Source organism: Lissotriton vulgaris, chromosome 11 (assembly GCF_964263255.1).
Source record: "Lissotriton vulgaris chromosome 11, aLisVul1.2, whole genome shotgun sequence".
NCBI classification, from domain to species: domain Eukaryota; kingdom Metazoa; phylum Chordata; class Amphibia; order Caudata; family Salamandridae; genus Lissotriton; species Lissotriton vulgaris.
Window position 1 is genome coordinate 316,248,482 of NC_141699.1, and position 144,179 is coordinate 316,392,660.

The following is a 144,179-nucleotide window of genomic DNA, read 5'->3' on the forward strand; positions in this document are numbered from 1 at the left end:
TGTTTTATTAATCAACAGGTTTCCCTGACGAAGGTGCTGCATGCACCGAAATGCATTGGATGTGATTTATTTGGGAACAATAAATAAACGATGTTGAAGGAGATAATTTACATGTGAACTTAACATGAAAACATTGAAATATGATGAAGAATAAATTCAATGGTATGAATACATAACAAAGTCACGCTTGAATTGCAATAGCTGGAGTACCAGCAATCTTCTTGTGCCCAGGGTGAGAGGGCTATGGTGCAATAGTCCTGCGACCAGTGGATTATTCAATTACACTCTGGGAGGAGAGTGATACCATAGGAGGCACGGATAACGTGGATAAACCTCAGGCTGTGCACATCCTAAACTTTGAAGTAGCATTGTATTTAATGCCACTCTATGCGAATGATTGAGATATAATGCACTTAACTTTGTGACAAAATATTTGTATATGTGCTACACATGTTACTGAGTGGAGAACCTATTTGCGAATAAAAATTTAATAAAAAAAAAAAGTATCAACACCAAGTATCCAGGGCTGAGGCTGGGTCCATAAAACACACACTTAACACAATCTTTAATGGTGCACGCAGCCCATAGATTTCATACTTCCAAAGTGAGGTCAAAACACTAAACTTCATATTGGACAATTTAAATCAGCAAGCCTGTACAGTGCCAGTTTTAAAGAACATACTCAAGAAGCAAGGAAGGACCCTCTCAAAAGAAAAAGATCTTTCCTTGAACAGGCATATCTCAGGTGCCTTGGTATTTTACAATTCACATATGAGCATGCTCTGCCAGCTGTATTTGAAAGCCGCCCTGTAGAGGCAGGTACTAAGGAACACTTTGAACACTAGACTCTTGACTTTGCCAATCAGTGAATTCAGAGCACCCTGGAAATCACAATTAGCAATTGCTCAGCAGTGCAGAATGTGCAGTAAGTCCACAGAAGCCGGGTCTGATGGCTCAGTGAACTATTGCATCTACTGCAGGGACCTGTGTTCAACCTCATGGTCACAGGTTCAAATCCCAGCGGGTCCACTCAGCCTTTCATCCTTATGAGGTCGATAAAATGAGAGCCATTGAGTTGTGTAACAATAAACATCTGTTATTCAGCGTCAAGATACCTACAGGTGAATGTGTGCTTTACAAATGCACGTGTTATGTTAGAATCAATCACCCATTTGTTGTGTTGAAGTGTTGCCACAAAGGCACCTCCTACTAAGGCCAATATTTTAGCAGCATTCGATCATGTAAGGAGGCTGTTTACTAGGTCTCATCATGCAGATTTCACATGGACATAGCAAGAATCTCTAAGTTCTTTACCATAATGAGAGAAAAACAGAGGATTCACTACACGTAATTTCTAACTAATCTTTAGCATTTATTTAGCCATAAATGAGTCCAGTGAGTTAAACTTCTGAAATTGTCTCTATGAGGCCAGGCCACAGAAAACATAGCTAAGTTGACTGTAGTATGATGTGAGCCCAAAGATGATGCTTCTAAAACTGTTATCATGACTGCTCACTTAGGGCCCGATTATGATGAGGCTCAGAAAACCTCTGTCCACAGGCTGGAGGCTTTTGAGACTCATTGCGGTTTCAGATTTGACCACCGCTTTACAATGGAGGTGGTCAAAACTGAAAACAACTGGTCATTCCAGCTGGATTCAGATGGGCTCCAGGAGCCCATAGGCCTTTGAGCTTACAATATCGGATTCCAATACGCTTTCCATTTCGAGCTTTCTGACTTGGAAAGCCTGTCGGAAAGCAACATTGGGAGTCCGTAACAGGGTCCCTTCACCATGCAGCCTCCAGTTGGGGGCAGAGAGGGCCCCTCTGTGAATCTCTGCACCATGTAGCAGACAGCGTGAGGTGCCTGACACAGGTTGCTGGGATTCACACTAACTCCCATTTCTCTATGGGAGCTTGTGCTATGGCCGGTTTAGGGCCGCTGCACAAGCTCCCATAGGGAAATGGGAGTTTGTGACCTCACCATGTGTGGTCGCATTGCAATTAGCTGTGCGGAACCGCTGACCAATGGTCAGGAGGTTCCCATATTGATAATATGTTGGCATTGAAATAAAGCCCTTAGTGTTTTATCATTTTAATGCAATTTTTACAGTTCAATGAGTCAAATTATGTTAAATTGTATCTGGTGTATCAGACCAGGGATGCTGCAGCTTAGATCCAACTGTGTCAGGATTGTTTATACAGCTTAAACTTTTGTGAATGCACTTTAGCCCAAATTGAGCACCATTATGTTGGCACTCATAGTTGAATCCCCCTGAAGGCTTCATCCTGTATGGTTTTAATGAGATGATGATGCTAAACTGTATTATAATGACTGCACACATTGGGGCTTATACCAATGTTGGTCGGAGTTTTCTCCGACTGACACCTGTGCAGAAATCTGACTGATCTACCTCTGGTCGGCGGTCCTGACTGCCTAAATATGATGCGACCGCACATGGTGCAGTTGCATTCTCCCATTCTTCTATGGGAGCTTGTGTTACGAACAGAACACAAACTCCCTTGTGGCAGGCACCTCAAGCTGCCGGCCACAAGGGGCAGGGATTGACAGGGGGCACAATAGGTGTCCCATCGGCCCTCAACCGGAGGCGGCAAGGGAAAAAGAGCCCTGACAGGGGTCCTCAAACAGGCTTTAAGTCTGAGTTTTCATATCAGAAAGGCTGGCATGGAAACCCTGCCGAAACCTTACATCAGAATCCAGATGGCATAAACCGCAATCCATATAGATTACGGGCCGGTTCTGACAGGCCGATGGGCTCCTTAAACCCGTATGAATGACCAGCCTGTTTCAATTCCAACCGGCTATATCGTAATCAGCCATTTGGAATTGAAACCAATAATGTCTGTCGTAAAGCCTCTGTTCTAAAGTTGGAGACTTTAAGACCGACATCATAATCGCCACATAGTGTTTTAACCTTTAGAATGCACTTTTATACCTCATGGGTCAATACCCTGGCGTCCTTTTTCTGGAAGGTGATAGAAGCTTCTGGAAAGGTTCTTTGAAGTGCATGTATTATCCTGACTCCTCTACCCTGGCTCTAAGCTGGCTTCAATGACAATACAGGGTTGTTAAGCCATTTGTGTGGAGGCTAAGCACAAGCTTTTGAGATGTAAGTGGGGCTGTGATCAGTTCCACCCATAATTCTGTTAGAAGGTGGCTGGCTCATTCAGGCAAACCTTATCACTTGATTCTGTGACTGTCTGGGAGGAATTCACAAAGCTTGACAGTCACACCGACATGTCTTCCAGGTCAAGCAGAAAAGTTCTAAGGACAGGAAAAGGCCAACTTTCTAAAAGTGCCTCTTTCAAAATTGTAATAAAAATAATCAGACTTTACCGAGAAAGAGGGTTAGTCTTATATTACTTGTATGTAATAAAAGGGGAGTTTAAGGCTTGGCACAGATGTTTATTTACCAAATTGGCATGACAGTGTGATACTGCATTCAAGCTGCAATGGCAGGCCTGAGACATGTTTCAGATGCTACATAAGTGGGTAGCACAATAAATGCTGTAGGTCCACTGATAGAAAATAATTTACAGGCCCTGAGTATATGGTATACCACTCTGCAAGGAAATTATAACTAAATCAAATATGCCAATCATGTATATGCGAATCAAACCATGTTTTGAGGAGTGTGCACACAAACAAACAAATGGCATTTTTACCACACCCTACAATGACTGATTCTACAAAGAACTCCTTTATTACCAGCAATATGATTTGTGATCTCTTATCCATTACTCATCCAGGAGACTTTCTCTACCAAACACTTTTTTCATGAAATCTACATACACACTAGGACTAATATTGTCCACCAAAACACTTCCAACCATTTTGAATACTAATCCTACGCCATTAAGACATCTTCTGACCCCCACTCCCCAAACCATAAATGTAGCAGTAGTGTTCATGGGCCATTTATTTCAAGGTCAATTGGGAACTGTAAGAACTTTGATTATTATTTGGAGATGGTGACTACCCATTTCATGGAATATTCACAACTCTTCTCAGGGTGAACTCTCAAAGTCACTAAAATCACTTGAGATCAAAACCCTGTTAAGTCTGTCACACAGCAGATAGGCTTGACTTAGGGCACTGTGTAAAATATGTGTGCATTACCGAAACAGTTGTACATTTAAGACACCAAGAAATAATGACCCCAAACTAAATGAGAAGTAGCGTTCATATGTCAAAAGAAAAAATACACTTTCTGAAAAGTAATTTAAATCTGAGGGACTTCTATCGGCCCCACACAAAGGACCTGTGTGTTAGTGTATGCTCAAAGGACCTGTGCGTTAGTGTATGCTCATGTTTACTTTTTTGCCCCATTTTGTTTACTTTTTATAATAGGGTGATCAGTGCATTGCACTAGATAGTGGCACCCACAGCAGAATATTTCTGTGTTGGCTAGCCAATCTTAGTGTGTGGATGTATATAAAACTGCAGAAGGCCACAATATTAATTGTTCAATAGATGTATTTGTGAACTTCATGAAATTGGATTATCATTTTGGCGGGGTGGCCTCCAACCTCAAGGAATAATCAAAATCCTCATCAGGGTGAACCATCAAAGCCACTGTATGAACCTGAGCTCAGTCTCCTGGTAGCTGTGGCATAGAGCAGACAGGTCTAACTTGGGCAATGTTTAAAGTTTGCATGCAGTATCAAAATCGTAACAAAGTCAAAATGAAAATCAATAAAAATATTAATCTGAATTAAATTTGGTAAAATGCAATTAACAAAATGACACCAAAACAACCAAAAAAGCAACAGAGGTCCTGAGGATATTATTTTTAAAGAACTAAATGAAAATAGGGCACAAAATGCAAAGCGCCAATGGACACTGTAAACTAGGATCAAGACACAATTTTAGGCCAACTGCGATGGAGCGCAAGGTCAAAAAATCTAAATAGGTTCATCCCGTCTCAGATTATATCTTCTGATTTAGTCCCATTCAACCATAGCAGTACACTTTTAACATTTTTAGGACCTAAGGATAGAGCATTTAGAGATTCTCAGACATTACCTAATTTGAAAAAAATGCGCCAGTGCCTAAAACTTTCATGAGAAGCTTGCAACTGGTACCGTTAAATGTCAGAGTGATGAAAACCAATGCTGCGTGGCCTTGAATCCACCTCTGGCCTCTTTAATTCACTCCCAGACACAGTTTTTTCCACTTTATATAACTCCCACAAGTCCCTGCTTTCACCCTTTGTGACGGTTTGTCCGTCTTTCTCTTTATCATTCATTACCCTTTGTGTGTTTTCTCTCTCTTGTTCACAGGAAAAGTCTAATGAGGTAAAATAAATGCTGGTGCCCACAAATGAGAGCAGGGGGACCGCACAAGCAACCACCGGCTAAAATGAAACACTGCTCTCAAATTAACAGGCAGATGCCAACATCAAAGTCCTAGTTGCCATTACTCATCTTGGCACTTCAGGAAAAAAGTCATCTTGCAGCTTGTGATGTCTTTGTAGCTCACATAGGTCAGATGACCCTTGGAGTCCACCCCTTTGCCCTGGGTACAATGGAGAGCATGTTTACCCCTTCTGGTTTCCTTTCCATTCACAGACAACAGGTTCAGTCCGTTTCTGTTATATTTCAGGTCCAGAGTGTTTTGAAGTGGGTGCCTGAATATGCCAGGCACCAGTTAGTGGGTGGGGGTGACTCTTGAGCTCATCCTAACTGATGGTATAAAAGTTCCCGGTGCTGACCATACCCATTATTTCAGAGTTTCCTGTTTTTATTACTGCAACAGGCCCACAAATATATGTATCAGGGCTTTCAAGATGGCAAAAATCTTTGGTCACACAAAACTTGGGCTCTAAGGGGTGGGGTGTATTTGGAGTGTACTGTGGTAAAACTAGTGTCCTCCCACATCTAACATTAATCCAGTTTAAAGCAAGCACAGTACCCACAGCAAACCCAGAAGTCCAGTAGGACAAAGACAAGGTCCTTCAGCAACAAGAAAGAGAATCCACAGTAAGTGTCTTGGCATCCTGTTTTCTCTTAATTTCAAGTGTGCACCAAATGTTATGTGTGTCTCAACAGATCTGTCAAACAGGTTTTAACAGTGTGGTGATCACAGGATGCCCACAGCCTCCAATATCAATATTCTGTGGACTTCAGCGAGGTCATCTCTTCCCATTCATGGCACTTAATTGTATGATCCTGGGAGGCTTTTCACACCTATACAAGGCTGAGCGCAGGCTGGGGTGAAGCTGGAGAACTAATGCAAATTAGCCTCCAGGAACTTCAGGCAGGGAAAAAGTTAGCTTGTTTAAAGTTTATTTCCCCTAACATTTATTAAAATCCCACTTCAACATTGACATGTTTTTTTTATTAACTATTAAAAATAGCTATTTAATTATTGTTATGGCTGGTCCCATTCCTAAGCTGAAGTATTAATGTTTTAACTGTACCCTGTTTTTCTATATATAGGAGCAAGGCCTGCCACAGAGAAAATAGCTTTTAGAGCCTTGCCCTATGGGACGAAAGTCCACCCACCATCATAATCAGGCTCTTAAAGCCTGATTACGATGTTGGACGGACGTTTGTCCGCCCGGCACCATTGCGGTTTGGAACCGCCTGACCTTAGGACGGCAGTTTCGACCCCATGATTATGATGTGACCACCCATAGGGCAGTTGCAACCATCCATCTTTCAATGGAATTTGTGCAACAGGCAGAAGAGGCCCTCAGCAGAAGCTTCCATTGAAAAATGGATGATTGTGTACATCCCTGCACTGTGTGGTTGGCCCGACATGGTGCAGGGATGTTTACGGGTGCACAATAGGTATCACCCAGGCCCCATTAAGAAGGGCCAGGAGGGTAGGGGGCCTTGCTAGGGGTCCCCATTATTGCTTTTCCGAAGCCTTTCCATGTCAGAAATGCTGGCATGCAATGGTGGCCGGAAACCAACATCATATTCCCTATGGCGGAGCAGCCATTAATAAGGGATTATGTTGTCTTTCCGATGCACGGACAGGCTCCTTGAGCCCAGCGGAACCACATCAGAATGATCCCTGAAGTTTTACTCTGACCGCAGTCATCCTAATACTGTGCTCGGACTGTAAAACTACTATGTTGGGCTGAAAGCCTCCGACTGCTGATCAGAGGCTTTCTGCCTGACATCGTAATGAGGCCCTAAATGTAGTTACAATGTTCTCATAGAAACAGCAAGTATGACCAGTGCATGTGATCAGCACATAGCAAACCAGCATGTCATGCAGAAGAGCACTTGCACACCTTGACTCATTTATTTTATTTTCCAATGTTCCCCTCTACAAATCTTTACATTTAAATATACTTAATAAATACCTTTAAAAAAAATCCAGCACCCCCTTATTCCATTCAATGAATAGCTAGCGTTTGTACACTCCTTTATTGACCCCCATTCCATCCCTTCATCATGCCTGACAGGACATTGCTTGCACAGCCCAGAGGCACAAGCCCAGCACAGGAGCAGGGAAGGTTTCTTCGCACGTATACCTTGAGGCTATAGTGACACCTGCACTCTCTTTGATGGAACCCCACCAGCATCTGAGAGGCTTGGGGATATGTGATTATAATAGTGAGCACCACTACTCCATGCAAGTAATAAAAGTGCAAGAATGCATGCACTTTCCCTGCCCACTGCCCATTACAGTCCATCTCTACACCTGGCAACCTAGAACATGTGCTCCATTTGGGCATGATTAACAAACAGCAGGAATAATACTTGCTTTGTCAATGGGCCCAGCTCTTCCTGTAGCCCCTTAAACCCTCTCCTGGAGATATCTCATGAGCAAGTACCACCCCATTATTTAATCTCCACATCCATACCTTTACTTATCCAGTTCTTGGAAAATGAGGTCAAGTCCATGAATCTATGGGGGAAACTCAGTCCACAAACCAGAGGACTACTCCATTCAAGACCTCACCTCAGAATGCTGAGAAGGTGCTTCACTTGCAGTCTGAGGATTTGTTTCCTTGAATGATGAACCATCCAAACTGAAACTGAAAGTTGCTTGAGCCATTTGGCTTTGCAGCTTTCAGTTATTTTTGGTGCAAGGGAGCAACGGTTCAGCTGATTTGGATAGGAGGGGAACAGTTGGGAAGAATAGAAACTGAGCATCCCACTTGGCACATGGCCCCAAACTGTTTTTCCACTACTGATGGGTGCATACCTTGGCATTGGTAACTGAGCAAACATTGACTAATTATGGATATAGCAGTTTTAGCTGGATTTGATTTGCATACTTTTTACCAGGGCAAATGAAGGCAATTAAAAATCCAACACATTTGGAAACTACCTTGTGTGGAACAAATCATAAAACAAAAAGTTAACAATTAGAGAAGGAAGACTAGTAATATATGTCACCGGAATGCAATTCGTCACTGGATCATGATTAAGTAATCAAACTATTTAAATTATCCTATTATTGTCACAGAGTTAGAGCCTCATTATGACTTTAGTGGTCTTTGGCCCAGACTGCTGTGGTCCCAGGAAGACCCCAAAGGCCATTTTGAGCCCCCTCTAATCCAGGACGGGCGGGCGGTGTTGTGGTAGTTTCACAGCAGTGATATGTCAGGCTCATAGAAGAGCCTAACAAGCATACCACCACCGCGAGAGATCCTGAAGCACGTTTCTGCATGGTGAGGCATGCACCATGTCATACATACCACACCGTACAGGAACAAGGGTGCCATTCCAGGGGAGCACTACATGGGCTCCCCACATGCACCCCCTGGCTCAGTGTCACGGTTCCCCTTACCTACATGTCCACCACCCTTTTCATGGCGGGGTACCCGCCATCAAAATAGTGGTGGATGCCAGGCAGAATATGCTCGGCTGTGCCGGCATTGGCACTGCCAGCATATTCAGGCCACTGTCAGACCGTCGCCACAACGGGGTCCTTGATACTGGTCCAGGCATTGGTGCTACTAGGGCAGATGGGTGGTTGTGGTGGTCGGACCGCCATCAAGAGTACAACGGTCCCAGAACCGCTGTACTCATAATAAGGCCTTAAGTGAATTGATTTAAAAATCAATGTTTGCATGGTCCACCAAGGCAATATATTTGCAATTACATTTACTTGTACTTGCTTATAAAATCTGCTCATCAAACATCATGGAAACCCTTGGACTTGAAACGCCAAGACACTAGCCATTGCTATAGTACAGAAGTGTAAACATTAATAGTGTAACCACACTCATAGAATGAGAATTTGAGTGAAAGCATATTGAGAGCAACACAGAAAAACTTAGACACAGAAAATGCATCGGGTTTTGAACGCATTTTGGAATTTACCCTGATTCTAACTATAATGGGTGCCAGATATCCACATTAAACTAGAAAAGAAGCAAACAAAGGGTCCAATTCACACAAAAAAAGCAGTAAATCAATCCTTTTAGATTTACATCTTTATGCACGTGGTGTTTTACTAATTTTTGGGTTAAACTAATATTCTAAATAGCACACCTATTTGGCAAATTGCACCAGGTACAGGTTTCTAAGTGTCCTACTGTGAATGTCATTTTACATCTCCTGTGGGGTCCAGCTTCCATGTTGTGGAGTTCTCCATAGCTGTGAAGTCTGCACAGGAGGACTTCTTCCCCTGTGCAAAGACACATTATTTTTTCTGTCAGAAAATATTTTTCCCTATACAGAATGCCATTCCCATGCACAAATACCAAATTTGAAGTGTGAACCATTCACCTTCCATCTTGGAAGGGGAGTTACTTCAGCCCTTAGCTAGGGGAAATCTCTGACCAGTTCCTGATTACGAAAGGACAGAAACCAAGGACCTGAATTAGAGCTTGGTGTATGTGCTACCGCCATCTTATTACAAGTGCATTATATCCTATGGCACTGGTAATAAGGCAGACAGGCTGCCCATCACGTTGTGGTAGAGGAACCCTTCTGACAAATTCTAAAGTTTGGAAATTCACACAAACCTATCCTGTTTTTTCCATATAATTGCAAAAATGTTCCTGTTCTATCTTTCTTATTGTTCGAATGTGTTTAATTCATTGTTATCATTTTATAGGGTGAACCTGCTAGCTGCTATTTCCCTTTTTCCTGCTTAATAAAATGTACTTTTAAAACTAAAAAAAGGAAATACACACAACCCAGGCTTTGGAACGCCAACTCCTCCTCCCCGTTAGAGAGATTTAAGAATGGAATCGTGGTGGAGGTATTCCCACACATACAACAATTTACGACAAGCAGGAAATCCTTTGTGGGATCACAGATTTAAAAAGGCAAATTTGGTCATAAACGTATGGTTACCGGCAAATATATTTGTGTTACTGTTCACATGCCACATCGAAAACAGAAAGCCTGACCTATGTTTTTTAAGAATGCCGCATTGCATTCCGGGACTTATAGTTTTACTTTTAAGTACAAGGTCAAAAATCAATGCATGCAAATTTAAGTTGGCTACAAAACCAGTACGGATGAGTGCATTACCCAAGTCATGAGAGTAAAAGGTAATTCTGGACAAACGAAGCACGGGGTGGTCTGTCGCTATTTTAAGGGAAAATCTTGAGAAACCTCACTTTTGCCTTTTGTTTTTACATATGCTTCAATTGTTGTTGTACATGACTACTGTATGCTGAATTAAACACGATAGTCGCATTTTCTATTTAGCCCTGCTCAAATTAAAGACCACTAAATTAGAAATTCCTGATGATTTTCCAGCGGCAGAGAGCGGCATTTAATGACAGCCTATCCCTCTCCTGCGCTCGCCGTTTGACATCCCCGGTTGCATAGCAATGCTTAATTATCAGCTTCCCTTCGCCACCGCAGAAGCACTTAGCATGGGCTGTGCTCTGTCTGGCATCCTTGTAAACGTGCTTAACAAATGTATCCTCATGTCTCCCTTAATAATACTAAAAACAAGATCATCACTCAGTTTAAGGAGCTTGCTAATGAATATTCATCCCCAGAAGCTGATTTTGCGAGGAGATGAGCGTTTTTCCCAAGGTCTCCAAATCCATTGCAGTAAGAACGCTCCTGTGATATTTTCGGATATCAATACAAATGCCACGTAACATTTCCCTAGAAATAAAAAAAATGATATATACATATATATCAACCATAGGGAAAGAAGAGAAAATATATATATATATATATATATATATATATATATATATATATATATATATATATATATATATATATATATATATATATATATATATATATATATATATATATATATATATATATATATATATATATATATATATATATATATATATATATATATATATATATATATATAAATATATATATATATTCTCTTCTCTTCCTTCCCTGCGGCTGAAATACATATGAAACGTTATGATTTTGCAATTGATTTCTATTTCTGGAGCGTTCCACTGTTGGACGTCAACCTTGTTCTCATGCTGAGAGTATCATTCAGTGTCTGCGAACTGGGAAGTGCTCACAGGATAAGAACAGAGGCTTGGTTGACAGCTCATCTGGGTTATTGCAGCATGTCCACCCAGTCTGCAGCCCTCTAATTGGCAATGGATATGCTTCAAGGTGTGCTTAGAAGTCCGCACTGCAGCAATTTACAGTAAACCCCAGACCCAGGATCACTGTTCTGAACGTTATCCTATCCACACTATAATATTTTTATATAATTTTCAGTCGACCAGGAAAAACATACCAGTCGGAAATTATTGATCAACAACTCCTCTTTCGATAAGGGCACCGAAGCTAGATATGAGTGATGCTGTATTCTGTTAGTATTAGAATTTTGCACAAGGAAGATGGTATTTGCCACAAGTGCATGGATTTTAATGCAATGTGGATTTGTGTTTTCTCTGGTAAACTTATCAAAATGTCAAAGTGATTGCTTGAAAGGCCTGATTCACATTCTCAAACACACCTCTGAGCTTTACAAGCAGATCATCTACCTCTTCGTTAGGCCTAACCCCACTGGTGTGTTTTCCCCCCACACTTTTTGCCTTCATTGCCATATTTTTGCTGTACCTGTTTTGTGTTGGTATTAGGACTTTGTGCACTTTACCCTTGCTAACTAGTGGTAAAGTGTTTGTACTTTCTCTGTTTAACATGGCAAAAGTGGCATACACCTGATTGTTACCATTAATTTACTTATACGTCCTCAAATATGGTACCATATGTACCCTGTGTCTGTAAATTAAATGCTACCAGTGGCAGCAGCACTCTTTAATATACACAATAAACTACTAAGGAAAAACATGTCTCAGGCCTGGCACTGAAGCCTGTAGTGCTGTTTTTACTGCCACTTTGACCTGGCAAAATTGCCATGCCTAAGCCTTCCTTTTTATTACTGATAATCCATTTCATTTGGTTTCTTTATTCGATGATTAAAAATCATAAAAGTACAAACAATAATTATACAATAAATACATTTCTTTTTAAAAACAACCAGTCAAATTAACATGTAACCTGATGTAAGTACAACAGCAAGGTCCCAGTGAATTAAATAAAACATTATGATCCATTAAAAACAATCACAGAATTCTCATGATCCCCCCCCCTCTAGTTGCTCTTAATCGGACAGCTACTTTGATAAAATTAATAATGCAGCACAATGTGAGGGGGTCCAACGCCTGTTGTAAAAAATTCAAGGCCTCTTTTGCACATTTAATATTAGATTTTTTCAAAATATCTACCAAGAATCTACGCCTAGGTTCAGAATAAAACGGGCATATCAAAACAAAATAAAGGGAATCCTGCGGAGACCTATTGTCGCAGCCGCAGGTTCCCTTCAGCTCAATAGTAAGTGAATACCCTAATGGTGATCCCAATAAATAAGGTAAAAAATTGAGCCTAAAACGGGTCATTAAAAACCTTTCCTGTGCGTTGTGTAACAGATATAGATAGGGTTACATTCCTTCTGTGGTCTTTACAAGTTTATATGCACACACCGTTTTTTTTGCCCTTTCTTGTTCTATTCTTTGTGCGGCTTTGTGTGCAAAAAACGCTTTTTTAACAATTGTCTTGTGCTGGGGGATGATCGATGTCGGGTCAATAAAAAGATTCCCTAGACCCAAGATTACCAGTACACATTTTACATAACTGAGCCACGGGATTCGCGACCATTTTTCTCTGCCCCGGCAGTCCTTCAATATTTCCCTGCTTAGGGTCGCCTCTTGGTTTCTCCAGAGTTTAAGCCAGGCTAAAATTGGCCTAACCTTTATCGAATCTTCAAGGTAGGGGATCACTAACTCCCTATGTGCTATTGCGGCTGTTACACTGTGTGGGGCTTTCAGGACAGATCATAGGTGTTTGTTCTCCTCCCGCTGCAGTTGACAAACGTTAGCAAAGCCCCACACCTCTGCCCCATAGGTAACTTTAGAGCAACATACTGAGTTGTATAGGATCATCACCTGTTCGGGGCACCACCTCCCCAGCCTTCGGCCATAATCAGCTATTGCCCCATTTGCGGCAATCATTTTACGACAACGATCCTCTATCAGGGCGTTTAATTTTAATAACCCATCAAACAGAACGCCTCGATATGAGAATGACTTGACCTTCTCAATCTTATGACTCCCTATTGTAAAGATACATTTGTTAGAGGGTTTTTTTTACCAACAGTTAAAACATAGGATTTGCCCAAGTTAACAGAAAGGTCTAATGAACCCATAAAAGAGACAAAACCATCAATTAAAATTTGTAAACTCTTTGGTGTGCGCCAGAGGAGGACCGCGTCATCTGCGTAAAGTAACACAGGAACATGACGCGACCCTACTCGTGGACAGTTGGATCCCAACTGTAAGAGGTGCTGTTCAAGATTATTAATATAAAGAGAAAAAAAAAAGGCACCAGGATGCAGCCCTGACGGACCCCACTATTACATTGGAAGGAGTCTGTGCATCCACCCTGCATATTAAACCTAACTTGTGATGATGTATTACTGTGCAATTCCCTTAATATATTAATGAGGCCAACCTCTATCCCCATACTAGTCATCATGTTCCAGAGCTTACCTCCGTTAACATGATCAAAGGCGGCTGCCAGATCCATAAACCCCAAATAAAGGGATTCATCACTGGCCATTATGTATTTGGCTGCTATCATATACAGGTTCAAGCATTGGTCGCTCGTAGAACGGCCATCCTAAAGCCATACTGTGCGTCTGAGATGATGTTATTTACTTCTGTCCACTCAGACAACCGGTTTAATATCCCCCTTCCCAAGAGTTTAGCGGATACATCGATTAGGGAAATGGGGCGATAGCATTGTGTGTCGTCCCTGTTACCCTTTTTAAAAATGGGGACAATGGTGGCATTAGACAATGAGGGCGATAAGCCACAGTGGATTGCAGTATTAATGACTATCATCATTACAGGGGCCCATAATTCCACTGAGCTAAGGAACAGGTCAGGCGGGATTCCATCCGGGCCTGGTGCTTTATTTTTTGATAGCCCCTCGATCCCGACCTTGATTTCCTTTAAGGAAAATACTACAAGCTGACCTTGGTCTCTATTCCCTTTTTCATACTGGGTATCTGTTTCATTGTTATATTGACCCCTATAGTGAGTGATCCACATATCGGGCGTGATGTTCGTTCCTAATTTAGGGTCCATGTCATCCTGGAATGTAGGTCTATTAATTATTTTTCAGAATTCGGTCATGTCCCTCTTTTCCCCCGCTTCTCTAAGGTCCGCCCAACCTTCTGCTTGAAATGCCTTTTTCCTCCGGCTCAACTCACTTTTATATTTTTTCCTGCAGGACACAACCCGAGTAACATCCCTAGGCTTTGCTTTGATACTTTCTTTGAGATCCCTCAGGGCTTTAGAGCAGTCTCGGTCGAACCATTGCGGCTGGCTACAGTCTCTTTTGCTGGGGCGCTAGACTTTAACAACCCAGCTACCAGGTGTGCTATTTGTTCAAATGCTGTGAGTAATTGCTGCCCTTCATTTCTCTCATCTAAACACGCCTCAATAGATGTTTACCCCTTCTCCATGAGTGATTCATAAAACCTTTTCCCATCGATCTTAGACCACCTTAGGCGTCTACCCTGGTCAATAACCCTCTCAGATACCGCTACAAACTTTTCCCTAATTGGGGCGGACTGGTATATTATATCCAACACCAGGGAGTTATGATCGCTAAACGGGTTCCATTCTATGCCAACCCTAGAGACTCTGTTTATAATGGCCCTTGAGGCGATGATGTAGTCGATATACGAAGAGCATCCTCTCCCCTTAAAGGTAGGTGGCAGGGTCTCGTCCTTTAACATGTGCACCATATCCAGGGTGTGGACCAGATCCTGGCTTGATAGAAATTTTGTTAAAGCCTCCCCTTCTGCAGTGTGCTCAAAGTGGGCTGCGTTGTCCTTTGGGCATCGCAACCATGTCAAGTCTATTGGAAGAAGGGCTGGGCAAAGATGACAGTTGAAGTCCCCCACAATTAGATTATTCGGGGTGTGAGTTTTGGCTTTGAAGGTAGGGACTTGGCACAATCTATACTTCAGTTCCCGTATCAGTATATTACATCCCCCGCCCGCCACATTATTATACACATTCAGTATTATCAGGTTAAGTCCTTTACCCTCTAGCCGCACCTCTTGGATATCATGAGAATAATAATTAGAAGCTGACCATGTGCTGATAAGTCACCCCTAAGGTAGACCCCTATAGGGCAGGGTCCCTGATATTTAAAAAGTAGGAAATGGGTACTTACGTTTTACATGCCCTGGCAATGAAAAACTCCAATAATAATTTTCCACTGTAACAAGACTATCTCCCCCATAGACTAACACCGGGTTAACTTATTAACTCAATAAGTGATAACTTCAGTTTGAGAACAGATAGAGAAATATGTTTTCTACTTATTTGAAATTCAGAATCGAATTTAAAGGTAAAGTCTGGTTTAAAATTACCATTTTGAATATGCCTCTTTTAGAAAGTTGGGAAACAACGAGGGGACTGCACAGATGCGAGAACTCATGCCCTGCAGTAGAGCTACAGGGTTGAGAATTGCCTAAACAATAAGCGGTGCCTGGGCAGCTGTTCTCCCTCTGGTTTTGGAAAGGTAATCTGCCTCCGATCCCTGGCCCATGCTCCCACCACCCAGCCCTGCCACAGCAGTATAACCTGTGGAGGAGGAGCTGCACACAGAGCTAGCAATGCAGGGTCTGCCCAATCATTCTGGCAGCGGGAACCCTTTCCTGCCACGACGACTTACCACCCTGCAGGGCCAGCAATAAATGTGCCTAAAACTGCTGTTTACATGGGGTGCTGATCCTGCTGTGCCCCAGTCATACAGACACTGCCAGCCGCCCGCTGCAGACAACTGACTGATGTGTCAGGCCTCTGCCCCTGTGTAGCCTCTGAACATACAGACTAGCCATATGATTTCCTGCAGAAAAGCAAGGGGAACTTGGGTCTACACATGCACATCTCTGTTGGGCAGTGAATGTGACTTGTGGGCTTCGCGAATGCTATCTTGGATTGGGACACTTGCTGGTATCCGCATATGTGTACAGCCCACCTCCATTTCATCAACTGTCTCAGTTCTCCTATCACAGCCCATGCAGACCTCCACTCCAAAATATGAAGATATTGGGTAGCAGCACGCTCTTCTCCAAGGATGGATGCTAAGAACTAAACTGCAGAAGTAGTTACCTTAGACTCCCTAATGCCAGAATTGAAGGGTCCTAATGTCACATTGTCACTACTGTTGAGGTATCCATCTCTTCCCTATACCAGGAGCTTAAAGGTATACACACCAAACTCGCCCAACTCATGACACAGATGGGCAATGAATAGCAACATCTCTTGGCACAAGAAAGCAAATATGCTGATACCCATGTGTGGGAGGGCCGGGCAAATATGTAAACGTGGAGGCTGAATGTATTTCTGAATTTTGGTGTTCATTGGAACTTGGGAGAGAGAAAAAGGTTTTGTGTGAGTATGATTCAGAATATGCTGGTCTTCACGTACTCAATCTTGAATTTTTCTATTTGTTAAAGGATCCTCACCTCGGGATGGTTTGACCCAGAGTTCCAAAAAGAAATGAGAAACATTAGCGTTAAGTATACATTAGGAAATACTTCTTTCCTTATCCATCACCACACAATTAGATGAATTCCTAAGACTGAAAAAGGAGTTTTTCTTTGGAGAGCGTGTTATGCTTGGGGGGGACACAGCAGGCGCCTTGTGGGTTAATGTTTCCAATGTATTTTCCTGGAATCCCCATTCAAGCAGACATTGTCTACTCCCCCTCTCTTAGAGTCATGGATCTCTCACCAGGTTAACCTCCTCTGATTCCATTCCTGTGGGCTTTTTCCATTCCCTCTGTCGCCTCCCCAATGGTTAATGTGTCTCTCGGAGGCAACATAAGACATAGCCCTGGGTGAGTCATGGGTTAGTGTCATTATCAGCTGGGAATTCTGAGTTTCTGACCAAGCAGCACCTATGGAGTTTTTAAAATGATTACAGTGCTCATCCTCTGTGTGCTCTCCCCTCACCGTGACCCGTCCTTCTGCCTTAACAACTCCGATAACCACCCGGCACTTGCCACAGTAAATCGTCCTCTTCTTCAGCATCCTCTGGGGTGTCCACTACTCCTAGCTCCAGGATTCAGGAAGTTCATCCAAGCTGGCTGAGTCATCCCATTCATCTTCTGCACTGTATGGCATCCTGATTCGATGCTCGTCCTTCTCTTCGTCTTCGGTTTCCATTTTCCCTTTCACTCTTCATCCTTCCGGGGTTGGTGACTTTTTCTCCTCCTCCTTTGTTGCAGGATTGGCTCGGGATGACGGTAACTCCGCTTCTCTCCCCAAAGACTTTAGTCCCTTGTTAGTGTTGTTCGTTTTTTTTTTGATCTAATCTCTCCTCTGTTTTCCCCATAGGTGCTCCAGTGGTTCCTGGAGTAGGCAGCCTGGACTCGAGGAGAGGCACATGGTAAATAGAGGGAGTAGGGGCGGGATTCCTCACATCCCTCTTCCATAACTTACTTACTAGTAAAAAAACAGGTCCTGGGAATATCTAGATAATACAATCTGCATTGGTTTGGTCTGTTCCTTTCCATTGCAAGGACGGAAAGCGAATTGCCTGTAAGGCTAAGAACCAGCATAGTACCCGTTCATTTTTGCTCTTGTTGCAAGTCACAAATTCCAGTTGATGTGATCCATGAAGAGGGTAAAATCTCAGCATTTTAAATATTAGCATAATGTTTCTATGGGCCACTTGATGGGTTAAGCTTCTTCTTCCACCACTGCATATCTTTTTTCTATGCAGTATCGTTTCCAGCTTATATAAACAATGGGGCATTCCTCTTCCTTACCATCTATCTGGGATAGTACTGCCCCCTGTCCCCTTTTGGATGCATCGGTTTGTAAGATGAAAAGTTTAGCGTATTTAGGGCTGATAAGTACTGGCTCAGATGTGAGGGTCTGTTTCAATGTATGGAAGGCCTTCAGGACTTTCAAAGGGGGAGGATGTGGTGCAGCAGACAGAGGTGCCAACTCAGGAGCTGGGGATCTGGGTTTGAGTCCCGTCAAGGGGGCCATTATCTGTGAAAAGCAGGGAATAAACCTTCCATAGTACCCCCAGAAGACCTAAAAAGGCACAGAGAACTCTCTTGTTTCTGGGTAGGGGAACCTTGGGGATGGCTGTTATTTACTCCAATTGGGGTCGTATACGACTTTTCCCCAGAAGAAAGTCCAATTATTTGGCCTTTCGGACTGCTAGGTGACTCTAGGCAGACTTTATTTTGAACCCACTTCCCAGAGCATGAGAAAGGTCTGGAGATATTGTCAATAAAAAAAAATTTAAATCTGTATTTGTAAAGCACAAACTACTCACCCTTAAGGGTTTCAAGGCACTGGGGGCCGTTGTGGAAATTAAGAGAGCTGTTGCCCAGAGTCACATGGCGGTGAGGTGAGCTGCCGCCAGATCTGGGGTTCGACCTGTGAACTCTGTAGTCAGCTGCCTTGGCTGCTGCACCACACCTCTCCACATGTCCTTAGTGTTTATCCCATATTGACCAGTATATAATAATGTTGTCTATGTAGGAGCTGAATACTGTTCATGTGGTTTAAGGATGGTGTCCATTATGTGCTGGAAAGTTGTTGTGGCCCCGTGAAGTCTGAAAGACAATATAGTGAAATTATATAACCCTCCAGGAGTAAAAAATTCCATCTCTTATTTTTCTTGTTCCCTAACGGGTACTTGCCAGGGTTACAGAGATCCAGAGTGTAAACGTATTTAGCCTCTCTGAATCTCTCCACCATTTCATCTAGTCTTGGAAGAGGGTAGGTATTAATTTGAGAAATCTTAATTAACTTTCTAAACTTAATGCAAAACCTGACCGACCTGTCAGGTTCCCGGACCAGTACATTTGGGAATTCCATTCACTATTTGATGATTCAATGATGCCTATTTGTAATATTTAATTCATTTCCTGTTCTTAGGTATGTCTTCTAGCTTCAGGTATGCAATATGGTTGCAACCATACCTTCTCCCCAGAGGACGTTTGGATAGGGTGTTCCAACTGAACACCCTATCCATATACTATCCTATACCTGGAGTATTGAAGGGAGGGTGGCAACAAGAAGAGAGAGACACAATCATACCAGTTTCAAACCATTTTTTGTATTTCAAATGACAAATGAATAAAATTGATTTAACTGCGACATACAATATAGTATACAAAGTGCAATGTGTCCCAAGTGATTTGTGAGCTAACCAAAAAGACGTGTATACAGTTGAGTGAACTATACAGGTTTCAATTATGGCTATTTATAAAAAGAGGAAACTTGACTCAAAGCAATTATTTAAATCAATTGTAAAACAGCAGCTATACAATCATAGGCACTGTGTGAGTCTTGTTCGTTTCCTAGTGCGTCAACGGCATTTCGACCCTTAGAATGAGGGTCTCGTCAGGACTGGAAGTGAGGGACGTCTACAAAAAAATAATAATGTGAAATTGTAATTCTATATGTAGTCGCCATGAATATATTGCATATTCATGGGGAAGGTTAAGAATTCACCTTATACTGAGGTAATACTGAGTTTAACCCATGCGTGTGAAAGTAAATTAAATTTACTTACTGTGAACCCAGCCGGGCACTGTCGAGGAGTAAACACGAAAGGGGGCAAAAGATTAGCCACATACGAGAAGGTGTAATTTGTACATGGCACATTAAAACTAGACCACTGACACAACTTACCACTGTCTTGGACAACTTGGTAATGTGTTCTATTTTAGTGTAGCGGTCAGTACCATCAATGCGCAGAATAAACAGGAAATGCCTATAATAGGAAACGCTGTATCAGTAATTGTAAGTTACATTCAGCACTCATACGTGCTAAAAAGATCCAAGTATTGATGGCAATCTTCTTCATACCTGTGCGCGTTTTAATCCAGCTCGATCGCTGCCTCCAAGAGATTGTTTGGTGTGTGGCAAGATGACGTCAACGCCGTTATAACGTGCGACGTAACGCGCGTAATCGCAATAGAGGAAGGACTGACTTGTGTTGTTTACAAGTGCAAGTTGAACTAAGGAAAGAGCTAAAGTCGGGGAATATACGTGCACAATTCATATTCGGCATAAATACATATGATGGTAATGGTTTTTCACACGGAGTGTGATATTAATCAGAATCCCATATTATAATAATTGGATCGCAATAGAAGAAGGACTGACTTGTGTTGTTTACAAGTGCGAGTTTAACAAGGAGAGAGCTATGGAGGTATACCAAAGTCGGGGAATATACGTGCACTATTCATATTTGGCATAGATACATTTGATGGTAATGGTTTTACAAATTACGTATGATATAAATCAGAATCACATATTATAATAAAGGATCATGTAACCAATACATGTACATGCAATGTCAACTTATTAAGATATTAGTATATAAATGCACAAGTTGTCTTCTCATATTGATGTTACACAAATATCTACTTATTGAAACATTGTTATTAAACCAATATATACCTGTTACAGTAAGTTTTACATTTAATATCATTAGTAAACATGTTATCTAATATGCAGAGAAGACATCTAAAGCATACATTAAAAGTCTTAACATCCTGGGGACGGGGGGCTTGGAGGGACTGCGTTATGTTTCGCTGTGTTGCAGGACGCTACTCGCGCTTAGCTTTGGTTGGGAGGTTGGGGACCAGAGGAGGGTTGTGCGCACTGCCTTATTGCCTTACAGTCTATGCCTTCTTTTTCCCCTCCTGGACCACCGACCTCCCCCCTTTCAACCAGAACTGCTGCAACATGTCTCCTTTCTTTTTCTTCTCATTGTACTGTATGTAACCTTGACCTCCCACTCCCCTTCCCCATGTTTTTTATGTTTTAATAAAATGCTTTAAACCTAAAAGTCTTAACAGTGTAATGTACAATGTATAATATTCAAGATTCACAGACACAAGGTGAATATTATTGACAAGTATTCACACCCTTCTGTTCTGAATTTTGCACATGTGGTTAATGACACCATTACGTGATTTGAGAGGTGCAATTTTTGTATGATATGGGTCATATCCAGTGATACTTTGGCATTTTCCTTTTGTTTGTAGAGTTGTCCCCTGAGGAAGGGCTTGTCATCTGCCCGAAATGCATTGGGGAGGATTTATAACAGGATGATTTTTTCGTTGGAATGAAGTTTATGCTTTATGAAACCACATTGAACTTTTGATCAAGCATTAAATACTTAGGGAACCTCAACATTGTGTGGAATCAACTTTGATGAACTGTTTATAGACATTACTGTCTAACTTTTGAGCTGTGCGACTGGGTGCCTCCTTCCAAATGGGGGGAGCTTTGCATTAGTTTCTACATTCACGCTGTGAGGTACAGACAGCGTAATTCCCCATGAGCACGCCATAGAACATTACTTTGATTTAACTTTTGAACTATCCTGCTGTGCAAGTCCCTCTCTATTTCCTTTAAATTATTAACCTTCCCCATGAATATGCAATATATTCATGGCGACTACATATAGAATTACAATTTCACATTATTATTTTTTTGTAGACGTCCCTCACTCCCAGTCCTGACGAGACCCTCATTCTAAGGGTCGAAACACCGTTGACGCACTAGGAAACGAACAAGACTCACGCAGTGCATATGATTGTATAGCTGCTGTTTTACAATTAATTTAAATAATTGCTTTGAGTCAAGTTTCCTCTTTTTGTAAATAGCCATAATTGAAACCTGTATAGTTCACTCAACTGTATGCACCCTTTTTTGGTTAGCTCACAAATCACTTGGGACACATTGCACTTTGTATTCTATATTGTATGTCGCAGTTAAATCAATTTTATTCATTTGTCATTTGAAATACAAAAAATGGTTTGAAACTGCTATGATTGTGTCTCTCTCTTCTTGTTGCCACCCTCCCTTCAATACTTGGATTGTTATCAAGCCTTAGTTTATTAGGTAATTGATAAAGTGATATGCCACAGGAACCATTGTTTTCTGGATAAATGCATTACCCTGGTTCCGTTGTGAGTAGGGTTTCCCTTGTTCTCTTCTTTCAGAAAATTGAGTGGTGTAATCAACAAGAACCAATACATAATGGCATCCACTAGAGGTGGTGAGGTTCCGTGACAATTGTAAGTGGTGTTTTCGACTCGCACGAATATGGTCGAGTCTGGTATCTATGAACCGCAAATGACGAGTTTAGTAAGTGTGTGCAGTTTCGCTGTGCTAACTTAAACTGTTCATTTGTTATGTGGGTTTTTTCATCTGTACCCACGGGTTCCATCTTAGATACGGCATCCATTTTGTCTCTTGCCCTCAAGTAGCCAGCGAACGGACGCTGTCCGCTTCGCGACCCTGGGACTCCCAAGATATCTGCGGAAGACACGTGTTCTTTGAAAGTGTCTTTATGACAAGGGGGTTGCTGCTGTAAAGCAGATGGCGCCGCTCGAGGCTCATCTTGCCGCACGGACTTATTGTCTCAGCCGTGCATCTCATTAGGCACATCCCTTTGATGCCTGTATCTCGTGTTTCCCGATACCTCCCCTTTTACACCCTTTCCGATCTCCCCACTGTCTCCGTCTTCCTCTGCACCTGCCTTTGTTCCTATTTCGATCTACTTTACTGCTGATTGGAATTTGCTAATGGTGGGAAGATGGGTTTTTACAGTTGGGAACCGCCAAATGTTTCCGCACTTATGTTCCGGACCTTGTGTGTTTCAAAGTGACCAAAGCGACCCCTCTGGGAGCTAAATGTGGGAACCGGGTTGTAAACTTTTGTGTTCAATGTTATCCTATGGGTAAAAACTGTATAAAAGGAGCGATCCACAGAACCAATTTGAAGCAGTCTCCCCGAACTACACTCGATGTACTTCCTGTGACTTCTGTGTTCCCTGCAGCAAATAAACCTTGAATCTTTGACGCCGAAGGAAGTGTCCCGTGTCTCTGTGACTTGTACGCCGGAGCAGGTTACCCACGAAGGTTTCAGGTGTTGTGCCCTGGCACCGCTGGGTCCAAAAGAACCCAGTCCTTCAGTTGGCGCCCAATGTGGGGCTGCATCAGTGGTACCGGTCCAAGCCCGACGATCGTGAGGAACTTCGTGTGAAATCTCCGAGGGAAGGTGCACCCCGCTTCATCGATCCTGTTGTCGAAATAAGTGGCCCGAAGACTTTTCCCGCGAAGATTCCCGCCTCCTGACGGCTGCGACGGACTGCTGCCCTGACTGTAGACCTGTTTTGGCGCCTGGCGTAGACCTTGGTATAGCGAGACGATTGACGGGCCTTCCTGAGGACGCCATCGATCTTTGAGTTAAGTATTTGTGGGTCGCTCCCAGAGTTCTTGGTTGTTGACACTTTAGCGAGTGTCTTTGTTGTAAACGCTGTGTGAGTGTTTTTGTCGGTGACACTTTGCTAGCGTACTTTGTTGTTGTATTTGTTTGACGACTGCAGCCGCCAAAGACCGAGGGTTTTGTTCTTTGCTGGGACTTGGTAAATCCCGTAACCCTTGAAGTTTGTGAAACTCGGCTAGTGTGCAAGATGCCTGGTCGCAGTACTTTGTTCAGTTGTTTTAGACCTTGTGGTGCGGATTCCCTGCTGGAGGACTCATGTCCGATACCTCCGGTTGGAACTCCTACTTACGATTTATATAGCAAACATGGGCTAGGCCCGATTGCTTTTAACGATTATTGGGTTAAATATACAAAGAAAGACGGCGACCTTCGTTGGCCACCTCACGGTAGCTTCGAGGCGTCAATCTTAGATAATTTGGAAATAAAGTTGTTCGAACGTAAATCAAGGCCGGCCATGTTTGATGCCTTTCGGTTGTGGCGCAAAGAAGCCCGACAGAAAGAAATCAGACAGAATAAACGTAGTCAGCGAGATACTGTTGCTACTATAGTGAAGAAAGCTGAGCAGTTCCAGCGTGATAAGGAGGATAAGGATAAGGAAGTGTTTGAGAGACTACAGCGTATGTCCATAGATAAATGCTATCCTGCTTTGCCTACGGAGTCGGATAAGAAGGAAGAGGCAGTTGAGGATCCTTTAATGTCCTATCTTATGAAGTCGCCACCTCCGTACGTACAGGGTACCGCAGCTCCTGTGGTCCCTGCCGTACCTGTTCTTCCACCTATTGTTCCTCCACCAGTTCCTCAACCTACACCCGCTCTTCCGACTGTTCCTGCTCCTTTGTCTGTTTCTATTCCTACTGCTCCTCCGCTTCCACATACTCCTGCTCCCGCTACTGCTCCTGTGTTGTTAACCCCTGTTGTTGCTACTGTCTCCACTCCTTCTCTTGTTAGTCCTGTGTCTTACTCTTCTCCCTCTACTCGTAATCGTAATTCTCCCCTTGCGACGAACTTCTTTCAGTCGCTCGGACCTGTTTTTGGGTCCGCTGGTTCTGATGGTCCTCAGAGACGTAGTCAGCTTCCTGGTAACAGAGAACGTGTTGCACTATATAATATGGCGATGGGTTGGATGGTAAACCCTCTTAGAAATCCACCCCGTGTTGTCCTCGAAACGTTTAATCAATTCAACATACCAACTCAGAGATATGTGTTTGACGAAATGTGCAAGTTCCTTCATGATCAGATAGTGGCCAATGCGCCTGACGAGGTGCTGACCGCCCTGTCTGAACTTCGGCTTCAGTTCGCAACTGGACTGATAGTAGATACTAATGTTCGACGTGCTATTGAGCGGTTGCTATCTCTTCGTCCCGCTCCTATTCCTCATGCATTGTTCGTTGAGGACATTGAAAAGCAAGACGAGTCTGGCCAATATCCTATGCGTGAAGTCCCGCCAGTTTGGATACCAGCTGATACTAATGCTAATCCTCAGGTAGTGGCACATTTTGAGAGAGTGTGGATACACCTTCCATGGAAACGATCGGAAGTGCTTCAGGTGAAACAATCTTTGCCCGATCCTCGTAAAAATCCTACTGGGTATTATAAGGAATTATCGCAGCTCGTAGATGCTACGGTAATGAATCTTGCCGATATCGACATGTTGTTTGGCAATGTCGTACCGCAACCGGTATGGGCTAAGATTCGTCACCAAGATCACGCGAATGAATTAGGTGGTGATTGGGCTGCCATCACAGCGGCAGACGCTGGACAAGTGGCTGCTACTAAACCCGATCAGTTGATTGCTGCTCTCCCTCAGCGAATCATTGCATTAATGAAAACGCTTATGCCAGCTATGAGGGTAAATTGGGACAAGTTGTCAGCCTGTAAGCAGAAGAAAGATGAGAGTGTCTCCGACTTCTTCACGAGGTTCGAGGAGGCATTCATTGATCATAGTGGACAGGATATGGGTACTGAGGGTGGACAGAGGTTGTTTGTGGATAAATTTGTGTCGAACTTGTTGCCCGATCTCAGCAATAAATTAAAGAATTCGGAAAGTGCATGGGCCGTTTCTACCTCAGCTCAGATATTGGCTACGGCACAATATTACGAGAATAGAGAGAAAGAGGAAAATGACCGTGCTGATAAAAAGACGAAAGAGCTAAAAACTAAAGTGTTGTTACAACAAGCGTATCCGCCACGTTCTAATCAGAATGCGTCTCAGCAGAATAGATCACAGTTACAATCGAATCGATCGCAGCCGCGTAATGATTCCTCTTTCCAAAGATCTTCATTAGGGTACAATCAATGTGCTTATTGTAGACAGGAGGGACACATTAAATTCAATTGTCCTGCTTTAAACGAACGTAATAGTGGAAATTCATCCAGAGGAGGCCGTGGTGGTTCACAGCACGCATCACGTGGTAGAGGTCGTGGTGCTCAGAATGATCGCTCTGACCATTCATCAAATTCTAATAATTGTTTCGATCAACGTGGATCATCGCAAGGACGATCTGCGCAGTACAATGTAGACGATTATTACGTCGATCAGGGAACTGACGACAGTAATTACTAGGACAGCCAAAGACAAGGAAAGGGAGTGGTATCAGTTCCGGTTGATCAGAGAGGGCCTTACGTCGCAGTTGCTACATCGGGCGTCGTTGAGCCTTTTCTGTTGGACACTGGTGCAGCGAAAAGTTCTATCATGCATTCGAAACTCCCTGGCGCACCTTTGTCTGGCTTAACAAATGTCTCCGTTGGATTCTCTGGCGCCCCCGTTAGCAATCCAGTTTCACGCCCTTTGCCCCTTCAAATTGGGCCTCGTGAGCTCCAAGCTCCTTTGATTTTGACTACGGGTTGTGGTGAAAATCTTTTGGGTCTGGATTTGCTTAAACGTTTGTATGCGACTTTGTATTGTTCCCCTACGGGTGTGAAGCTTACGTTAGGAGAGAGGGTAGTCTCTCCCATGTATTTGTCCCTCGATAAGCTTCCACCGGAATTGAGTTCTCTTCCTGCGTCTTTGTGGGCGACGGGTCCAAATGATGTGGGCCTACTTGATATCTCCCCTTATGTTGTTCAGTTGAAATCTAATGTGCGATTGCCACGTATTCCCCAATACCGTATCTCCCTTGATGGTGAACGAGCTTTGTTAGCGATCATCTATGACTTGATCGAGAAAGATGTCATCGAAGAAACTCGGGGAAACGTGTGCAATAGCCCTGTACTGCCTATTCTTAAACGTACTGATCCTACCAAACCGCCTGTTTATCGTTTTGTTATCGATTTACGGGAGGTAAATAAAATTGTGGTTCCTCAATTCCCTGTTGTGCCTGACATCACGGCGCTACTGACTCTGATTCCAGCTACTGCTTCTTGGTTTTCGGTGATTGATTTGAAAAATGCGTTTTTCAGCATCCCGATTGCCGAAGAGAGCAGGGACCTTTTCGGTTTCTCTCTTGGTGGACGTAGCTTCCGGTTTAAACGCGCTCCTCAGGGCTACTGTGAAAGTCCATCGATTTACAGTCAAGCTTTGAAGGGTCAACTGGATGCGTTTAGGTTGCCGGTTGGTGCGGCTTTAATCCAATATGTCGACGACTTATTGGTGGCTGCTGATACTCAGGACATTTGCAAAATTGCTACAGTGTCGTTGCTGCAACATCTCTGTGAGTTAAATCACAAGGTGTCACCTTCTAAACTCCAATATTGTTGTCAAGAAGTAACCTATCTAGGTCACTTATTGTCAAAGGAGGGAAGGAGATTGACCCCAGAGAGAATTGCAGCGATTGCGCGAATGGCTGTGCCACAAACCCAAAGAGATGTGCGTGCCTTTCTAGGTATCACGTCGTACTGCAGGCAGTGGATTCCTAATTTTTCATTGCTAGCGAAACCATTGGTGGCTCTTACGTGCAAGGATGTTTCAACTCCTTTACCATGGACGGAAGAATGTCAGAAAAGTTTTTCTGAATTACGTGATTCATTGTGTTCGGCTCCTGTGTTAGGTACCCCTGATTACAGCAAGCCGTTCACGTTATATGTTCACGAGAGGGAAGGTTGTGCTTTGAGTGTCTTAACGCAACCTTTTGGTGGTAAGCAACGTCCATGTGCATATTTTTCCTCGACCTTAGACCCAGTAGCTAGAGCATTGCCGAGTTGTTTGAGAGCAACTGCGGCAGCTGCGGTCTCCATCCGACAATCAGCAGGATTGGTCATGGATAATATGCTTACGGTGATGGTTCCGCATGCAGTCGATACTCTTTTGAATCGAACGAAAACTCAGCACTTGACGAGTGCGAGGTTGTCTGGGTACGAATTGACGCTCTTGGCAAGCCATATTCAGATAAAACGTTGTAATGTCCTAAATCCGGCAACTTTGTTACCAATTAGTGCAGAGTCAGATGAAGTAGCAGAACATGACTGTTACTTGCGGACAGAAGAGGAAACAAAAGGTCGTGTGGACCTTAAAAACACCCCATTGGAAGACCCGGATGGCACCCTGTATGTGGATGGGTCATGTTTTAAGTTGCCGAATGGCGATGTGACTACTGCTTATGCTGTTGTAACATTGAATACTGTTGTTGAGACTGCAAGATTGAATCAGAATTCTGCCCAAGCTGCAGAGCTGATTGCTCTCACTAGAGCATGTGTGTTAGCAAAAGGGAAACGTGTGAATGTGTACACCGATAGCCAGTACGCTTTCGGTGTAGCGCATAGTTTTGGACGATTGTGGCGAGAGCGTGGTTTCTTGACGTCGCATGGCACGAAAATCCAGCATGGCCAGCTTGTGAACGATCTTTTGGATGCATTGACTTTGCCTGCACAAGTTGCAATTGTTAAGTGTAGTGCGCATCGTAAAGTGACGGATGATGTTGGTCGTGGTAATGCGTTTGCAGATGAGATTGCTAAGGAGACTGCCCGGAACCTTAGCACTCGAATGTATGTGACGAGTTCGGTTAGGTGGCCTGCAGAATCAAGTATGTGTGAAGATACCATAGAGAGCGTGAAAGCAATTCAGAATGAGGCCACCGACACTGAAAAAATGAAGTGGAACGAAAGTACGGGAAAGTTGGATGTGAATGGTTGCTGGATTGATTTGTCAGATCAGAAAAGATGGATGTTGCCTGATGCGTATGTGCTGGCCGTTGTGACAATGGCACATGGGTTAGCACATGTTAGCGCGAAAGGCATTTGCAAGTTGCTGGCCGATGTATGGAAGAATGATGGCATTACAAAGTGTGCTGAACGTCTGGTGAAGAATTGTATGGTGTGTATAATGTACAATCCTGGCAAAGGAACCCCAACTCCCCCTGGCAGTTTTGCTCCTCCTTCGTATCCCTTTGAGGTGATCCAATTGGACTTCATCCATATGGAGCGATGCAATAACCTGAAGTACGTTTTGGTTGTGGTTTGCGCATTCTCCCGATGGATCGAGGCCTATCCCCTCAAAGATAATACTGCTTTGTCTACTGCGAAAATCCTACTGAAGGAATACTTTCCTCGGTATGGAATGCCTAGAGTCGTGTGGTCAGATAACGGAAGTGAGTTTGTTGGAAGTGTGATGAAGAGTGTGTGTAAGGGCCTTGGAATTAATCAAAAATTCCATAGCGCCAATCATCCCCAGTCAGCTGGATTGGTTGAGGGGTACAATGGCACCCTTAAACTAAAACTAGCGAAGATTCAGGCTACGACTGGACTTTCGTGGCCTGATGCTTTGCCTCTAGCACTACTGTCAACTAGGGCGACTGTACACTCCCGAATAGGGCTTAGTCCCTATGAGATAGTGTTCGGCCGTCCTGCGAATGTGTGGGGGGTTCCTAGGCCAGGAATATTCTCTGATCTTGAGTATCCGATGTTGATTGACTACTTACATGACTTGACTGCTAAACTGAGGTTAATTCACCAACAGGTTTACGACGCCTTGCCGACGCAGACGGAGGGTCCAGGCCACCAGCTCCAGCCCGGGGATTGGGTGGTTACTCGTAACTTCTCACGCAAGAACAATCTGGACCCCCGATTCACCGGACCTTACCAGGTGCTCCTGGCCACGAGGACTGCCGTTCGTCTTGAGGGGCGGAAAAATTGGGTGCATGCTACCCATTGTAAGCGAGTCCCTATTCCTCTGCCGGCAGACCCGTGGGTAAGGAAAGGCATTGCGTCAACAGAAGCAGAAACATTGCCGGCGTTTGTACCTTTTAGCGACGCACAGCTTGTTGGAGAACCCTCAGCGCAGCAGAAAGCCACTGTTGAACACTTGTCAGCAAAAGACTCAAGACCAGATCAACCAACTGATCAGCAGGACGCTGTCTCTTCAACGGATCCTTTGTTCGACGAGCAGACACGTCCCGGGAAACATCGATATTCTTTGCGATCTCACACTAAGGACAAATAAAATTTTCTTGCTTTGCTGAAATTGACAACTGCAATATTCTCGTTTCCCATGATCAACTTTGAACATTCGTATCATTGAAAATTTTCTGTACATATATCAAGCTTCTTCCTTGTATCTTTTTATTTCCACAGCTGAGAAATATTGTGCTAATATATATACATATTGTGTATTGAAGGCCGTAGGGCCGCGCGCGTACTTCCTTCTGGACAGTAGGTCTTGACGCTAGGTTAAAGGCCGTCGGTTCCTAGGAACTCCTGGGGATTGACTATTGCTGCACAGAACGAAGTGCGTCAAGAAACGTTGCGGACGGTCGTAGGGAATGGCATTCTCAAAGCTGAATGATTTGGAAGGAGCTCAGGCGTACAGAGTCAAGCTGCAGCAACTCAGTCGTACCAAATGTTTTATATTTCAATTGTTTGTGTTGTTTCTGACTGCTTCTGCATTTTTGACGGGTGGGGTGTATTACACTATGTCTTACTTCTTACTTGCTACCCCTACTCCTACTCCTTACCCTAACCTTACTTCTACTGCTTCTCCTCATTCCTTTCATATGTTACCGGAACACGAGCAGGCTAGACGTGTAGAATTCCGCAACAATTCCTTTATTCAGCTCCTCCATCAGCATCAGTTAGTGGTTAACACTACTAATTGTTGGGTGTGTGGGTTGATGCCACATACTACGGGTAAGGGAATTCCATATCTGGTGTTACCGTATAGTTCCCAAGGGTCAGCTCGAGCATTCCAAACAATGTTTCGAAGCACACTGGGTTTCCACCCCATTCAAGAACAACGTTCCCCCAACTATGGTCCTACCTCGTATCAGAGGCTGCTATCGATGGCAATAGAGGATATGGAAGATGAGATCCATGATCCTTTTCTTATCCCTGACGAAGAGAGACAAGCCTATAGGGTCCTAAGTAGAGGGGAATATAGTATGTTCACTAGTGAAAAGCAGCTTAAAAGCTCGCCTCCAATATGGGTCGTACCCCACACAGGTAATCTTTGTCTTGTGGGTCGTGGTTCGCAAGCCCCACTTGGAGCAAGTGCTTGCACTGAAAGTTACGTTCTGCCAATGTTCTCGTCCCCTGTGTTTCTGGCTGCCAAGGGTACCTACTTTATCTGTTATGATCGTGCATACACATGGTTGCCCGCAGACTTCATGGGCTCATGTTTTATTGCAAATTTGTTGCCTCCGACGTTCACTGTAGATGCCGATTATCATAAGACTAGAGTTGTACGAGGCGTAATTAGCGAAGAGGATACTGCCGGTCAAGAGGCAGGAGACTTTTTCAAGGGTTTCCTCCCGTTTTGGGGACCTATGGTTAATAGTAGGAACCTGAGACAGTTGACTCGAGTGGTAGAATCGACAGCTAATGTTACTGCCAGTGCCCTTGGTAATATCACCACAGAACTTCAGGCGGAGAGACTTATGACGTTACAAAACCGTATGGTTTTAGATGTCGTCTTAGCAGATCGCGGTGGGGTATGTAAAGTGATCCATTCGAGCTGCTGCATTTTCATTCCAGATAATGCTCCTACTGTCTATCAAGCCATCTCGAAGTTGCATAAGATCTCCGAATCCATACACGTGGATGTAGGGGATTGGACGCTACTTGGATGGTTTTGGGGCCTGATGTCGACTTGGGGTTGGAAGATTCTGATGATCATCGGGGTTGTGGTAGTGTCCCTGTTCACGTGTTGCCTTTGTGTACAGTGTGGTCCTGCCTTATGTGGCCTCTGTGCTACAACGTGTATGAGACAACCATCTGTTACCAAGGGGACTCGGTTGGACAGAGCTATGCTACAACAACATCTTGATGGTCTGATGAATATCGAATATGATTCCGACTAGTGCTTGCCTACATGAGGGCAAAAGGAGCGTCTGAGGTTCCGTGACAATTGTAAGTGGTGTTTTCGACTCGCACGAATATGGTCGAGTCTGGTATCTATGAACCGCAAATGACGAGTTTAGTAAGTGTGTGCAGTTTCGCTGTGCTAACTTAAACCGTTCATTTGTTATGTGGGTTTTTTCATCTGTACCCACGGGTTCCATCTTAGATACGGCATCCATTTTGTCTCTTGCCCTCAAGTAGCCAGCGAACGGACGCTGTCCGCTTCGCGACCCTGGGACTCCCAAGATATCTGCGGAAGACACGTGTTCTTTGAAAGTGTCTTTATGACAAGGGGGTTGCTGCTGTAAAGCAGATGGCGCCGCTCGAGGCTCATCTTGCCGCACGGACTTATTGTCTCAGCCGTGCATCTCATTAGGCACATCCCTTTGATGCCTGTATCTCGTGTTTCCCGATACCTCCCCTTTTACACCCTTTCCGATCTCCCCACTGTCTCCGTCTTCCTCTGCACCTGCCTTTGTTCCTATTTCGATCTACTTTACTGCTGATTGGAATTTGCTAATGGTGGGAAGATGGGTTTTTACAGTTGGGAACCGCCAAATGTTTCCGCACTTATGTTCCGGACCTTGTGTGTTTCAAAGTGACCAAAGCGACCCCTCTGGGAGCTAAATGTGGGAACCGGGTTGTAAACTTTTGTGTTCAATGTTATCCTATGGGTAAAAACTGTATAAAAGGAGCGATCCACAGAACCAATTTGAAGCAGTCTCCCCGAACTACACTCGATGTACTTCCTGTGACTTCTGTGTTCCCTGCAGCAAATAAACCTTGAATCTTTGACGCCGAAGGAAGTGTCCCGTGTCTCTGTGACTTGTACGCCGGAGCAGGTTACCCACGAAGGTTTCAGGTGTTGTGCCCTGGCACCGCTGGGTCCAAAAGAACCCAGTCCTTCAGTGGGCAAGAGAGGGCATATTATGTCCATTTCCACTCTTGTGAAGGGTTCGTCTATAACAGGTAAGGACATCAGGGGAACTTTACTGGGATGACTTCTGTAGGTTTTCTAGCATATGGGTCACTCTCTACAATATTTCTTTACTAGCTGGTAAATTCCTGGCCTGTAGAACTTCTCTAGAATATCTTTCTCAGTCTTCTCAGTTTAAAGTGGCACCCTAATATATTACTGTGGTCCAAGAACATGACTTTTTTTCCAAAAGGGAGCCGAGTCTAGGAGTTGAGGTGGGTGGGTACTCCCTCCCTTTTGATACAGTAACCCATCCTTTAAGAACTGGGGACCTACGTGGTCAGGCACTTCTTGGTCTGAGGCATTATTCCATGCCTCCGGAAAGGCAGGGTCTTCTCACTGAGCTGCATTTAAATTCCTATTCGTCTCCCTGCTATTGTCATCAGTGTATGTGGGCAGTACTATTTGGGGAGCTTTCTTGTCCCTCCCTCTTTGTCTCCTGCTTTTTCAGACTTTTGACAAAGGTCACTCATGGTCTTTGGCCAGGGAAAAGGGTGCAGTTTCCCACCAGGCATCTCTCCCCTTCTAAGTCTCTTGAACCAGGTTTTTTAAGCAAGGAAAATCATTCCCCACGATTAAGGGTTTGGGTAGCTTGGGTATCAGTCATACCCTCAGGGAAACCACGGGGTCGGTTTGGTGTTGAATGTGAACCTCTGTTGTAGGATACCTCTTTTTGTCTCCATGGAACCATTGTATGTTCATGGACACAGTGGTATAGATTATACCTCTGGGAAGGATTTGAGGTCTCATCACACTCTGCAGACATCCGGTATCCACATAGGCAGTGTGAGTTCCCCATTTACTGATAAACAACAATGATAAGGAGATCGGCCTTCCAAGGCAGTGCAATACAGAGCTCTCACTAGTCTTTTCTCAATTGATTCATCTTTTTGAGGGCAAAACCTGTTGATGTGACTAAAGCCACCGTACTGGAAACATCGTGAACCTGGAGAGATAGGTCTGTGTATGGGTCCTGGCATCAGAGTTACAATTTCCGGATTCTTTGGAATAGGAGGCCTCTAGGGTCTCAGGTTATCCCCTGCGGCATGCCTCCAATTGGAATCCTCTTGTCCACTCTGCAACTCATGAGACCAACTGAAGGCACTCTGTACTTCCTCTGCTTTTCATATGGTTAGCTGCGCATCATGACAGACCTATGTTTTGTATAGAGAGTGGAGGTAGGAGAGGTATTGCACAAGATATATCATTTCAAAAATATCTACCTTGGAGGCAGTAATGGGTATTAATCATCAGTCTGTCATATCCTTTACGTGATAGTAAAGAACAAGTGGGGTTTCTTGGGTTTCTTCTTTAATTTGACATAGTCTGATTCTGTACGTCTCCTCATCTTCCCCCAAGCATTTAAGAATACTTCTCCTACTGTCCCTGTATGGTGTAGTTCCCTTGAGGTGGTGGTCTGATAGGCAGCCTGGAGGTCACCGGATAACAAGGGTTCCAGCTACTGTCCCCACAGGCTGCAGCCACAGCCATATGCTCAAAGTTATTGAAGAAGTAGTCCAGATCTTCTCCGCTGACATATTTTTTTAACAGCACAGAGAGTAAGGCCCTCTGGCCTCTTTGCTGTCCAAACACACCGGCAAGCTTTCCAATTACAGTCTCCTGCATTAGGCTTTGGCCGGTTAGCACTTTATTCAGTTTTTCTCTATCTTCCTTTGCTTTGGCTAGAAACTTCTCCATGAACTCCTCAAGTTTTTTTCAGCTCTCCGCTATCTTGTTTACCACAGCCTCCATATCACTGGGTCCACTTTTAACACCAACTGCAGGAGGGCTAGGTGGATATATAAATGTAGCGGCTGAATGTATTTCTTAATGTTGGTGTTTATTGGAAACTGAGTTAAAGAATAAAGGTTGGATATATGTATAATTCAGGATATACCAGTCCTCATGTAATCTGTCTTGACTTGTTATGTTTTTCAAAGAATCCTCCCCGTGGGATGGTGTCACATAGAGTTCCAGAAATAAATAAAAAATGATAATGTTAAGTATACATTTGGAAATACTTCTTTCCTTATCCATCACCACACCTTTAGCTGGACTGAAAAAGTGGTTTCTCTTTGCGGAGTTTTGTGCTTTGGGTAGTGGGAAACCCAGCAGGCGCCTTGAGGGTTACTGTATCCAATGTCTTTACCTCTCATACCCATTCCGCAGACATATTCCACTTCTCCTTTCCTAAATTCAACGATCTACCCCCAGCTTATCCTCATGTGGTTCTATTCTTTTGGGTTTTTGTCCATTCACTCTGTCCCCTCCCCAATAGTCAATGTTTATCTTAGAGTCTACTTAAGGCAGAGCCCTAAGTGCAGTGTCTGTTTAGTGTTATGTGGCCAAGCAGCACCAACAATGCTTTTAAAATGATTACACTGCTCATTCCCTGTGTGCTCTTCTCTCACTGTGGGTCCTTCCACCATTCCAACTTCGATAACCACCCCACCCTTACCTCAGTAACTCACCTGCTACACTGCAACTCTGATGCTCTCCAGCATCCTTTGGGGGTGTCCACCACTCCTCGCTTCAGGACTTAGGAACCTCGTCTAGGCCTGCGGCATCCTCCGACTTGTCTTCTGCTCAAATAGCATTCTGTTTTAATGCTTGTCCTCTTCTACATTTTTGGTTTCCAGTTTCCTCTTGCTCTCCATCCTTCTGGGGTCGGTGCCTTTTTCTCCCACTCTTTTGTTGCAGGATTGACTTGGGATGACAGTAACTCTGACTCTCTGTTCAAAGACACAATAGTCCCTTGTTCGTGTCATTGGGTTTTTCTTTGGTCTAATCGCTGCCCTTTTTTCCCAACAGGTGGTCCGGAGGTTCCTGGAGTCGACAGCCTAAACTCAAGGAGAGACACACTGTGAGTATGGGGTCAGGCAGGATTCTTCACACCTGTATTGCGGCGATGAGCTGTGGAACGTAAGGAAAGGAAAAATGCAATTAGAAGATATGAGCTGGAGGAACAATATTGGGGTTCGAGAACTCCAGGAATTAAATATGTTTTAACCTTCCTGTTGGAGTTCCTACCTACTCTCACAGGCCTCACATGTTACCCTCCACATGAAATGCAGAAGAGAATCACTTTTGTCTGTGCAACTGCTGGGGAGGTCTGGTACAATTACTGGTCCTCAATTTGGAAAAAAAAGGGGACCCCTACTCCTAATGTATTCACTACTAGTAGGGAATAAATTGAACTATTTTTTGAAAGCAAACAGTAGTGATCTCAATTAATAAGCCAAAAAACCCAAGGTAACCACAATCAAATTATTTAAATAAATATTGTGACATGTAGGCAAAATTAATTTAAACAAAAACATGTTGTTTGTTTCACAAAATAGTTTTTTTAGTTTATTTAAATTGTTTTCTTAATTTTTGTTGAAAATTTCTTTTATAAAAATACATATATTCAATTAAAAGGTCAATGACATACATTTTATAATGCAATTAGATTGTGAAGGCATATTGAAAAACAAAGAAAGGGAAAAAGAAACACAAATGACTAGGTTGTTAGGTCGGGCTAGTGGAGTTAGCAAAGCGGGGGATGGAAACTTTACTGGTCCTGACAGGCTTACTACATCACCAACATGTCCGGGCCTTGCTGCAAGCTTTCTGGCTTTCTGACCTGTTTGGCTCTAACTGAAAGTGTGTCTACTTAGTGGTGGACTACTCCCATCATTTCAATGTCCTAAAGAAAAAATGTTTGAGCTTTGCTACTATGATACAAATTAAACATAAGACAGGGCCGATTTGATCCTGCTACTATGATTTTCATGGTGGATATAACAATTTGACAATGTATTGCCCCGGCAATCAATTCCTTGTGTATATGGATGGTGCCCACATGTGAACCACCACCCAATGGAGAGACTCTCCACCATGGCTCACAGAAACAACTTCTATCTCACAAGCCTTGATAACCTTGAACCTAGACTTCTCACACACCTCCAGACACTCTCTGTGGGAATTTGGGCAAGAAGGTTGGTTCCTGCCCACAAAATAAATCAAGGTCCCCCGTTAAGCAATAAAGAACTAGCTCAGTCTCTATTCTCTATCTCTTTGGCTATTGCCATGCCTGTATGCAACGTTTGTACTTCAAATGCATCACCATGTTTTTGTTTGTACTACATCTATGTTATTGCCATGGAGCAGCTATGATGTGAGGTATGCCCAACTGTTTAAAGGTCTTGACACAGAGTTACATACCCCTCTGAATCTCTACACTGGTTTTGCTTAGTCCTGCAGTGGAGGACGCATTCAGGTCCAACTACCAGATCTACATGGACACACGAAGCCACTGGCCATAGTCTCACAATGTTGAATACACAAATGACTAATACTAGACTGCTCTGAATGTGGTCATTCAATGTGAATGGACTCTCATCTTGCGCAGAGTGAAAGAAAATCCTTCCCTGTCTGCCCCTCCCCCCCATAAAGAAGATGCTCCCCCCCCCTTCAGGAAATGCACTTGTCTGGTAAAGAATCCTCCAAGCTCTGAAGAGACTGGAAAATTACTCTGCGTATTACTCCAAAGCTCCATAAAATATCAGTGCCTTGGCTTCATCATACAGCAGCAAATGGAGGGTGTCCATACTCCTTCATTAATCTATGTGAGCCAAAACATGGAAGAATATGTATTTGTGAAACACTCTGTTCAGGGACACATTTTAGTTCTCATCTCCATTTATTTCCTTGACACAAAGCAAGGACCACTTATGGCCCATATCAGCAGGCTGTGTACGTTGTTCTCTAAATTCTAACCAGTAATGGGGGAAGCTGGAATAATTCCCTTGATCCGATCTTGGACAGGATTGGTAGACCAAATGCGGACAAATTAGCCCTTAAAGATCTGATGAATGACTATGGTCTCACTGAACTGTGGTGTCTTCTTCGGCCCACGCAGACAGACACATTGTTGTCTTGCGACCACGGCACTGAGACACAGATTAACTTTTTCTTTGTCCGTTATACCTTATTACCGAAAGTACTTCCTTGCACCATCGAAACACCAGGATTATCAGAACATGCACCAGTGACTCTTCTGCTAGATCTCCAGTACATTGTGCCATACTTCTGGATGCTTTCTCCGCAGTACAGAAGCCCTCAGGATAAGGAGACTCTACGCTCCCATGCCTAACACTTCGTGGACTTAAACAAGCAATCTGTTATTTCAAATCAGCACCTATGGGCAGCTAAAAAGGCGTATACTGAAGGACTGACGATCCTTGGTGCAGCGTCCAGCGCCAGAAAATCTTTGACTCCCAAGACAAACTTGAATGAGAGGTGCATGCCCAACAACATGCATACAGATTCTCCCCTTTGAATGGCAGCCTCCTCATTCCGTCGAAGAAAAAATATGATGTAAATACACTTTACACTAGTATTATGGAGAAAGAGCTCTTCTGCCTTCGAAGTCACCATTATGAGAAAGGGGAGAACGCAGGATACTTATTGATGCTTTAACTGAAACAGAGAGAGAATTATTTATCATACTCTTGCCCAACAGCTGCTGTACTGCCTCTTGGGCATTACTAAAGAATTCACCATCTTCTATACCCAGCTGTATTCATCAAAACAGCTGGCCCATACACCTGCAAAAGTTGCATTCTTGTGGACATGCTTCTCACACTACTGTCTGCGGCAGGGAGGGATTCCATTGATCAAGAAATAATGGAAGAAGAAGTTTCAGATGCTGTCAAACAAATGTCATCTGGGCAGGCTCCAGGAAAAGATGGCTTCCAGAAGGACTCTATAAAATCACTGCAGACTTGACGATACCCCTCTTGAACAAAGTGTTCCAAGATGCCACCTCCAAAGGATGATGGCAACTGGAGTTTTCCAAGGCATATGTCTCCCTAATACCAACATCTGATAAGGATCTGCAACATACTCCCAGCTACAGACATATATTACTACTGAACAGTGACATTAAAATCTGGGCTGAAGTCCATGTTGTTAGACTGGGCAGAATGGCCCTTTGCTAATTCAGAAGAACCAAATGGGTTTCATCCTGAGGTGCTCGTCACGGAACCATTTGAGGACTATGATACATCTGTTGTAGCAGGTCCACATGGATCATGAAGAGAAGATGACCCACTCCCTTGATGCAGAAAAGGCATTCGTTCAGGTGGTGTGGTGATACGTATTTCGAGTCATGACCAAAGGAGGCTTTGGACCCATCAGTATTAACTTGGTTCAATCCTTGTACTCCACATCAACAGAACAGATCATCTACAACTGTTTCTTTTCAGAGACCCTACTATTTGACAGAGGCACAACATAGGATTGCCCCTTTCCCAACTTCTCTTCCTGCTTTCAATTGAGCCACTGCAATTCAAAATCAAGAATCACCAAGGTATCCGGGATCCTGGTGAATTGAAAATCATGCCATATGCAGACAACATCCTAATGACACATTTGAAGCCAACTACATCTATCCCTGTTTTAATGGACACAATCACAACTTTCTCCACCTTCTCCAGCTACAAAATAAACAGAACTAAAAGCAAAACCATGCCAATGATGGCCAGCATGACTGCTGGCTTAGTTATTGGTTTCCTATTTATGTGGACAAGGCATCATCTGAAGTACCAGGGAAATCTAATGTGCTCTGATCCAACAACAATAGTGTCGGACAATGCCACTACTTTAATAGGCTAAATGCAATGGAATTTAATGAAATGGGAAGGCCTATACCTTTCTTTTGGGAGCCAAATTCAAACCATCAAGATGAGAGTGGGCCCGCGTAATAACACTGTATTCAGCATGATCCCTCTCCTACCCACTGCTAACCCTGTGGAAAATAGATGAAGAAATTAAACACTAAGTCAGGGTTCAAGATAGGCCCTGCCTGGCCATGCCCATACTCCACACAGATGCCAATTCGGGCAGTCCAACAACTATCACAATTGGCCTACCATTTTCAAAAAGTGCTTATGAAATGCTACCTTCAGAATGGGGCTGTAGGTCCACAGGTTATTTATAAACAGCTGCTAGGATCCAAGGATCCCACAAACTTCACTCTACAGTGTTCTCTCTGAACTTGGAAGTTGATGCACAGAATGGTGAAACAAGACAGATTTCTTAATGCTGCAGCCCCACTATAGCACAATGCTACTATCCAGTCCGAGGATGTAACCATTTTCTGGCTCTTGTGGTCAACCAGAGATATTATTACTGTAGGTTCCTCTCTTTCAAGATGACACACTGAAAATATTTTCCAGGCTCCAGGATGGATTTGGTCTTTCACTTAAAGCCTGGAGATACAGATAACTGGTCAGCTGTTTCAGAAAAGCACTTTATGGCCTACGCTCAGTCATCCACCAGCTTCTCAATACATAATTATCTAACGAAATGGGCCACCTATAGATGGTTGATCTCTTGATGGTACTCCCATATTACAGGTAAGCCTTTCCAAAGCCTACCAAAAGACAACTACTTAGAACTTCGTTGATTAACTTCCAAATGGACATTGATGAAAACGTCTGGTCAGAGATACTGCAGACATATAGCAGATACCTGAAGAAAGAGTGTCTGAAATTCTGCTATGTCAAACTGCATGATTGACACTGGTCTCCCCACAAACTATACAGGGCACACTCTGTACCATTGTCCAACTGCTGGAGTTGTGATCAACTGGGAAGAAATACTCTGCACACCATTTGTTTCTACCCTAAAATATCTGCCTTCTGGTCTGACATTTGGTCTTGCTTTAACATGGCTGGGATGCTGTGTATCCAGCCATCAGTAGATCTTGCAGAAATTAATAACTTTGATAATCTTGATGACTAAACCAAAACCATGAGAAGAGGTGGTTAGCATCCACTCTTGTGGCAGGGAAACTCTGCATTTTGAGGATATGGAAGCCTCCCTTGTCCACCCCATATAGAATGGACAGAAGTAATGTGCACGTTGGCTTCCTTTGGAAGCATCATTTATAAATTGAATGATGAAATGCAAACCATAAAGGCTGACTGGGCCCTCTTTTTTGATTCTTTGTCGACATCAAGCAGTCCTCAAAAGGCGTAGAAGGGTACAGTACAAATGGGATTACACCTCTTAAGTCAGACTCCCTGCCCTCATGTCATTGATGAAGGCATGTCACTAGACAGACATTTACCTGCATGCCTGGATCCAATCCATCTTGTGTAGGGGATGGGGTTGGCTTGACGATGGAAAGGACCTAGACTCTTCCTCATGGTATGCTGACATGTGCATGTTGACTTGTTATGGTTCTCCACATTTCTGGGTGTGAATATTTTTTTGCTCTTTCTTTTTCAAAGGGAGACTCTAAACATTGGACTTGGGGTGAAATGCATTATAAATTAAATGCGTACTTAGTGCTGTTGAACACACTAATGTACACGTTTAAACTGAATATATATATTCAAATAAAAAAATGACCAAATAATTTCCACTGAACCTTAGTGTAAATTCAGACACATTCAATGTAGATATGCAGAAAACAAAAATGGACTTAAATATGTAGTTTCTATATGATTCAAACCTTTCGCCCAGTCATCTACTAGTCAATCCGTATGTCAGTCAATGGTTAAGTCTGGAGTAGAGATGACTCCTGTCCCTGCCTCAATGTCACTGGTGTTTCAGTATTCTACATCACCATCTCTACATTGTTTTCTTTTGTCATTTTTTTGGAGTCACCAGTTCATTTGCTTTCCCAGCCACCATCTGAAATGAAAGTCAGTCTGATGGAATTCTGCCTGCAAAATCTTTCAAAAGTGACACATGCTGCAGTTTCAAGCAGTTGCTTTTTAATTTTAATTTTTCAAAACTTTAATTATGGATAAAATGAACCAGGCCTTGGACATGCCTGGACAGGTGGTATACATCAGTACATGTAGGAAAGTGCCTCAGTTTGACATGGTCATCCCCACACATTGACCTAGTACTGATGCTTTTTGACTGAAAGTGCACTGGGTCCCTGCTAAATAGGCCCCCAGGGGCCAGTACTATTTCCCTTAAAATAAGGTAAATGTCTGATTGTAACTAACCCTGGGCATAGTTCGCATAGTAGCACTATGCGTAGGTACGCGAAGTGCACTTCGACTACGCGAACTGCGTAGTGCACTGTGCAAAATGCTGTATGGGCCGGGATGCCCGCCACCCCTCCCAACACCATTCCCCATGGGAGGAGACAGACACAGATTTAAACTTTTGGAAGGCGGGGGGGCCTCACTACTCCCCCGGCCATATTCATTAAAATATGAAACAACATGTAAAACTTTAAATTAAAACGTTTCATGAATCATGTACAAAATCAACTTCAATTACATTTTGATGAAGACAGGTTTTTCAGGCTAACCTTAACAAATCTCTAATACAAAGGTTTCCTAGCCGAGTCTAGCATCCTGATAAATGCATTACATTTTTGAATTTGTACAACCTAGCATTAAGGGCCAACGGCAAGGTCTTAACCGGTGTCAGATCCCTATCACCAACTTCCCGCCCTCACGGTGTGAGTGGCGCATGCGCAGAGGACTTTACCCTCGCAGCCAACTGTAACTTCCCTTGTCGTGGGGGCCCCCTTTCACTCGACGCCATCTTAAGGTCGTCCGAGTTCCCGTGCGAGGTATCCGTAAGAAGGACAGCGTGGACTGCCCCCCTTCCCCACACTCTCTTCCGCCGGAGCGGATATCCGGCCCCCGGGAAATTCGTGGGAGGGGCATATAGCCGTCTCCCCCTGGGAGGGGCCTATGGCCGTCTCCCTCTGGGCGACCCATCCGTAGTGGGTGCCGCCCCCCGTGGAAGGGGCCAATGGCCGCCTCCCCCCAGGCGCTCCCATCCATAATGGGTGGCGCCCCCCCCAGGGACCTTGAAATCACTGCTCACCGATCATGACCTTACTGCCACAGGCCAGATAGTTGACCGACTATCTGGCCCCCCCACACCTCCTATAGGTCATGCCTCCTCAAACCCACTAGCCAAGCTACGAAGTCTCCTATGAGTAATTCATTCCCATCCCTGGACAGATGCACCCCATCATTCAAATAATAATGATCCCCCTAATACACCCATGGGAAATACTTTGGAGATGAGCGGAGCGAAACAGTTTCTCAATCTTGTTGTTGACCCTCTTTACCGAGTGGTTCAACGCTGACGTAGACAAGCCTCCCCGCCGTATTCTCCAGGGAATCATGTGGGACCAGGCAATCGTACACAAAGGGAGCCTCTTGGCCAACCAGCTAACTGCAGACAATATGTGCTCAACTAACACCCGTCTTCCCAGTCTCACCAAGTCATTGCCCCCCACGTGCACTATGACTATAGATGGCGGTGACCTGTGCTGCCCTAAGAGTTCCTCCACAAAATGTTGCAATTGATCAATACAGAGGCCTCCCTTCCCATTGAAGGTCACTCTGAACCCATATTCCTCAGATGCGTGGATCGCGTCACCTGCTTTGAATATGTCCCCGGCACGCCTCACGTATGAGTTGCCCACGACCCAGACCACTTGATCTCCATTCGGTGATCCCTTCCTGCTGGTCAGCTAATGCTGGGCCGATCCCAATTTCCGCCCCGCGTGACAGGCTTGCGAAACTGTAATCCAAACAAAAGACAACAAGCGTGAGTGCAGTTCATCAGTCTTTTACAACATGTGCAGTCGTACATACCTCTTGAAACAATTTGAGGACCAACAGCCTAATTGTTTCACCTCGTCCACCTGCAGACCTCGAGCCGTAGCTTCCGTAGCGGCCACTATTCTATATGAGTGGGTCCCAAAATCACCCGGGTTCAAGCCCGCCGCTGCAACGTAATTGCCAGCACCCTCTGAAATTGAAATCTCGTCAATGGGGTGCCGTCCATGTGTCTAAGCAGGGCCCCCCCCCCATGTTGTCAACCTCTGTTTCAGGTAGCCCTCCACATGCCCCACTGCACAACCGGGATTCCCCCGTGCGCGCTGCAACACCACACTATTCCCCAGGGCCTCCTAGTCTGTTTTTGACCTGGCTATCGAGATCAACAGAGAATCGCCCCTTACTTGGACGTGATCCCTGCATAGACCTCCTTCCACATCCTTCTTATTTCCTGCCACTAGTTCACTCACCCGCAGGGCTCCATAGAACGCCAATGCGAAAGCTGCTCAGAACAGTGTTACCTCGCTGGGTGAGGAGCATGTCTCATGCAGTTTCGCCAGTAAGGTGGTCAATTTATCTAACCCAATCGGGTGTCTGTTATCCTGTCTGCGAACCTCCAGGCGCCGCCAGCCGCGGAGAGCCTTCTTGACTATGAAAGAATTTGTCGGGTCCCTTACCCCGTGGAGCTGCGCCATGAATGATATGGCGGCCCTATACCTGTTGGCAGTTGCCGCCGACCGGCCTTCTCTATGAAGTGCCACCAAAAATTGGAGCAAGGACTCCTCCCGCCCCCATCTATGCTCCCCTACTGGCCCTAGAAAGGCGCAGTATGAATGGAACGCCCCTTCATAAGCTTTCCTCGTCCTTGGCGCTAGACTGACTGCCATGAGGTCTTGTAGTCCAGGGCATCGATCTGCCATAGTGCTTCGGGGAAAGGTGCCGCCACTAGCTCCGCTGTGGGTAGATAACCCCTGAAAGCCTGCATTTTTGAACGAGAGAGTGCATCAGCTGCATTATTCAGTACACCCGGTACATGTTTTGCCCTGAACTGTTCGTTCAATCTCATGCATCGTAATACAACTTCCTTCAACAGTCGTAGGATCCATTTGCAGCATGCTGCCTGGTGATTAATGCACTCAACCACTGTCATGTTATCTGACCAAAATACTACTGAGCGGTCCCTAAAGTCTTCTGGCCATGCCATCAGAGCCACCCAGATGGTAAATAACTCCAATAAACCAATGTTACCTGTTAGGCCGCTTGAGTGCCACCACGCCGGCCATGTTTGTGCCGACCACCGGTTACCGAAAATTGCCCCAAACCCCACGCTCCCCGCCGAGTCGGTCTATAAGCGGAGCTCCTTCGACGAGGCTGGGGGTTTGTTCCACACAACTCAACCGTTGAAGCCCTCCAGAAATGCCAGCCAAATGAGCATGTCCTGGCGAACCTCTGCCGACAGTCTAGTGAGGTGGTGTCCCTCCTTAAGGCCCACCATAGCCTGCACTATGGAACGCGAGAAAGGGCGAGCCAACGGCATCACTCTCAATGTAAATTTAAGCTGACCCACTGTCTGTTGTAACTGGTGTAGGGTCACCTTCTCAGTTCGGAGACATTGTACCAGGGAGGCCCTAAACTTGGCCACCTTCTCAGCCGGCAGGCAGAAACACCCCTCCTCTGAGTCTAGTTCTATACCCAGAAACTCGAGGGAGGTAGACGGCCCAACCGTCTTACCTGGTGCCAACGGGACCCCAAAACCCTGCATGAACACGCAGAAGTCCTGCAATGCCTGCGCCCAGTCCTGAGTGCCCGCTGGGCCCAGAAAGAGTAAATCATCCAAATAGTGCATCACCTGTCTATGGCCCGTGGCCTCTGTGAACACCCATTCCAAAAAGGAGCTAAACATTTCAAAATAAGCACATGAAATCGAACAACCCATGGGCATGCATTTATCCATGTAGAATTTCCCCTGGAACGTGAATCCCAGCAGCCGCTGGTCTTGGGGGTGTACTGGGAGTAACCTGAATGCAGATTCAATGCAGAAAACAAAAATGGACTTAAATATGTAGGGGCATATTAAAAAGCAATAGCGATAATTATCGCTATAGCTTGGTTAGAGACAAAAATTTACTGCAGTGCTGCGGCGATTTTTACCGCAAATAAACCTTGGTATTACCAAGGTTCAACGCAAATGCGGTAAAAATCGCCGCAAAGCATGAATATCGCTGAAAAGTCAGCGATATTCATGCATTAGCGAGCTAATGCTCTTAGCCATGTTATCCACCTCCCATTGGATAACATGGCTAAGAACTGCTCAGGGCAGGTGTTAGCTTTTGGAGATATTCCCGCTTAGCGCGAATATCTCCAAAAGTTGGTAATAGGAGATAGTGATGTTAGCGACTGTTTTCAGTCGCTAACATCTTGGCACGCCCACTTTGCATCTCATTAGTGATAAATATCACTGACATGCAAAGTGGGGCCCAAGATGGTCGCTATCTCCTACTAGCTGTCGCTAACTGGTGTTAGCGGCAGCTAGGTAATAGGGAGATAATTTTATCTCCGCTTTCTTGGCTTTTAAAGCAAAAAAAGCGGAGATAAACCCCCTTGATAATATGCCCCGTAGTTTCTATATGATTCAAACCTTTCGCCCAGTCATCTACTAGTCAATCCGTATGTTAGTCAATGGTTAAGTCTGGAGTAGAGATGACTCCGGTCCCTGCCTCAATGTCACTGGTGTTTCAGTATTCTACATCACCATCTCTACATTGTTTTCTTTTGTCATTTTTTGGAGTCACCAGTTCATTTGTTTTCCCGGCCACCATCTGAAATGAAAGTCAGTCTGATGGAATTCTGCCTGCAAAATCTTTCAAAAGTGACACATGCTGCAGTTTCAAGCAGTTGCTTTTTAATTTTAATTTTTCAAAACTTTAATTATGGATAAAATCAACCAGGCCTTGGACATGCCTGGACAGGTGGTATACATCAGTACATGTAGGAAAGTGCCTCAGTTTGCCATGGTCATCCCCACACATTGACCTAGTACTGATGCTTTTTGACTGAAAGTGCACTGGGTCCCGGCTAAATAGGCCCCCAGGGGCCAGTACTATTTCCCTTAAAATAAGGTAAATGTCTGATTGTAACTAAACCTGGGCATAGTTCGCGTAGTAGCACTATGCGTAGGTACGCGAAGTGCACTTCGACTACGCGAACTGCGTAGTGCACTGTGCAAAATGCTGTATGGGCCGGGATGCCCGCCACCCCTCCCAACACCATTCCCCATGGGAGGAGACAGACACAGATTTAAACTTTTGGAAGGCGGGGGGGCCTCACGACCCCCCCGGCCCTATTTATTAAAATATGAAACAAAATGTAAAACTTTAAATTAAAACGTTTCATGAATCATGTACAAATTCAACTTCAATTACATTTTGATGAAGACAGGTTTTTCAGGCTAACCTTAACAAATCTCTAATACAAAGGTTTCCTAGCCGAGTCTAGCATCCTGATAAATGCATTACATTTTTGAATTTGTACAACCTAGCATTAAGGGCCAACGGCAAGGTCTTAACCGGTGTCAGATCCCTATCACCAACTTCCCGCCCTCACGGTGTGAGTGGCGCATGCGCAGAGGACTTTACCCTCGCAGCCAACCATAACTTCCCTTGTCGTGGGGGCCCCCTTTCACTCGACGCCATCTTAAGGTCGTCCGAGTTCCCGTGCGAGGTATCCGTAAGAAGGACAGCGTGGACTCCCCCCCTTCCCCACACTCTCTTCCGCCGGAGCGGATATCCGCCCCCCGGGAAATTCGTGGGAGGGGCATATAGCTGTCTCCCCCTGGGAGGGGCCTATGGCTGTCTCCCCCTGGGCGACCCATCCGTAGTGGGTGCCGCCCCCCGTGGGAGGGGCCAATGGCCACCTCCCCCCTGGCGATCCCTTTCATAATGGGTGGCGCCCCCCCTAGGGACCTTGAAATCACTGCTCACCGATCATGACCTTACCGCCACAGGCCAGATAGTTGACCGACTATCTGGCCCCCCCACACCTCCTATAGGTCATGCCTCCTCAAACCCACTAGCCAAGCTACGAAGTCTCCTATGAGTAATTCATTCCCAGCCCTGGACAGATGCACCCCATCATTCAAATAATAATGATCCCCCCTAATACTCCCATGGGAAATGCTTTGGAGATGAGCGGAGCGAAACAGTTTCTCAATCTTGTTGTTGACCCTCTTTACCGAGTGGTTCAATGCTGACGTAGACAAGCCCCCCTGCCATATTCTCCTGGGAATCATGTGGGACCAGGCAATCGTACACCCAGGGAGCCTCTTGGCCAACCAGCTAACTGCAGACAATATGTGCTCAACTAACACCCGTCTTCCCAGTCTCACCAAGTCATTGCCCCCCACGTGCACTATGACTATAGATGGCGGTGACCTGTGCCGCCCTAAGAGTTCCTCCACAAAATTTTGCAATTGGTCAATACAGAGGCCTCCCTTCCCATGGAAGGTCACTCTGAACCCATATTCCTCAGATGCGTGGATCGTGTCACCTGCTTTGAATATGTCCCCGGCACGCCTCAAGTATGAGTGGCCCACGACCCAGACCACTTGATCTCCATTCGGTGATCCCTTCCTGCTGGTCAGCTGATGCTGGGCCAATCCCAATTTCCGCCCCACGTGACAGGCTTGCGAAACTGTAATCCAAACAAAAGACAACAAGCGTGAGTGCAGTTCATCAGTCTTTTACAACATGTGCAGTCGCACATACCTCTTGAAACAATTCAAGGACCAACGGCCTAATTGTTTCACCTCGTCCGCCTGCAGACCTTGAGCCGTAGCTTCCGTAGCGGCCCCTATTCTAAATGAGTGGGTCCCAAAATCACGCGGGTTCAAGCCCGCCGCTACAATCGTAATTGCCAGCACCCTCTGAAATTGAAATCTCTTCAATGGGGTGCCGTCCATGTGTCTAAGCAGGGCCCCCCCCATGTTGTCAACCTCTGTTTCAGGTAGGCCTCCACATGCCCCACTGGACAACCGGGATTCCCCCGTGCGCGCTGGAACACCACACTATTCCCCAGGGCCTCCTGGTCTGTTTTTGACCTGGCTATCGAGATCAGCAGAGAATCGCCCCTTACTTGGAGGTGATCCCTGCGTAGACCTCCTTCCACATCCTTCTTATTTCCTGCCACTAGTTCACTCACCCGCAGGGCTCCATAGAACGCCAATGCGAAAGCTGCTCGGAACAGTGTTACCTCGCTGGGTGGGGAGCATGTCTCATGCAGTTTCGCCAGTAAGGTGGTCAATTTATCTAACCCAATCGGGTGTCTGTTATCCTGTCTGCGACCCTCCAGGCGCCGCCAGCCGCGGAGAGCCTTCTTGACTATGAAAGAATTCGTCGGGTCCCTTACCCCTTGGAGCTGCGCTATGAATGATATGGCGGCCCTATACCTGTTGGCAGTTGCCGCCGACCGGCCTTCTCTATGAAGTGCCACCAAAAATTGGAGCAAGGACTCTTCCCGCCCCCATCTATGCTCCCCTACTGGCCCTAGAAAGGTGCAGTATGAACGGAACGCCCCTTCATAAGCTTTCCTCGTCCTTGGCGCTAGACTGGCTGCCACGAGGTCTTGTAGTCCAGGGCGTCGATCTGCCATAGTGCTTCGGGGAAAGGTGCCACCACTAGCTCCGCTGTGGGTAGATAACCCCTGAAAGCCTGCATTTTTGAACGAGAGAGCGCATCAGCTGCATTATTCAGTACACCCGGTACATGTGTTGCCCTGAACTGTACGTTCAATCTCATACATCGTAATACAATTTCCTTCAACAGTCGTAGGATCCATTTGCAGCGTGCTGCCTGGTGATTAATGCACTCGACCACTGTCATGTTATCTGACCAAAATACCACTGAGCGGTCCCTAAAGTCTTCTGGCCGTGCCATCAGAGCCACCCAGATGGGGAATAACTCCAATAAACCAATGTTACCTGTTAGGCCGCTTGAGTGCCACCACGCCGGCCATGTTTGTGCCGACCACCGGTTACCGAAAATTACGCCAAACCCCTCGCTCCCCGCCGAGTCGGTCCATAAGCGGAGCTCCTTCGACGAGGCTGGGGGTTTGTTCCACACAACTCAACCGTTGAAGCCCTCCAGAAATGCCAGCCAAATGAGCATGTCCTGGCGAACCTCCGCCGACAGTCTAGTGCTCCTTAAGGCCCACCATAGCCTGCGCTATGGAACGTGAGAAAGGGCGAGCCAACGGCATCACTCCAATGCAAAGTTAAGCTGACCCACTGTCTGTGTTAACTGGTGTAGGGTCACCTTCTCAGTTCGGAGACATTGTACCAGGGAGGCCCTAAACTTGGCCACCTTCTCAGCCGGCAGGCGGAAACACCCCTCCTCTGAGTCTAGTTCTATACCCAGAAACTCGAGGGAGGTAGACGGCCCCTCCGTCTTACCTGGTGCCAACGGGACCCCAAAACCCCGCATGAGCACGCAGAAGTCCTGCAATGCCTGCGCACAGTCCTGAGTGCCCGCTGGGCCCAGAAAGAGTAAATCATCCAAATAGTGCATCACCTGTCTATGGCCCGTGGCCTCTGTGAACACCCATTCCAAAAAGGAGCTAAACATTTCAAAATAAGCACATGAAATCGAACAACCCATGGGCATGCATTTATCCGTGTAGAATTTCCCCTGGAACATGAATCTCAGCAGCCGCTGGTCTTGGGGGTGTACTGGGAGTAACCTGAATGCAGATTCAATATCTGATTAGGCCAACAATGCACCAGGGCCCAGGCGATTCAACAGTACGACTGCATCATCAAACGATGCATACTTCACTGAGCATACCTCGGGGTCAAAAGCTTCATTTACTGAGGCCCCCCTCAGGGCCGACAGATTGTGGATGAGTCTATACTCCCCCGGGTCTTTCTTCGGAACCACTCCTAAGGGTGAACAGACAAAATCGGGTACTGGTTGGCCGCCAAATGGTCCTGCCACTCGCCCCAAGCTAACTTCTTTCGCTATCTTGTTGGCGGCCACCGCCGGGTTGCGTTGAACAGACAGCTGGTTTTTACAGGAAGGGCTCTCCCGAAAATTGCCTGCTGGGATCCTGAAGCCATATGAAAAGCCACCCCTCAGAGTCCCGGCGGATGCATGATCAGGGTATCGGTTCAGCCAAGGGGTCAAAGCCAAGATATCTACGGGCGAAGATGTTTGCTTCCGAGGCACCGCATCAATCCTGCTTGGATCCCCCCTTTCCTCCCGCACCATTGGTTTTAGATCGGCAGCTGGTTTCCGGGTGTGAGGAATTCCCACAGCCCGAGCACGCGTGTCGGAACCTACACATTCCCTGAGGGCTGTTACAAGTTCCTTTGTTAAATCCCCAACAAATCTCTCGCTTGCCTCCATTCCCGCTAGACCTGGGCTGGGATTCCCCACCGGCGCTCGCCCGAAAGGGCTGTGACGGCCTCTGATGGAATCCCCCAGAGCTACTCGTGTTTGGCACTGAAGCACCCGCCGGCCCTGGCAAGAGCTGGGCGTGCCAAGACACTGTATTCAAACAATCCCATGTCAAGGCCTGGTTAAACTCCTTTGCTTTTCTAAAGGCAACATCATAACCCTTCCATTCATTTCCCCCATACATCGCATGGAAATTCATGATCCTGTTCTGATAACATGCCAGGTCAGTCAACACTTCTGGTTTACGTTCTCCGATAATTGCCGTGAAGATAGAAAACACCCTGACCCAGTTCACCATGGTCTCTTCGACCCTGAATTCTGCCATCTTGGCCCGCCATACACTGGAGTGCCAGAGATCTTTCTGGGTCTTTGCATATTCTAACTTGCGATGGTCAGTCAAAAGTGAAAACATGTTAATGTACTTGTCTCCCCACACCATCTCTTTCGTAACCATGGGAATATGTTGAGATAAACTTTACCGCCTTGAGGGCACCGGGCCCTCCCCCACCAATGGCAACGCTCTCTTACCGGCTTCAGCCGAACTTCCAGCCGTGTCCGTTGTCTTCTCCCGATCGTCAGTCGTGACCACCTTCGCCATCTGCGGGGGAATAGAAGGCACATTCGCTGTCCCGGCATCCCTTGCCTGCCGCAACTGCTCAATAATTAATCTGGCTTCTTTGGCCGGGTCTCCCGCAGCCGCTGATCCCCCTGCTCCCTTCTTTAGCCAGGGTAATACCGCTGCTAACTGAAGTGCTAATTCCGGGGGCATCTGGTCGTCCCCCAGTAGCATGATAACCACAGGAATTGGCAATCCCCCATCCGGTCCTGGTACCGGGCTGGCCGCCGGCGCGACGGGGATCGGTGGAGTTACTACTGGGACTGGGGCCTCGCTAGGACCTGCCCTCCCCCTCCTATTCTTACCCTTATCCCCTGGGGTGACGTTCGGTAATGCCGGACCTATGACCTTTTTAGGCCGGCCCGAGGGGACATTCTGGGCCTCCACCTGTTTCCTGATGTCCGCTAAGCCACGATCCAGCCGGTCTACTTTACCTAACTTTCGGTCCATCACCGCCACTTTGTTCACCAACGTGCGCAGCATCCTTTCCATCTCGGAGCTCTTTCCGGATTTCTTGCCAGGCATGTCTTCAATCAATCCGTCCGACTTGACTTGCAAAGGTGATTTGATCTCCCAACACGCCTTGGTAACTGAAAGAGAAAGACAAGTATTACAAGTTCTCAAAAAAGTGCAGCTTGTTCCTTTGAGGGCTCACAAGCGACGAGTGGTGCAGCCTTCAGAGCACAGGAACAAGAGGAAGCTTCGTTGGATTCCCGCACTATTTATCCAGCTGCAGGAGGGCGGGGGCCCGCCTCAAGCATGCCCATCCGTGCACGGACTTCCGGGCGGGTGTCTAGGACAACCTCTTTTGGGCGGGAAGGGCATGCTCCGGCTATGCCGCTTCGGGCATACCAGCCGGGTCACGCCCCCCCGCCCACAATGGTTTCCCGGGGGATCGGGGCACCCATCCATACGTTCGGGGGGACCGAGTGGTCTCCCCTTTCCATTTGCACTGATTGAGCAGTGCCGGATGCTTGTCCGCACTGTGCAATCAGTGCAAACCGCATCTTGCACAGTGCAAGCGCGATAGTTTTCTGCGCTCGAGTAGATTTCCACTCGAGCTGCAGCTTCCTCAACGCTGACTGGTAGTTTCTCTTCGCGAGCGATAAGGAGCATACGCGACCACTCGCAATGGGAAACCTGACCTCCCCGCGATGAGAATCTCGCCAGGAGGTTTAATTTCCACGCTTGTGATCGGCAACTTGATGTTGCTGATCGCGAATGAGGAAAAAGTGTTGCCGGGATGTCATTTTGCTCGCTCGCGGTCACCAACTTGATGTTGAGGACAGCGAGCAAGTAAAAAATTATCGCTACGCTATGCGTGTTTGCACTGTGCTACATGCAATTCGCGTAGTGAGAAGTAGCGCAAACTTTGCAAACTACACAAGCGTAGCATGGTAAACGTCGTTTACAATGCGCTGTTTACACCGCACGACCTTTACCACGCTGCCATTACAACGCAAGTCGTTACTACGACTTGCGCTGGATGCCGCTGTTGGTTAAGGAATATTGTAATTATATATTCCAACACCTTCCCTACTGTTACGTGGACTGGTGTTGGAATATAAAATTATAATATTCCTCAATCCGCGCCCTCCAACGCAAGTCATTGTAACGACTTGCGGTGTAAAATCCACGATGTAAAGTACCGCGATCAAAATGATCGCGTTGTACTGACTTACATCCGCGTAGCGTAGTACTTCGCCCAGGGTTATTTGTAACACAATTGACAAGGCCTTCTGCACCCTGTAAGTGCCTAGTAAAATGGTACCACTGGTACCCAAGACACAGGTACTAAAGAGGGTCCCTAAAGGCTGCAGCATGTATTATGCCACCCTAAGGAACCCCCACAAAAAACACCTGCAGACTGTCATCGCAGGCTGTCTGAAATAGTGCAAACCATTTTCAAAAATACAGTATGACCCACTCCCTGTGTGCCATGCCCACTGACACTGCATGCAATATATGCAAGTCACCCGTACAGCAGAACTTCTAGCCTTCAGGCAGGGTGCATTATATTACACATGAGGACATATCTGCATGAGCAAGTATGCCCAAGTGATGTCTAGTCCAATTACTAGATATTGCAAGTGATCAGGGAAGCTATCTTAAGGACATTTACTGGGCACTGGCAATTACGGGTAACCCAGCTACATGATGGCTTCACTGAAACTAATGGGGTTTGGTGTCCTTGTCTTGAGTAATCTGTAATGTTGCAAGCGCTAGATTTATTATGACATGCACCTAGAGTGCACCTTAGAGATTCCCCCTGAAAACCTACTAATCCTAGAGTGTGCTTGCTGACTGGTACCACGCAGCCAGTGAATTGTTGTATCAAGGCCAGAGACTACAAAGCCTCTACCACCTTTCGTATGCAACCCCAGCGTACTCCCAGACCTGGAAAATGCTGCCTCTTTCCCTGAGGCCCTTTTGCCACCAGGACAGGTGGGAGAATTAGCTAGTCAGAAGGTGTGTTCACTCTCAGGCTACTCACACCCCTAGGGGGGCTACCTGAGGTAGACAACCAAAGATATATTTCACCATCGTGTATTTGGTGAAACTAGGAACTCTCTGTCAGGATTATGCCTGCACCTAGCAGGAGTAGAGGGGGTGTAGTCACCCCATGGGTAAGTACCCCATTGGATGCTCTCTTAAACTCCCCTTAATGCCCCAAAATTTGGTATTTAGTTGTCCATCCTGCAGCAGGAACTCAGATTGTACTACTGAGAACTGAGGAAGGATGAAGGAGGACTGGCAAAAGAAGAACAGAGGGCCTGCACCATAGATTGGCACCAAATCCTGCCAGGCTGCTCGCCCCTTGACAACTGCATACAGAGATGTGTCCAACAGCTGCACATTCTTTCCAAACCCTTGGATGACTGTCCAGCTTCTCAACAACCAGCAAAGATCTCCCTTGGGGTGGAAGAGCCACCCTCTGCATCTGCCTGGTTTACCATTTTGCTGACCACTGGGTCCACCAAGGGAGCAACCCACCAGGAGGAGGTCACTGAGAGTCCAGGAGGTCACCCCTGTCACTTCTCCAAGTCTCAAGATGTGAAGCCTTCCCTGAGCCTCCCTGCACCAATACCTGGGGTATACCAGAGTCCTTGCAAATACCAAGGCTTGTTGTGTGTCTAGCCCAGACACCACTGATGTCTACATCAACCTGTCTACAAGAGACCTCAGAATCTTTGGGGCCATCACCAAGAGTGGGCCTGCAGTCTTGTTTTCCTCCCCTCCCCAGGTCTGTGACACAATGTGAGAGCCTCGAACTGTAGCAACCCACCAGACAAAAAACCCTGCACCTGAACCCCCCTGCCCAGTTCCACATAAAGCAATAGTGTTCCTGGGTTCCAGTCACCTAGAAGAGGTGAGCCTCTTCTTTGGGTATTGCCGGACTTGTCTCCAAGTCCCCACTTGCAGTCTTTCTTTCCACAGGTACTCCTCCATAGATTTTAACCTGTAGCATTTGAGGCTATCATTGTGCCAGCACCTCTGCACCCTGAAACACCAGGGCAGGTAAGCCCGAACTGCTAGTAGTTCTTTGGACTTTAGACCATAAGCATCCTAAGTCAAGTAGAGCAACCCAGATAATCATTTGTCAGTGTACCTATGAAGTAAATTTTTCTCCCTTAGGATAACATTACTGTGTTTGAGGTTCATGTCTCAAATATGACAACTGTGAATTTCTAGTGTGTTACCTCTGAAAATCTATAACGTCTAAAGGACTTACCTGATTCAGTAGATATGTGTGTCTAAAAATTATATAAAAATCTATGTTATTCTTCTAAATTGGTCTAAAATTTCTGTTTGAGTGTGTGTCGCGTTTACTGGCTCTATGTGTACAACGTGTGCTCAACACAATCATTTGATAAGTCTAAGTTGCTTTTCAGTACTACCACAAACAGAGCACTTTGAAATATTAATTTAAGACCTATAAGCCAATAAGGGTTTTCTGGGCTGTTTTTTTAACACAATATAGAAAGTCAGCTTCCAGTGAACAATAGCATAAAAATTATGCCAGCGTTCAAGACTCTCAAGTTAAAAGGGAATAAAGTCAAAACACAACACAAGAAAAATCCCAAACCAGTTTTAAAAATAGATTGAATTTCACTAATAAAATCACACCAAAACAAAAAAATCCAATAAGGGAAACCGGAGATATGAATTGAAAATTAAGATTCAAAATAGCTACAAATAGCATTACATTCTAACAGTGGACATCTGAGTGCGTTTGACCGGTACTTAGGTGTGAGTTAAGGCCGAACCTGACGGAGGATGATTTACACACAGGAGCCAGGTTTGACAAAGTCAGAAGTTTTACCTTTGGAGTTAGTGTATGAAATGGAAGCCTGGAATCCTCAGCATGCCAAAAAGGCTCTATGTCATAAGAGTGGATAAGGTTTTGATAAAATTTAGATTTTTGGAGGGCATGCAACACGCAGGAGAACAATTTGAATTTCACGCCCACAGTAGGTCTCCCTAGTTGGATACATGTGGCTCCTTTCCCATTGAAGATTTCAAGTTTAGGCCCAGACAGAGTTCGCAGAGTTGATCTGCATGTAATTCTGCGGAGTGGCCTTACAAACCAATCTGTAGTATGGGGAGTTCCATGCCTGGGTGGAGTTTGCTGGTGCGCTCATTCGCATTGCAAAATGCAACGAGAAGAGAGTGCATTCTCGCTTTCCAAATTGCACACAAACAGCACCGTGCGGTTCACATGGGTGCAGCCATCTTGTTTTTGTACTCCTTTTATGGTGCTTGTCCTAATTTTCAATCCCTCTTTAATCTCTTTAATCCCTCCATCAAACTATTCTACCCCTCATTTGTATTTATTGTATGTGTGCGCCTTTGTGTATTTTATATATTTTCGTAATTTTTAGGTGTTTTCCATTACATTTTGTATTTTGTTTATTTCCCCCCTAACTTCCTTATTTCTTCTTCCCTTCCCTTTCTTTTCTTTTAATTCCTTTCTAATATTACTTTACAGTTACTAACGTAGTGAGGGAGGCAGGGGTAGAGGCTAGGTTTATCCTCCTGAAAGCTACATAGTTAGACAAAAATAAAGTATATCGAAGAAAACCTGCTCTTTGGGAATTAGATAGGATACAGCCAGAATTCGTTGTAATCCCTTGTCTAGAAAAAATAATTTTTTTCTAGAGACCCCTCAACCAGCAGGGTTGCCCCTAGGTGGCATGCTTCATCATTGGGGTTCCTCTCAATCCTCTACGGATTAACGCGTGCTGCGACTTGCGAATTACGTAGGAGCACTTTTTATTTTAGACTACATGTAGTGCAGTGATGTGGAGGGGAAAGAGAAAGAAAAATCTAAAAATACCTAACTAGTTGGCTACTCTTTTATTCCCACTCCTAGTTGGTATGCTTACAAATCAGGGGTCGTTTAGTGAGAAGAAACCTGACCTTAATGAGTCTGGTTACCTCAGTAAAGTGTTTTTATCAACAAGTTTTGAACTGTTCCCCTAATAGCTCTTCATCAAGACTCCACGGGGTCCAGCCCCATGTGTACCACTCTTCGTGAATGCTGTAATATTGACACAAACCATGCACATCTAATGCGCACTGTTTACATACAGTTCTAGTGATTAATTGGTGTCTGTATTTAGGAAGGAAAAAACATATTCTTCAATCAGTGATCTGTCAGCCATGCTGGCAGGTTGCATGAGCATGATTGTGCATGCATCTATCAAAATATCGCACCTGTATATTGTGGTGTCTTGTTTCACAAGTGCTATTTTACGAGTGGTATCACCCATTACAGTGTATGGCATGTTCATGACACACTATGTGATCACATAGGATAGACCATATGAGCACCCAAAATATACGGGTGCAATATTTTGATAGTTGCATGCACAACTGCAAGATGTAGACCCCAAGATAGCTGTGGAGGCAGTCTTTTTAGATGCTTTCCAAAGGGATTGATTTGGTGGAATGGTATCAGTTGGTGGGGTGCTGGGTCAGATGGGTAAGCCTCCTGGTTTCCTCTCCTGGATTAAATTGCTGTATCACCAGGCACAGGTGAGAGCCCTGATTAACGGTGTGAGCTTCGCCCCTTTCCCAATCTCCCGAGGCCGGAGGCAGGGATGCACACTATCTCCCCTTCTTTTTGCACTGGCTGTGGAACAGCTCACTACTAAACTGCACCAACATTATTGAGAATAACGAAGGACACAGTTGCGCCGTTCAGGACCACTTATGCAGATATGTACATGTCACAAACTAGGGAATCCATGGCAGACATGGCTCTTGCGTGGTTATCAGAGAGACAGCGGGAAAATCTAATTCAACCTATAACTGCGGAAGACGTCCGACAGGTGAATAATACTCTTCCTAAAGCCCCGGGCCCAGACGGACTCACCTGCAAGTTTGATAAGGAATATGCTGAAAAACTTACACCATATATTCTCAAGCTATATGCTGAAGCCCACGAGGTGGGCACTCTACCACCTACCCTCAGAGAGTCCTTCATCATTAAGTTGCTTAAAAAGGATAAACCGCACTCCCATTGTGACTCGTACCGGCCGCTGTCATTAATCAACACTGATTTCAAGATATTAGCAAAAATCCTAGCAAATAGACTACAACCACTAATGCCATGTTTGGTTCTGCTGGACCAATCTGGGTTTATTCCCGAAAGGTCCACCTCGCACAATCTGCGTACCCTATTTGCAATGTACCACATTCCTGAAGTTGAAGGTCGCGGCAGTGTTGCTTGATGCTGTCAATACCTTTGACTCCATAGAATGGGTATATCTCTTTTATATTTCTCCAATGAATGGGGTTCCCCACAGTTTTTGTCTCCTGGATACGGCTATTATATACTGTCCCCATTGCACGAAAACACGTTGAGGGCACCACCTCCAGACTCTATACAGATCAACAGGGGAACCAGGCAGGGCTGTCCTCAGTCCCCACTCTTATTCGCGATATTATTGGAACCACTAACCTGGGTGGTGAACTACGCTTCGCTCGTGAACTTTGTAAATTTTCCCACACTTTGTGTTACGCAAAGCTCGCAGAGTTCCGGGAAACACCGCTCTGCAGAGCGGGGATTTTTTCTTCACTTGTGATCGTCAATGTCAAGTGGCAAGCGCGAGCATGGAAAATAAACATTCTAGCAAGATTTCTCAACGCAGGGTGGTCAGGTTTGTCATTGTGAGAGGTCATGCATGCTCGCGACCGCCCGCAATGAAAAACTGCTTGTTTGCATTGAGAAAGCTGCAGTGTGAGTAAAAATGTACTTGAGCAGCAGTAAAGGGAAAGAAGGGACCACATGGGCTGTGCAAGGTGCCGTTCACGATGATTGCACAGTGCGGACAAGCATCCGCACTGTGCAACCACCGCAAACGGTATTTTTCTATGGAACTCCGTCACTTGACGAGTTCCGCGTAGTGCAGCGGAGTTGTTTTGCCACTCCACGGAGTTGCGCATAGCGCAACTCCGTGAACTCTACCCAGGATTAGTTATCAGACAACAGCATGGAGAGGCATGGAGAGGCAGCACTACGATGCGCCCACTCCCCAGTGAGCATATCACTGTACGCAGATGACATGCTCCTATTATAACTATATGGTGCCAATTCCAAGAGAATACATACGATTCGGACGATTTTCAGGCCTCACCATAAACTGGTCCAAATCTGTGGTGGTGCCACTCACCGAGGCCACCTCTTCTCATGAACTCAAATTTCTTTTGATGTGGTCGATGAAGCCCGTCAAATACCTTGGGGTGTGGGTTCACCGGGATCTTGAGATAGTCACTAGAGACAATTACGGAACAGCATGCATACAATTAGAACAGCAGGTTAACAATTGGATACGGCTTCCGTTGTCACTGGTAGACCACATGACGCTCATAAAAATAGTTGTGCTTCACATATTGGAAACCTGATCATTACTGCGCTAGCGCTTTGGGTGAAAACATTGTGACTATTGCTGCAAGTGTTTTTAAAACCTCGTTCTCTTTTTAAAATTGTTATTTGTTACTGTAAACTCGTGCACTGACTCCCCCGTTCCACCTCAGCGATTCATGCTGTTTGTTGTGGAGGGAGAACAGAGCGCTTTCACTTCCTGGTGGTGCCATTAGCGGGCGGCCAACTTAGCAGGGTGACGCTCTAGTCTTTCTACGACCCCAATCTACTTAAACCTCCTGTCTTTACCGCGCAGTGGGAGCGCCGTAGACGCACCAAAGAGGTGCCTAAGAGAAGCCAGTCTGTGCCAGTCCACGTCCATCCGCTCCCAGATCCCTAGACCCCTGGCATTATGGTGGGTAATTTAATCACCTAAGACTCCTCATCTTTGCATGAACTAATACCTACCATCAACCCCCAATGTCTGCACTCGGTCTGCCCTGTAGGTAGCAAGGCCAGCTGCAATATTTGTAATTGGAAACTCCCTCCTAAACCCATTGGGACACATTCTTCCGATCGCAGGTGGAAGATGCTTCTTCTCAATTGCAGATCGATGCCCAAACATTACACAGAGCTGGCCCTGCTAATAGAAGAGCATAAGCCTGATGTTCTCTTTCTTACAGAGGCTTGGCTCCAGCTGGACGCCGATACTACCATAGTATGGGCTACCCCACAAGGTTATACCATAAAGAGGTCAGATCGCAACACGGGTAGAGGAGGAGGGCTAGCTATCATCTACAGAGAATAGTATATATGCTGCATCACCCCCTCCACTACGCCAGCCAATTTGTCGTGAACATGACTGACCTAGTCGCCAACCTAGTACTCACCTCTGCAAATTTTACTGTGTTAGGTGACCTAAATCTGCATTTAGATGACCCGCTTGACCCAGCAGCTAACAGTCTTCGACTGAACTTTCAAGCTATCGACCTGACCCAAAAAGTATTCCTCCCTACATATATCAAAGGTCATCTTCTAGACCATATCTATAATAATCTTGACAGTCTAGACACCGAGTCGCCTGTGCCACTGCCCTGGACTGACTACTACTTAATACCCTTCACATGGATTACTAGAAATTCCCCTCTTACTAATGATTCTAAAAAACATTGGGGCAGGAAATGGGCCTCACTTCCCTCCTCCAAATGGGAATCGGTGCTTGCCGAACTCGAACCTTCGAAAGCCACAAATCCCAATATAGCCAATACCAACTTTGATAACTGGATCATCAATTCCCTTAATCTAGTCCTCCCGAAGGAACCTCTGCATTCTATAAAAAGGCAAAAGGTAGCCCCTTGGTATACTCCCACTTTAAGGGACATGAAACAATCCTGTCGCAAATTGGAAAGAGCCTGGAGACAGGACCGTTCACAGCCTTCGAAAGCAGACCACACAGCCACAATCAGGCTATATAAAAACAAAATTAAGTCAGCCCAAGCCCAATTCTACAAATCAAAAATTAACATGGCTGCAAACGCCCCGAAGGAAATCTTTAAAATAGCTAAATCTTTTATCTCTCGCCCCGAACGAATGTCACCAGATGGGGCACCTGCCCGCTGCAACAATCTAGCAACTTTCTTCTTTCAGAAGATCCAGACCATCTACTCTTCTTTTGCCACTGATAGATCTGACCTGGATGCTGCCACCATAGCAGGCCCAAACACTTTAGCCCAGTGTTTGCTGGACAAATTCACTCTTTTAGACTCCACCTCCTTGGATAAAATAATCCCAAAAGTCATCTCAGGATCCGCCTGTGACCCAGCACCCCCTCAGGTCCTCACCAAGGCCATTGATGTTATCCTCCCAGTCATCCTCGATGTTCTCAACTCGTCTATCACCTCAAGCACTGTCCCAACCTCGTGGAAATGTGCAATGGTCAAAGCCCTTTTAAAAAAAAACACCCTAGACCAAAATAATCTAGCCAACTTCCGTCCCATCTCCTTACTACCCTGGATGAGTAAACTGCTAGAAAAGCAAATTAATAATATCCTAGTAGATTATCTAGAATCTAATAATCAGCTATGCACATCCCAGACGGGATTCCGCCCCCAACATGGGACTGAAACAGCCTTGCTAGCAGTTACCGAAGAAACAAGAACTGTGCTAGACCGGGAGGGAAAGCAGCCATCATACTATTAGACCTCAGCGCCGCGTTCGACACTGTTAACCATGCCACCCTATTACATCGATTGAAGGGCAAGGGAGTGTCGGGTACAGCCCTGGCATGGCTAACCTCCTTCCTGGACGAGCGCTTCTTCCAGGTGTTTGAGGGGGAGGTAGTATCCACCAAGCAGCCACTCAGCTGTGGAGTCCCTCAGGGCTCTGCACTGAGCCCCACACTTTTTAATGCTTACATGAGGCCTTTAGCGGAGATAGTCCATCCTTTTGGCGTGCGTATTGTCACCTACGCAGACAACACTCAGTTGGTGGTCTCACTGGACCACACTGAGGGGTCGTCTAACACACTGGGCCCATGTTTAGAGGCAGTGGCTAAATGGATAGAATCCTCCTGCCTCAGACTAAATGGGGATAAGACAGAAAGCTACTGGGCAACCCCTCACCTACCATTCTGGCTTCCATCTGGCCCATGTGTCTAGGTCTCCCCCCTCCCCCCAAGCCTCAGATAAAGAGCCTGGGAGTGTGGCTTGACAAATCACTGGACTTCACCTTCCAGGCCACTAAAACTGCATCCACATGTTTTGGGTTGATGAGAATGCTTCGGAAAGTGCTCCCTCTGCTCCCGTTCCAGGCGAGGAGAATCATGGTCCAGGCCCTGATACTCTCCCGCCTGGATTACGGTAATGCTCTCTACCTAGGAGCCCAGGTGGCAGTGATCAACAAACTTCAGGTCACCCCAAACTGCGCAGCCGGACTGCTCTTCAATATTCCCCGCTGGCAGTCGGCCAAACATGCCCTAAAGAAGCTACATTGGCTTCCTTTGGCGGCTAGGGTACAATTCAAGGCCATGTGCCTTGTTCAAAAAGCCATTCACAGAACAGGTCCAGCCATAATGTATCCTCTAGCCACCCCCTACCTTCCCCTCAGAGCTCTCCGCTCCAGTTCGTTACATCTAGCCACTACGACTAAGATAAACAAAGCTCGCTGGGGTGGTCGTTCATTCTCACACAATGCTGCGAGAATATGGAATTCCCTCCCACTTGGCCTTAGAGAGAACAACAACTGGATGGCATTTAGGAGGGCTTTAAAAACCCACTTGTTCGGAAGAGCCTGTTAATCACCCCTGCCTACTGCTTGGATTTCAGTTGAAGCGCTCCGAGGCCTCAGGGTAGTCTACGCGCTATACAAATATAATTTTTCATTTCATTTCATTTCACAAGTTCCTTTATCTTTTTAGCACTATCCCAATACAGCTGCCCACAGTTTTTTTAAGACAGTTTGATCATTATTATTCAGGCTGATATGGGGAGGCAAACAGGCTCAAGTGCGTTTGACAAAGCTTGCGCTAGATTATAAACATGGGGGGTTCAGTGTACCTGATCTATATTTATATTATATCTGTGCTAAAGCTCATTATGCTCATTATTGGTATAATTCTCATGATTTCATCCAGCATGTGGCAGTTGAGGATGGAGATGCACATCCAATCCCTCTGAACTCCATGCTGACGCACAAGCACAGGGACACACTCAAGTCACAAATTAACCCAATTGACACTACTATTGCAGCCTGGCAGGCACTCAGCCGCAGAGCGGCGTAACTGCCTCTGTACTCCCCATGCCTACCCCAGGCCTATCACGAAGGAGCATCGGTTACTCAAAAAACAGTTGCCATACATCTCATGACGTTAGTGGGGATTGATAAAATGCAGGACGTCTTCCCTGATGGAACTTTCTTAACGACCAACGACCTGAGATATGTACACAACCAAACACAATTTTTCCTTTTCACCTTAAATAAGCTGAAGACAGAACTACAAGCATGCTACACTACATTCCCGTCTGAGTTCCCTACACTACAATTGCTCTATGCATTTATTATCAGTCGCACGAGACATACAATGGTGACCAAGCTGTATAGAGGTGCCAAAGACAAAACATTGATACCACACAGCCAGGGTATGGAACAGTGGAACGCAAAATTAGACCCACACCTTACGCAAAAAGATTGCCAGTATTGCTGCCAGATCACTAGTGTGCTCACATCCAACGGAAACTTAAGTATCATCTATTTCAAATACATGCACCAGGTGGACCACACTCCATACAAACTATTTAAACACAGCTTACGACATAATGACAACTGTAAAAGAATGTGGAAAACAGGAGAGGAATTCTAGCATCTTGCACAGTAATTTGGAAGGGTGGCGGAGTACTGGGTTGTGGTTATCAATACACTGCAAGACATGACTAATCTCGAGCTTAGCTGCACCCTGCAGTTGTGTCTGCTAAGCCTGGTACCATTCCTGAAGGGAAATGTAAGCAGACTTGTGAAAATAGTGTTATTATTAGCCAAAAGAATGGTGGCAATGACTTGGGAGAGTAGAGCTTGCCCCTCCTCCGAGCAATGGATAAAAGATATGGATTACTGCTGTGACATCCTGGCACTCTATGTGGAGGAGCTCCCTGCTGCCTCCAGGCCCAAAGATATCTTGGTATCCTTGTTACAGCATTTACAATCAAAAGAACAAGACATACTGACTGGTTCGGATTCGTAATATCAATGTACCATGACTGCCTCATGTGTAGCAATGTATTGCACTATATGTCTGGGAAATCCAGGACTGTATGCATTATCATATAGCGGAGCTATATGTATGTAATCTGCATAACTATCAATAAAAAAAAAAAACTTTATTGAGAACATGTCATTTGCTACCCCACCAGACAGATATCTGTATCCCTCAATGCCGATGACATCAGACTTGATGTCCAAACTCACAGATTAGTCTCAACCTCATACTATATGAGTTTAGAGCTTTTTTAAGGGATCTCGGTGGTCACCATCAACTGGGAGAAGTCTCATATCTTCCCTCTCACATATTCGGTCCGAACATACGCCTTAGATTACCCAATTGTATGATTTCAGTCTGGGGTACAATATTTGGGTATAATAATCACTAGAGATGAGACAGAACTTATGCATGCTCAATATAGAAGAACTTTGACATCCCTGACGGACATGATAACACATTGGATCGCCATGCCTTTATCAATGGTGGGGAAGATCTCCTTGATCAAAATGATAATTCTGCCAAAACTGTTGTATCTGTTCCTCAACTTACCATATAACTTGGGCTGTTCCTTTTTTTAAACACTTAAATTGCAGTTGATCAGACTGCATGGAGGGAAACAAACCAGACTCAAATGGGATATACTAACATGACCCTTCTTGTCGGGCACATTTGAAGCCCCTGACATGGAGCTATGTTACATGTGTGCGCAGGCATATTTTGCAGCATACTGGTTGCATCCTCCCCCTTACAGTCTCCATCTGGCCATCAGACACGAATGTATGGATCCCATTCCACTGGCACAGGTTTGTTGCGAATAGACCCAAAAACAGGTAAACAATCTCAACCACAGTAGATTGCACTACCGCTGCATAGAGAGGACTACCCAGGAGGTGCTCACTTTAGCTGACTAATTAAGAAGCCATTACGGACTGTCCTCCTGTCACCATAGTGAATCAGTGATGGTAGTGAGTTAGCGTTCTTCCTGTGACTTTGTTTATGTAGCTCAAACAGTTCCAAGCTATTTCACAGTATTCTTTTAAAAAAGGGGGACTGAGTTGGTCCATCAAGGGGGTTGAGAAATGAGACTAGAATCAAAGATAATTCACTACAATGCATTAGTTCCAAATATAGTGTTTGTTAAGGAAATTTGGAATAGGGATTTTAGGATTAGTACAGGCAACTCAACAATAGTTGACTCAAAATTAGTTCTATAGGTGGTATATTTTAAAGAAGCAAAATTATGTGACTGGGTTTGCCCCTCAAAATAATTTTGTGGAGGTAAGCTGAATGGCAGATCAATTTTGTTATCTTCATTTTATACATGAGCACCCAAGGGCAGGAAGAAGGATGTTGCAGAGGGTTCGGGAGTAGCAGGTCAGTAGGAGCTGCCAACCACCAGAGCAGCTGCCTAGGGCTCTGCTAATCCCAATGAGTCTTACTATTTATTATTATTATTTCCCCATTGGTGGGTTTTATGATTGTTGTGAGCTTAGGGTAGAATCTTGGGGTATTGGAATGTTGGTGCTCAGTTCCAGGATGCAAGTTGCAGCCTGGAGGCTAGTTTTGCTTGCAAGAAATAAAGTTGCTCTGACACCCTTACCTGCCACCCTCCTTTCACATCCCGACGAGGACGGGATACAAACCTACTTGTGCAAAGCGCAATGGATTCACTCTTTTTCCTCTGCCCACTATACTACTTTTAAATTTTGCCATGTTTATTTTTATGCTTTTTTTCCAACTCTCAAATTACAATTTTTGTTTCATTCTGGTTATGCTTTGCTCTTTTGGTAGCTGATAGTTTCCGATCTCTAGTTCACTTATTTGCAGCTTTATTGGTATTCTTTCCCTCTCTTCTATATGTATTGTGGTGCTGTAAGAGTAAGCCTACGAACACAGTTTTGGTACTATACTGTCTACTCTATTCTAGGCCCAAGTAAGTTAGTACCATAAATAATGGTTGGCTGGAAAAAAAGTAGGAACTCCCATTGCATTTGCCAACCAACACCATGGGGTCGATTCCGATTCGGGAAACAAATCCGTACGATGAATTGAATTCATAGCCCATTCCGAACAAATCGTACAAATCCGTCCTAATAGCTAGTACGATCCGTAGGAAAAAAATAGGTCCGAATCTTTGCGAATCGATGAAAAGCAAGGGAAAATCCGTACGATACGGACCCTGAAAGTGAACCGTACGAATTGTAAACATTCTGTACGACCCGACAAGTACGATCCAGACCGGAGAATCAAATTGGATTCGTACGGAAAACGTCGCATTTGAGCTTCGATTTGTACGGAAAGCTTCGCGTATGAGCGAGTCACAAAATCAAATATGAATGAACCCACACTGAATGAAGGGCAAGCGAACCCCTAAAAACAGCACAAGGAAAATGAAAACAACTCGTACCGCGAGAACGTCGAGTTGGACACACAAATAAACAGAAGCAAATACAAGTAAACGAGACGTACTGAACCATGCTGACACTGTAAAACAGCACAAGGAGGGTGAAAACGACTCGCACAACACCACAAAACACGTCTCCAGTGTACCAACCAAGGAAAAGAATCTCCTGGGCAGATCCAAACAGGCAAACTGAGGGCCTAACTAAGAACCACCCCTTATAACACACCCACCAACAATTCAAACTAAGCCCCACCCACAAGTGGAACAATAAAAAGGACCCACACACACAAACCATGATCCTTTCAACATACCCAATTAGCAAGAGACACTGACAACACACCACCAACTGCACACATGCACCTTCACACATACCCCATTCACATTCAGACCTACACACCCACATCCATACACACCATCACCCCACACCATGCCCGCACAGAAGAATCCAAAGTTCACGAAAGAGGAAATGAAGATTCTTGTCGATGAAGTCATCAAAGTCGAGCCACAGCTCTTTGGCACATTGGTCAGACGGAACAGCATAGCTGAGAAAACACACCTGTGGGAGAGGATAATCAATAGGATAAATGCTGTTGCACCCATCAGATGCACAAGGAAGGCGTGCCAGGCCAGGTGGTACGAGCTGCGGAGGATGATCAAGCGGAAAATGGACCAAGAGTACGCACAGAGCCAGTACATTGGAGGTGGTGGTGGTCCCCGCAGACCAGTACAGTACCAGCCCTGGGAGGAGAAGGTGATGGCTAAACAAAAACAAATGTCACTGGTCTATCAATCGACATGGGCAAAAAACCACAGTAAGCTCAGTGAATATCCAAAACGTGGTCTCACAGGAAAAGATATGAATCCCATCAGCCCAACTAATGGCAGAGCTTCATCATCTGGGATTTGTGAAGAGATGGTCCGAATTTAGGGACCCACACCTGATGGTATCGTGTGTTGCTTCAATCCAAAGAAGCTACCAGTGCTGGGTCATACCATAGAATATATGTTTTTCTGTGGTGTGGGATGAATTTTTGCAGTGTTGAAAAAAATGTGTGAGAAAAGTCAAAAGTGCAGTATAAAATTGGGTACCATGATATAAAGGATAGATTTTATTGGGGAGATATCATGGTGTCAAAATCTAAATACAGAGTGTAGACAGTTTGAAATAATAACTGTTGTCAAAAAGTTGTAATAGGTCTACATGTTTCAGCCCTCGTAGGAAATGATAACCTACCTGGCTTTCGTCAGGACCAGGACCACACTACTTCAAAAGAAATATAACAATTAGGAAAAAAGTTTTGACACAAGTCAGTGATACCATACATCCTACCATACGTAGAATTCCGATGTGTAGAATGTGTGTTCAAGAAAAAAGGGGATTCTTTCCCAATATCTCTTGGGAGTAAGCATCACCTCTCCTAGCGACTGCTCAGGGATGGAGGCCCCGCTCTGTCCGTTGGTACCCCTGACTAATCCTAAGCCGAGGAGAAGGTGATGGCCCTGCTACCGCCGGTGGGAGTACATTAAATTGAAGTTGTAGAGCCTGGTGAGTACACAAACAACTCATGTAACAAGGGGGTAATGGCATCCACACCCCAAGTACAAAAAATGCCCACACCAACCCACAAGCACCCACTAACATGTGTATGCCCCATTGAGAAAGCAAGGCCATGCTATGTCCCATGCTGCAGGAAGCACAGACACAAAAATGGACATCCGGTATGCTGGGAGGGTGAGTGTCACAAAATGCATTGTGGGACTCCACATCAGACACAATTCCATGAGCGTCCGTGGGGGGGGGCAAGGAGGGCTCTTGCTCCCCAGGATCGCCAGTGCATCTGGTGTGAACCCAATCAGGGTCGGCCCTAGTCCATCTGGCTCTTGAAATGGTACCAATGTTCCATGTGGCAGCCCCCTCCATTGGGTGTGAAGAGTGCAAGGGGGTGGGCGAGAAGGGTACAAGGCAGAGGGCGAGAAGGGTGCAAGGTAGAGAAGAGTACAAAGCAGAGGGGAGAAGGGTGCAAGGCAGAGGGGAGAAGGATGAAAGGCAGAGGGGAGAAGGGTGCAAGGTAGAGAATGGTGCAATGCGGAGGTGGAGCAGGGTACAAGGGGGAGGTGAATAAGGGTGCAAGGGGGAGGGTGAGAAGTTTGTAAGGGGGAGGGCGAGAAGGGTGCAAGGCAGTGGGGAGAAGTGCGCAAGTCAGTGGGGAAAAGGCTACAAGGGGGATGGGGATGAAGGTAAAAATATGCCCACCCCTATAAACATTTCTGTGGATGCCCATGCCCAATTGCCCTCATCCCATATGGCCCAGGTAAACACCCATGCACCATGCTCAATGCACAGGGAGTGGGAAAGTACTGACAAGATAGCTGACACTGGGACCTCGTGTAGGCAGCACAAGGCCTTCCTGTGACCAATGCAAATGCAAACACCTTGACAACAAGGTCAGATATCTTGGACAGGAACTCACAACCACTGTCATGGCAGCATGCTCCATGGGGGGACAGCCACACCACGAGGGAGGCACAGTTCCAACTCAGACTCTAACTACCAGCACGGCCTGTCAGACACACCCCTTACAAAAACATACCTTCCTGGGACAGGCAATGTAGTGCCCCACTGTCAAAATGGTCATGTAACACAACAAAACCAATACAGATCTGCGGAAGCATCCAAGCAAAAAAAGAACGTTGCAGATTCACAAGCACCTTGGGCTTCTTTCACGCCGCTGTTGCGTCACCTTTGTGATGATGAAGCCGCACTAAAGTGGTGCCATGGTGCTGGGTATTTACAAGGTGACGCATCTGGGAAATGTGTCACGTTCTAAAGCCCTGTGCCAGAAGTAGGTGTTGTGGCACGGGGGGGGGGGGTATTTTGGCGCAGCAAAGCCTCCCAAAAGTGGCTATGTGAAATCTAAAAGATTTCACTCAGTCACTTTTAAGCACATGCTGCGTCAAAACCCTGCGCATGCTTGAAGCAGGCATAAGGATTGAAACAGCATTGTGCAGATAGGGCCCCACAGAGCATTGATGGAGCTGCCTTGCGCTGGTGACGCAACTCCAGCAATGCGCCACTTCTCGGCACAGATGCGTGATGCAACTATGCAGTTTTTCCACCATGGTGCTCCAAATTGTAAATGTGTCGCATCCATGCTGGCATAGCTGTGGTGCACAATGACTGGCGAAAACCTGCTGATATGCAGGGCTGTTCCAGTTATTGTAAATATGCCCCCACATGTCAATGACTCCGGAGCACAGACCAATCTGACCCCACAACATACCCATCCACAAGTGAACATTGAGGACAATCCAAAGCATGGACAACTACCAGGTGGAACAGTACCAACTACAATTTGTATGAAAAATGGATCTTGCATTAAATTATATTAACATTGTTTGTCTCTCACACCCACAGGGCAATGTGTGGAATCTACCCCCAACAATGGGGGAGATGAATCACAGTCCCAGGCTCTGCTGGACCCTGATCTCACCGACAGCGACGCCTCTCACCACTCCACGGATGACCCGACCAACCTGGCACCTCTGGTGGCCAAACCCGTGCAGCACCTGGAACAGGAACATCTGTGCCAACCACCACCACTATTCCTGCCACATCCCAGCAGACATCTCGGAGCCCTGCCCACAGTGAACAACTGAGCCAGTCTGACAATGATGGACAAGGTTCGCGGGGCACCCAAGAGGTGGCAGACAACACCACCACTGCCATCCCTCAGGGGTCCTGTCGACCTGATGTGCCGCCACCGGCAGGGTATACTCAGACATGAGTCCCTTTCTCACTGCTCCATCAGGATTCAAGCAAGCCGGGCCGAAGAAGGCTGAAATGCCAGAAACCGCTCCCCGGTAGCTTGTCTCCTTTCTGGTGAAGAATTGGCTTGGTAGTTTAGTCTGCCCTGTTCCCATGATGCACTGGGCCAGGGACAGACTGATTTGCATATAGCCAGGTTCTGAGCTGGGATGGGGCAGTGAGATAAATAACGGTGATGGATCAAGCCCTGATCTTTGGACTGGGTAAGAGTGGTCTGTTTAACTCAGACACTCTGTTCATCACCACCCCCTTTTCTAAATCGTTTTTGGCCACTATAGGTGTGGCAGGGTATACTCAGACATGAGTCCCTTTCTCACTGCTCCATCAGGATTCAAGCAAGCCAGGCCGAAGAAGGCTGAAATGCCAGAAACCGGTCCCCGGTAGCTTGTCTCCTTTCTGGTGAAGAATTGGCTTGGTAGTTTAGTCTGCCCTGTTCCCATGATGCACTGGGCCAGGGACAGACTGATTTGCATATAGCCAGGTTCTGAGCTGGGATGGGGCAGTGAGATAAATAACGGTGATGGATCAAGCCCTGATCTTTGGACTGGGTAAGAGTGGTCTGTTTAACTCAGACACTCTGTTCATCACCACCCCCTTTTCTAAATCGTTTTTGGCCACTATAGGTGTGGCAGGGTATACTCAGACATGAGTCCCTTTCTCACTGCTCCATCAGGATTCAAGCAAGCCGGGCCGAAGAAGGCTGAAATGCCAGAAACCGGTCCCCGGTAGCTTGTCTCCTTTCTGGTGAAGAATTGGCTTGGTAGTTTAGTCTGCCCTGTTCCCATGATGCACTGGGCCAGGGACAGACTGATTTGCATATAGTCAGGTTCTGAGCTGGGATGGGGCAGTGAGATAAATAACGGTGATGGATCAAGCCCTGATCTTTGGACTGGGTAAGAGTGGTTTGTTTAACTCAGACACTCTGTTCATCACCACCCCCTTTTCTAAATCGTTTTTGGCCACTATAGGTGTGGCAGGGTATACTCAGACATGAGTCCCTTTCTCACTGCTCCATCAGGATTCAAGCAAGCCGGGCCGAAGAAGGCTGAAATGCCAGAAACCGGTCCCCGGTAGCTTGTCTCCTTTCTGGTGAAGAATTGGCTTGGTAGTTTAGTCTGCCCTGTTCCCATGATGCACTGGGCCAGGGACAGACTGATTTGCATATAGCCAGGTTCTGAGCTGGGATGGGGCAGTGAGATAAATAACGGTGATGGATCAAGCCCTGATCTTTGGACTGGGTAAGAGTGGTCTGTTTAACTCAGACACTCTGTTCATCACCACCCCCTTTTCTAAATCGTGCCGCCACCGGCAGGCCAGGCTCATGTGGGCAGGGGTGATGGGAGTGGCAGCAGGCAGAGGCTGTAGGGACTGGTATGTCAGAACGTCATGGAGGCATACCGGCGGGACAACAGGGAGGTCAGCCAGGTAGTGGGGACCCTCACAGAGATCAAAAACCTGCAGGCCGAGCAACACACCAGTGAACAAGAACACCATAGACGGATGGAGGCAAGACTGGCTGAGCTCCTGGTGTTGCAAAGGGACATAAACCATTTGTTAGAACTGGGATTTCTGATTGGCTAAGGCTTACGCCAAAGCCAGGCAGAAACCACCATTCTAGCCAGGGCAAGGGAGTCACACCCCAAGCTAACCCCTGCTCACCCCCTTGGTAGCTTGGCACGAGCAGACAGGCTTATCCGGGAGGCAATTTGCAAAGCATTTGTGCACGCACACAACAGCAACAATATCCTAGTCACACCACAAAAGGAACTCCACACAAGGTTATATAAAAAAAACTTTTGTATTGTAAAAACACATCAGATAGTAATTACACAATATACAATGTGCCAACTGGCATGGGCAATATTCACCAGGGATTATTTACACCAGGACAGGGCCACATGGGCCACTGTCAGAATCAACACTTAGTAGAACTAGCACTTAGAATAACTGCAACACCAAATAACAATTATAGATCACATCCAGTAACCACTGGTAGCAGGTAGGTACACACTACGCAATACTAACAACCATAGGCATAGATCACGCATGGACACATAACCTCTCTAGTATAACATACTAGGCAAAGCAAGATTCTAAGCATGAGAACCTTTAGAAGTATAAGACAAGCATAAACGCAAAGCACATTACGCAGCAATCACATTTAGGCCTAAATAGTATAACTACAGTAGGCAATCTCTCATTAGTCTAAACACATTAGACTCTACCTCCTAAGAATAAATCACATTTAGGACCGTAACTCACAGTGAAACATAATCTCACTAACATAAACCTCAATAGGTAAAACCATCTCTAGAGGTATCAATACAGGGTGCGTAAAACATACTAAATGCATTACATTTCCTAGCACCACATCACTCTAGCCCATAAAACACTAAACATAATAAAATCTCATTGCGCAAAAATCACAATACATCAGGAACTACCATGCTCACACATATTCCCCATGCATTCCTATGGGAGGGCAGGTCACTCTCACCACACACACACAGAGCGCACGCACTTTACACTGGACCACAGTGAAAAAGTGCGCAGAGACCTAAAATCATCAACACCAGGTTACAGAAACAGGCTAGGCGAAAGCAAAAAGTTTCGGGGTGAACGTGCCAAAATTGCCAGGCCCAACACCATTCACTACGTCGGATCGCACACAACATGGAGCACCCTCCCTGTGTCACCAGGCAGCACACTTCTAGGCGAAGACCACCATTAGGCACAGGGAGGGAGGAGGAGGAATCGTCCGATGGAGCATCCCATGCATCGTCAAGGCCTGCATTTGAGGGTCCCCCAAGGAAGATGGGTCGTCCACGAAAAGACAGTGAGAGGCAGCTGGCCATGCACATCTCCCAGGTCACCTGGTCTGGCACCTGGACTTTGTTTGCAACAACATGCCCTCATTGACTGTCCTACTCTGCCACATGGACTTCTGGTTGCAATCTGAACAAAGATGCCAAACACTGTGGTCTGGACTCCAACTGCAAGGCATCGCATCTCCCTCTGTGAACTTTGGATTCCAGGCATTTTTGTACAGCACCTATCACTTACTCACGATTCACGCACAAGACAGATAAATAAACAAAACAATCACAAGGAAAATTAATGTTGCAGTCAACAACATACATGCGGGGATATGTCAAAGTATGTCTGAGTGTGGAACAAACTCAAGCCATCCATACACTGGGATCTAAGTCCGGTCAAGGACACACATAGGTCACAATGTATCAACAAATACATACATGGAGCGCAATACTCACCCGTGATGGTTTCAAGCAGCTCATGGGGGGGCTTGCCATACTGGTCGGACAGACAGGTTTGGAAGAGTTTCATGATGACGAAGAGGTCATGGGTCATGTGGAGGTGCCCAGGGAGGGAGTACCAGGTCTGTTTGGTGAGGTGGGAGAACTATCTCCTGCATGCAGTTGTACTGGGGATGTGATGAATGGTGCCCAGGGCAAGGTTGGTTGGACGGAGTTGAGGCAATGGGGTGTTGGATTGGAGACCTCCATGTTTGTCTTTGGGGCGGGCGTTATGGAGTGCCTCCTGAGTGTGGCTGAGGAGTCTGAAGGTGATCCTACAGTTGACAGTGAGCCTATTGTAGGTATCTCAGGTGGACGGTCATGTGGCTGTGGCAGGGGATGTTGAGGGTGAGGTGTGCGGATGCACCCTGTATGTGTACAAGTCGTCCTGGAGTCTGGCTGTTGTTCCTGCATAGAGGGCGTTGTGGTAGTTGCCCCGGCTGGTGTCGTGGACCTGGGTGACTGTCTGTCTTGCCTGGGAGTGGATCTATCTGAGGGCCATTTGCAGCATGCGGAGGGAGTTGCATCATGAGGTAGAGATTGTGTTGAGTTGCCTGGTTATATTGAGTGAGGAGTGTATGATGAACACCTGCTTGCATGTGTAGCCACTGTGTGCTGGTGCGCTGCCCATGCCGGTGTGACACAAGGGCTTGTCCCAGCCATAAGGGGACAATCCTCAGATGATGACCTCAGTCTTGTCCAAGTCCAGCCTCAGGTGGCTGATGTTCATCCATTTGTTAATGAACCTCATGCCTTCTTGATGGTTGGATCTAGGAGTGGCTGGGTCTTTGGTGAGGGTGAGGAGCAGCTGGGTGTCAATGGAATAGGACATGATGATGTTGTGTGTGCATATGATGGTGGAGAGGGGGGTCATTGAGACATTGAAGATTGTCATGCTGAGAGATGAGCCCTGGGGCATGGGCCCGATGACCCCAATGTACTACGTGCTGAAGGGGGAGGCGGACCCCCTTGGCCTTGCTGGTGAGGAACTTTGCGATTTAATCCTGGGCCCTCCTCTGGATCCCACTGTTAGAGATGTGTGATCTGACAGTGTGGCAGCAGATGGTGTAGAATGCCGTTGAGAAGTTGAGGGGGTGAGGGTGATGGTCTCACCATTGTTGAGCAGATGGCGTTAGTGGTGGCATGTACTCGTGTTAAGAACAGGGAAATTCAGAACTTTGGAAACTGTCAGCAAGAATACGGGTGAGTGTAACTGGCATGGCCTAGTCTGGATAATTATACTTTATCGTTTTGAACGTTAATGACTAAACTAGGAACATCATGTTATTGTCTCCTGCTACAGATGATATATATTTATCAAACCCAGTTTTTTGACGAATTTGGAGATTTTCCTATTACATTATTATTTCTTCGATACTTTGGAGACTATTCCTCTTACAATGAGGTGAGCCACATTAACTGAATTTTGTATTACACTATAAAACCGGGGTTTACGTGCTGTTTACTTCTCTTTTTTGCTAAAATAAGTTTCACTGCATAAAAGGGCTGTGTACTTCTGACTTGTTACTAGTGGTTGTCATGTACGATAAGACTGACTCTTGGGTTAAGAGGAACAATACTGTCAAGTGTAACTAGCTAGATATCCTTTAGGAACATTAGGACAATATGGACTCATAATGGTATATTTGGACAAAATGAGGAGTATAAGAAGGAAATGAGGAGTCTCCTCTCTCGCTCTAGGGTGTAACTCACGGCTATACCATTGGAGGCCTGAACCACAGGAAGGATATAACTTTTCTTTGGTAAAACGAACTTTACTTTACTATGTCTTTCAATCTTGGGACTTGTGGGTCTCTTCTTGTGACTCTGTCTATACACCAGGGTAGCACCTTTATATGTAGGTGATTTTCTAATTAGCATAACATCAGTCACATGGTAGTTTTGATGGTGACCTCACATATGACTTAACCTCCCCCGTTACTACAATTTTACTTTGCTTAGTGCATTGTACGTTATAGTGACTAAGTGCTTTTATCTTCTTGGATTGCAGCCCTGAAGAAGTCGTAAGGCATGAGAGTAATGCCCGACGAAACACGTGTTGGCTGTGTTTTTGTTTGATGGAATACGAATTGAAATAAATTACACTGATGCTTTGACAACAAACCCTGGTGTTGTTAATCTGAAGAACACATCGCTTTGGACACAAAGCAGGATTCTTACAACGGTATCAGTGATATATGATTCTCTTGAGACAAATATTGGACTTGAATATTGACTATAATCTGCTCAGCTAAGAACTTCTTAATTGAAACCTGAAGTGCAAGTGCTTGACAATGCTGAGTGTGTCCTTGATGTTGTCCGTGACTCTGACGGTGTACTCCAGAATGAATTGCAATTCATCCTCCTGGATTGATGGTGCCGTCCCTGCGGGTGATCTTGTATCCGTCTGTGATGGGAATGTTGAAGTTGTGTGCTGAGGATACGTTCAACCAGGTTACTGTAATGAAGGCGATGTGTAGGGCTGTTGTGTTGAAGAGGTAACAGAGTCCAATGGCGTGCTGGTGGATGGAGCGGGTGTACAGTGGGAGACACATGACCTGTTTGTATGGACATGGTCTGTTAAGCGGGGCAGGGCGGTGTAGGCAGTAGGAGCTGCACACACAGCATGCAAAGCTGTCATGTGTGCGCTTAGGGGTTGCCAGTTAGCAGGTGGTTGATTGTCTGGTGTTCATTGCTTGGAGGGTGGCTGGAGCATAAGTCTGCTGTGTTATGTGGGTCATGCAAGGACCAGAGGGTCTTGCACTGTGCACGTTGCAGGTACTGGCGGGCGCACACTGTCCTGCCTTTGGCAAGGAGGTGGCGCCACAGTGACACAGACAAGCTGCTGCCTGCATTAAGAATGGGTGGAGGGAGGGAGGAACATCTGGGAGGCATATGTGTTGCAGAATCATGGCACTCGGTGCAACAGTGACACAGGAGAGGCAGCAGCAGGAATGAGTGAACACCTGACGGCAGAAGGGGTTAGAAACTAGGCAAAAACGAGCACACAAAGACCAGGAGGTTAGAAAGGCACACTGTAACAGGTGTAGGGAAAGGAAGGAATGTCTGGTTACTCATGGGTCACTCAAAGAAAATGGAAGAACAATCACCAACGGGCAAATGATCAGGCTCCAAAAGGCCAAGCTGCGCCCTGGACATACAGCATCAGCAGGTGTTGCCTGCCCGTTGTGGGTAGTATTCTGCTCAAAAACATACACAACCAAGTACTTCAAGCACAATAGGGATCATTAGCCATGAAGAACTGTATGCATGTTGCCAAAGTACACATACTCCCATATGCACAATCTTTGACAATTATGCCTTAGATGACGCATGCAAAGTGGCAAGAGATCTGCGGTGACAGAGATGAGGCACATTGCACTGTGGTGAACACATTTACTACACAAATGGATCAAGTATGTGTTGGGGCCATGCTGCATGAGCCAATGTCCATGGCCAGTGCCAATGCTCTGCAGAAAATAAGTCATGTGATGAGTACACCTGTACTGCTGGTGAAACAATGTGCACAGGACTGCCTGTGACTGTCAGGCCCTTGAATCCTCAGAAATGTGCGATGCTCAAAGTGGTCCATCTCCCGATAGCCCTCATAGTCTGTTTAGATAATTGAAAAGCCTATTGAAGAAAAATAAATAAAATCATTTTATTTATTCTGATGTTATTCTTATTCTGCCTAATGCTTTTCTGCTACACAGTCAGTGTTTTTATGAAAGGCATGTGTAGGTAAAACATAAGATTGGCCTTGTGATGCTCTTAATATTCATCAAATCAGATTCCACTAACCCTAGGGGACCAGCAATGTACTGCTACTGTGGTACCCAATAATTTAAAACAGGTGTTGCACATATCAAACACCCGTATCACCCACCAGGCAGGAGATAGATGCCCATCTGCGGAGGCAGAGGCAGCACCATATCCACCAGGAACATCAGTGGCTGGTGGTCCTGGAGGAAGAAGAGACAAACATAGCTGCCTCTCAGTCTCAGCTGGGCCCAAATGCAGCCAGTCCCCTTCAGTCTTCCGGCCATCCCATTGTTGGCACAGCCACCAGCTGACCACAACTGCTGCTCTGACAGGCCATTACTACGGCGCATCCTGCAGCAGCTGGATGCTATGGAGAGCCAGCTCGTCAGGATGGAGCAGACCTGTTAGAATTGTAGGGGGCGGGGAGGAGTGAGCGTAGGAGGAACATGACGGTGGCAGGCTAGCGGCTGTCGCGGAGCCCTTCACCTAAGCGCACAGGATTAATGGATGCGATGTCCCGAGATAATTCTTTGGTAAGAATTGGTAGCGCGAAGTTTATCACCTACTCTGGGTAGAAAATGAGGTTTTGTTTTCTCCTTTTCCTTTTCGGACGAACGAGGAGAACTGAGGAGAGTTGAGGCGGCGGGAAGCAGAGCAACGGGAAGCCACAGTCGGCAGTCGGCAGTCGGCGCTAGGACCCTGTACCCGGGGGATGGTTGCGGCAGCGAACGTGAGTCAGGAGGACGCGGAGGAGGAAGGGCGGACACAGTACACGAGAGGCGAGGTAGCGAGAACGGCGATAACAGACCCGGGCAATGCAGCGGAGGAGTTTGTCATAAACGTGGGAGCTTTTCCAAGGCAACCCTGCATATCAAAGATAAGTCCAGATTTGAAATGTTGTGGTGAAATCCGGAAGGGGGTTATTTGGAAGTGGGATACCTGGCAGCATATAAGAAGTGTTTTTCCGCTGCAACACTACAGAGGGCCAGTTTGCTGTGGGCACTTTTCGATTAACAGGTACCTCTCCCCAGTTACTCCAGTTAACCAAGTTACACCTGCTAAAGGTAGAGATCGTATGGAGGTAACTTCATTGGCAGCAGCAGAAGTAGCAGAAGTAACAGTGCCAGATCGGTTGAGTCAGAGGGAAGGAACCCCTGATACTGTGTCAGATACTGATATTCCCACATCAGTAGACTTATATTCAGCTAAAGCTACTAGAGCCCAAGAGCAGAAGGGGAAGGACCGGGCATATAGTAAACAGGCTAAGCAGGCTAAGAGCCGAGGAGAGGTAGTTAAAAACAGATACCAGTTGAGGTCAAAACAAGAATTAAAGGTTTTAGATTCAGCTGAACTCAGGGAGAAGGTGAGACCCTCACCTAATCCCACACAAAAGTTAGAGGAAAACGAATTCTAAAAAAATCATTACTAGTAAACCTCCCCAGCAGACCTCAACGCTAAAAAACACTCCCTCACTGAAAAGCTACTTTAAGGTGTTAGAGAAAATGAATTCTTCAAAAGAAGGAGCGAACATGGAATAGGCCTTGCAGGGCATGCAGTCTATCCAGAATATGGCACCCCCATCTTTATCTGGTCCAGTCTTCGCCAAAAGGTATTCCCCATTAGCTGAACTTCAAACTGAGGAAATTCTAGAAGACTCTGAGAGTCCAGTTAATACAGATAACGATATACCTATAAGCTGTAACCATACCAATAGTCCCTCTGAGAATCCTCCTTCTCATCAAGACTCCTTGAATCTACAGATATTAGAGATAACGGGTGTAGTAATACTGTGTCCGAGGAAAACCTCCAAAGTGCATCCACCTTAACTCCTAAAACTCATGTCACAGAAAAAGACACAGGTTTGATCTCTACTCCCCCTCAGGAGTTTGATAAGATTGGCCTTTTGCTTCATTCTCTAAGAAGTGATCTGTTGGAGAAGTTCAACATTTCTGAGTCAAATCAAAAAAGACTACACGATAGGTTTGATTTATTAGAAGCCAGATTAGAAGGAGTAGAAGCACGAACAGCTTCCTTGGAGAAAAAGGTCTCTACTCTTTCAGTTTCCACAACAGAAAACAGTGAGGAACTAGGGACTTTAAGGAAACAGAATAAGGCTTTAATGATGGATATGGAAAGATTGGAGACTCACTAGAGACAGAATAATCTCCGCATTTTAAAGATTCCTGAAGGAGAGGAAGTAGGGGATATAAAAGCTTTTGGGGGTCATTAGGATGGCGGACGGAAGTGCCTCCGCATACCCTGAGTATGCGGAACAGGCCTATTTTCCGTGTGCCCGTCGCGGACACTCCGTCCGCCAAATCAGGATACGAAATACGTGGCAAAATCCGTCCGCAGCGGTAGAACAAGGTCCGCCGCACCACCACACCCAACTACGCGGCGGACGTAACCGTACCAGAGACTCCGCCGTACGGACTGACGACTAGGACCGTCCTCCAAATCAAGATGGCGTAAAACACACATAAAAGCGCGGCGGATAAACAACCTGCCTGAACACGGCGGATGCTCCACAGCGACCATACCCACCACGAGCCGCACGCCGACATGGACCCTGCACTACAGGCTTACCCGATACTCTACGCGATCCAGTACGTCCTCGTCTTGGCCCACCATCGACGACGACGCAGGTAGGCACCTAAGCATTCGCTGTCTGGAGAGGAGTACCGGCAAGGGCGGTGACGTAGGGAGGGGGGAGTGACATGTCCCAAAATGCACAAATGCCTGTGTACGGCAACGCCTCCAAGGGCCGTGACCCAGGTAGGGGAGAGTGACACGTAGCACAACCAGGGCTCAAGTCGGGGTACCACGCGGGTGGACGGCGTCCCCCCACTAATTTAACAGGGAGCATGATAACTATAAACTGCAACTGAGTGGAAGCCACCTTTTGTGTCGTCACTTCCTGTCGTGATTTCAGCGTCACCCCACTTCTTGTTGCAGGACTTGGGTCCTGAGCAGAACCCACCGTCCCCAAGAAAATACCAATCCATACCAGCATCACACACGCAAGAATGACTCTGACAAAGCACGACACATGAATCGCAATTTTATTTACGCAGATTCGGAGCAAAGTCACAGTCTAGGATGGAGCATGGCCATAGTGGACACCAGAGCAGGTACATCAGAGGCAGTACATCAGTATCAGAACAGCAACAGGGCAGCAACAGGGCAGTGTGGGCACCAGAGCAGGTACATCAGATGCAGTACATCAGTATGAGGATAGCAACAGGGCAGTGTGGACACCAGAGCAGGTACATCAGATGCAGTACATCAGTATCAGAACAGCAACAGGGCAGCAACAGGGCAGTGTGGGCACCAGAGCAGGTACATCAGATGCAGTACATCAGTATGAGGATAGCAACAGGGCAGTGTGGACACCAGACCAGGTACATCAGATGCAGTACATCAGTATCAGAACAGCAACAGGGCAGTGTGGACACCAGAGCAGGTACATCAGATGCAGTACATCAGTATGAGGATAGCAACAGGGCAGTGTGGACACCAGAGCAGGAACATCAGAGCCAGTACATGAGAGGGGCCAAGTGCTCCGACAGTCCATTGCACTGAAAACGTCCATCAGAGGCAGCACATGAGAGGGCACAATGCAGTATCAGAACAGCAACAGGGCAGTGTGGACACCAGAGCAGGTACATCAGAGGCAGTACATCAGTATCAGAACAGCAACAGGGCAGCAACAGGGCAGTGTGGACACCAGAGCAGGTACATCAGAGGGCATACATCAGTATGAGGATAGCAACAGGGCAGTGTGGACACCAGAGCAGGTACATCAGAGCCAGTACATGAGAGGGGCCAAGTGCTCCAACAGTCCATTGCACTGAAAACGTCCATCAGAGGCAGCACATGAGAGGGCACAATGCAGTATCAGAACAGCAACAGGGCAGTGTGGACACCAGAGCAGGTACATCAGAGGCAGTACATGAGAGGGGCCAAGTGCTCCAACAGTCCATTGCACTGAAAACGTCCATCAGAGGCAGTACATGAGAGGGGCTAAGGGCACCAACAGTCCATTGCACTGAAAACGTCCATCAGAGGCAGCACATGAGAGGGCACAATGCAGCAGTATCAGAACAGCAACAGGGCAGTGTGGACACCAGAGCAGGTACATCAGAGGCAGGACATGAGAGGGGCCAAGTGCTCCAACAGTCCATTGCACTGAAAACGTCCATCAGAGGCAGCACATGAGAGGGGCTAAGGGCACCAACAGTCCATTGCACTGAAAACGTCCATCACAGGCAGCACATGAGAGGGCACAATGCAGTTTCAGAACAGCAACAGGGCAGCAACAGGGCAGTGTGGGCACCAGAGCAGGTACATCAGATGCAGTACATCAGTATGAGGATAGCAACAGGGCAGTGTGGACACCAGAGCAGGTACATCAGATGCAGTACATCAGTATGAGGATAGCAACAGGGCAGTGTGGGCACCAGAGCAGGTACATCAGATGCAGTACATCAGTATGAGGATAGCAACAGGGCAGTGTGGACACCAGACCAGGTACATCAGATGCAGTACATCAGTATGAGGATAGCAACAGGGCAGTGTGGACACCAGAGCAGGTACATCAGAGGCAGTACATCAGTATCAGAACAGCAACAGGGCAGTGTGGACACCAGAGCAGGTACATCAGAGCCAGTACATGAGAGGGGCCAAGTGCTCCAACAGTCCATTGCACTGAAAACGTCCATCACAGGCAGCACATGAGAGGGCACAATGCAGTTTCAGAACAGCAACAGGGCAGCAACAGGGCAGTGTGGGCACCAGAGCAGGTACATCAGATGCAGTACATCAGTATCAGAACAGCAACAGGGCAGTGTGGGCACCAGAGCAGGTACATCAGATGCAGTACATCAGTATGAGGATAGCAACAGGGCAGTGTGGACACCAGACCAGGTACATCAGATGCAGTACATCAGTATGAGGATAGCAACAGGGCAGTGTGGACACCAGAGCAGGTACATCAGAGGGCACAGTACAGCAACTTACAGCACACTATCAGGTGGATTGCGTGAAGTACCCGCATCGGACACACTGGCAGCACCAGAAACCGGAGTGTGACACACAGCCACAGATGTAGTGACTGACACGTGAGCCACAGACCCAGATACACTGCCAGCACCTGATACAGGAGTGTGACACACCGACACAGCCCGAGTTACTGACACATGGCCCATAGACCCAGATACACTCCCAGCACCTGATACAGGAGTGTGACACACCGACACAGCCCGAGTTACTGACACATGGCCCATAGACCCAGATACACTCCCAGCACCTGATACAGGAGTGTGACACACCGACACAGACCGAGTGACTGACACGTGAGCCACAGACCTAGATACACTGCCAGCACCTGATACAGGAGTGTGACACACAGACACAGCCCGAGTGACTGACACATGGCCCATGGACCCAGATACACTGGCAGCACCTGATACAGGATATGTCTCGACGGATACCCTGCCACTAACAGACACATGCGAGTCAACTGCACCAGCGCCACTGTGACCACTGAAATGATGAGCCACAGGGCTGTATGGTCCAGGAGGCAGGGTGGCTCTGGGAGCGGGGGATAGTTGCAATTGGCCGATATCGGATTGGGCATGTGTCAATGCTGTGTGTCTACGCTTCTTTTGGACATGTGCTTGCACCCTGGACAGGACAGGACTCACAAGTCGACCGGACTGAGAAGCAATTTCACCCACCATGGGAGGTGCATGTGCTGGGGGGGGAATGGTCTCTGGGGACGTGCTGGAGCCTGCTTGTCGTTTGCTGTGTGGCTGCCTTGTGGCCTCTGCAACATGTGTCATGGGGGATGCCACGACAGGGTCCACCTGCATCCGTCCCTGACGGGCCATGATGGGAGTGGATGTAAGGGGTGACTCCACTGCTGAGTCTTCTGTATTCCGTTTGCCAGAAAACAGCTGTCTCAGAGCAACTATGGGTGATGTATGCCTGTCCCTGACAGCGCCACTGTTCATGGGCGAGTCCTTGGGCCTTGGATGTTCCATTTCCGTAGGAGTACTGTACTCTGCGGACTTGCCCTGTTCCCTGGATGGTGCCCTCTTCCAGGCAGCAGACTTGTCGTCTGTGGTGTACATATCAGCTGGACACCCCTTCTGCCCGTGTGTGTCCCTGCCCCTGGGACTGTCCGTGCTCCTCTTAGGTGCGTTTGTCTTGTGACTATTCTTGTCCCTGCCCTTGGGAGTGGCTCCTTCCTTCGTAGTCTCCCTGGCCTTGGGAGTGGCACCTTCCTTCGTAGTCTCCCTGCCCTTGGGAGTGCCTACATCCTTCCTGCTTTCCCTGCCCTTGGGAGTGCCTACATCCTTCCTGCTTTCCCTGCCCTTGGGAGTGCCTACATCCTTCCTGCTGTCCCTGCCCTTGGGAGTGGCACCTTCCTTCGTAGTCTCCCTGCCCTTGGGAGTGCCTACTTCCTTCCTGCTGTCCCTGGCCTTGGGAGTGGCACCTTCCTTCGTAGTCTCCCTGCCCTTGGGAGTGCCTACATCCTTCCTGCTTTCCCTGCCCTTGGGAGTGCCTACATCCTTCCTGCTTTCCCTGCCCTTGGTAGTGCCTACATCCTTCCTGCTGTCCCTGCCCTTGGGAGTGGCACCTTCCTTCGTAGTGTCCCTGCCCTTGGGAGTGCCTACTTCCTTCCTGCTTTCCTTGCCTTTGGGAGTGGCACCTTCCTTCCTAGTGTCCCTGGCACTGGGAGTATGCGAGCCCTCAAGAGATGTATTCGTCTTCTCACTGTCCTCGTACAGGGTAGTGTCAATGGAAGCGGGAGTGAGTCTTGGCCTGGTAGTACCTTGTGTGTGGGATGGCTGTGCAGCATGTGTAGCCATTACACCCAACCCCTCTTTTGCCTCACGTGTGTGTACTCCACTATATCTGACGTTGTCCTTGTGAACAGAGTTACCTGACCTAGGGGATGGGGTCTGAGGCCTACGTGCCTTGACGTGCTGGCTGACGCTGCTTCTAGTGCAATAACCTGTATTAGAGTCCAGATCAGAAAATTCACTCCCCCCTGACACATCCAGAGTTGTAGATGGTGGAACAGAAGTACCACCCAGTCCATGCGACTGTGCAATGGCAGACGACACACTGTTAGACAATGACTGCAGTGTCCTGTGTACACCAGCCAGATCACCATGCATACCTTCCATGAATGCCACCACCTGCCCCAACTTCCTATCGTGGTCTTGGAATGCATTAATCATATTGGTCTGGCCCACACACAGCTGTCGCAGCAGATCAACAGCCTCTGCACAAAGAGAATTTTGGGTCACCGAGGCTGGGGCAGCGGTGCCGACACCGAACGCCACTCTGCTCCCCCTACTCCTGCGTGCACGAACAGTACATGGTGCAGTTGCCGGCAGGGTGGGCCCTGTGTGCTCTGTCCCGACCGAAGGTGTTGGTTGCCCACTCCCAGTCTGTGACAACAGTGCTGACTCACCAACACTGTCGGAAGATGATGACGATGTTGTCTCCACATGCGAGTCCTCCGGGACGGTCCTGTCCCCCTCTCCGCCGCTGGCCCCTTCGGTGTCAGTCTGCGTGTGCGCGACGTCTGATCCGGATGCATTGCCTTCTGTAATCTCCGCCGTCTGTGGCTGAGTGCCCTCTGCCAAAGCTGAAAAGCACAGGAAATGGGTGTAAGTAATGGGCACACACACGTACAGTACTGCTGCGGAATCCCTAAAGCCACTGATGACACTGTCCATCGATCCCCCAACCTGCACACAGCCCACCCCAAGCAGTCATTCTCACAGGAATTCTGTGGCGTTGGCCGTAATACATGTACAGCATGCACACTGGGCATGAGGAACTACATCAGCACACAAGTGTTGCCAAGGGGTGACGGAGCACTACAGCATGTGCATGACAACTGAACAGCTTAGCAGGTGGCGTCTCAACATTCCGCATGTGCAAGTGAAAAGTTAACTGTGGCAATGTCACCAACATGCCATTGGAAATAGACTCACGATAGACGGAAGACCCTAATGTGTGTGGGCAACCATACATGCATTGCACTCACAAGCAACATACACTGACAGTAAGCTTACCGCCACGTTGCTGTTCATCCACACGCAACCGCTCGGACAGGTCAGGATGCGTCACAGCTATGATACGGTGCATGAGAGGGGTCATTGAGCGTCGGGCCAGACGTGCCGTCCGTGGAATCAGCCCTAGTGTCACTTCCGCTACATTCTTGCTCAGTCTGGAAATGTCGTCCCAGCGTTTGTGGCAGTGTGTATGTCGTCTATTGGACACCCCCGCTGCTCGTACTTCACGTGCAATGCTCCTCCACACGTCCTTGCGAAGGTGCAGCTTTACCTCCCATGATGGGAGACAAAAGCGTGGAAGTCAGGGGACAGTTGGCCAGTCACACAGATAGGAGCAACACATTACTCTCAGCAGCCATGCACATATCGATTCTTTAGTTGTTCTCACATCACACCTCCAAGTTTCCCAGAGACCAGGTGCCATATCACACCTCATGCACCACAACTCATCCCCCACGACACTTACCGCTTGTCCGGGTGCGCCGTACAGGCGTCCGTAGTTGCGTAGCACAGCGTCCACCAGGACATCCAGCTCCGCGGCGGTGAAGGGACGAGACCGGACCTCTTTGACTCCCGACATGGCAAGGTCACGGAGTATGGCACTAGAGCGGCAGTCGGTGGTCAGCTCCGCAGCAGCAGGTGGAGGTGATGGTCACAGGCAGCAGTCGGTGGTCAGCTCCGCAGCAGCAGGTGGAGGTGATGGTCACAGGCAGCAGTCGGTGGTCAGCTCCGCAGCAGCAAGTGGAGGTGATGGTCACAGGCAGCAGTCGGTGGTCAGCTCCGCAGCAGCAGGTGGAGGTGATGGTCACAGGCAGCAGTCGGTGGTCATCGTAGAAAGTTTGCTTTTGCACATCACACATATATAGGGCCCAGTGGCCATGTCAGTGGCATACGGCGCCAGCCATTGGTCCGCCGTGAGAGCGTGTTTGGAATTGGGCCAATGATTGGCCCTGGTGTTGCGGTGAACAGCCTACGGTACTTGCAATTGGCCAACCGTGGCCCATGTCCACACCTCCCATTGGCTGCACTTGCACAGACCGTCACGCTCACACACCGGCAACTGCACGTGCTAGAGACCGGGACGGATGCATCATTTGCAACAAAGTTGTAAGAGTGGCGCCACCATGGCGGGGCACGTATTCGGCGGGGGAGGTGGAGGCCAAAACAGCCATAAGCTGATGTCCATGCACATGCCTCTTCATGACCCCCCTTACAGTGACATAGCATCAGCCAGCCTACACTGGCCGGCCCATCTCTACCCACTACCGCCGTGCAAGGCCTAGCCCATGACCGCCGTTGCGGCCGTGCCAACTACCGCCGCTTCAGGCCCCCTCCACTACCGTCGTGCCAGACCTAGCCCTTGACCGCCGTTGCGGCCGTGCCAACTACCGCCGCTTCAGGCCCCCTCCACTACCGCCGTGCCAGACCTAGCCCTTGACCGCCGTTGCGGCCGTGCCAACTACCGCCGCTTCAGGCCCCCTCCACTACCGCCGTGCCAGACCTAGCCCATGACCGCCGTTGCGGCCATGCCAACTACCGCCGCTTCAGGCCAACTCCACTACCGCCGTGCCAGACCTAGCCCATGACCGCCGTTGCGGCCGTGCCAACTACCGCCGCTTCAGGCCCCCTCCACTACCGCCGTGCCCTGGCGGCCCTGGCACGGCGGTCATGGGCCTAGGTCTGGCACGGCGGTAGTGGAGGGGGCCTGAAGCGGCGGTAGTTGGCACGGCCGCAACGGCGGTCATGGGCTAGGTCTGGCACGGCGGTAGTGGAGGGGGCCTGAAGCGGCGGTAGTTGGCACGGCCGCAACGGCGGTCATGGGCTAGGTCTGGCACGGCGGTAGTGGAGGGGGCCTGAAGCGGCGGTAGTTGGCACGGCCGCAACGGCGGTCATGGGCTAGGTCTGGCACGGCGGTAGTGGAGGGGGCCTGAAGCGGCGGTAGTTGGCACGGCCGCAACGGCGGTCATGGGCTGGGCCTGGCACGGCGGTAGTGGGTAGAGCTGGGCCGGCTGGTGTAGGCTGCCTGATGCAATGTCACTGTAAGGGGGTCATGAACTGGCATGTGCATGGACATCAGCTTATGGCTGTATTGGCCTCCACCTCCCCCGCCGAATACGTGCCCCGCCATGGTGGCACCACTCTTACAACTTTGTTGCAAATGATGCATCCGTCCCGGTGTCTAGCACGTGCAGACAATTGGAATGTTGAACGCGGGCCGCGTATGGCCAGACGTCAACAGCGGAAGCAGTGCACCGCCATGGCGGCGTCAATGAGTGCATGTCAGCTGACGATGCACGATGCACTATGTTTAATTGTCTGCAGCTGCATGATGAGGGTTGTGTGCGTGATTGCGTGACTCCACACTTCATGCTCTATCCCATGGTTTCCATACCATGCCCATCGGTGTGCCACTAATGACCGTCACTTTTGGGTCATGTCATATGCCTTGTCGGCAGTGATGTTGAGGTGCAACAGAGTGCATTGGACATGTTGCAACACATCATGTAGCTGGTGGGTGCACATTGCTACGTCAATTCATGTTGTTGTGACAATCAGAGGTGTCACACATAAGCAAATCGTACACTGCCTATTACATGTTGGATAGAGTGCGGTGACATGTGAGTGAGTTGCACAGACATGCGTTGTATGTGAATTGACTTCCATTCCATTTACTCCCACACAGGAGGGCTCAAAATGTCCATCGCCCATATACTGTGCTGGAGGACATGGTGGACGAGGAGGTGGTCCGGAAATTCAGGCTTGATCGACGTCGATTGCTGGAGCTTGTGAACAAGTTGTCTCCTCACCTGCAGCCGCGGAGAACTTATCCAGGCTCAATTTCACCCACCCAAAAGGTGATGGCGGCACTCCATTTTTTTGCAACAGGCACATTCCAGTACACTATAGGACATGCCGGGGGAATGTCACAGGCCATGTTCAGCACGGTACTCAAGGATGTACTGACAGCCATGATGCTGTACAAGCATGAGTACATACATTTTCCACAGGCGGCAGAGTTGGCAGCGGTCAAGGCAGACTTTTATGCACTGGGTCGCATTCCACACGTTGTGGGTTCAATTGATGGCACGCATATTGCGATCTTCCCGCCACGGGCACGTGAGCAGGTGTTTCGGAATCGGAAGCACTTCCACTCCCTTAACGTGCAGGTGGTGTGCCAGGCCGACAACATTATCTCACATGTGTGTGCAAGATTTCCTGGCTCTGCACATGACGCCCACATCATGCGGAGCAGCATAGTCCCACGACTGATGGCAAATCTGCGTCCGGCACAAGCCTGGCTTGTTGGTGAGTATGCTGTGGTGACTGGAGTGATATCTGGGTGGCTTGGTGTGGCCACATGTTCAGGTACTGATGTCTCTCTCTCTCTCTAATTCCCACATACACAGGCGACTCGGCTTACCCAAACAGGCCTTGGCTTCTGAGTCCAATTCGCAATCCCACCACAGCAGGAGAAATGCGATACAACGATGCCCATGGTAGGACACGTCGAGTGGTGGAACGAACATTTGGCCTGCTTAAGTCTAGGTTTCGGTGCCTAGATAAGACTGGAGGGGCCCTGCCTTACGCACCTGGCAAAGTATGCATGATTGTGATGGCCTGCTGCATGCTCCACAACCTGGCTGTGCGAAATAACATTGCACTGATCTTAGACCCAGATGAACAGCAAGTTCCTCGCCCTCCCGACCCACCCATGTCGACTGATGAGGATAGTGGTGAGGAGGAAGGTGTGGACCAGAGGCGCCAGCTCATAGAACGCTACTTCCCTTGACTGTGAGTGTGCCCCTCTTGTGCTGCTTGTGTATGCCCTGTGTAGGTTTGCTGCTCTGGTGTCATTGTGTTGGGGATCATCTATGTGTTTTGTTATGTGATGTATGCATGTGTGTGTGTGTCTTCATTTATGAGTACATGCACTTCTCCATGATGTGTGTAGTGTCAGCCATTCGTGTAGTGATGTGTGTGGTTTGTTGTAAGTTGCACTGCAGTGAGTTGGGATGAGTGTGATGCTGTTTACTAACGTCTGTTTGCGGGTTCTATGTTTCCCTAGGTCACTCCGTTGCGGCATGATTCTGTACCTGTTGGATCCCTGAACCTGGTTACGTCTGTTTCTGATGCAATCATGTGAATAAACATGGAGGCAACACATCATTGAGTGAGTAAGTGGTATTTATTTACAGATTGTGCATAGGTGTAGGTGCATATTTACAAAGGAGTGAAGGGGTGAGGGAGTGAGAGTCCAAGGTAATGGTAGATGAGATGGGCGTGCAGACACCACATAGGGTGGTGTGTGCCTAGTGCAGCAGGCCTGTGGCAGGTTGGACCGGATACTTTCCAGGTTGGATCGGAGGCTCAGGTACTCCAATGAGTCACTGTCGGCTCCTCTTGGAGCGTGTGCCATGTGCTCCAACACTGCTCTCGCCCACTTCCTGCCTCGGACGGCCCCTCCGTCTTTGTGCCGGCACGGGGTCAGCTAGGGGCGCAGGCTGATCCGGTAACACATCCGCCGCCAGGGGCGCAGTCGGCGGTGGCGGTGTTGTGGCCGGTGCCGTTGTTTGAGGGGGGGGGGGTGTTGGCGGATGCCCTGGCGCTGAAAATGTCGACCAGTTGGCCAAGCCGCCTCTCGATGGCCCCCAACATGGCGGTGTTGTCCACAAAGTCCTGGTGGGCCCGGTCTGCATGTTCCTGGCTACGTGCATAGCCCGCCTCCACCCGGACTAGTGCTTCATGGCACTGTTGCACGGCATTCAGTGTTGTGTCATCAGCCCTTCTTTCCGCCCTGCTCCTGCCTGCAGGATCTGCCCTTGCAGTGGTGGGTTGCCTGACTGTCTCCCTGCGTGGCTGGGATGGCGCTGCCCCAGCGTTGGCGGCGGGGTTGGGCAGGGCGGCAGGGGCAGAAGTGGTGGTAGTAGTGGTGGTGGTGGAGGTGGTGCTGGAGGCAGCTGTGCAGGTCCGAGTCGCCGGTGTTGTTGTGATGCCAGTGCCCGTTGTCGTTGTAGTTGCAGGTGTGACCTGCGTGGCAGAGGTCCCTGGCTGGCTGCTCGATCCGGCACCATCCTCTGCCCCGGAGTTGGCTGCACAATCGTCCCATGAGTGCTCGGAGTTTGGGGATGCTGGAGGCCTGGTGTCAATGGCGGCAGTCAGATTAGGATCCCCTGCAAAAGAATAATGTGATGATGAGTAATGTTGCCTATACGTGTACATGTATTTATGGTTGACATTCAGTCGGCATTGGCACACACCCCACCCACCACCACCACCTCTCTATGGACATGGGGGCCTGTTGGAAGTTGTAGTTCCGACCCCTCACACACCCCACCCACCACCACCACCCTCTCTATGGACATGGGGGCCTGTTGGAAGTAGGACTAGTGACCCCTCACACACCCCACCCACCACCACCACCCTCTCTATGGACATGGGGGCCTGTTGGAAGTTGTAGTTCCGACCCCTCACACACCCCACCCACCACCCTCTCTATGGACATGGGGGCCTGTTGGAAGTTGTAGTTCCGACCCCTCACACACCCCACCCACCACCACCACCCTCTCTATGGACATGGGGGCCTGTTGGAAGTTGTAGTTCCGACCCCTCACACACCCCACCCACCACCACCACCCTCTCTATGGACATGGGGGCCTGTTGGAAGTTGTAGTTCCGAACCCTCACACACCCCACCCACCACCATCACCCTCTCTATGGACATGGGGGCCTGTTGGAAGTTGTAGTTCCGACCCCTCACACACCCCACCCACCACCACCACCCTCTCTATGGACATGGGGGCCTGTTGGAAGTAGGACTAGTGACCCCTCACACACCCCACCCACCACCACCACCCTCTCTATGGACATGGGGGCCTGTTGGAAGTAGGACTAGTGACCCCTCACACACCCCACACACCACCACCACCCTCTCTATGGACATGGGGGCCTGTTGGAAGTTGTAGTTCCGACCCCTCACACACCCCACCCACCACCACCACCCTCTCTATGGACATGGGGGCCTGTTGGAAGTTGTAGTTCCGACCCCTCACACACCCCACCCACCACCACCACCCTCTCTATGGACATGGGGGCCTGTTGGAAGTTGTAGTTCCGACCCCTCACATACCCCACACACCACCACCACCCTCTCTATGGACATGGGGGCCTGTTGGAAGTAGTAGTTCCGACCCCTCACACACCCCACACACCACCACCACCCTCTCTATGGACATGGGGGCCTGTTGGAAGTAGGACTAGTGACCCTTCACACACCCCACCCACCACCACCACCCTCTCTATGGACATGGGGGCCTATTGGAAGTTGTAGTTCCGACCCCTCACACACCCCACCCACCACCACCACCCTCTCTATGGACATGGGGGCCTGTTGGAAGTTGTAGTTCCGACCCCTCACACACCCCACCCACCACCCTCTCTATGGACATGGGGGCCTGTTGGAAGTTGTAGTTCCGACCCCTCACACACCCCACACACCACCACCACCCTCTCTATGGACATGGGGGCCTGTTGGAAGTTGTAGTTCCGACCCCTCACACACCCAACACACCACCACCACCCTCTCTATGGACATGGGGGCCTGTTGGAAGTAGTAGTTCCGACCCCTCACACACCCCACACACCACCACCACCCTCTCTATGGACATGGGGGCCTGTTGGAAGTTGTAGTTCCGACCCCTCACACACCCCACCCACCACCACCACCCTCTCTATGGACATGGGGGCCTGTTGGAAGTTGTAGTTCCGACCCCTCACACACCCCACACACCACCACCACCCTCTCTATGGACATGGGGGCCTGTTGGAAGTAGTAGTTCCGACCCCTCACACACCCCACACACCACCACCACCCTCTCTATGGACATGGGGGCCTGTTGGAAGTAGGACTAGTGACCCCTCACACACCCCACCCACCACCACCACCCTCTCTATGGACATGGGGGCCTGTTGGAAGTTGTAGTTCCGACCCCTCACACACCCCACCCACCACCACCACCCTCTCTATGGACATGGGGGCCTGTTGGAAGTTGTAGTTCTGACCTCTCACACACCCCACCCACCACCACCACCCTCTCTATGGACATGGGGGCCTGTTGGAAGTTGTAGTTCCGACCCCTCACACACCCCACACACCACCACCACCCTCTCTATGGACATGGGGGCCTGTTGGAAGTTGTAGTTCCGACCCCTCACACACCCCACACACCACCACCACCCTCTCTATGGACATGGGGGCCTGTAGGAGTGCTTTAGAGGTTGGTGAGTATGTGGACTGCATGCAAGGCTGGGGTATGTGGGATGTGTCTTCAGAGTTGTGTGGCCCACACCGTGTTGTTGTGTTTGTGGTGGTTGGTTGGTACTTACCAGCCTCTTCTCCATCAGGAAGTCCATCGAGGGTGTCAGGGTGCAGGATGGTCAGCACCCTCTCCTCCCACTCGGTGTATGGTAGGGGCTCCGGGGGGGTTCCACCGCCGGTATGGTTGGCCCGGAGGAAGTTCTTGGCTCTTATAGACTTCACCCGGGTCTTCAGGTCGTGCCACCGCCTCTGGATGTCAGCCTTGGTTCGCGGAACGCTCCCGGAGGCATTGACCCTGGTCACGATGCGGTCCCACAGGCTGTTCTTCCGAGCTATGCTCGTCTGCTGCACGAGGGACCCGAAGATGTGGGGTTCCACACGAAGGATCTCTTCCACCATTACCTTGAGCTCGGTGTCGGAGAATTTAGGATTCTTTTTGGGTGCCATGGTGCTCGGGGGGTGTGTTTGTGTGGAGTGCGGAGGTGCTGGTGTGTGCTGTTTGGGTGTGGTGTGGTGGGTGTTTGTGTGCAGGGTGTCTTTGGGTGTGGTGTGGTGGGTGTTTGTGTGCAGGGTGTGTTTGGGTGTGGGTTATGTGTCTGAATCAAATAGTTTGCTGTTAGTCAAGTCAAGTATTGTCTCCTGCTGTCAGCTATGCTGGGATGCAGAGGATTTCGGGAGTGGGTGGGAGTCAATTTATAGTCTGTGTGTTGGCCCTGTGTGCATGTTGATTGGCAGTCAGGTGATAGGTGGGTGTGTTGTCAGGTGTGGTCTATGCAGTTCTTGGGGGTGGGTAATTGTGTCTTGTGTTTGGTTTAGATGTGTCAGGTGGGTTGTCGTCCATTTTGCTGTGTTTGGTGATGGATTCTGTCGGTATGTATGCCATTTGAATGACTGTAGGGATGTTGGACTTCCGCTGTGGTGCCCCGTTTCTCATTGCATTGCTACCGCCGCGGACGTGGATCGCGGTGGCTACCGGGGTACTTGCGGAGTTATCCTAATTGCGGACACGGAAAGTACGCAGGTATCGCGGGGGAGGTTGTTGTTTTCCTGGTCATGTGCGTACGCGGCGGTCGGTGTTTTGTGGGTTCCGTCCGCATGCCGCGGAATCAGGTGTACTTCGACCGCCGCGGACGGGGATTGTTGTGCTCCGTCCGCCGCGGTCGGCGTTTCAGTCACATTTGATCCTAATTGCTAATGCGGTTTTTCCGCGGCCAGGTCCGGAGTATCTTGACACCTTCCACGGCGGACGGAGCATGTTTCCGTCCGCCATCCTAATCGGCCCCTTTGTTTGTAGACTCCTAAGAGAGGGGGTTTTGAAGGATCGTCCGGATATAGACCTTGAAGCGGCAATTGAGAGAGTTCATAGAGATCCTTTCAGAATACATCAAGATCGTAAGGGGCCAAGGAAAATATTGGTCTATTTCCAGACCTACCCTGTTAAAGAGTTAATTTTGAGTAGAGCTCTAGCAAGTGCCTCTCTCCATCATAGAGCCAACCCATATCTGATTCGGTCTGCTATAGGAGGCAGAACGGCTCAGAGACAATGGGAACTGGGTTCAAGAATGCCGGAGCTGAGATCACTGGGAGCAAAAGTGCAGATGAAGTTTCCAGCCCTGCTTAAGGTTATGTGGAACAACAAAACATACACCTGCAACCAGCCAGAGGAGGTAGATGAACTGCTACAGAAAATGAGGGAGTAGGTCAGGCAAGATATAATTTAGTGGTTTAGTGACCTAGTGATTTAGGATAAATACAAAAATAAAACAAATTACACAATTAACTGCACGATGTATAAAAGGGGAAAAAGAAGGAAAAAAAAAGAAACATATATAAAAGGTACACGCACATACACAATAATGGGGTTCGCACATCATATGTGATTAAATGAATAATAAATAAAATAAAAAAAGGATAAGGGGGTAGTAAGTGTTAGGTAGGGAAGGGAATAATGATAGTACCAAAATACACCAATTCACACTAATTTACTTTGATAATTGCAGATGTAGTAAATGGGGGTAAGGGACAAGATAGATAGATAGGGCGCGGAAAGGTGAAGAGCTCCACAGGGGCAGGTCAAACGCCCGAGATGAAGGGTGGGTTCCTCGGGGGAGGGAGCGAGGGGGATGGGAGGGGGGAAAAAAGAAAAAAGTTCTCATTCACATATAGAAACTCTAAAACCCAAAATGTATACACATAGACAAATACAGATATATAAACGCATACATAGCATACATTGATACCTATATAATACCTCAGATATAAACTGGGAGAGTAATATTCGACCATGGCAGTAAATCCCTACACAAATAGTAAGATTACCTCCTGGAATCTTAATGGAATAGGAAGCTTTAGGAAACAACAGAGGATATGCGATTTTTTAAAGAACATTGAAGCCAGTATATATTTACTTCAGGAGACCTATCTTGAAGAAAAAGAGTGCAAGAAGGTTTTTGAGAAAAGGCACTGGGTACAGGACATTTGATGTTCAAGGCAAAAGGGAATATCCAGAGGAGTTGCAATAACTATTAGAACAAATAAGGGTATCAAAATACAGGGATGGGATGCAGATCAGACCGGGAGGTGGTTGGTTGCTGAGCTTCTAATTGCTAGATTACCATATACTTTTGCAGTGTTCTATGGCCCAAATGAGGATAATGAAACTTTCCTGGGTAAACTCGAGAGGGGCTTAATTCCTAGTAGGGCACCTCTGATTCTTGGGGGAGACTTTAATCTTATTCTAGATATTCAATTGGATCGCACCTCTAGAGCAAAATACACCTTGCCTAAGAAATCCATCTCTGTTCTTAAAAACATAATGAAAGAACATAACTTGCTGGATGTTTGGAGAACCAAGAACGGTACACTTAGAGAATATTCCTTTTATAGTAAAAGATGCAAACAATTTTCGATAATTGACCTATTTTTGGTACATCATTCCTTGGAACCAGTCCTGGTATCTGCCATTCATATTCCAGTGGGCCTCTCGGATCACTCAGTAGTACAAATAAATATTAACTTTCCAAATATTGCTACCGAACGAAGATGGACCTTAGATAGAACCATTCTCTTAGATGAAAAAATTGGAGCTAAAATTAGAAATAGTATAAGGGAATTTTTCTTATTTAATGTAGGCACAGCACTAGAACAGACTGTCTGGGAATCATTCAATGCCTTCCTTAGAGGTCTATTGGGATACCACATGAGACTAAAAAGAAAAGAGATAAAAGATATAGAAACTAAAGAACTGGATTCTATTAAAAAGAAAGAGCAGGAGCTTCAGCATGCAGTCTTGGGAGAAAGAGAGAAGATTCCAGAATTAGAGAAGGAGCTTCAAGGGTTTCAGTTGAGTCTTAAAGCTAGAGTTGTCAAACAGACTCATGACAGATGGGAAACTAGTAAATTAAAAAACTTTAAATACGGAGAGAGGTGCAGGGCACTTCTGGCGTGGAAGGCCAGAGCAGATAGGACTAGAAATAATATTTACATCTTGAACCAAAGGACTTCTGGAGATCAGTTAACTAAGGAAGAAGAGATCAGGGATGAAGCCAGAGAATTTATGGAAGAGCTATATCGGGAAAATATCAAGCTTGGAAAAGAAGATTTGGAGAAGTGGTGGTACCAAAGGGCTCTACCCCAAGTGAGCGAAGAAGATAAAAAGACCCTGTCGAGAGACATTACTGAGGGGGAAATTAGAGCTCAGTTAAAAAAGATGAGTAGGAACAAAGCCCCAGGCCCAGATGGCCTACCAACGGAGATCTACAAAGATAACGAGGATGTGATTACTCCACACTTACTCTCTCTTTTTAATAGGTGTGCACCTGTTTCAACGCATTTTTTACAACGCACTACTTTTACAACGCATCCATTACAACGCGGATACTGTTACAACTCATGTTTTTAAAACGCATTTTTTTACAACGCAGGTACCCTTACAACGCATACCATTACAACGTAAGTATTGGTAAGTATATGGTTATATTTTAAATGTTATATGTTTGGGGTTAAGGGGTATTTTTAGGGGTTAGGGTCAGTTTTGGGTTTTAGGGTAAAGGGGTATTTTTAGGGTTCAGGGTCAGTTTTGGGTTTTTGGGTAAAGGGGTATTTTTAGGGTTCAGGGTCAGTTTTGGGTTTTAGGGTAAAGGGGTATTTTTAGGGTTCAGGGTCAGTTTTGGGTTTTTGGGTAAAGGGGTATTTTTAGGGTTCAGGGTCAGTTTTGGGTTTTAGGGTAAAGGGGTATTTTTAGGGTTCAGGGTCAGTTTTGGGTTTTTGGGTAAAGGGGTATTTTTAGGGTTCAGGGTCAGTTTTGGGTTTTAGGGTAAAGGGGTATTTTTAGGGTTCAGGGTCAGTTTTGGGTTTTTGGGTAAAGGGGTATTTTTAGGGTTCAGGGTCAGTTTTGGGTTTTAGGGTAAAGGGGTATTTTTAGGGTTCAGGGTCAGTTTTGGGTTTTAGGGTAAAGGGGTATTTTTAGGGTTCAGGGTCAGTTTTGGGTTTTAGGGTAAAGGGGTATTTTTAGGGTTCAGGGTCAGTTATGGGTTTTAGGGTAAAGGGGTATTTTTAGGGTTCAGGGTCAGTTTTGGGTTTTTGGGTAAAGGGGTATTTTTAGGGTTCAGGGTCAGTTTTGGGTTTTTGGGTAAAGGGGTATTTTTAGGGTTCAGGGTCAGTTTTGGGTTTTTGGGTAAAGGGGTATTTTTAGGGTTCAGGGTCAGTTTTGGGTTTTAGGGTAAAGGGGTATTTTTAGGGTTCAGGGTCAGTTTTGGGTTTTTGGGTAAAGGGGTATTTTTAGGGTTCAGGGTCAGTTTTGGGTTTTAGGGTAAAGGGGTATTTTTAGGGTTCAGGGTCAGTTTTGGGTTTTTGGGTAAAGGGGTATTTTTAGGGTTCAGGGTCAGTTTTGGGTTTTAGGGTAAAGGGGTATTTTTAGGGTTCAGGGTCAGTTTTGGGTTTTTGGGTAAAGGGGTATTTTTAGGGTTCAGGGTCAGTTTTGGGTTTTAGGGTAAAGGGGTATTTTTAGGGTTCAGGGTCAGTTTTGGGTTTTTGGGTAAAGGGGTATTTTTAGGGTTCAGGGTCAGTTTTGGGTTTTAGGGTAAAGGGGTATTTTTAGGGTTCAGGGTCAGTTTGAAGTTTTTGGGGTACAGGGTAAAAATAAATTAAATTTAATTATAATTTAAATTATTTATTAGCAAATAAATTAAATTAAATTACTTTGCATTATTTTTGGGGTTGTGGGTCAGTTTTGAGTTTTTGGGGTACAGGGGTACAGGGTAAAAATAAAGTAACATTAATTTAAATTAAAATTAATTTACGGAAATTAAATTATTTAAAATTACATTATATTATACTTTTAAAATTAAGTTACTATTATATTATTCTAATTAATATATACTTACCAATACTTACGTTGTAATGGTCCGCGTTGTAAAGGTACCTGCGTTGTAAAAAAATGCGTTGTAAATACATGCGTTGTTACATGACCCGCGTTGTAAAAACTGCGTTGTAACAGTATGCGGAGTAATAGTCCGCGTTGTTACATCATACATCCTTTTTAATAATATCTATCACCAAAGAGGGGATATTCCATCCTCCTGGTTCGGGGCCACCATCACTTTAATCGCAAAACCAAACAAAGACCCAAAGAACATTGAGTCATACAGACCCATATCTCTTTTAAATTCGGATCTTAAAATATTTTCTGGGATTTTGGCCGAGAGACTATCTAAAGTTATTAAAACTGTCATTCACCCCGACCAAAGAGGTTTTATTCCAGGACGACAATTGAACGAATTGACCTTTCAGGTCATCAGTGCAATTGACTATGCCGAAGTAAAGGTAGTGCCACTTACCATCGTGGCAATAGATGCCGCGAAGGCTTTTGATCAAGTTAACTGGGTGTTTTTGTGGGACACCCTAACAAGGTTTGGCTTTCCGCTACCCTTAATTCAGGCAGTTAAAAAGTTATACGGACATCCACGACCTAAATTGTTAATTAATGGGGCCCTGTCAGAATGGTTTGAGATATCAAGAGGGACGAGGCAGGGTTGCCCTCTGTCTCCTCTCCTTTTTGATCTATATATTGAGCCTTTTGTGACAGTGATACGATCTGACCCAATAATTTTTCCATATAATATGGGTGGGCTGGAGTTAAAGACCACACTGTATGCTGATGATTTGCTGCTATACACTACTAACCCTTTAGATGCTTTCCCGAAGCTATTTAATTTAGCAGAGGAATTTGGAGTAGTCTCAGGTTATGGCATTAACAAAAACAAAACAGACATAATGAGCTGGAATAGTCCTGTTCCCATACCAGATACAAAAACAAAGATTAGATACCTAGGTATACACATTACTCAAAAACTACAAGATACACCTAAAGTATCCTAGCAGATCGTGGTAAAATAGATAACTAAACTCCTTCAAAGATGGTCCAATCTTCCTCTCAGTATATACGGAAGAGTTAACTTAATTAAAATGGTAGTATTACCCAAAGTGACTTTCTTATTCAATAGTATCCCATTGACATTTCATAATAAAGATATCTCAAACCTTCAGGGAAAAATTAGCTTGTTTATTTGGGCATCTAAGTCACCAAGAATTGCGTGGAAGAAGCTAAGGAGAGGGCTAAAAATAGGAGGAGTAGCTCTCCCAGATTTACTCTTCTACTGTTACGCATTCCAGTTGAAAAATTTTAGACTCCTGGCCAATAAGGTAGACTCATCATCACATGGTCGTTTGTTTCAAGCGCTGCTATCCAATCTCCCTAAGGGTCTTGAATTTTTTTTGTTTAAATTTGGCGCCCAAAAATTTTACAAAAAGTCTGCCTTAAAATTTTACTAACCGCCTTAAAACTATGGCAAACAGTCTGCAAAATCTGGAAAATCCCCTACTACAACCTTTTGGCACCAATTTGGGACTCCCCCAGAACACCGGAATGTCTACTAGATCGACTCTCCCTCCCCTTGAGAGAGGCCGGTTTAAAACGATGGGGAGATGTCCAGGTTAATCAAAAATTATTAGATTGGACATCTATCACTAATTTGACAGGAGGGTCCCTCGCGAGGTTTAAATACTATCAACTATTATCATGGTGGGGAAGTCAAAATTGGTTGTCAGAAACAGAGGGCTGTGAATTCTTAGATCTAGTCAACAGGCAAGAAGGGTGGAAGGGCGAGGTATCAGCATGGTATAACATATTAGTTGGGGCAAAGGACAGGCAGGTGGAAGAGATCTCGAAACTCTGGGGAGATACAATAGGAGTTGACCCGGAGAAACAAGCGATGGTTTGGTTAGACTCATTTGTAAAATCCCAAAAAACAGTAAAACCTGCCAACCTTAGAAGAAACCATCTTTACACGGCACATAGGGTCTATTGGACTCCCTCTAAGCTCTCAAAAATATCGGGAACACCGCACCTCTGCCCTAGATGCAAAAGTACAGAGGCAGACGATTTACATATTTTTGCAAATTGCATTAAGATTAAAAATTACTGGTTATCGGTCTGCAACCTTTTAGAGAAGGTATTGTCTAGACCAGTCACGTGTAGCTCAAGACATATCTTTATGGGTTAGCTAGAGGAATACGATATTAGAGACAGTATCACCCAGTTTATATTTTATGTGATTGTTATTGCCAGAAGGGAGATCTGTAAAGAATGGAAATCTTCTAACCCCCCTAGGCTTGCAGACTGCCTAAAAAACATCATGGCTATTAGTAAAATAGACCTTTTGTGTGGAGGAGAGGAGGCGGCAACGATTTGGGCTCCATTGATAAAATGGTTGGATAGTTAGACAACAAACAACAAACGTCCAATGATTATGCCAGGGGTTTGCGGTCTGGTCCTCCCCAAGACAAGGTATAGAGACATCGATCAGGGAAGTCGGACTAGTAGAAAACCTACCTCTGGGAGATCTCTCGAAAGCCACATATAAAATAAAAAATATTCCAGGGCGCACAGTTAGGCATTATGTTGGCAGAATTGAGAGTTTCCATCTAGAGTCATTACAACTGGTGGCAAATATGAGGACAAAAAAAACAAGCATTTACAATGCAACGGTTTTGCCTTTGTTAAAGTTAGAGGTATTGGCATTGCTCTTGACATTATTTTTATTTATGTTTTTATTTAACATAAATAAATGGCATTGTTATTTACAATGCCACTAGCTTTATCTCTCTCAAATGACACACACACAGAGACCCCCACACACACAGCCACACAGAGCCCGCCACACACACAGCCACACAAAGCCCCCCACACACACAGCCACACAAAGCTTCCTACACACACAGCCACACAGAGCCCTCCACACACACCCACACAGCACAAGCAGGCAACAGGGGCACACGGAGGCACAAGCAGGCAACAGGGGCACACGGAGGCACAAGCAGGCAACAGGGGCACACGGAGGCACAAGCAGGCAACAGGGTCATGAAAACAAGCACAAGCAGGCAAAAGGGTCACAAGCATGAATTGTAATTTAGACGGGGCTGAAGTGGAGAACGGTCAGTTCGGGAAGTAGTGCGGCTGGTGCAGTGGTACCAGGCCGAAAGGTGAGAGGGGCTGACTGCACCCCAGTTTGGACAGTTTCCACTACCTAACAGGGATTGGTGGGAGGGGGGCGTACTTCTTGCTTGCTTTAGGGCTGTTACTTCGGGGACGCAGTGCACGCTGCTGCCGCCGGGACACGACAACAGGCAGGGAGAGGACAGGCTAGGAGAGAGCAGGGAGGGGACAGGCTGGGAGAGGGCAGGGAGGGGACAGGCTGGGAGAGGGCAGGCTGGGAGAGGGCAGGGAGGGGACAGTCTGGGAAAGGGCAGGTTGGGAGAGGGCAGGTTGGGAGAGGGCAGGTTGGGAGAGGGCAGGCTGGAAGTGGACAGGCTGGAAGTGGACAGGCTGGAAGTGGACAGGCTGGAAGTGGACAGGCTGGAAGTGGACAGGCTGGAAGTTAAAAGGCTGGGAGAGGACAGGCTGGGAAAGGACAGGCTGGGAAAGGGCAGGGACCATAAAATACATAGATATAAAATCATTTAAGATCCCCCGTCTTGTAACCATGTAACAGACATAGAAAGTAAAAAAATATATAACTATTATTAATCTTCGTAGTCCCACTCCTCTCAGAATTCATTATCTACAATAGAATAAAATACACTCCTTCGAGTAATACAGTAATTCATACGAAAATGAGCACACCACTAGGGTTCATAACAAGGAAAATAACAACAAAAATGAGAATACAGCCTGCATGCCTCATCTTCCAACACACTGCTAGGCGCTGCATTCCATAACAAGTTTTTTGAGGGGGCCGTTTTATATAGCACGAACTCCACCTGAGGGTATTCGAGGCTTTACACGAGCACCAGTTATGTTACACAAGGACACATTTATTTTTGTTAGGCACGGGGAGAATAAGTGATTTGCCCAGAATCACAGGATGTTGAGCCAGCGCTGAGACTCGAACCTGGTTCCCTGGCTACAAAGTCAGCAGCTCTGGCAGTTACGCCACATCCTCTCCCACTTTAACTGCAGCTCGGTGGTCTCCATACACAACATGGACATTGGAAACACTAACCACAGCGGATCACAACTGTTGTAAAGCAGCCTCTGAAATTTTAAATAAAGTAAATTAATCTTCATTATTTCAAGTCGAAGCACCTCAGGAACGCATTGGGCTGAACCATGGGACGGACAAAAAAGGGGGGTGGGGGGGGTCAATGAAGGAAAGAAGGAAAAGAGAAAATAAACGGGGTTAAAGGGGGCAAAGTTATGAGTTGGACAAAATCCTCCCAACCACACAACCTGCACCGTGTAGCATGCGACTCATGAGGGAAGCGTTTCAGCGCCCCATATAAGCGCTATATAAATGCTGCAATACAATATGAGTCAACCACCTGACCTGAGTGTGAAAAACAGCAGCCACTGCCCACGCGTGAACGGACACTAGTGACAACGCCGAGATAAGGAAAGCAGAGTCAACCACACGAACAAGACCGGCAGAACCCCGCAGTGAGCACAGTGCAGTGACTGAACTTAACAGTGAGTGTCAGCGGAAAACACACGCAGCTTTGGGTGTGAACGAACAGCAGTGACAACCCTGAGTGTGAGGGGACCGTAGAGGTAGCCGGTGACAGCCCTGGGGTGGAAAGGAAGTAAAAAGAGGTCATGGGTGCAAGTAGAAAGAAGGCAATTTCCATTGTGTGGGCAGAACAGTGACTGTGGTGAGAGCCGAGTCAGAGTAGACACCCTTGAAAGAACTGAGACGGCACCAAGCAGTGATGGCACCTGTGGGCAGACAAACAGCAGCGAGGGCCCACGGGTGCGCACGTCAAGTACCAAGATTCAGCATAGAGAAAACAGACAAGCTCTAGTGACAGCAGAGACTGGTGCCAGCTCAAGCAGTGACATCCCTGATTGACAGAGTTGTGACGACCCCTGTGATATGACCGTCAGGGAGACCACCTCAATCTACGTCATCACGGACACGGTTTCCAGTCATGAACTTATCACCCTCAAATACCAGGCATCAGTTCCGAACAACTCATTTCTTCAATTGAAGCAAATCCGGACTGTAACTCCCAGAATACATTACGATGTCATGACAGCAGAGGAATGTAAACAGTGACTGCCATGACATGGAATGAGGCGGACACCCTATGACAGTAGCGCCTACAGTGACTGAGCAGGATCTTTGTGACCGACAAGGACCGAAACGTCGACGCCTAACACCTGTCACGCAATATAACGTTCAATTCATTTAAAACTTAATGTGTGAATTGTACTTTGTATATTTGATTTATATGTGGTCTTTTGTCTGTATCCACATTATTCTGCTGAAGGTGTTGTTGTACTACAAAATCACTTTGTTGTACCGATTGGTAGTACTTTTGTTGCCAGACTTTGATTGTCCAAAAAACTAGTTATCTATATACCAAAAGAAAATATTAAAAAGATTCTATTTTTTGATACAACTGCTAGTGTTTCTTGTGAAACCCTCTGGTCGCCTTATTGAATTAAGTGTTCACGGACGTGACACTAAGAAATTGATAAATCGATTCCTGAATGATTCCTTCCTGGACATTTAGCTTATACTGTTAACTTAACCCAGTCCCGGGGGGATTATTGGGTGGCTCTGTTCTAATACTATTGTCTGCGCAGACACGGTCTGCAAGAGCCTCTTTTTTGAAAAGCGGTCGTTTTGTTTGTGGTTGAGTGTATATGTCAGCTCTTCTGTTAGATTTTGCTTTGATTATTTTGATTGTTTTGTAAAATATATGCACAACTGTGAATTGTTTAACTGTGTTGTTTTGTCCCCACTTTGTGTATTCGACTGTGTTTAATTGTCTAAATGTCTGAACAAGAAACTATTACATATACTGAGGATTATATCAAAACAATTGCAGGAGGTCCCTCCCTTTTGGGTCCACAGACAAGTATAGGTGGTTCTACATCTCCCCAAAATACATTACGTAACAATTTGGAAAGGTTGCACAAAAAACTAATAAGAACCGAATTACATGCGAAGTTCCTTAGGGATTGTCTTGCTAATAACATTATACCTGTAGGTTTACAAGTGCGTAACATTCCGTGTATCTTTGTAGAAGATGAACAATACAAAACTGGTTTCAGCTTTGTATCAAATCAATGTTCCAGAAGCTGGATGGTGTTAAGTATAGAGACGGCCTTACGCTTAATAGATAAACTCAAGGTTGAAATTGCTGAGTTAGAAAAACAAATACGAGAGGATCCAGCAGTTACTGATGCAAATGACTTTTTAACCAAACTCGACCTCACCATAGCTGAGTTCCAACGCATCAATATCTTGAAAAAAACAGAAAAGTTACATAAAGACTTAAAAAACTATAGTCGAGAACGCACTTACCCTTTTCTGAAAAAAGATTTTTTCCAACAAACAGGGAACCAAGGAAATTGGATACCCAAACACACCACCTTTTCAGATTCTGGGTCGTCTAGCTCTGACGACAACCTTAACAAAGCAACAGGTTCCTATAGGCCTAACAGAGGGACTAATTCCAATTCCACACCTTTTTTAGGAAGGGGCCAAGTGCCCCAAAGAGGACGATCCCGGAATCCGAGATGAGGATGGTATCGGAATCAGTACACCCCGGGCTTCAGACAGACGCGGAACAACTATTACGAGTGGTAACAGCACCCACTTTAAATGAGGGTACGATAGGCAGCAATGATTCAAATATGCAAATTGTACCGATATTTAATTTGTCCTCTTACCAATTGAGTGTTAGAGAAATTGAGGTTCTTAGCCATGGTTTATCTTTTGTCCCCACGAATAGAAATGATTTATTTTCCATACTGGTTGAGACTCACAGATTTTTCCGAACCATCAGGCTAAAACACTTTTTTCACAACACATCATATACTGCACCCACTAATATTAGTGGACTTAAATGTCCCTCTACATTTTTTCCAACTAACAATTTGATTCCTAAGGAACTTATCACGTTTGAAAACGTGGTTCTAACCGAAATTGAACAACTGTTTGACAACAGAAAATTTGCTAAGTTTAATCTATCTAAGGATGATATGTCAATCATCAAAACTTTGTCTGAGCGAGAAGACCTGGTGGTAAAACCCGCCGATAAAGGCGGTGGAATCATTCTACAGGATAAAACTAGTTATGATACTGAAGCCCTTAGACAACTTAGTAACTGTGAGCATTACAAAAGACTTCTTGGTGATCCAACTTCTAGGATTCGAAAACTAATATTAAAACTGACAACTGAAGGCTATGAGGGACTATGGCTGAGTAAAAAAGAATTCGAATACCTGAATAAAGATGACTATAGTATCCCGGCGTTTTATACGCTACCGAAGATACATAAAAATAGCCAACGACCACCAGGGAGACCGATTGTGGCAGGCTGCCAGTCGGTTTTACAACCACTGGCAGAATATGTCGATTTTTTCTTGAAACCTTTTGTTGGCAGTACCAGGTCCTTCACACAAGACAGTAGAGACGCTATTGTGAAACTTGAAGGTGTCCATTTTAGCCCAACACATAACATCTTGGCTACAATGGACATCGAAAGTCTCTACACCAATATACACCAGATTGAAGCAGTACAGATGATTGGTAATATATTAGAGACTCGTACACGTCCTCACCAAGTCCCCACATGGTTTATCACTGAATGTGCTAGGATTGCCATGGAGGAAAACTATTTTCTCTTTAATAATGAATTCTTTGCACAACTAAAAGGTGTGGCAATGGAGGCAGTTTTTGCTCCGACCGTAGCGAATCTGTTTGTCGCACAGTTTGAAGAACGAGTAATTTATAATAACAACCCTTTTTTGCCTAATCTCTTCAAATATCTGAGATATATCAACGATGTCTGTATGGTATGGGAGGGTACACAAGAAAAATTGGAAGAGTTCCATCTATGGTTAAATCAAAAAGATGTGAACTTACAGTTTACCCTGGAAAGCAATCCCAATGTGATTAACTTTCTTGATTTGAACATCATGCATATCGAAGGTACACTGGCTGTGAGTCTGTACACCAAGCCCACGGCCAGAAATACCTTATTGGAGTATAGAAGCCACCATCCCCGCAATCTGCGGGATAATCTCCCTTTTGGCCAGTTCCTCCGCATCCGGAGGAATTGTACCAGAAGGGAAGATTATTTTAGAGAAGCCAAGGTGTTGCAAGAGAAATTGGTGATGCGTTCATACCCTTATCGATTGGTCAAGCACGCGATGAAACGTGCCTGGTATTACGACCGACAGGCCTTATTACAGACAAACCAATTAACTCAGGTTATCACAGAAAAGTATCAACCAATCACATGTGTTTTAACATTTGGTACAGAGTCTACACAAATCACCAATATTATCAGACGCAATTGGCATTTGATCAAAAAAGCAGAACCTCAATTACCTATTCCCAGATTTGCATTTAAAAGGGGAAAAAATCTTCGTGATCACTTGGTCAGAGCTTATGTTGAACCAAAGATGAACACCTTAACCAATCTATGGGGCTTAGCACCCATTGTGGGACACTTTCCGTGTGGTGGATGTACAGCTTGCGACACCACTCAGGCAATAAAAACCTACTGTATAAATGGGAAACAACTTATGTTGAAACATCATTCCAACTGCCTGACGAAAAACGTGATCTACTGCATCCAATGCCCGTGTGCCCTGAACTATATTGGTAAAACAACACAGGAGATTAGGAAACGCATCTCACAACATCAGTCGCGCATTAGGTGCAATGTCAGTATTGCTCCTTTAGTAGAACACTACACCAGCATGTCACACAAACCAGAGGATATGAAATGGTATGTGATCGACGTTGTAAAAGGTACAAGGAGAAGACCCAATGTTGATAAAATACTGGCTCAAAGAGAGAATAAATTGATCTGGCTCTGTAACACTGTGGAAAATGGCCTCAATTCTTTAATAGAATGGCATACTCTGGCTACTCTTCGCTGACTATTCAGTAGTTACTATAGTTTCTGTAGATTTGCTGAGTCCTTACTTGTACACACGGCTGTGTGTCACTTATGTATCAGTCTTGTTCAGACTTGATGGATTTTCCTTTTGGATTTTCTTTTCGAGCGAGTTTTAAGTTTAAATTTTGTATTTTGTATATTGCTCTAGGAACATTGAATACTATTCTGTTTCTTTTGTTTTTGTTTTGTTTTATCGTTTTGTTTTATCGTTTGATTAGTCATTTACACGCTTTACTGTATGTAATTTCACCGTTCTAAGATGGCCGCCACGTTTCGGAGCGGTATGACGTCACTGGTTCTCGGCGTCTTTAGTCGGGAAGTGCTCTCGAGCAGATTGTTGCTCTGATTGATTGCTGAGACACGGACTGTTGAGCCGTTGCTGAAGACTCGTATTAGTAAGTACCTACAGCCTCAAGACTCTACCTCTCTGTGATTGCATTGGTTTTCTCGACATCGGGCCACATGTGCATCGCGACTAGCATGTCTTTTTTAAATATTTACAGGGCATCAGGTGGCCTATGAGACTTGTAAGTTGGCATTTACATTACGTTTGGGTGTTTTGGTGTACGGGTTTCTATTATTGCAAGTTAAGAAGAGAAGGCACCAAGCAGATTAATTACATTACAATGTTACTTTTTAGAATGACCTATCTGGCGTATGATCGACGTGAGTATCATACAGTGCTTGTACCATGTACCTACTTTTGAATGACATATAGGGCGTCACTGGGCTTGTTTTGTCCTGATTCTCGGCTTACCACTGGCAGATTACGCCCACTTTCACTACTTAGTGGTGTGGTGATTGGTCACTCTCGCGTGTTTTGGTCAGCAATTTTGCACCTTTGGCTTCTTGGGTGCATTTGGTTGTGTGCATGTAGTTATGTTGGTTTCGTGCATGTAGTTAAGTGGTGTGGCACTGGTCTTGTCACTTTATTGTTTTTTTGAGCTGAGTATACAACTCCTTGTACCTTAGGGTTTTCATGTACATACATGTATATATATATGTTTTATTATTAGATTCTCCTGTGCAACTCTGTTGTCCTGAAGATGGTCCTATGGATCTTTGTGACCGACAAGGACCGAAACGTCGACGCCTAACACCTGTCACGCAATATAACGTTCAATTCATTTAAAACTTAATGTGTGAATTGTACTTTGTATATTTGATTTATATGTGGTCTTTTGTCTGTATCCACATTATTCTGCTGAAGGTGTTGTTGTACTACAAAATCACTTTGTTGTACCGATTGGTAGTACTTTTGTTGCCAGACTTTGATTGTCCAAAAAACTAGTTATCTATATACCAAAAGAAAATATTAAAAAGATTCTATTTTTTGATACAACTGCTAGTGTTTCTTGTGAAACCCTCTGGTCGCCTTATTGAATTAAGTGTTCACGGACGTGACACTAAGAAATTGATAAATCGATTCCTGAATGATTCCTTCCTGGACATTTAGCTTATACTGTTAACTTAACCCAGTCCCGGGGGGATTATTGGGTGGCTCTGTTCTAATACTATTGAGCAGAGGAGCGACAACCCCGGGGCTGGATAGACAGAGGCATAGATATTGATGGTGCAGCAGGTGCAGTGACACCAGGGCCAGAGTCGCGAGGGGACACTGAACCCTGATTATTTATATTTTACTACCCAAACAGCAGGGTCTCCTGTTCCTTCCGGTGGGCATCCGGGCAGCAGAGACGATATTAAGTGAGCATGGGGTCGCCAAACTGGCGTTGCTATCACTGAGAGCAGCAGGTGCAGTGACACCGAGGCCCATGGGCGTGACTGCCCCACTTAATCCCAATTAAAGTGTTTTTTTTAACTACCGAACCAGAGGACGGGACCCCATCCCCCCTTACTTGCTTTAGGGCCCCTGGCACCCTAGGTGCGCCCCTGAATGAGTGCCCCCCCACCCCGGAGTGAGAGCACACAGTAGACAAACTCACGCTGTTGTTGGGCCAGGCACACGCAGAGGGCCAGCTGGAAGGCCAGGGCGCGCCCCAGGATGCACTTCATGGTGAGAGGTGCAAGTGCCGACACTTATCTCTTTTCTTCCCTCTTCTCGCAGCTGTGTTACGGGCCGATTCTCTTCGGGACAATCCGTCACTGGTCCATCGGGCTGCAGGCTGTGGGTCTCCGGGGTCCGAATATCCGAGTGTCTGGGGTGGACCGTGGAAGAGGCGGCGTGTGCTAGTCTGTCTGTCACCACACAGCTGCCCCCAGTTCCATGCAAGGGGTTATCCAGGCCTCCCCACTCCTAGTCTCAATCCGCCACCTCCAGCCCTTCAGACCCGGGTTCATCAGCACAAGTGGCTGTGTCGTGACTCCCGCAAGTGCCGGTAATGGCCTATAATTGCATGTTGCTACCTTTGATGTTTCACGTCCTTCAGAGATAAAGTGTTGCTAGACTGATTGTTCATGCATTAATGAAAGGCAATAGTGTACAACCGCTCTTGACAAAGCTTGGGTAAAAATATCTGTAATTTCGTGGTTATCCTGAATGTTTGTGCAAAATACGTTCTGTAGAATTAATTGTAAATAACACTACGTGGAATATTTCATACATGAGCAAGTCGAGTGTACGCCTCAGTCTGACTATTCCAGCGTTTTGAGTAGTAATGCAACCCAGAAAATGCAGTTTTTGGAGGGGAAGAGCTTGGTTTTTCCTCGTGTGATGATGCCTGACACGCTCTGATAAAGAACAAGGTGGTAATACAGGCATGACTGGGTTAAAACTGTGCTTCCCTCCTACCGTGGCTGCCCAGAAGTATCCTGTGCATGAAATAGGAGATGGCATCCCCAAGTCAAGAGGTACTGTTAAACGGCCCCTTTGTGCTGACAATTGGTCCAGCCCACTTCCAGATATCCACTCTGCTAAATGGTTGGCACTTAACACCCACAGACCTTTCCTGGGCCCAAAGGACAGCCATTGTCTTCTGATCCAGGTTTGTTAACTCATTTGGCCAAGGATGCGTATTGCAGCTCTAGTGGTGTGAAGAGTGCCTGAACTGGTGTTAAGGCCCTTCTGCTTAAATTACATTATTACTAAGCTACTTTTCGAAGTTATCAAAAGTCTGATTTCATCATTAGATCAGGTCTTCACAACTAAGCAGGAAATACTGTTGAATCATTTGTCTATCTCTTTCCTAAATAGAGATGGAAGTAAAGATATTAATTATAATTAAACTTCTTATGGAAAGGTCAAGGCTTGCCTACACTATGAAATAGCTTATGGTTTTTATTTAACTGTCAGGGCATTAGAACTCCACTGTATAATGTGCCCTATTTTTTTTTATATATTAGCACCCTGCCCTGTGGGATTACGAGGCAAACTTTAGGGTGACTTAAGAATATACTTAAATATGCTATTCCTACATGAATAAAACTTGCATCTGCCATGCATTCACTGCAATGCATTTAAACTGCAGCCCAGCCAAAACCCAGTAGTGCTTCTAGCAGACCTGTATTTTTTCATATCTTTGAGTGGTGCACTCATTACATTTTACTTTCCTTGTCATAGATGCGCTTTAGTTTTAATTATAGTAGGCTAGAAGGGAATAAATAAATACTCAATAGGGAGTTCCAAGTATACAGGACCTGATTTCCAGGGGAAGCACAGGCACTTAAAAACTGTTTAGCAGTAGGTGAGTGCATGGCGTCTTAAATCACGCATAACCATGGTGCAGAAAAATCGAGGATGGACAAGTTGAAAAGGCAGATTTGCTACAGGTACCTGTATATGCATGACAATAAATAATGTTAATTCATGCAAACAATACTGCAGATGTACTCTGTGTAACTGTCACTTGTACAATTGTGTTATCGGTAGGAAGAGCTCATTTGGGAGCTTGGGCACTCTTCAGGCAGACCTAAAAGATGGGGAACAATCCTTAATTTGAAGAACGTGTTGACAGGAATTCCCAAATGTAATGTTTCAGCCCCTTGAGCGCATATGCCATAATGTAGTACGGTTGATTTGTAATTTCGTAAAGGGCCGATCGAGGCTCTAGAGGATTCTGAATGCTTTAGAAAAAGTATCAGGATAGAATGGTAATATTAGACAAATAACACACTTCGAAAGCTCAAAAACATACCAAACCAGCTATAAAGCGGCCTCCGTTCTGTAGATTGCACCGATACCTTGTAGCCAAGGGCGGAAGCGATGATTTGGTTTTTTTGTTTACAGTTCGCTCCGATGCATCTCAGACCTCTCTCCGTTTCTCATAGTCTGACTGAGCCCATGTCGAGTGGCTTTCCGTGCCCTCCTGTTGATTTGCGAGTCCCACTTTCCATTTCCATGAACACATGCATAACAAAGCGACACATTGGGGACAGGACGCTGTAGACAAACACGGCCTGTTTGCCTTGCTCTTTTTCTTCTGGGATTAAGCCTCCCTGCATTCAGATGCTGCCTGTGTGCCTGTTTTCAGCCTCGCCTCACGGGAGGGGCCCTTGCCGTGGCTGAAGGTGACAATGGTCGTTCTTGAACCCTCCGTAACCCTGTGGGTTCAGACGTCGACATCAGTCAGCACTCGGACCTTTCACCTCACAGACCCACGGCAGACGCTACCAGACGGGCCTAGTTCAGTGCCTTCATGCAGGACGAGTTTGTCTTCTGTTCGAAATGGATCTCTTGATCCATTCGCAGCGACCCCTTTCCTTGTGCAGGTCAGCCGCTCACGCTTCTTTAACAAGCGGGGGTTGGTGGGATTCCTTCCCGGAATCACGGGGCTGGCGTTGAAAATTAGGTTACTCCCATACAGACAGACCTCCAGGCCACGGGAGCCCAGCGGGCTGCGGGGGGCGGGCACTTCCGGCCGGCCGCGCTAGGATTGGCCGGCCGGCCAGTCACGGGGCAGGAGAGACGCAGAAGTGCCGGCAATGCCGGACCAGACTCGGGGGCGTTCCCGGCGTCGCGTGACGTCGGCAAAAGCCAAAGAATGTCGGGAACGCCCCCGTGTCTGGTCCGGCATTGACGGACAGGCCCCTCGTCCAATGGCAAGGCTCCATTTATGGAGCCAGCCAATGAATGAGGAGGGCCGACCCAAAGCACACTACAGTTCTCATCAGGTTTTCGCCTGCGCCGAAAAAGATGCGCAGAGCGCATCTTTTTGGCGAGGCAAAACCTAAAAAAGGATGGAGCAGACCTGGACCAGCTCCAGACCCAACTGGACAATGCCCTCTCCTAATCCTTTTTTAAAAAAAAATTGTGGGAGGGTGTTGTTGTGGATGGAGAAGGTGGGAAGGGAGTTGGGAACTGGGTTTTTATATTCATAGGACATTTCAGATTTTTTTACATTGGTGGTTGGGTCAGTTTGTTTGGGGAGAGGATGGGCCTGTTGCGGGTGGAGTGGGTGGCATTTGTTTGTAAAAAAATGAAGTGGAAACTTATATTTTATCAAAATAATACCTGAAGTAGTTTGTTTTACTTTTACTTTGCACTGCTTCCTTTAGTTTTTACGCAGCCTGTTTATGTACTTGTAAGAGTGTATTGTATTGCCTAATTATAGAGTTATACCTCCATAACTATTGTGACCATTAGGGGGGATGCTGCCATGACGTATATTGTCTACAACAAACTAGATAAATAATTACTTGTAGCAGCAGCTACTTACTTACTAAGTTTATTAGTTCACTTTAGTGACAAAATAACATGAAATAGCAATAGTAGTAACTTTAGCAATGAGGATCTACTAGTAACTTATAAAATACTTCAGTCATAAAAAATGGACTTAAAGTCAGGCATGGACAAACTTAGGTTACGCGTTTACAATTTCACAACATAAGGCCTGAATGATGATCTTGACAACTGATGTTCTTCATTTTTTATCTAAAATATGTGTCAATTTTATGGGCACATGGATAAATGGGGCCAATGTGGACTATAGTTTAGAAGATCCTGCAGTGAGTTAGTGTTGCTTTCAGCACATCCACCCCACCAAGTGTGTGATCCAATGATGGTATAAATTCAGCTACGCCTCAAAAACACAACACAAGGATAACATTCAACTGGGCAATGAGCAGCATATCATATGTCATCAATCTGTTATGGAGGCAAAGGAAGGAATGAGTATTACAGAATACAATTAAATGCATTGCAAACAGTCATTCTGCCCCAGAAACCCAAGTCATTAGATATCTAAATGTTCTGTCCTCTAGGTTGGGAGTGAACCCACCTGCTCAGTTCTCCAAATAGGATGTTAAAAGAAAAATGATACTGCATTGCAAAATTAGGTGGAGCATCTTCATTCTCCTTGGGAATGTCCATCACACTTGGGCAGCTGTCGGGATAGATCCAGGAGCTAAGTTTGAGTGTGGAGCTTAGCTTTCACCTTTCAATTTTGTAGGAGACTAGAATGCTTGTAGATTGTAAAATATAAACTCTATTTAAGAGTCAAGAAGAAGGACAGAAAGTATGTAATTTTCAAGAGGAGAGTATCAAGAAGACTCAGAGGCAGAGCGAAAAAAAACAAGAAGTTACTCAGAGTTTCACTTTTACCACACACACACACAGCAGCATTTCACAAATCAATGCACCTATCTCCATTCCACTTAGCTGAGTATTAGGCCTCAGACTAATGGTTTTCCTTAGAGCTCAATACCTTCATGCTTCTCACTGTTGATGAGGTAGTCCCACAGCTCCTGCCCCAAGTTATTCCATCCACCTCCTGACTCAGAGTAACTCCATCAAAGACCGGCATGACCAGAGCAAGATACACATATAGTGCGCTGCAACTGAAGAACAAGTAGAGAAACAGAATTGCAGTATTTTGCATAGGTTTTTGTTTGTTAACTAAAGTGACTCTTCAGGTCTCTGAAAAACAGAAAAAAGGAAAGGACCCGGCAAGTAAATCTGGCTAAGTGTGAAAGGGCAAAACACCTCCAGGAAATAAATGATAGGCCATCATTCAGTCCACAAACACTGCAAATCATCAAGCTAGTTCCCAAATCACTGTTCAACACCCTCCCTTGCTGTCTGCCGCTACATGAATCATCAATCACTCACACAATCCCTCACTCACCTTTGCGCTAATTGCAGTTATTGCTTTAAATTCAATTACGGGTAGGTTAGGTAGTAGGTACACAATTTATCTTCAACACAGGCAACGCATTTGAGTTTGGTATTGTCACTTTTGTAACTCAACAATCCTCTAGAGGACCCCTGCTAGTGCTAAGTAATGCAAAAAAGGATAGGGGCAGACATGGTCTCCAATGTTATGAAGGAATTGTGGAGGCTTCTTCAATGCACCCTGGTCCAACTGCAATCTGGCAATAAATGTGACTACAAAATCATGAGGCAGCATAAATCTGCCACAAAAATAATGATGTTGCACGAGTTACATTCTTTTTTTTGCAAAGATAGAAGTTCAATGAGAAATAATTAAAAAGGTATATGGGGCACTGGCATACTTAGTCCGGGAAGTCGAGTTTGTTCTCAAAATTAGGTGGTTCACCAAGAAGTTGGTCATCTAAAACACTTGATTCTGACCAATCATCCTGCTCCGGTGCTGTTTTAGGAATGGTAGAATTGTGTGGTATGAAATGTTGGTTAATTTTGATCATAGTCAATCTCTCCATGTTTTGAGGTGAGAGACTGGTGCTTCTCACTGTAACAACCACATCAGCTGCACTGGAAACATGCTCAGCCGACACAGTGGCTACAGGACAAGCCATGTACTTTATTGCCAGGCTGCTGAGCTCTGGCCATTGACTCATCTTCCCTTACCAATACATCAATAGGTTTTGATTCACATAGACCTTTTTTTTTGGTCATCCACCTACTCCTGGAACATCCTGCAGATGGTAAATTGCACCACCACTTGCTCAAAGTCTTTTTCCATCATCTCTGCACTGGACTTAAGCCCTCCCAAATGAAACCAATACAATGCAGAGGCTGGTTCCAGTCTTTCTGTTGCTGTTGTTGCCAGTGTTCAGGTTGATGGTGTTGTTAGCTGCAGTGAGACAATACTGCCCTCTCTGGAAGTTGACAGTGGCACCCCAGAACTGCTGGGTGGGACTCTTGCAGTTGCAGCTGTTCCCCTTCCAGGTCTCCTGCTTCCTCAACAATCCCCCTTTTATATTTTGAAACATTCCATTCAGAAAAAGGAATGAAAGTTGGCAGATTTATTTTGTACCGTGGATCAAGTAGTGTGGCACACATGTGTTGTTCAGAGGAGATAATGTCATCTTGCAGACTTGTATTACAACCCAAGCAAAAGAGTAAGCTCTCAACTAAAGCATGCACTTCTGTATTTTCAATAACACCTGCAGGTGCAAAGCTTTCAGACACCTTCTTATCTGGTCCTGCAGCAGATGCAACAAAGGGATAGCTTGGCCCTTCGTACTGTCCTCCTTGCTAACTTCCCATGTGAAGATCTCAAAAGGGAGTAGCATCTGTGTAAGACATTTGACTAGGTCCCATTTGCCCACACACATGGTCATAGCTTTCCCAACTGCAATCCCTCCTCTTTGAATGCCATTGTAATTAATATGTTTGTACTGCTCAAACAGATGTTGCAACATGCAATAGGTTGAGTTCCAAAGTGTTGCCACCTACTGTTTCAGGGCTTTAATTGGTTCACACCTAGTACGCTGAATCATCTTCAACTGCTTCTGGGCTTTAAAATAAAGGTTAAAATGAGAGCAAATTCTCCTGCGGGTGGTCAGTATGTTGCTGACTAAGGAGTCTTTTCTGAGATAATCTTGTACCTTCAGGTTGATGCAATGGGCTAAACACAGAAACCTGAAATAGCCACTATTTGACATAGACTTGATGATGTTTCTGCCATTGTCCGTGGCAACAAATCCAATTCTGAGACGTCTGGATCACAGCCATTCATACACCTTCCTGTTAAATGTATCCAAGATGTTTACAGCTGTATGTGATTACTCCATGGCAAACATGGCCACTGTTGCGTGCTGCCGAATGCTCTTAAACTTTCTTCAGGGCCAAGACTTGCAGATATTTTTTGTTTAACCCCCCGTAAAAGAGATCCAGTGTGCAGTGATGCACATGTAATCAGTCACCTGACAACTGGTCCACATGTCTGTCATCAGGTGGCTAGTGTAAACAACACTAGGCTGCAAAACTTGTCCAACCAACTGCAGCACATCGTGAGGCAGCGCTGCAACAGCAACTCTGGCAAAATAGGTCTGACTTGGTACCTTCCATTTTGGGCAGATTGCTGCTATAAATTCTAAGACTCCCACTCCTTCCCCAAAAGAAAATGGTAGGTGGCCCAGCGCTAACATTTTTGACAGCTTGCCATTGTACAAACGTGGAGCTGGTTGGTTCCACTCCTAGGTCCCCTCCTGCCTAAACATGCCCATAAGAGTAGCCTGGAATTTCTTCTTTTTTGGAGCTTATGACACAGGAGTTTTTTAAGAAGTAGATGGTGGTGATAGACTCAATGTGTGTCGTGGTGAGGCAGTCACTGTATGCAGTGGTGTCTCCATCTCAGTCTGAGTCTTCTTGTGTGATTGTGAAGTCCCTGAGATGGGTGAATCTGCTGGTGCACTGCTGGGGACAGGGATGCTCTGCACGAGGATGTCACCCACTTCTTCTTCATCATTACCTCCCACCAATATTGGAATTGTAGCTGATGTTAACCAGCTCTCCTCACCACAACAACCATGCTCATCAATTTTTAAGGTGCTCCTCCCATTGAATTGCATGGTATTTTTTCATTTGGGTTGTTTCACCTACTGTACCATAATATGAACCAGGCTTACATCGACAAACAAGCATGTTGCAAATGCAGCAACTGCAATGTGCTCTCCCTGTGTGCTACCATAAAAAGTCTCAAACTGGGGAAACATATTTTTTTACTCAGCCAATTACAATGCTTGAAGAAGAACTGAGGTAGGTGGGCGTGTCATTGATTGCCTCTCTAAAGTGAATACGTCTCCTGAGGTATAGGCTAGTGCAGGTCTCAGTTGGGGCTTCGCATATATGGGAGCTGGCGTTGCTACTTGTGCCACATCCCTTCGAGCATAGCAATGTCGGACTCCTCTGTGTCACTTTCCAAAATGAATGCCTCATCGTTGTCATCCTTCTCATCACCCCTTCCATAAGTCTAAGGTTTACAGGAACTTTTCTTTTCCCTTGTCTCTCCTTTTGTTTCTTGGACTCTGCTGGGGTCCACTCCATGTCCCTATCATCATCAGAAGCGGTGCATGGAGAAGATAGTGGAGAAGTACCCTTTGATGTCCTTGCTGGAGTTCTGGGAGACAATGATTTGCTCAGAAGGAAGCTCAACCTCCTGTTCTGGTCCAACATCAGGAAAATGTAATATTGCTGGCTGTAGCTGCTGTCCACTTTGCTCTGTTTCCTAAAATGATTGGGCACTACTTTGTGAAAGGGTCAAATCCAATTCAGTGTCACTGCTCGTTGGCATCGCCATGATTGCAGTGGCCACCTCATTGACAGACATGGTCCTGGGCTTAGATGGGGTGCTGCTGTTGATGTGGGGGGCTGCTCTCAGCTTGCTCCCCAGAGGCCGGTGCAGCAGGCACATGACCTGGTGGTCCAAAAAAGATTTGGGGCAACATGTCACTGGTGGGAGTCTACATCTTCTCAATTTCCACTTTCTTAGAAGCATCCTTATTTGGGGTCACTGTGAAGCTCTCATTTAGCAGTTGAATTCAGCCTCAGAAGCGATTGGAGGACTGACATGTGACTGCACAGGCCTTTTCTTTGGCAATACTGCAGGTGATATATATTCTCTTGTGCACCTAAAAGCAAATAAGCAACATAAACATTTAGAGGGAAACGTCCTTCTGCACTGCTGCATTGAACTACTTGTTGTATCGGATCGTATTTTCAAAGAGGCCTGGATGGGCACATGGGAATATGTTAAGTTGCCCAAATACAATTTGTTCTATATGTGGATCAATTAAAAAGAGGAAGAAAGTATGTTAATATTTCGGTCAAAATAGGATAAACATGAACCAAGGCTAAATGGATGATTAATGGTTGGATCTGGTATCCAGAAACGCGCAGTGCGTCTGGGAGTGGAGCGTTGACTATGCGCTCCCAACATGGTTTCATTCAATGATGGTGCTGTGAGGGCAAGGCACTGCCCAATTTCGTATTCAAGTTGTCAAGGATGTTTAAAGACTTATGGACTAAGCAATGACTTTATGAATGAACGGTGTGCATGCCACATCTTCCAATGTTTCAAAATACTTTTGCCCCATATTGGTTTTACACCAGAGGATGTAGTAAGTATAAAAAGGAAAGATTGTTCCAATTAAAGAATCCACATATTATGTAACAGCAAGCTCACAGCAGCTTTGAACGAAGGAGGCAACACGAAAGGACACATAAACACATTAATAGGCAATATTTCATGAAGAGGTGAAACAGGATACATTTACGTTTTATGTTTGTATTATAAAGGGACTAGGTCCAATATGGGTACTGTAGTAATGAGATTAGCGCTAAGAATTCTGGGAGGTTTGTCACGTGAGGTGGGTGGAGCATATTTAGTTTAAATCAGGCTTAGTTCGAGGGACGGTTAAACAGGAAAAACAAGAACCTGCAGTTAATGCTGAGCAAGGAGAAGGAGGTGATGACTTAAGCAGGTATGCACGGAGTTCCGCTTGAATTTGTAACACATAGAGGCCTGATAATCTTGCGTACGTGCAATGGCCGCAGACAGGCGCCTAATAATAAAAAAGATGCATAAGATAGCAGGGTACGCCCGCCAACAGAAAGACGTTAATACGGTTCTCGGGGGAAAGTAGCAAGCTACGAATATACAAACTGAGAATGATTTAAAATGTGAAAAGAATGATGTTTTGATCTTCTGGATGTTAGTTCCTGTTGTAGGGTGTAACGCATGATTGTCAGAAGCAAAGTCTGATTTGATCAATGACAATACAGATCTAACGGTGGTCCCTACCTCTTGAAGCACCTAATCTCAGATCACCCCTTTGAGTTTCTAGTTTGTCCCTAAAATAAAGAAAGGGAATCGTGTGCACACTGAGTAGCACCCACCGTCCCGATGCCAATTCCCTAAGGAATTCAAAGTTGATTTCTACAACAGCTAAGGTGCACCACAAGCCATAATATATAAATGTATATTACAATAAGTTGCAGACGATGATTCTCATTTTTTGGATTTTCAATCTTTATTCAGCACAAATGGAGTACCACACAGCCGACGCGTTTCATCCCACGCAGGGGACTTCTTCAGGGCTTGTTATAATTAAAGTTGACCTCACAATGGATGTGACCAGTATTCTATACAGCGGAATGCATAAGGCCTCAGTTGTCAAGTGGTATCTTAAAGTTTGTATATATGTATAGCCTGAACTCCTAATCAGGGCGTTTTCTATACTTGAGAGGCGGTCACAGGCTAACTTCCATCACCAGTCACAAAATGGATATCAAAATATAGTGGTCCCTTTAAAATTTAGTAAATGTTCTTGGTCATTAATGGAGCTTTGAAGTTATTGTAACAGGTGGTATTTCTCCCCGGAGGACTTATCATGCTCCAGATGGAATTTCCCCAGATGATATCCAGAGAACAGCTATAATAAGACTGGTTCTCAAAAATAAAACACAGATTCTACTTGTGTTTGGAGAAATACCACCTGTTACAATAACTAATAACAAGCCCTGAAGAAGTCCCCTGCGTGGGACGAAACGCGTCGGCTGTGTGGTACTCCATTTGTGCTGAATAAAGATTGAAAATCCAAAAAATGAGAATCATCGTTTGCAACTTATTGTAATATCCATTTATATATTATGATTGTGGTGCACCTTAGCTGTTGTAGAAATCTGATTTGATCAATGTTAAGATAATTATTTAGTTTTAATATGCATATGAAAGTCACTGATTTAGATTAATAGGGCACGGATACCAGATAAAAATCGGGTATTAAATAAATAAAATGAGAATTAGTAAATGATGTACACGTTAGGTAAAATCGAGATTAATGCAATTACAATGAATAACGACAAATGCTGAAGTAATTTTTTGCTATTGTTAACTTTCAGTTACCCCTGACGAAGGGCTAGTGAAAGCCCTAAATGCATTGGGTTGGAATAAAGAAATGCTGCTTTGAACTACTTGTTGTATCAGATCGTATTTTCTAAGCATGGGCGAATTTTGCGAATTCTCGGTTCGCGAATTTGCGTATTTACGAATTCGCGATCCGCAAAATCCGCGAACTCTCGCGAATTTGCGGATTTTTTTTTGTGTTCGCAAGGGTTTCTGCTAGTTGGCAAGGGTTTTGTACCAGTTCGCAAATGCGAACTTACTTGTTGGGTCGCAACGGTCCCGACTATGTTGTTTCTACGTCTGGTTCATCACAGCACCCTCTGTTTCACCACTGCCACCCTCTGGTTCACCCATGCCACCCTCTGGTTCACCAATGCCACCCTCTGGTACATCACTGCCACCCTCTGGTTCATCATTGTAGATTATGGGGGGAAAAGTCAGCACACCTGCCCTGCTTCAACTGACATGAATTAATTTGGGGTTGATTAATGTGTCACTGAGTCTGGCACCTGCTTCCTTATCTGTAATTGCTTTCTGTTGCAGTGCAATTTTTTTTCACAGGACCTTTGTGGCCTACTTGTAGCTATTCTCTGAGCCTGCTGTGAGGGTCAGAGCAGGATCATAGAATAGTTGCAAGTAGGCAAATGAACTCTGGAGGGGGCCCTCAGGAAGCACTACAGGGAATGTTTACTAATGATGAGGTTGAACTTTTGCACCTGCTGAGTGCTTTCAGTTTTGCAAAAATCGTTTTTCTGCAATTTCGCGGGATTCGCGGGGCACGAATTTACGTGAGATTGAATTCGGAAGCCGCAAATCCGTGCAAATATGCGTTTTGTTTTTTGCGGTGTGTTAGTTCACAAGGTTTTGTGCGTTTTAGCGAGCCGTTTGTAGCGCAACGGCGCGAAGTTACCCTCACGGTCGTTCACGGGCGCGGCCATTTTGTTTGCGTGACATATTTCCGTTTCCGGGCGCTATGTGTAATCTCGCAAAGTGTGCGGCTCGCTAGTACAAGTTTGCGTGTGATCGCGGGGAAAATCTCGCGCGAACTTAGCCACAAGGTCGTGAACGGGCGCGGACATCTTGTTTTTGATTTATTGCTATGGTTCTGGGCATGCTTTCTGTATCCTCTGTCAATCTCTGCCATCCTTTGCTTGTTTGAAGTTTTTTTTAATCTACTGTACTTATTATCTATCCCTCTATTTTTCTAGCTCTATATTTTTGTGTTTTCTGCTACTTTTGGTTAATTTTAAACTACTTTTTTAAACTCTTTTCTTTTTTTCTTCCCTATTCTATTTCTTCTTTATTATTTACCTTCCATTCTGCCCAGACCATGGTAAAGGGAGCCGGGAAGCAGCCTGAGAAGGGGAAGAGTCCCGCACCCCGTGCCCGGCTCCCGGGCGGGCGTTTGAGGGGGGAGACAGTCCCATCCCGGGAGATCTTTAGCACGGAGGAGGTGGCCGCACTAGTTTTTTATGTCCAGCGCCACCTCCCCAGGAATATCATGGCAGGCAGCAAGATTGCTAGCGGCTACGGGATGCGGGAGCGCCGGAAGCGGTGGGAGAAGGTCTGCCGGGCCATGTACCAACACTTTCGGGTCCAGCGCACCTACAAACAGGCCACCCACCGTTGGACAGATCTCCTGGACCGGGAACGCGACTTGATCGACCTGCTCGGCCTCGAGATCCCCGGGCTTGGTGAGTAGTAGTAGCTATTTCTTCACTCCTCTGTTTTCTCCTGCTCTGTGTGTTATTATGTTGCAAATGTTTGTTTTTTACCAAGAGCAATAATGCTGCTGATTACATTGTAGGTAAATTATATTTCAAAATCTTCTGTGCATTTCAGGTCCACTGCTCTCCTTCTCAGTAGCGTTGCTACTATGCTTATTTGTTTTCGATTTTGTGTTCATTTCATTGGCCTGAGAAATTATGCATGAGTGTCGTTTAAAGAACTGCGCAATGCTAGACACTAAGGGGCAATGCTGCGTCAAGCCGTACGTCTGCTTCAAGCAGGCGCAGGGTTTAAGTCACGCATCATTGTCCTAAAAGTGACTGATTGAAATCTTGTAGATTTCCCTCAGCCACTTTTAGGGTGTGTTCCTGCACAGGAACGTCCTCCCTTGCGCCGGATCGCCCCCTGATGGCGCAGGGCTTTACAACGTGATGCATCTCCCATATGCGTCACGTTGTTAATATACGCCGCACCATGGCGCCTCTTTTGTTCTGCCGCTGCACCACAAAAGTCATGCATCAACGGAGCAAAAGAGCAGCACGGAGCTTGTAAATCTGCCCCTACAGACTCAAGTCCAGTCCTTCCTTTGTACACCTGGCAATAAGAAGAAATACTGGTGGTGGATTGATAGTTTGAGTATTTTAATGACTGGTTAATGTAGTAGGAAACTTTTTAGTGTTGTCGCTGATCTGTCTTAACCACCTCCAATTTCTGACCACCCACTGACCAACCATAATTCTCAGATTTAGATTTGTTCTTCCCTGTAATGCACATAATCTTGCTTTTTGTGGCATTTATCCTCATGAAGTGGGTTTCTGCAAAAAGATGTAAGGCCTGCAGACGATTAGCCAGTCCCTTGGGTGTTAAATCTAGGATAAGGATATCGTCTGCATATAGCAGGCAGGAAATAGAAGAACCCCCTACTACCGGTGCTATGCCATCACAAGATGAAAGCGAAGCTGGAAGGTCAGCGATATACAGGGAGAAAAGTAATGGGGCCAGGAGGCAACCCTGTTTTAATCCATTAATGGAGGGGATAACCCGCGATAGACCCCTTTCTCCACCTTGTAGCACTTGGCACCAGGTGTCCGTGTGTAAAGATTGCACCAAGTCTAATAGGGGAGGAGGCATACCCAAATCTGATAGCTTTCTCCACAGCAAGGGACGGTCGACTTTGTCGAATGCTGTGGAGAAATCGATAAAAGCCGCATACACTCCTCCCCCACGGACTCTTATATATTTATCTGAGATAACCTGAAGGGCAGTAAGATTGTCCAATGTGCCATGCCCTTTACGGAAGCCAGTTTGTTCAAGGGGTAATATCTGATTCTCATCAACCCAATCGGTAATTAATGATAGAAGACATTTGGAAAATACTTTTCCAATGGCATCAAGGAGGGCTATCTGGCGATAATTTATTGGAGAGTCCCTTTCGCCCTTCTTGAATAATGGAACCAATATGCTCCCCTTCCAGGAAGAGGGCACAATTTTAGTAATGAAGCAAGATCGAAATAATGGAAAAAGAATCTTGCTCCATGAAACAGGATCCTGCTTCTGATATGGGAAGTTCATCAGGCCCCATTGCTCCCGAGGAGCGCATGTCCTTAATGGCCAATTCAATGGTTTTCTCCGAGGGCGAGTCGATAGGAAACTCATCTTCTTTCATAATCCCCTTATCTTGACCCTTCCACCATTCCCAGCGTACAAGTTGGAAATAAAAGAGACCCATGACGATTCAGCAATGGGAATAGGGACAGGACTAACTCTAGCTCTCCACACCCCTCACCAATGAGAGACCAGAATTGTCTAACTTTCCCATGAGCTGCGGCCTCCCGTAGACTTATCCAAAGGGAATCTTCTTTTTCTTTTTTAAGTTTCTTCCTAATTCTGCTTCTCCTTCTTTTGAACAGATATATTTTATTATTTATTTCAATAGATCTACACAAGAATTGCTCCCACACTAATTTATTTATTTCCTTATTTAAAAGGGTAATCGGTCTAGGAACATAAATCTTTCTTACAGAGGGGCTGGACCTTTTGGCAATGATGATGACCTCCTTCATAAAAATGAATCATCTCGGTACCCTGCCAACCATTCAATTCTAGTATTGTTTTACTTAGAATACACTCCAGATCCTTTCTGGTTTTAAAATTCCAGAAGCATCCTCCAGAGACCTTATGAAAGTTAACTACATCACCGTTAAGGGACCAAGAATCGGGAGTAGGAGGTTGTACTGAAAGGCTTATAGTAATCACATTGTGGTCGCTAAATAGTGTTGGGGAAACCGTCAGATCCTTCACCAAGGAGAAAATACAGTAATTGGTGATTACATAGTCTAGAATTGACTCGCTTTGTGAGGATCGATGAGTATATTTAGCCGGAACATCAGATGGAATCCTGCCATTTACTATTAACCCCTCAGCCGCTGAAAGTTCTTCTAGCAACAGTTTCCCTCACTTGTTGGTTTTAATTTTATTGGGAAAGAGGGCTTGGGGGATAAGAAAGGCTTCTTCTTTAAATTTATTTCTGTATAGGATTTAGCTGGAGTTAGAAACCTTGCAATTAAAATCACCTACTAACAACACATATGGGGAAGGTTCTAACTCTTTAATCTGTTTAATGTATGAAAAGACTTGCTTCAAAATAGTATTTAAACATTCATCGGGGGGAATGTAAGTGTTTATGATTACCAAAGATTTATTATTTCCAATACAGGGTATACTACTGAGGGTCACCGCCTGAAAGAGGTTGCTTGAATCAACATAATAGGAGAAGTTCCAGTTTAATTTGTTAGACAGTAGGCATGCAATTCCCCCTTTTGCATGCCCTTTCATTGAAGGAGAGGCCACTGCCTCAAGGACAAAATAATCTCTCCCAGCACACAAACTACTAGCACACCAAGTCTCTTGGATGCAAATCACATTAGCGTTCAAAGAGAACAGATACTGTAATTTCTCGGGACTATTGTTTATCCCGGCAGCGTTCCAAGAGAGAACTTTCAAATTACTGCTAAAGATGTTGGAAATGTTTAGGGTTGTCTGAGGGTTTACTAGACAAGGAGCCGGGCAGCCAATTCCACCGCTGGTTATCTTCAATTGGGAGGCTGTTCTGAATTAACGTGGCAGGCATTACATGCGTCACCAAACGTGTGCTTTTTGAAACCCATATTTTTAAATCATCAAAAGAGGAAGGGGAACCATCATAACCAGTGCCCTGCTGAGAAAGTCTATTATGAGGGAGCCTATCTCTTCCGGAAGACAGAACAGGTAATACATCAATTCACCTACACTGGAAGTTCTCAGCCTGTTGCAATATAAGATTTGCTATAAGTTTGGAATAAAACTTCACCCTAACATAGGGCGCAGCAACTGTACCAGATAAGGAAACTAAATCAATATTGTTAGATTGAATTAGCTTTAAACTCTCTATGTCTTTGAAACATTTAAGTAACCATGCTCTGTTTAAAGGCAGGTCAAAATCAAATAACGATAGAAAATCCACAGTTAAAGTATCTACAGAAACTTCTGGTACTTTTGTAGGCAAATGATGAGGCCATACAATGCCATCACCTATGGCGAGAAAAGCAGGAGCAGAGGGATTAAGAGCCACAGAAGACATAGGGACTGACTTTTCCATCTCTACTACGGGGAAGGGGATCGACATTCCTCCTACATCTAATGGGGGGGCCTCCCACGGGTAAGATAGGACAATTGGATAATATTTTGAGACCTGATGCAGATGGATTCAAATTATCGGAAGAGTGAGTAACAGCTTCCTGACTCAAGGACCCATTCACAGGCTCTTCAGTGATACGTTCATTGGTATCAGGAACTTGAGAATTATCAAAGATTATTTGTCTCTGTCTTTTCTTCCTATATCTGCGAATAGGTTTCCTCTTTTTTCCTTTGTTCTTTCTATATTTTCCAGATTTTACTTTTTCTTCCCCCCCTATCCCTTGAGTTTCCGGTACAAAAATTGGGAATAGCGCTTTTTCCAATTTTGGGGCGGAAACATCCACACTTTCTTCTTCAATTTCAAGGACCGAGTTTCTTACACAGTTAGAGAGTGTGGGTATTAAAGATAGCTCATTTTTAGAAATAGCCACAAGTTTACTTTGGACTGGGTTAACATTTCCATCTAGATGGCCATTACCCGACTCGGGCCCCTGTGATCCGACCTTAGTAGCTAAATCAGGGACCTTTTCCGGAAGCTTTAACAGTAAAACATTTAGTATCTATGTGACCGATTCCAAAATGCAATCAGAGCTTCCCACGAATTTGCCCAATAACAATAAAATAGAAGACAACAAATGCCGGATATGTTAAGCAGTGGGCTCTTAGAGATGTTAAGCTGAGAGGTAATGTCTTGCGATTTTATGGAGGGAGTACTGCTATAAAGCTGAAAACCAGAGGGGGAAGCCCCGATCGGGGACTTAATAGATTCAGAAGATTTCAAGGTACGTCAGCTAAGTATCGACCACATAGTTCCAGGTCAATACTCGACAGGTGGGAATCCCCCTTACCGTCTACATTTGGCAGTAAACCTCCTAAAGGAACATTAGAAAAAGGCACTTTATGGTTTACAATCCCATTGTTTTGTTGGCCACCCTCCGGACTAGAACCAGCGCACTTAATGTCACCAGTCATTTCTGGAAGCACTGGCCAGGTTCCTCAGAAATCAGGGAGCCAGAGTATTCTTTGTTCACCAAAAGAGGCTCCTTCTTGACCACCATGAGGGCTGTGCCAGATGAGGAAGCTATGTCAGATGCTGTGTTTTCAACTATTAACAAATAGTTATCCTTGGGTTTTTCCCACAATTGCAGCAGCTGGCATTGGCCTTTTAATAACAAATTATTGGCAGCCTTGTTTCTAAGGGGGTTGGATCTTGTCTTCATACAAGACCTACCCCCCAATAATCTCCCCAAACGTAACTTTTTTGCCGTCATCCTTATGCGTAAAGAGCAAGGGAGACCAAAACCCCGATAAACGTAGTTAATAACAAATAAACGATAAAAGGATGAGTGTTTGGAGGTAAAGTCACTGAGAATTCCTGCACATAGGGAGAATGTCTATATCGTCACAAGACAATGTGCATTATGTAACACTAAACATAAAATAATAGCAATACTGATAAATAATGTAAATAAGTAGGCCCAGCCCAGCCTACTTCAGCCACTGAGGGCCCTTTGTCCGGGCTTAGTCCGGCGCATCCCACGCGCGTCCTCGCGGAACAAGGGACCTGTCAAAGCTTTATGCACCGCCTGGCGCGCTGGATGCTGACGTCAATTGCCCCTGGAGGCTGCTGGGCAATGTAGTTCGACCGGCGGAGCCAAGCCCGGATGGTCGATTTCCCGCTGAATATGGCGGAGCCAAGCCCGGCCGCTGGTCACAGAGATGAGAGGTCTCCTGGGGTCAAGCAGCAAAAGTTAGTAAGAATATGGGGAACTCGGCCCCTGTCAAAGCTTTATGCGCCGCCTGGCGCGCTGGATGCTGACGTCAATTGCCCCTGGAGGCTGCTGGGCAATGTAGTACGACCGGCGGAGCCAAGCCCGGCCGGTCGATTTCCCGCCCAATATGGCAGAGCCAAGCCCGGCCGCTGGTCACAGAGATGAGAGGTCTCCTGGGGTCAAGCAGCAAAAATTAGTATGTCTATGACATCTAACATTCTTAAATGTACTTTGTAGGTGGAACATCTGGTGCTGGGCCCAGCGCGGAGGTGGAGGAGGAAAGCTCTGGGGAGGAGGCAGTGCAAGTGCCGGACCAAACTGCAGTGCGGGTTGCCCCGGTAGTGGCGGGCAGTGGTAAGCTCTTATATTCCTTACTTAATGAGATTGCAGACTGCATAGTGTGCTCCCCGTGAGAAAACGTAAGGTTTGTCCAGATGAGAGACATGAAGAAGAATGATTGACATATAGTTTGAATGGATGGATGCCTGGATCATGGTACTATCTGACTCTTAAATAGCATATGTATATCTAGAGAGAGTAGACGGTCACTGGCTGAACTAAGTGTTACTTTGAAGAGCATGTAACACTGCACCCGCACATCCGTCCCAGTGTAGGAAAAGCAAGGAAAAGAAGTTGTAATTTTGTCCGAATACTACCATGAATAGTAGCAGTAGTTTGTATTGCAAGCACAGCATATCTCCGGCTATTACGATGGCCACTCACACCTCTGTTAATAAGTTTAGTACAACTAGGTCATTCATGTGTGGATGTATCACTGTTCACTCAATAAAAGGCAAAGCACCTAAAGTCATCCCATATGCAAGCAAATACATACCATGTGCAGTGATAGATAATCAGATTATTTATCTTCTTCATTTTCCTTTTCTAGTATTCATTGGCACTGTAGGGTGAAAGTTAAATTAATTAAGCAGTAGCCCTTGAAACAGAGTATTCTCAGTGCCACCCATAATAGAAAAGTGAGAGCATCACCACCTGCCTGTACTGGACTGGTACAGTAACGCAAGTCTGTCTCACTCATCATGGCGGGCATCTGTTTTTCTCGGGTGCAAGTTGACTGCGCTGGCATTATGCCGGCTTGCAGAAGTTAATGCACCAATTTTGCTAAACAAGAGAGAAGAAGAAGAATAAGACTGGTGTACTGTCATAGTCGACTCTAATGGAGTGAGTCCATAGTGCTCCCAGAATTGATTCCTTAAACTCCCACTAATGTTAGAGCAAGGATGAAGAAGTGGGAGGTTAGATAGATACTAGCCACAATAGTTATGTACTGCGCTTGCAAGTTGCTAGTTCTACTGTGACACAACTTTCTGCTGAATCATTTTGTGTTAATCTTAAAGAGCATTGGTTACAGACTATGTCTTTCTTTCTTCATATAGATGCTCCTTCCAAACCAACACGGAAGGAGCTGGCTAAAAGGGCCCGGCAACGGAGGCTGGAGGCCACTGTGGCCAAATATCGGCGGCTGGTGGCCCAGAAGGAGGAGGACACGCAAACTAGTATGTCAACAACATCCACGGCGACACCTGCATCCTCCTCCGCGCTCCCTGGGTCAGCCAGTCAGCGCAGCAGGTCTCCAGCGGTACGGAGCCGGGGTACCGCAGCCAACTGTCACCGCCGAGCAGCAAAGAAATCAGCTGCCCCCCACAGCAGTTGCAAAAAAAGGATGCACCGCCTTTCCCTGAGGGTTTCCTACCTCGAGCAGGAGCTCCTCAACACTAAAACCCCGGTCGAGACCCTCTGCAAGGAGCATGCCGACCTGGCCCGAAAACTCAACAGCAGCCAGCAGTAGGAGGAGACTGTCCCTTGCCCCTTTTTTTAAAGACTTCTGGGGGGTGGGAATTGGGAGTTGGGTTTTCTACTTTTTTGGACTTAGTTTTCAGGGACATTCATTGGGGTTCGGGATGGGGGGTGGGTTGGGTCTTGTGGGAGATTATTTATGTTAGGGATATATAAATATACTTTAAACTTTATCTTAGCATACGTGTTTTTTACTGCTTTTGAGGCTGGTGGGTGGGGGTTTAACAGTCCAGAAACTTAAGTGGCATCTTGATTCAAGTTGTGTACGTACTAATGGCCCAAATGTTTTCAAAACTAAGTGCCTCTCACAGAGTAAGTGAATTCAATAGTCGTAGGACTGTCAGTCTCTCGTCTCTCCTAATACTCCATTATACTACCTCCCCCCAAACGCTTATCTTACCTGTAATTTGTGTTTGGAAATAGGGCTAGGCACAGGGCTGCCTGCACGCGAAATGGCGATTAAGGTTGGCAATCCTGGGCGGATGAAATGTCATCATTGAGGTGGTACTTGTGGTGTTACACAGTGGCAGTTGCAGCATCTGAAAAAAAAAAAATGAAACCTTGTTTGTCCTTACCGTTGCATTACAACGGTACGATAGAGAGCAGGTGACAGTACACTAGAACAGTGCCACAATGTAGCCTAACAAATAGTAAAGTATTGAAAGTATAACTAGTACTTGTGTTGAATTTCATTGACATTGGCTACTACTACAAGAAATAGTACTGAAGGTGAAGGACACAGCAGCGTAATAATTTGCCACGTCTAGGAGGAGGATGTTCTTGATGACCAATCAAGTTGATGGCGCACATGAAAATCTGCTTTCATTTGCCAATAGTGACTGAGTGTCAAGCTGAGTAAGAATAGAATATATCCTCGGATTCTTTCACCAGCGTGTTGCTATGACCTTATCCTCCCCAGCAAGTGTGTGGAATTATTGCTGTAATTTAGTCACACATCAATCAAAACCACACAGCACGGGGGAAGACAGTTAGGGTTTGGAAAATGGATGGGAATGGGGGATTTTGGGAAAGTTTTATTGAGAGAAGAAATAAAAAGCACAGCATGGACAAACAATAATTGAAGATAAAGAAATCTTTGGGTACAAAGCTAACCATAAATCTTTTAAGTGACATAGAGGAAGTGCATGCATTACTGCATGCATGGTTACTGAAAAGTAAGTAGTACTTTCGACAACCGTGAATGAAAGAATGCGACAGTACAGGTCTGCAGTACTAATTATGCGTTTTCACTTGCCTATCTCTGCACTCAGAGAAACACTTCTTACATTAAATTAGGTTTAAAAAATAGCAGAAGTAAAACCTATAGAATGGCTTTAGGGATGAATTTAGAAGCAGAGATCAAAGAAATGCAGTCACACTCATAGAAGTTCACAGCAATAACATTACTTAAAAGATAATTACAAAAGAACGGATACTGTATCTGTATGTTGTTGTAGTTGTCCTGTTGAATTTGGTAAGTTGCATGCATCAAACCATTCCTCTTATTAGCGGGACTCCTCCATTCCAGCTGAAGCTCCGTCCATCAATGTTGGTGACCAGAAGACACCCTATCCACTGCCTGCCTGGTGGATGCTGAATTGCGGCTCGCTAATATGAAGCCTGACTTCATCCTTTTTTTCCCATTGCACAGACTGAAACCCGGCCTGTAATTATTGATGGAAAAACAGGAAGCGATATTAGAACACCACTGACAAATAAATATAAGGTATGTACGCTGTGTAGTGCAAAAAGTCACACTTTGAGTTTCCTAATAGACAGTACAATATTTTTGAAAGTGCGTACTCTGTCTGAGTCTCCTTTTGAAGGATAAATAAGTATGGGCAAATTAATTTAGCGGATCTTTCCCCTCAAGCTAGGTGTACTGTAAACTGTGTTTTAGAACAAAATTAGACCTTCCCAGCAGTTCTCCCAGACCCTTACTAAACCGAGTCGCAAAAATGTAGAAGACCCCCAATCAGATCTCAAAAAACGAGGCCTAGTAGAAAAATGGTGACAAAACGTACTTTGAAAGTAAAGTAGACCCAAATCCCCCCTTACCCACCGTGGATTGTATTTAAACCACTTGCAAGCAAGCAAAAGTATCCATACCCAGCTTCGCTCCAAGACTCGCAAACCCCCCCCACAAACAGTCCCCCGCCCAAACACATGCAATACAATACTGCTAACCCTAACAAGCCCTAAGTTAAGAATAGTGGCAAACGCTTTCTTTAACTAGGCCAAATCCCCCCTTTCCCACCATGGATGTACTTCAAACCACTTGCAATCGAAATTGCACATTCCCACGAGTGCTCTAAGACCCCGGAAATTAGTTGCAAAAATCTAGAACACCCCGAAACACATGCAATCCTGCTGCTAGTGCTAACCCTAACAGGCCCTAAGTTAATGTGCCAAAACGCTTTTCAGTATGGATTTTCTCCAAACCACTTTTATCTGGTATTAGACCTTCCCAGCAATGCCCCAAGACCTGCCAACCCACCCACAAAAAATCAGAACACCCCCATACAGGCAAAAAGAATAAAATGGAAAATTGCATACTTTGAATATTTTCGGCCTTCTTTCAATTGTGTCCAAACGCGCTGTGCAGCTAGGCCCTAACTCCGCTTTTCCACAATGGATTTCCTGAAAAACAAATGCAATCCACATTAGACTATGCCAGCAGTGCTCCCAGACCCCAAAACCGACCCACAACAACCTAAAAGCCCGCCAAACAGCACCCCAAAGATAGGCAATTGATCAAAAGCGCAAAATCTTTTTCTGCTCCGATTTTGTCCAAACCACTTTTATCCGGTATTAGACCTTCCCAGCAGTAGCCCCAGAGTGTCAACCCAGGCGAAAACTAGTAGAAGACCCCCAAACAGCCAAAAAGCAAAACTACAAAAATGGGGACTTAGTAATTTTCAGGCAAATTTCCAAAATCACTCCACGCGCGCTCTGCAGCTAGGCCCTAACTCCCAATTGCCACCATGGATTTGCTTCAAACCACTTGCAATCAAAAGTATCCATACCCAGCGTTGCTCCGAGACCCCAAAACCCACCCACAAACACCAGGAAGCCCCCCAAACAGACCCCCGAAAACATGATAGTGAGCAAAAGGGCAAAAACTTTTTTAACTCTGATTTTTGCCAAACCACTTTTATCCGGTATTAGACCTTGCCAGCAATGCCCCAAGACCCGCGAACCCATCCGCAAAAAAGCATAACACCCCCAAACAGGCAAAAAGCAAAAATGGAAATCTCATACTTACAATATTTTGTGGGCCTTCTGTCCAAACGCGCTGTGCAGCTAGGTCATAACTCCTCTTTTCCACCTTGGATGTCCTGAAAAACAAATGCAATCAACATTAGACTATGCCAGCAGTGCTCCCAGACCCCAAAACCCACCCCCAAACACCAGGAACCCACCCAAACAGGCCCCCAAAAACATGATACTGGGCAAAAAGGCAAAAACTTTTTCAACTCTGATTTTCTCCCAAAAACTTTTATCCGGTATTAGACCTTCTCAGTAATGGCCCCAGACCCGTCAACTCACCCGAAAAAAGTAGAACACCCCCACAAGTGCAGAGTCTTTCTTCATTGGGAGTAATCCAGCAATCTGCTTTGAGGGAAATAGGAGTCTGGAGGAGGAGGATAGAGGATCATGTTCTTGTGAACTTGTGAACCTGAGGAATGCAGACTGCGGCACCTTCAAATCAATAAGCAAATAAGTGAAGACAGTTCTGCTGATGGGCTTGTTTTTGTGATTAGTTGATTAAAGTTTTTTTTATATAGATTTTGCTAAACAAAGACAGACAGACACACAGGAAAAAAAGTGAATAAGGACGAAAAAGAAAGTTATTGATTCATTGGCTCATTTTCAGGGCTCGGTGTCAGGGAAGAAGAGTTTGTCCTCATACTCTGCGAATTCAGGCGGGAGTAGGTCACCTAACAGAGATCTCCGCAGCTGCGACACCATAACAATAAAACCCGCCGACAAGGGGGGCGGACTCGTAGTAATGGACACCAGTGCATATCGCGAGGAGTGTCTGCGCCTACTGGGTGATACAAAGAACTACCAGATCCTACATTCAGATCCCACTATGGAACTGCAATCAGAAATAAAAGGACTAGTTGAAACCGCAGAAGTACTGGGCAAGATCTCTAAACAGGAGGCAGAGTACCTATGTGACACCGAAGGCAAGATACCGTATTTCTACACCCTGCCTAAAATGCACAAAGGAAAACTACCACCACCAGGCTGCCCTATTGTTTCGGGCATCGGGTCACTACTTGAACCGTTGTCAAGATTTTGTGACTTCTTTCTAAAAACCATCGTACAAAAAAATTCTACCTATTTACAGGACACTATAAGTCTCTTGAATCTTCTACAGTAAATCACCGTGGATGATAACACTGTCTTACTAAGCTTTGATATAGAGAGTCTATACACGAGCATACCTCAGGATGACACACTAAGGGTTTTAGAGAATACCCTAGGAAACGTGGACTGGACATTCAACACACCCAGAGCCTTTATCATCGAGTGTGCCAAATTAGCACTCAAACGCAATTATTTTGAATTTGAGGGAGCTCTATTCCTCCAAACTGGGGGCACTTCTATGGGCAGTGTTTTTGCCCCTAGTGTGGCGGGTCTCTATGTCTATGACTTCGAACTCAAGTTCATTCTGAGCAACCTCAACCCTTTCAGAGACCACCTAAAATTCTGGAAACGCTATATTGATGATGTCCTTGCCATTATCAATTGCCCCCCTTTTGTTTCTCTTCCCTATAAGTAAATCACTTGTAATCCTCTATGTGGTTCAAGACCTTGTTCCGCTTACAAATCCAATCTGTATAGCAATGTTCTGTTCCCAGACCAACGTTGCTTAGCAATACCAGGAACATAACCCAATCCCTACCGTCCTCCATTTCCATTGACGCTACGCGAATACGTCATCACGTATTTGCGTGACCCCGCCCACCCCGGAAGCAATGCTGGCGCTATATCCCTGCCAGCTGCTTCAGAAACGCGAGCGGGGAGGCACGGAGAGGCGAGTAGGTACATAGAATCCTAACCTCAACTTAACTGTAAGTAACATCACTGCTCAGATTCCGACCCAGAACCGTTTTTTCGGTCACAGTTTCGTGAGCTTGTCCCCTGACAACTGTTTCCTCTCATTTCCTCATTGCAGAATATGGCATTTTGAGTCTAAATACCTTCCCTCAACCCTGTGAAGCCTAAAAGACCCAAAATAGGAGTAAGCCCTGATTCCTTTTTCGGTCTATGTATGCGTAGCGTGATTGTATGTTTGATGGGACTAATATTTTGCGTCATTATTAACTCACTTTAATTGAAACCGTGAGCAGTCGAGTCATGCACACGGAAGTGCTGAGTGCTTACGAATGTTTAAAATTAGCGACCTATCGACCACTGGGCACACCACAATTACTAGAGTGTGTCAGCTCGAGTCAAAGTTCAGAATGTATATATTCCACGTCGTTGTTATCTCACGCTAATGGAATTGTGAGCAGTCAAATCACGCACTAGTGAGTGCTGAATGCGTTCGAATGTTGGAATAACGACCTAGTGATCACTGAGCACAACACCATTGATAGAGTGTGCCAGCTCTAGTGATAGACAGACACTATCGATCACATTAAGCTCTGAATGGGATGCACAATATACCAGCAGACGCGTTAGAACCAGCATGGCACTTCGTAACAGGCTTGCATTAATTATACTTGTGACCTTTTGCCTCTTTCTCCCACCAGGTCTTTTTTGCTTGTAGCTCGACTATTTTGTTTTTGAGCTCTTTATTTTCACTTTGACAGATTTTGTCAGTAGTGTACAGGAATCTAGGGAACGGCAGAATGTTAGTATGCCCTGACCACCCATTTTCCTCTGGTCCTGACGAAAACCCGGTACTTTCCATCCTACAGGTTGAAACATGTAGACCTCACACATAAGTGATACACACTGTCATAATACACCTTATTGTATCCGCACACTTAATTTTAATATTGTCCAGTACCTTGCAAATAAATTTTTCACACAAGTATACCAGGACAATTTTTAACACCCTTTTTTTTTTTTTGTTCACTTCACACACACAAATACCAGCTCCACTGTGGTCCAGGTGTCACAGCACACCCTGATGGCACTCGGCTATCAGGGTGGACCCCGATGATAAAGCATGTCACCGACTAGGTCGGTGAGTGAGGAGTTTATTAATAAAGGAAGGACTCTCTTCTTTTTTCAGTCATCCCACTCAGACCGCTTTATCTAAGCAGCCTCTGATGGTACTCCTCTTTTGTTTGTTTATTACTGATACCCAGGGGACTAGGAGTACTCTCTGTTCACGTTTGTGAATTCAATCCCTCGCTCTCTCTTTTGTTTAACTAAACACAATTCTTTTTCCCCATGCCAATACGCCAATGGGTCATCATGAACATAGACCTCTGTTGAGTCATTCAGATAGTCCTGCACCATCGACTCAAGGTTCTCCATGGTTCCTCCACTTTGCTTACTTTTTGCTGGGACCTTTTGAGAAGCAAACCCACGCTGAGTTAGCCAATCCTCTTCTTCATACAATGTTACTGTTCTGTCTGGTGCAGATGACCCGGTTGCTGGTGTCTTTAACGGCTGAGAGGTAAAATCACTCACTTCTGCCACAGCCACAGGTGCAGAAGTGGATTCTTTTGACTCCGGATGGCCTGCTGATGCTGATGTACTGCCTTTTCCTTCAATTTCCTGCCGTTCTCTTTCAAACCTCATGGCTGACACAGCTAGCCAACGTTTGTACTTTGAAACCTCTGCGTCATCAAAAGGAAAGAATACTCTGCCTGCCAGTGCCTTTTTGTACAGTGGATCCAGAATAGTAGCACAAATGTAATGCTGTTCTGTGTGGATCTTTTGAAGACGTTCATCGCAAAGTAGGCGCTCTAATAATTTCTCCGCCAAATCAAAAGCTTCTTGCTTTTTTTCATCGTTTTGAAACGTAGAAGACACCGCCTTCAGTTGGTGCTCTAGCATGCGCAACAATGGGATAGCTTTTCCCAAATTAAAGTCCTCTCTGCTGACTGCACGCGTGAAGACCTCAAAAGGACGAAGCATGTCTGTCAGGTTTGAACTAGCTTCCATTGCTCTGCATATATCATCAGGCCCTTCATAGCTGCACCCTGTGTAAAGAAATACTGATCGACTTCCGCACACTGCTCAAACAGACGCTCAAGCATGTAGAAGGTTGAGTTCCTATGTGTTGCCACCTCCTGGATGAGTGCTTTCACTGGTAGTTTACGTTGATGTAGCAGGCCCCTCAGATGCTTCCGGGCCTTAAAAGAATGGCTGAAATGTGTGCACATTCTTCGGCAAGTGGTCAGTAACTCGCACACTGGACTTTCTTCACTCAAGAATTTTTTAACAACCAGGTTTATACAGTGCGCCAAACACAATAGTTACCCATATCCATGGCCTTAACTACATTGGCGCCATTATCTGTGGAAACATAACCAATCTTGCATTTTCTTGGGGACAGCCATTGAAAGACCTTTGTGTTAAACTCCTGCAAAATGTTTTCTCCCGTATGACTTTTCTCCATGCCAAACATGGCTAGTGTTGCATGTTTCCGAGCAGCTTTATAAACGTTGTCCGTGTCAACACCTGCCCTTAGCTTTGCTGTAACCCCTGAAAAAGAGACCCAGTGTGCAGTGATGCACATGTTATCAGTGGCTGCGCAACTGGTCCACATGTCTGTTGTCATATGTATGGTGTGAACAGCACTCTTCTGCAAAGCTGCCCCAATCACCTCCAGCACATCTTCATGTAGTGCTGGAACCGCAACTCTGGCAAAATAGAACCGGCTAGGAACCTTCCATTTAGGGCAGAGCGTTGCCACTAATTCAAGAAAACCAACCCCTTCCACAAAAGAAAAAGGGAGAAGGTCCAGAGCTAGCATTTTAGCCAGCTTAGTGTTATACAGACGTGTCATTGGGTGGTTGCATTCAAATGGCGCATCTGAAAACAACATGCTTCTAATGGTGGGCTGGACCATGATTTTCCGGGATGATGATGATGATGACTTCTTCGACCCAGTTACGCTCGTTGATGATGAACTTTTTCGCATTGGTGTCTCACTCTCTCCCACACTCTTAGTGTGGCTCACGGGGTGTGCTGTTGACAGGGGTACTGGGTGTAAGTGAAGAAATGTTTGACGCTTCTTCCTCCTCATCATCATCAGATGAAACATCAATGAATACAGTTTGTTGCCTTGCAATTCGGGCTTCCTTGATCGCCTTTAGGTGCGCATGTCATTTGACAGTGTGCTGTCTCTCAAGATGACCTCTCTGGCCTCCGGTACCATAGTTGGTACCAAGCTTACCACGACTAACTGCAAGCTTACAAATGGTACAAATAGCTATGTTTTCCCTTGTTCTGCTAACACTAAAGAAGTCCCAAACTGCGGACTTCAAATGTCTGTGGGTGCGGAGGAGGCGATACTGGTCATGCTAATGCCAGATGAAGTGGAGGATGTGTGTTGCCGAACTTTACTACGTTGTGCACTTGCAGCACCACTAATTGAAGAAATGGAGGTCCCTTCTGGCGAGAAAATATGGAAGCGGTAGGTGGTGGTGTACTAGTTAACTGCAATGGTCTTGGTCCCATTCCCAAGTCGCCAACATCACGCTCAGCAGCATTTCGGGCTAGGGTAAAAATGTCTGTTTGCTGCATGCCCGCTGAGCCTGGAGCGTCGTCGTCGTGATAGTCTTCATCAGCAGGAGTGGTATACGCCACTTCTTTTTCAGTGTCATCATCACACTCCATAAGTACGAGAGTTTCGGGGACCTTCCTTTTACGCTTAGCTACCTTTGTCAGATCATGGTGTGCCTCACTCTCAGACGGCAGTGGTGGTTCCCAATGTGGATCCATATCATCAGAAGGAAGGGGGCTTGAAGAAGATGTAGACACCATCCTTGATCTTATCCTTGCTAGGGATCTGGAAGACAATGAATGATCAGGAGGAGTGGCTTCCTCAAAGAATACCTCGGCTTGAATGTCGAATTCCTGATGTGCCCCTACTTCGGGAGTGTAGTGTAGTTCCTATTTTCCCTATAGGCCCTGCGCATTGGAATAACATAAACAGCAGTGTAGACGTAGGACTGCGGTCTTCTAGGTCTCTACTGACTATGTTAGACTTAATTTAGGTTTGAGCCAGCTAGCTCAGAGGTCACTGGAAACTTTCTTGACTGAATAGGAAGTGATCAGCTTCCCTGGCTCAGACAAGAAGGGATTCAGCTTCTGACAACCGCATAAACATGACAACTTTGCTCCTCAGAATAAGAGTCAATCTCTAGGGTCGTGTGAAACAATAGACAGCTATTTCACTCAGTCAGTTGTGCAGATTTACTTTCACCAGAATGCAGAGAATGGAGAGACAGGCGTTTTCAATAAAATATATTATTTATTGAGCAGTCTTCCTTCTCATGCAAGAGAAATGAATTGCCACATTTGCAAGACTTGTTATTATGAAAAGTGCGTACAGTAAAAGGAGTATTACGAAATAATACTGTAAAAGCATTGATATGGTTTCTTAGCCATACGATAGTTAAAATGAATAAAATATATACATTCATATATACATTGGCTAACAACCTCAACTGGTGCTTCTAACTACGCCTACCCCGGTGTACCTGACCTAAGCCTAATACATTGGAGGGAGTAAGTAAGTAGCAATTTAAGTTAAGTTGGTTTTGCCAAGAGTTTGTTTTAAGAATTCTCTTTAGTCAGCACCGTACCTCTGGAATAGAATGTAGGAGGTCTGGTATCTCCTCTCAGATCCCGATATCCCAGTCACCCGCAAGGGTAGGCTGGAAACGCCGGAGCTGGATTTTCTCGGCAGGAAAAAATACAGCGTCTTTCTCAGCGCGTCAAGGAGGAGGGGCAGCGTCTGTGGGCTTCTCGCGTCTGCTGGGCTCTCTGCAAGGGGACAGCTGTTCTGCTCCAGTATTCACCACCACCGTGTGCTTGCTTAAGGCAACATTGGTATATTTATACATGAAAGGTGCCGAGTTTGACGTAAGTTTTTGGACATAAGACATCAATAAAGATGTCACTAAGAACTGGTCGTTCTTACAGTGCTCGCAGGAGTTCTATTACTAATCAAAACAAAGCAAGCAGGGCTTTCCCAGGTTGCTGGGGGTTTGGTATGTCGAAAGAACTCGGTGTGCTATCTAGGAATCTAAGGAAGTGGCTTCTGCTGTGTCATGGACTGTCATGGACTGCAGAGACGAGTTACTGAAATATGGCTCTAATTATTATGCCATTATAGGAATATGTATTGATTATAGCCGTATAGGGGCATGAGGTCATAATATTGATCGGGGTCCTAGATAAAACATATCAGGAGGAACAACTATTGTGGGCACTTGTGCCGCTCCATGCACCTCTGCTTGCGCATCTCGTTGCGCTGCCTCTCCTTCCACATGTACTTGGGCTTGTACTTGCATATGTGGTTGTTGTTGCGGCTGTGGTTGTTGAACACTCGTCAGATGAGTTACAACAACCTGTGTTGATTGAGGGATGCTGCTACTTTCTTGCGATGAGACAACAGCACTGGTCGAAGGTGATTGAACAACTAGACTGGCTGCCTCTAAAGCACTCACGGGCTTGGACTTAAGTTGACGTGGTGGTGGTGGCACTGAGCCCAATTGAGTGGGGGTGCTGCTCCCAGCTTGGTCCCCAGCAGATCCCGCTGCTGCTTCACACGTACTTTTTTTTTATTCCCAAAAAATGTGGCGGGCGGCTCACCAGTCTCCTTGGTAAGTGGCGCCACTTGCTTTTTCTGCTCCTTACTGGCTACTTTCTTGCTAGAGGAGCTACGGGGAACTTTTTTTGGGCCATCTTCTTCAGATGTCAATACAGCAGGCCGCAGTTGCACGAGTTGCAGAGTTGTCTTGTCTGTGGCCACACGTGACGTCGCGTGACGTTATACTGCACACACCGCTGCAGGACTTCTTCCTGGCAATGGTGGTTCTCTTGTGCACCTAAAAGCAATGGAAGACAGAGGAACATCAGTTATACACCCCAAAAAGTCGAAATATACACAAAAATCTGCACAATCCCATGCCATCCATGCCCTCAATGATGTTTAAATTCAAGACACCCCACAGAAAGACTAGGCCCATGCACCACTCACTACCCCTGGGCATAAAGGATGAAAGCTAGGCAAAATGGGTACAGGCCTGAGAACACTGCCTGCCTTCAAAATTGCCCCTTGCCCCCCACCACATGGCCAGGGCCTGCCTGTACCAGCACCCAAAATGGCCCCCACCCACATGGCCAGTCCCCAACAGCAGCCAAAAAAATCAAAAAAACACACAGAAATCAGCACAATCCCATGCCATCCATGCCCTCCATGATGTTTACATTAAGGAGACCCCACAGAAAGACTCAGTCCATGCACCACTCACTACCCCTGGGCAGAAGGCCCCAACATCAGCCCAAAAAATCGAAAAACACAAAAATCAGCACAATCCCATGCCATCCATGCCCTCCATGATGTTTACATTAAAGAGACCCCACAGAAAGACTCAGTCCATGCACCACTCACTACCCCTGGGCAGAAGGCCCCAACAACAGCCCAAAAATTGAAAATTCCAAAATTGTAGTTGCAGCAACTGTAATGCCCCAAACAAACTTACTTGTGAAATTTCTAATCCAAAGAAAGTCAAAAAGGCCTCAAATCCAGGCAAATGTCAACCTGAGGAGTTATTCTCATAAAAAAATCATCATTTTCAGAAGGTTTATGCTGCTTGCTGGTGGATTTCTTGTGCAGAATTGCAAATTTAGCAATTTCGCGAGTGCAAGATTGTTGCTGCACGCCGCATCTACATGTTCGCAATTGCGAACTCCCGCGATGCGTGCTGTGCAAGGTGGCAAGCCGCGATGACGTAATCGCGGTCGCCAAACTCCCACAGGATGCCGCAGCAAGGTCCAAAATGGCGCAGCACATGCAAAATATGGAGAAAAACAACTCTGCAAACGCTGAATGAGGGTAAGTGAACGCCGCGCACCGCAATATTGTATCACCAAGCAAAAAAATCTGCAGCGTGCAAATTTGCGGATTTTTGGCAAACTCCCGAGAGTTCGCGGATTGCGAATTTGCCAAAAATCTGCGAATTCCGCAAGCGGAACGGATTTTACGCCCATGCTTAATCCAAATAACTGCCAATCCTCCTGGAAATCCCAATGCAATTAATATTCCGAAAGTCCGGATACAAAAACCTGTTGGATAAATGGTGACAATGGTCAAGCGTTAGTATGGTCACAAACGTAATCTGGCACAATGTATTGCACTTGGAAAACTGGAATGCTTACAGGTATGATCTATCACGCACAAAAAGACGGTAACAGAAGTTTGTGTAGTCATAACCTTCATAGAAAGAAAAAGAAGGTTATGACCAATCGAACTTCTATTCGGTCTCATTATGCAGGATGCATCATACCTGTAAGCCTCATGGTTTGTTTCAGCTTGATACACCTGCAGCTTCACTTCACCCACACTGCACAGGAACAGCTGGAGACCAAGCAAGGTGACCACGCCATAGCAGGCTTCCCTATTGTGTATGAGGCAATTGATTGCACACATGTACTACTTGTGCCCCATCCCGAAACTGCACACAATCAGCGCAACAGAAACCATACGTATTCTAACAATGTGAAGGCAAAACTGGACGACTGGAGCCTGTACACTAATGTAATCCCAAACTTCTCAGGCAGTGTGCATGATTCCTACATCTTCCACAAGCACCCCAGCCCTAGTCATCAGACCGGTCCGCCGCCCAGCGATGACTGCCTGACTCTGCGCACCCAGACCTTAATGCTCACCTACCGCCACTGGCGTGTCTCCAGGAGGGCCCATCAAGTGCTGGAGCAACCTCCTCAGCCATCACTGAATTCTGCGGGATAGGCACCAAATGCTTCCTGCTGCACTGCATCGGGGAGCCTTGTTTGTACAGCCTGCTGCCTTTGGTGTACATGCAGTCCAGCTGAGCTCACAATTCAAATCGGGTCTTGATTGCCAGGTTGGCATATCGAGGCCTACGCATCATCGCAGGTTGCACACCCACTCAGCTCTGGTGGCACTAACTCAGTGCAGCTCAAGTCATCGCCACATTGCGGGAGGGCTGTGTCGGCCAAAATGCCTCAGCTGCCAATAACACTGTGCCTCTGAAGTCATCACCACATTGTGGGAGGCCCATGTCGGCCAAAGTGCCTTAGCTGCCACCAACTCTGGTACCTCAAGTCATCGCCACGTTGTGTGAGGGCTGTGTCGGCCAAAGTGCCTCGGCTGCCACCAACTCTGTGCACCTCAAGTCATGGGCCCTTTATGATTGAATATTGTGGTACGGACACAATCATGTCACCGCCGGCAGTGGGGAATATGATGTGGTAGGTCCCTAGGCCCACATCCATAAATATTAACCACATAGACACACCCAGATAGTGAGTGGAAATGGCATTGAGCTCGTCCGCCTGGCCCTTTTTATTGGTAGGTTCGCATGTCCTGTGATGCCTGTGCTGGATGGGTGTGGTGTGGTTGTTTACCAGCTCTGATGTGAGTGGCTGTGGCATGCAGACAACTAGACCTGTCATCAGAAGAGCACTACAGGGAAGACCTGGGACATGTAGCATTTTCGTTGTCCCTTGTATGCGTAAGTGGAGTGGGCTAGCCTGACATATGCTAGTCCAGTGTAAGGGTGTGAACAATGACCCCTGGACTCTGGGCGTTGTTCTGTCCTGGGCTGGACAAGGAAGTAACTAATGGGTGAGTCTCTGTTGTAGTTTTGGCGCGACCTGATACGCAATCAATACTGTTGCACCCTGTGACTCAAGTCCCACAACATGAGCAACATGCACGTAAGAGGGAATCAATGACCCTACATTCATTCATACTTCTACACTTCAATGATCAAAGACGTCAGGGTGAATTTGAATGTTTAATGCTCATTCAGTGAAGTGTTGTCTTAAGGTATTTTATTCTCTCCTTTTTGGTATAGCCAGTACTATGTGCTCATCCAATCACTCCGCCAATTCCCAAGCACTTATTAATTCACCATCCATTCGCCTTGCAGTACTCTAATCATTCAGTCAGTGTCCATGTACTCATGTAATGACCCAGGCACTAACACGTGCACTGCTACAATCCTCTGTACACTACCAATGCAGTCCTCTAACCCACTACACACTACTCATTCTCTCCTTCAGTTCCCCAAGTAGTACCCATGCAGTACCCCAATCACCCTGTCCCTCACCATGCACTTCTCAAATCACCCAGCCAGTTCCATGTACTTATCTAATCACTCCCGGAATACCTTTGTAGGCATAGTTAGAAATACGCATTTAAAAAAATACTTGATAAATAGTTTTCTAGATTAAATTACTCAAACACCCTAACCAAAAAATGTATTGATTATTTCTGTAATGGTATTTCATACTTTTAAAATGATGCCAAATTCGCGACTGCGGCGCAATGCCGGCACAACCCCGGCGCGACTTCTAAAATCTACCGTAGCGAGGTGCGCACAGCCATCATGTAGGGTGAACGTAGGGTGCGTGACTTCTGTGAAATTATAAAAAAACAAAAAACAATGAATATAGTTTT